General features: G+C 44.0%; 5 protein-coding genes, 1 non-coding gene and 1 pseudogene across 8 annotated transcripts; 4 read left to right on the top strand and 3 right to left on the bottom strand.

Annotated features, from left to right (window-relative positions):
• The first annotated feature begins 29,016 nt into the window (after positions 1 to 29,016).
• Positions 29,017 to 55,269, top strand: Lrrc31 (leucine rich repeat containing 31). Its single transcript, XM_052180977.1, is given in 11 exon segments — positions 29,017 to 29,138; positions 30,528 to 30,588; positions 39,091 to 39,098; positions 40,317 to 40,462; positions 43,917 to 43,988; positions 43,991 to 44,059; positions 45,315 to 45,536; positions 46,411 to 46,526; positions 46,748 to 46,810; positions 46,812 to 46,915; positions 55,071 to 55,269. Coding segments are annotated over 11 exon segments (1,182 nt in total).
• On the top strand, positions 32,949 to 34,929 carry LOC127682460 (heat shock cognate 71 kDa protein-like; annotated as a pseudogene).
• A 3,829-nt stretch (positions 55,270 to 59,098) lies between the features above and the next one.
• Lrriq4 (leucine rich repeats and IQ motif containing 4) lies at positions 59,099 to 82,783 on the bottom strand. The gene is made up of 7 exons (XM_052180976.1): positions 82,636 to 82,783; positions 82,166 to 82,196; positions 79,438 to 80,482; positions 73,470 to 73,643; positions 70,617 to 70,755; positions 69,718 to 69,914; positions 59,099 to 59,248 (listed from the first exon to the last, which is right to left on the bottom strand). Exons 1-7 carry the CDS (start codon positions 82,781 to 82,783, stop codon positions 59,099 to 59,101), a joined length of 1,884 nt encoding a protein of 627 aa, XP_052036936.1.
• Positions 82,784 to 85,221: 2,438 nt separating this feature from the next.
• Positions 85,222 to 100,716, top strand: Lrrc34 (leucine rich repeat containing 34). Its single transcript, XM_052180679.1, has 10 exons — positions 85,222 to 85,333; positions 86,768 to 86,889; positions 86,986 to 87,050; positions 87,463 to 87,546; positions 90,979 to 91,107; positions 93,428 to 93,523; positions 95,891 to 96,045; positions 96,394 to 96,549; positions 97,590 to 97,716; positions 100,103 to 100,716. Exons 1-10 carry the CDS (start codon positions 85,224 to 85,226, stop codon positions 100,304 to 100,306), a joined length of 1,248 nt encoding a protein of 415 aa, XP_052036639.1. The 5' UTR covers positions 85,222 to 85,223; the 3' UTR covers positions 100,307 to 100,716.
• Positions 100,717 to 106,954: 6,238 nt separating this feature from the next.
• Mynn (myoneurin) lies at positions 106,955 to 123,537 on the bottom strand. Of its 3 annotated transcripts, XM_052180676.1 has the most exons (8): positions 122,979 to 123,537; positions 121,897 to 122,193; positions 117,799 to 118,592; positions 116,222 to 116,381; positions 114,384 to 114,562; positions 113,456 to 113,539; positions 112,375 to 112,461; positions 106,955 to 109,810 (listed from the first exon to the last, which is right to left on the bottom strand). In XM_052180676.1, the coding sequence occupies exons 2-8, from the start codon at positions 122,160 to 122,162 to the stop codon at positions 109,548 to 109,550; spliced, it is 1,833 nt and encodes a 610-aa protein (XP_052036636.1). In that variant the 5' UTR covers positions 122,163 to 122,193; positions 122,979 to 123,537; the 3' UTR covers positions 106,955 to 109,547. The 3 variants fall into 3 exon arrangements, with proteins under 3 accessions (XP_052036636.1, XP_052036637.1, XP_052036638.1); XM_052180677.1 differs by lacking the exon at positions 113,456 to 113,539; XM_052180678.1 differs by lacking the exon at positions 122,979 to 123,537 and having other exon boundaries at positions 122,027 to 122,110.
• An 843-nt stretch (positions 123,538 to 124,380) lies between these two features.
• Trnav-aac (transfer RNA valine (anticodon AAC)) lies at positions 124,381 to 124,453 on the bottom strand. Its single transcript has one exon. It is a non-coding gene; the product is annotated as a tRNA-Val (tRNA).
• An 826-nt stretch (positions 124,454 to 125,279) lies between these two features.
• On the top strand, positions 125,280 to 128,543 carry Actrt3 (actin related protein T3). Its single transcript, XM_052178780.1, has 3 exons — positions 125,280 to 125,542; positions 125,641 to 126,030; positions 126,671 to 128,543. Exons 2-3 carry the CDS (start codon positions 125,750 to 125,752, stop codon positions 127,584 to 127,586), a joined length of 1,197 nt encoding a protein of 398 aa, XP_052034740.1. The 5' UTR covers positions 125,280 to 125,542; positions 125,641 to 125,749; the 3' UTR covers positions 127,587 to 128,543.
• Positions 128,544 to 141,292: the final 12,749 nt, after the last annotated feature.

The raw sequence follows: 141,292 nt of genomic DNA, 5'->3' as shown, positions 1-141,292 counted from the left end.
CTCCTCACCGTGTTTATACATTTATAAATCACACGTCTACCCTGTAACTTACTGTGCTATGCACATTCTGAATGATCCCCAAAGATTTTAAGTTATGAGGTCAAGATTAAATCATGTTTTAAAAATAGTAGTTTAGTAGTTTCTTTCTGAGGGCACCGGAAAGAAGAGTCTCAGCCGTGTCAGGCAGCTCCACCTTTGCCTGGTGAGAAGCCAGTTGTTATAAAAGGGGCCAGATTGCCAGCCTTCTCTGGAGCCTGGAGCTCACAGCCGGGTCTCCTGCCAAGAGAGTTGAGATCCCTAAAGCACCCTGGCCCCTACCAGCCTCTATAAGCGACCAGCAATTCAGTGGGCAGGCAGGCTTGAGGTGAGTAGCTGTGCTAAGGACCTCTGTGGCTGGCTTCACATGTATGGAACCGGAATATGGCCTCTCTCTGAGAAGGAAACATTTGAAATTGGGCAAGTTTGACCTCTTTAAAATAAATTGAAACAGAAAGTCACTGAGAGAAGTTGATTCTTCTTTCTATGTTGGCAAATGAAACTGAGGAATCAACAAAGGGGGCCAGCAAGATGGCTCAGTAAGCAAAGCGCTTGCCACCAAGCCTGGCTGGCCTGGGTTCAAGCACCAGGTCTCATGTGATGAAAGGAGCACACAGAGAGCTGCCCCTGCCAGTTGCCCTCTGACCTCCATACATGAGCACCCCTCCCCAGCTCTGCTCAAACAAGAAGAGGAACCAAGTTCTGAGGCTTGGGGATGACAAAGGAAGGGTTTGTGTAAGAAATCTGGTTGAGAAAAAAAAAATGTTCAGACACACAAAGATTTGGTTCCACAGAGGTAGTATATTCTTCTGTGCATGTCTATGTGGATCAATTCAAACCATCATGGAAGGGGGTTGAGAGATGACCCCCTCCATGGTTAAGTGGTTAAGAGCATTGGCTATGTTTTGAGAGGACCTGGGTCCCATTCCCAGCAACCACGAGGTAGTTTTGTAGCTACTATCACTGGTAACTCCAGTCCCGTGTGTGTGTGTGTGTGTGTGTGTGTGTGTGTGTGTGTGTGTATTCAATGCCCTCTTCTGGCCTCTGTGGGCACTGCAACATAGCACACAGACATTATGTAGGCAGAATAAAAATGGATGACAGACAGACAGAGTCTTTAGATCTGCCATGCCGTCCACAGTCCTACTCTCCAGTCTACAGCACTGGCAGGCCAAAGACACCGCTTGTCACCATGCCACACGTAGGGTCTATTCTCCTGAGTACTACCACCAGTGAAAGATGCGGCCACATCCAGGGAGGGGCAGGGCTAGTCATGCACAGTCCCTGGGTGACCATGTGCTTACCAGCAGTTGCCCTAACCAGGAGCATCCCTATGTTCTCTAGGGGACACTGACCCTGATGCTGCAGCCATGGATCCACCACTGAAACTGGAGACACTCGTAGCTACATGTTGTCCTCATGCTATCCCAGTCCCAAAAGCACCTCACTCTCTCCTGTTTCCTCTCTTCTTCTGTCCAACCCGGAAGTCCCTCCTACTCGCCCAGTGATTGGCTCCTTTATTCACTAGGGGATTAGTTCACAAGAAGCCACCTGAGTATGTGTGACTCACTCCTTGTCTGCAGCCCCTCCCAGGAGAGCGAAATTAGCATCAAAATACAAACAGCACCAGGCCCATCCACAACACTATGCCTTGCCACTTATGGTACCTGAGAAAGCTGACCACAGAGTCATGAGCTAGGATGAGCTAACACTTCCCCTAACCAGCCATGACACTCAGGAGAGCAGGCCTTGCACCTTACCTGGACAGCACAGTGGAGATGACCCTAGTGGTAGTGGTGGGGTGCAGGTGAGCCCGTCCTGAGGGCAAGAGCTTGGGAGAGCTGGCCCAGCCATTTGTTTGCTGTGACATGGCGTGTGTGTGTGTGTGTGTGTGTGTGTGTGTGTGTGAGATACCTTGCCCCCCTTGTTTCTCACTACCTGCAGCAGTCAGGAAAGCTGACCTTGAGGTCATCAGAGTGGGAAAGCTGGCCCTGCCCCATCACTGGCTGTAGCTCAGGCCCTGTACCTTTCCTGGGCAACACAGGAGTTGACTCTGATGGGGAAGGCATGGGTGAGCCAGCCCTGAGGATGTGAGAGCAGGAGAGCTGGCCCAGCCCCTCACAGACTGTAGTACTTGGAAGAGTGGCCCTGAACCTTGACTGGGCAGCACAGTGGAGCTGCCTCTGGAAGCGTGGATGTGGGTGAGCTGGCACTGAGGGCATGAGAGCAGCAGAGCCTACCCTGTCTCCTGCTGGGAGCATTGGGTGGCCTAGTCAGAGCAGTGCTGGAGAACTCTCCCTGGTAGTACACATAAAAGAAAGCCAGAAGGCTGACCAGCGCAGCTACCACCTAGGCCCAGGTCCAGGGCTCTGAGATAGCCCACCCAAAATCTATATCATCTGTGAATGGTTGGGACATGTGAAAGAGTCAGTCCTGCTGATCCAACGCTGCAGGATCCCCATGGCACAGTGTAACAACAGGATAAACAGGAGGAGACCCAGTGAAGATCCAATACTGATGGTGTCGCAGATGCCAGAGATCTCTAACCAGACCAAAGACTCATTGCAATGAACATTTGCAAGTGAAGATGTGTGGGCAGAGGTATACACTGTGGGATGCACTGGGGCACTCTACAGCCTCTTGAGATGTTTTTGTGCTTTGGCATTTTGTTTTGTTTGCTTGAGTGTTTTATTGTGTGTTTTATTGTGTGTTTTATTGGGGGTGGGATGCAGGGGTTAAGAGAGGATATGAAGGGATGGGGAGACAAGTGGGACTGGGGTGCATGATACAAAACTCACAAAGAATCGATCAACTTTTTATAAAGGAGACAGCAGACAGCCCTAGCTGGTTCGTCATCTGAAATTTAGACTGATGTCACCACTCTTTTGAGCTCATTCTTTGACCTCCACACGCATGTGAAAACATGCTACTGTATTTATCTTTCTGGGTTTGGTTTATTATGCTTGATTTACAGTTCCATGTATTTTTTTCCTACAGACTATGATTTCATTTTTCATTGTGGCTAGATAAAATTGCACTTCGTATATACCATATTATATATTTCATATATACCATGCTGATAACGCCTCTAAGATGCTTTTGTTTCATGACTACTGGTACTATATCTAAAATGCATGAAGCCATAAATATAGGCATTCTAGGAGAAATTTACAACTTGTTTCCTTAGTTCTCAAGGTATTTCCTTGAAGGCTAGAACATGATTGTCTTCTATCTATCTATCTATCTATCTACCTACCTACCTATCTGTCCCTTCCCCCACAGCTTTTTTTTTTTTTTTCGTTTTTTTTTTTGAGACAGGGTTTCTCTGTGTAGTCATGGCTGTCCTGGAATTCACTCTGTAGACCAGGCTGGCCTCGAACTCAGAAATCCACCTGCCTCTGCCTCTCAAGTGCTGGGATTACAGGTGTGCGCCACCACACCCAGCTCCCCCACAGCTTTGAGCTGGACTTCTCAGCTCATTCCATCAGCCTGTGCCAACCGTCAGCCCCCAGCCTTCCGCTTGTGTTATCCCTGGCCTTTGTTCCTCTGAGAACAATACAGCTGTTTTCACCTGGAAATCAAGGCTGCCTCAGGGCAGTCTCACCTGGAAACATGTTGGGACCTGTGAGACATGAAGTCCTTTAATCGCTGAGAAGAGGAGCCAATGAGTTCTTGAGTTCTTGATCGGCAAATGTCGTCCTGACTCATTTCTCTTTCGTTGCCTCCCCATTTATCCCCAGAATTCTCTTCCAGGTCTCCAATTTACCTGTGGCTGCGGGCGGCCACACCTATCTCTTTATCTCTCTCTATATATATCTCATCTATCTATCTATCTATCTATCTATCTATCTATCTATCTATCTATCATCTATCTACCTATATCTCTGTATCTATGTTTTTGAGTATATATGTATGTATGTATCTGTCTGAAAGGGGAATTTATTAGAATGCTTTACAGGCTGTGGTCTAGCTACTCCAAAAATGGCTTTCCAGCACTTGTTCAGTCCACGAGTTTGGACGTCTCAGTTGGTCTTCAGAATTCTGAAGAAGTAGGCTCCAGTGCCAGTGAGGAAATGGACTTGCTAACAAGGGCAAATGCAAGCAGGCAAAGGGAAAGCAAGCTTTCTTCTTCTTCCCTGTCCTTTACCTATGCTGCCAGCAGCAGCAGGTGTGGCCCAGATTTGAGGTGTCTCTTCCCACCTGAAAAGATACAAATTAGAAGTGGGCCTTACCACTTCAGACAATTTAATTAACAAAGAAAATCCCTCACAAATGTACCCAGCCGCTTGGGTGTTAGTTTATTCCAGATGTAGTTGAGTTGACAACCAAGAATACATATTGAATAAACCATGAATGGTTTTTGATTCAAGTTGTGTTCTGGCTCTGAGAACGACTGTATCCCAAGGTAAATGAGCAGGAGCGTTGGCACCAACATGGTTCGTGACAAAGGATCTAAATCCATTCTTGTGAAACAATGAATAGATGACCAGTCTGCTTGGGTAAGCGAATTTTGTTTTAGCCCCAAAGCTCATGCTTGTGGGGATCTATCCAGTAAAGCCCTGTGCTGAGAACTGCCAAGGAAAAATATCAGTAGAGAGCATGACAATAAATGCTGGGTGACAGCAACAAAGCAAAGAGGCCCTGAGCTTGGATCAGGAGGTGGGAACTCAAGTCAGCAGTTGTAGGATTACCAGGAGTTCTCACTGCCCCTACCTTACTGCCGTTCACTTGGCCATGGGCTCTTGCTCCATCACATTTAGTGGAGACCTCTTATTCTTTCACCTTTCTCCTCCTCCCTTTCTTTCTCCTCCTACTCTCCTTGTGGTCCCTACTTGTAACTTCCCAGCCTGGTAACTGAAAACCCGTCTACCTCTATTCTCCCCAGTTATTGGCTGCAGTCACTTTTATTTAACCAATGGCATACACAACAAAGGCTGGTATATATGAGAATCTCCTCATTGGAGTCAACCAGATCTTGGGGTTCAGAGTTTAGCATTTTTATACACAGCCCCAGGCCAACCCCCAACAGGGAAGCATCATTTTGCTCTCTGACCTCTGCAGTTGGAAAAGCCTGAAAGTAGAGTTAAGAGCAAGCACAGACAGTTCATCACATCTTGTGGAACAAGATGGAACAAGAGGAAGCAAGGTCGGCAGGCAGGACCCTCTCTTTGGAGTCTCTTTGTCTTTATATTGTCTTTCCCTTCTCTTCACGGTGGAGTGCAAATTCCACTTCATCTGACTTTAATTGAACCATATACATTTCTGTACTTGTATTCCTGTATTAGGGATGGTAAGCTGTGGCAGCGTGAGTTTGTTGTTGTTGATTATAAATGCTCTATTGATAAAGGTAAAACAAACCTTAAAAAACATAGTTCTATGGCTGGAGAGATTGCTCAGTGGTTAAGAACCCTGACTGCTCTTCTAGAGATCCTGAGTTCAATTTCCAATAACCATATGGTGTAGCTCATAACCATCTGTAATGGGAACCAATGCCCTCTTCTGATGTGTCTGAAGACAGCTACAGTGTACTCATATACATAAAATAAATGAACAAATCTTTTAAAAAAAATAAAGCACATTTTAAAACATAGTTCTAAATCAGGTATGACTTTGAATCATTTTATTCATATAAATTCATTATTTATCATTTATCAAATTCATGTTATATCATTTGATTCATATAAATTTTATTCATTTAAATTGATAAAATATCATATTTTTATGAATTATTTGAGTTCATGCATGCATACAATATAGTTGATTGTAGTTACCCCTTACTCTTCCTCTTAACTCCTCACAGATCTACTCCACCTCCTCCCAACTTCATGTTCTCTCAGTTTCTTTCCTAATAGCATAAATAGTCCAATTTGTGCTGTCCCATAACAGGTATTGGAGTCAGCCATAGGAGTATTGTCAACCTACCAGAGGTCATATATTCTTAAAGAAAACTGATTTTCCATCTCGTAGATGCCATCAATAATTAATAACTCCTCAGCCAAAGGTGTCAAGTGTCCCTTTCCCCTCCATGATAAAATGTTGATTGGTTTGTTCTTGGGTCTGTCTTGTGCCTGCAGTCACAGCTGCAGAGGTCTTCTGTGCCACAGTCCGTCATGTCCAGAAGACTGTTTTGGAGCTTATAAAATGGTAAGTTAAATTGCTAAAAACAATTCTTCCATATTTCATTGAGTACAGAGAAGTAAGCTGATGCCTAACTACAGACTTCACCTATACTGAGTATTGTTCATGGTGCTGGAAGGTAATCCACATTCTACTGAAGGAGAAAGGTAACCACCAACTCTACAACAAACTCTTCAATCTACAGCAGTGACCTGTCTGCAAGACATGCTGGTGTGATAGTGGAACAAAGGTGGTGGGAGTAACCAAACACTCCCTGCTTCGATTTCAAGGCCCACTCCATGAGATGGAACTCAGGCCTGGCATTGCTCAGGTGGCCAAGAGTCTGAGACTAGCTAGGTCCTGGCCTAGCAGAAAACCAAATACTATCCTGCTATAGGGACCTAATAATAAAATGTTTCCTAAGCACACCCTGCTATAGAACAGCGCCTTGCTCAGCTATAATTGGAGAAGTTTCCTCCTGCACTAAATGGGAACCAACACAGAGAGAGACCCACAGTTAAACAATGTATAGAGAGTGAGAGACTTTGGAATACTCAGTCCTCAATCAGATGTCTTCACCAAACGGTGCCCACAGGACCAGCGAGCTATGTGGATGAGGAGACTGAAAAACTTGTAAGAGACAGAGAGGATGGATGACTCCAAAGAAACAGCATCTTCCAAACACAACAGGAATGACGGGCACACAAACTCACAAAGACTGTGGCAACACAGGCCCAACACAAGGTCAAATCAGACAGGGTCCCAGGGCCGAGAAGGGGAGGGACAAAATCTCCCATCCCTAACCAAGAGGTCATCTCTCCAGTTGACATTTGCTTGCAAAGGAAAAATCAGTTTTCTCCAATGGAGTCTCACTGGGTGTACTAACTACTCTTGAGGGCAGGTCCCATACCCATCAGTAGATGGCCAACACAGGGAGGACTCAAAAGGATTTTTGTAAACCTTTTGCCTCATATTGTTTTGTTTGGGCACTTATTTCTTGTTTTTGATTTTTGTTTGTTTGTTTGTCTTACCAGATTTTTGATTGCATACTATGGTTTCTGATTTTGTGTTTTATGGGGTTTCTTTCTGTGTCTGTGTGTCTGTAAATTCTTGTGCTTCCCCCCTTCCCCTTTTCTTTAAGTTCTGGTTGGTTTTGTTTGTTTACAAAGAGTAAAAGTAAGGTGTAGAGTTGGGTGTGTGGGAAGGTGGGAGGCGGAGAGGATCTGGGGTGAGCAGGGGAGGGAAAACCACAATCAAAACACATTAAATAAAATCATTTTAAATATAAAGTAAAAATAAAGTAGTAAATTTCTATGGCTCTTTTCAAACATCCTTAGTGTTAGTTATCTCTTACCTCTTTTTGTTTGTTTATGTTTTGTTTTTTGAGACAAAAGTTTCTCTGTGTATCCCTGGCTGTCTTGAAGTTCCTTCTCTAGACTAGGCTGATCTTGAACTCAGAGACCTGCCTGCCTCTGCCTCCAAGTACTGGGATTAAAGGTGTGAGTCACCACCACAAGGTTTTCTTTCCTCCACTTCTCCCTTTCTTCCCATCCTTTTCTCGACTTAAACCTCCATCCTTTTTCCTCTTTCCCTTCCAAATCATATTTTTTCTATCCTCCTCCCTTAAGATCTTTCTTCCCCCTTCTTACCAATGGCCTTGTAATTAGTGAGGGTTTCTAGTCCTGTATAAAACACCATTACCAAAAGCAATTTGTGGGGAAAAGAGTTTATTTTATCTTGTAGCTTGCAGTCCACCATCAGGAGAATCCAGGGCAGGAACTCAATCGCGGCAGGAGCCTGGAGGCAGGAACTGACTCAGTTGAGTGGCAGCTGAGTGTGGAGGCAGGAACTGACGCAGCTGAGTGTGGAGGAATGCTGCTGACTGGCTTCCTCCTCCTTGCTTGCTCAGCCTGCACTCTGGTGTGTTTTGTGGACCACCAGCCCAGGGACAGCGCCATCCACAGTGGGCTGCGGTCATCAGTCAAGAAAATGTTCCGCAGACTTACCCAGACATAATCCGCAGACCTAATTTTCAGTCAAGGTTGCCTCTTTCCAGATGACTCTATTTTGAATCAAGTTGACATTAAAAAAAAAAAAAAAGCCAACATGGGCCCCATTTTAGTTTCCTAGAGTCTACTTGTCTGAGTTAAACACACAAATCCAGATAAGACACTGTGGTGGTCTGAATACATATGCCCCCACTCATGTGTCTGAATGCTTGGCCCACAAAGGGTGGCAATATTAGGAGGTGTGGCTGTGTTGGAGTGTCAGGGTCCAGCCTTGACCCAGGGTCGGAGTTCTCAACTGGAAGCAGGGATATCTGGAAGGCGCATAATGAACAGACATAGACTACTTTTTGGGTATAGACAGGCAATTTTTTTCAAGACTTAAAGTTGCTCTCCCCTCTCTCTCTCTCTCACACACACACACACACTCTCTCTCTCTCTCTCTCACACACACACACACTCTATCTCTCTCTCTCACACACACACATTCTATCTCTCTCTTACACACACACACACACACTATCTCTCTCACACACACACACTCTCTTACACACACACACTCTCTCTCTCTCTCTCTCACACACACACACACTATCTCTCTCTTACACACACACACTCTCTCTCTCACACACACACTCTCTCTCTCTCACACACACACACACACTATCTCTCTCTTACACACACACACACACACTCTCACACACACACTCTCTCTCACACACACACTATCTCTCTCTTACACACACACACTCTCTCACACACACTCTCTCTCTCACACACACACCACATGTACTCCTCTTTCATTCACACACGCTCTCCATACACTCTCCTCACACTCTCCACTCACTCTTCAAATTCTCTCTCTTTCTCACCTCACATTCTCTCTCCACCCCCTCTTCATGTTCACCTCACTCTCACCTCACTCACTTTCCATTTGCTCTCACCTTTTTCTTGCCGGAGTCTTTTACTGATACTCCAAAAGCAGGTAGGAAAAAAATACTTTGTATAATCATTGCCAAATCAAATTCAAAAGAACAACCACATCTCACAAAGAATGAAGAATTACAATTGCTCCCCAAAGTTTCAAGCTTCCCTATTCCCAGGCCTATAGCCAAAATAATAATAATTGCAATCTTATCATTATTTAAACTTTAATGTTTAACTTATTATACTTCAGAGCTCAGAGCTCTGAGGTCAGCTGCTTGCATTTTCTTGTGACGCTCTAATGATAAATGACATGGGCAAAGCTGCCAGGCAGTGGCCAGAAGAATCAAGTTAATCCTTAACTCCGTAGTTCCCCTAGCTTTCTGCTTCTGCACATTGCAAACAATGACTCTACTAAGAGTCCATGTGTTTTGACACAGTTTTATTAGTTTATAATTTTATGTATTCTATACTTGTTTATCCAGGAACCACTCTCAGATGTTGTGCAAAACTTATTGCATAACTTCAATATTTTTTTCCCTTCTCGGGGCCTCAGTGTTGGCTCTATTTCATTTTCTAATAATTTCATCAAACTTTCTTTGCAAGTCAAGCATTAATCTGGAACTATATTGTGCAGTTAATGCATTGTTTCCAAGATGAGAACACATATCATGCACCTGGGCCATTAGGACTGGGCTGTGCTGTGCCCCATGCCTCAATTTTTAACTGTTTAAGAATTGTTACATCAAGGAACATCTAGTTTCACAGAATTCGCCAGAGCAGAAGGAGAAAGAAGTAGGAATATCAGATACAATAGAATAATTATGCACACCAAGGCCAACTGAAAAACAGTCACGCACAAATGAAATCTATACAGCTGTTGTCCAGGGTTAAGGTTAGGAGAAAGGGGAACAACTGGTTTTTACAAAGAGCTGCCACAGGCTACTGAGATGTTTCCATCCTGGCCTGCTGCAGGCAGTCCCTTATTTTAGATGGCGGTCCCCTGGAGGGATGTGTGTCCTGTTTCTCAGGGTCCCAGGCGCCATCCTTTTTTTAACAAGGAGCTGCCCCGGGCTTCTGAGATGTCTCCATTCCAGTCTGCTGCAGACGGTCCCTGCAATGGTATGCTGTCCCCATCATTAGTGGTCTCACTGTGTAGATGGGCTTTGAGGTCTCCGATGCCCAAGTTCTGCCCAATGTGGAATCAGAACCTCCTCCTGGCTGCCTGCAGAAGCCAGGCCCCTTTTACTGCGTGCAGATCACGATGTATAATTCTTAGTTCCTCTAGCGTCATGTCTGCCTGCACGTTGCCGTGCTTCCTGCCATGATGATAATGGACTGAACCTCTGACACTGTAAGCCAGCCCCAATTAAATGTTTGCCTTTGGGGCTGAAGAGATGACTCAGTGGTTAAGAGCACTGACTGCTCTTCCAGAGGTCCCGAGTTCAATTCCCAGCAACCACATGGTGGCTCACACCATATAATAGGACCCAATGCCCTCTTCTGGTGTGTCTGAAGACAGCAACAATGTACTTACTTAAAATAAATAAATCTTTTTAAAAATCTATTTAAAATGTTTGTCTTTGTAAGAATTGCCTTGGTCATGTCCTGTCACAGCAATGAAACCCTAACTAAAAGAGATGCTAAGATCCACAGGAGGAAGGACCTATGACATTTGTCTTTCTGTGTCTGGATTAGCTTGGAAGCCAGCACTGTGTAGATTCATGCACGTGCTTACGACATTCGTGCTTACTACACCAATACCGTTAGTCTCACTGCGTTCCCCTATAGTGAGGTCAGTTGGGCTGTTTAGGTAATGCTTAAAAGGGTGAAAGATGAATGCAGCAAGAATGAGGTCTCCCCTTTACTTCCCCTGCAGCGCTTTTTGAAATTAAGATACAAGGTAGACTTAGTTCTCAGGATTTTGTATAAGCCTTGATGTTCTCTGGGTACCGGCCAAAGGGAAGCAATGTCCAGTCTGATCTCATCTGGAGATTTTTCTCATCCCTCCACGTCATGTCTTTTTTTAGTATGTTCACCCTCATTACCTCTCTTCTCTGACTCCCGTTCCCGCTGATCCTCTTTTACTTTCTGTACAGTCCTTCTGCTGTCATGCCTCTTCTCCGTGATCCAACGAGCCTGGTTAGCGTTGCTCATGGGGGCATGGATGAGTGGTACTTACAGGAGTCTGTGCACCTAACCTGTGGCTGTACTAATAAAGAGCACATCTCTCAGCCGGGCAGTGGTGGCACACGCCTTTAATCCCAGCACTTGGGAGGCAGAGGCAGGCAGATTTCTGAGTTCGAGGCCAGCCTAGTCTACAGAGTGAGTTCCAGGACAGCCAGGGCTACACAGAGAAACCCTGTCTCAGAAAAAAGCAAAAAAAAAAAAAAAAAAAAAAAAAAAGAGCACGTCTCTCCCATCAACCATTAACTGCCTATAAGTCCGCATGGAAGAGTGAGGCCACATGATGTTTTTCATGACAGGATGTTGACAGGCCAAATCTTTTTTTTTCAGGGTCATATTTATTTTTTATTAGATATTTGCTTTATTTACATTCCAAATGGTATCCCCTTTCTGCATTACCTCTCTGAAAATCCCCTATCCTATCCTCCCTTCCCCTGTTCATCCCCCTCCCCCAATTTCCTGACGTGCATTCCTCTGTTCTGGGGAATCGAGCCTTCACAGCACCAATGGCTTCTCCTCTCATCCATGTCTGAAAAGGCCATTCTCTGCTACATATGTAGCTGGAGCCATGGGTCCCTCCAGGTGTACTCTTTGGTTGGTGCTTTAGTCCCTGGGAGCTCTGGGGGGACTGGTTGGTCCATATTATTGTTCCTCCTGCAGGGGACAGGCCAAATCTTATGCAGAAAATCACAGCTGCTTTGAGTTCGAGAGTGAAGACAGCATTCTGCAACACCTTGCCCCTTAGTGTCAGGATTTTGAACACAAACAGATGTATCCTGTTGTTATAACTTGCTAACAAGGAGACTGGAGAGGGTGCCGAGAATCTTTGTTGCAAGTGTCTGGTGTTGTTTTCCACAGATGCGAGCTGAGAATCCCTCTTGATGGGCTCTTGTGATTCTTAATTTGATGAAGGATGCGTGATTGTATGATAATGCCGGGAACCCAAGGCTTATGGAGAAGTCCAATTAACACAGTGTTGGATGAACCTGAGGTCTTCACCTCTCTCACCTGGTGTTACCTTGGGATTCCAGAGAGTTATAAACACAAAGGGAAATGCTCCACTTCGTGGAAACACACCCCCAACACTCATGGGCTCCTAGGTCTTCCAATCCTACGACTGGAAAGGGTTGGAAATGTTGGAGCAAAGGCTGACTGCCTGTATTACATGTATTACATAGCATGGCTATGGCTTATTTTACATTAGAGCATGTTGGAGATCTAGCGTACATTGTCCTGGATCCCAATGAGACATCAATACGGGAAACTTGTGGTCCTATTCATTCCCATAGCAGCCACCACAACGAACTGTCTTCCTTTGCTCCTGGGTAACAGCTGGGATTAGAACATTATGATTCTTGTCTATGGCTCCTGAAAATGACTTGAGGAACTATGGGTCTTTTCCCAGAAAGATACATTTGGCACATTGGTTGAGCAAATGATTGGGATGCTCCTGTGAGAAATGTTCTGAGTACCTTTCTCGATGACATCAGTAGCAAAGTCCTACGAAGAGCCACAGGCGACAGAGTGACAATGGGAGTCAATGTCCCTCAGAAGAGAAACAAGCAGAGGCGGAGTCCAGTTCTGTGGTTGGATTGTGATGCCGCTCTTTATGTCCTGAAACAATGTCTCATGTATCCTAGGGTGGGCTGGGACGAACAGGGTGTGAAAGGGGGATGACCCCAAACTTCCGATTTTCCTCCACCTCCCAAATCCTGGAATGGCAGGCATGTGATACCACACCTGACTAGCCGTGCTCGCTTCTACCTCCTCCAACGCTCGGCAGTGGAACCAGCACATTTTCAGTTAATGTTTACTCGGCCTGAGTAAATCAGAACAAAATGCCACAGTCTGAGTGGTTTACATAACAGAAATGTAAGGCAGGTGTTATGGCCTACACCATTAATCCCAGCACTTGGAAGGCAGGAGGACTGATGCATCTTCAGTACCAGACTGGTCTACATACTAGGCTTCAGGCCAGCCAGAGCTATGTGCTAAAAAAGTGAAGACAGAAATTCCCCATAGATAAAGGAGATATGGAGAAGGTCAAGGTACTGTCAAGGTGGTTTCTGAGTCCCTTTTTGCTGTGTAGACAGCTGCCTTCCTCCTGCAGCTTTACATGCAAACACAAGAGAAATCTGGGTCTCACCCTCTTTGCGAGTCCTATTGGATTAGGATCCCGTGCTTACAGTCTCAAGACCTCAACTATCCGTGGCTGTCTCTGTTGCCCTAATACAGACATGGAAGATAGGACTTTAATGTGGATGAATTTGAGGGGTGCAAAGAACCTGTTCACAGTAGACATGAGGCCAGTGTGAGCATCTTTCTCTTGTAGAGCCAGAACGGCCGCCTCATTACCTGTTTGAAATCAAACTAATTAAGCCTCCAAAGAAGGCAATGTCTCTTGTCCTACTGTCATGGCCGCCAAACCAAGGGCCTAACTTGTTTCTTTTGCTTACCCTGTAACAGAAACTCATTCACTGGAGAGTCTCTGGCCAAGCAGTGTGCCTGAACTGAAGGGGCAGCGGAGGCCCCAGGACATGTTTGCTGTACTGGCTGGTTTTGAGTGTCAACTTGACACAGGCTGGAGTTACCACAGAGAAAGGAGCTTCAGTTGGGGAAGTGCCTCCATGAGATCCAACTGTGAGGCATTTTCTCAATTAGTGATCAGGGGGGAGGGCCCCTGTGGGTGGTACAATCTCTGGGCTGTATTCTTGGGTTCTATAAGAGAGCAGGCTGAGCAAGCCAGGGGAAGCAAGCCAGTAAGAAACATCCCTCCATGGCCTCTGCATCAGCTCCTGCTTCCTGACCTGCTTGAGTCCTGACTTCCTTTAGTGATGAACTGCAACATGGAAATGTAAGCTCATTAAACCCTTTCCTCCCCAACTTGCTTCTTGGTCATGATGTTTGTGCAGGAATAGAAACCCTGACTAAGACACTTGCCCAGCGTCCACTCCTTGTCCGTTTGGGGATTTTAACGGAGTTGTTTCCTGCAGTTGGGAGCAGGCCTTTCTCCTCAGCATGAGTTCTGTAGCTCAGGGTTTCTCTGATCTTTGACGCTTCTGTAACCAGAAAAGAAGAACAAGGCCACTGGACGCCTGGGTTGGGACTCTGTTAGCTATTGTTAGCGATCTCTACAGCCTATTGTTGTCCTCACGGTATTCTTGCTGCCCTGCTCAACCCACATTTGATGCATGATGAATCTAAGATTTTGAGAAGTTCCATAACTTGTGTACATAGCTAGTTAGTGGTGCCAGGCCGACTGCCCAGGTTGTCCGCTTTGGGGGAATCTGGATGCTGTGAATCCCATCTACAGTCAGGTTCCTCAGGGAGGGAGACCTGCGGATTTCACAGCAATACTCTTCCTTGACGGGTATTACCAAGACCCTGCTGAAGAGTCCTTGGCTTTTCAGGAATCAAGCTTGCTTAGCTGGGTATTTATCATCTGAAAGAAACTTTGGACATGGGGCCTGGGCGATAGCATGTATTAGGGTGCCTGCAAATGTGCCCTTTCTGTCTTGAAAGCTGAGGTGGACATATGGGCGCTTCCTTGTTAAGCGCCATTAGGCTTTGGGGCTAACTGCCAATTATCCAGTTAAGTCATTAACATGCTAATTAAACTCCTGAAGAGTTTGGTCAGTATGGATGTTCATTTCTTGAAGACCATAGTTAACATCTGTCTTAAAAGCCATTGGGAATCATCACATGGTTGCTAATAATTTGAGGGCTAGTATACTTTTAAGTACAGTTAAGCATTTGTGTGTGTGTGTGTGTGTGTGTGTGTGTAAAATGTTTATCATCACAGCTCTGCAGACTTCTTTCCTTCTGTACTAATCTTTTTTGACAGTTCATGAAATGCACCTAGGAATGGTTGTAGATGAAATATAAATCCAACCTGCACAAGGAGAACTAAGTTGGCCTTCCACACAAACTGCCATTGATGACACTCTTAGCGGTGCTCACTTAATGATCTCTCTCTTCTCCTTGACACTTTCTGGAAATGGTAATAAGTTCTGTTAGTTGCCTCTCAAGTGTGATGGTCAGTCTTCACTGTGAATGTGATTCAGAATAAGCCAGGAAATAATTCTCAAGGCAGGTCAGGGACAATGTTTCTAGAGAGGCTTAATTGAGGTAGAGGCATTGTCCTCTATGTGGGGGACACCATCCCATAAGCTGGGGTCCTGGACTGACCAAAAAGAAGGATTTTGTTGTTGCTGTCTTTTACAATATTTGCAGTAATTTTCCTGCCTCCATTTCTTTCCTAACTGAAGACACAACATGACAGCCACCTGTTGCCAAAATTCCTTCCTCCTGCTAAGGTCTCAACAATCTGAGCCATGATTTGGCATAAGTTGCCTCTGAGGCCAGTGGGGTTCTCTGGGCTTCAGTACAGATCACATGTGAAGAGTTCATGCAGTGAGTTCCTGCTCCTGCCCCAGCAGAGTACCCCAGTCAGGATGAGGCTTTCCCTAGGCTGTATAGATGGAGACCCCTTCCTTATTCTTCCCTGGCCTATGTATGCTGATTTCTCCCTGAGGCTATATGCAATTAACACCAAGTAATGGCCAATAGGTTGTAGGGAGCTTTAGGATACTCAGGTGCGGGTCTTGTGACCACCCACTATGCCTCTCCCTGTGAGGGGACTTAAATGGCCAACAAGCCCCACTGGGAAAATCTTTTGGTAAGAGGGCACAGTTGAACTCCCCAAGACTGCAGTTTCTGACTGGAGGACAGTCACTCACAGAACCTCACGTCCTCACTGTCAGGATTCCTTGCCATGGTGGAGCCTTGAGCCAAAGCCCTGGTGGAGCCTTGAGCCAAAGCCCGGCCCTCTTTCCTTAAGGTGCTTCTGTAGGAGAAGTGGCACTTTCACCACACCACATCACACCACATCACATCACATCACATCACATCACATCACACCACACCACACCACACCACACCACACCACACCACACCACATCACATCGCATCGCATGGCTAAGGTGTCCTACCAAAGTGCTTCTTTTGCCTCTGCTTTCTAGTTATTGACCATAGGAACTCCCTAACCATACTCTCCTTCTCAACTAGCCCCTAGTGTTACATATTCCTTCTTCTTTGGTGTCTGACTTTGTGGACTATGGGGCATTCCCATAGTAGCTGGTGTTCTCATGCTAATTATATTACCCAGAACCCTGCTTACAGTGCTCCAAAGATAGGTGAAAGGAAGCCTTCTCCTTTAGAGAGCCTTGTCAGCTCTGACTGGGAAATAAAGTTGCCAGCGGCCAATGGCTGGACAGGGAGACAGGGGCGGGACATTCACAGGTAAGACTTGCAGGAGAGGGAGAAGGGAGTCTACCAGGAGAAGGGCATAGGGCAGATCCCCCTGGGCAGGTGCAGGAGGCAGAGACAGATGAAATGTAGGTACAAAGGGGAAAGCGGCCCAGAAGGGCTGCCCAGAAAGGTCCATGGACAATAAAGACAAATATAGATTTAGTAAGTAATAATTCAGAGATATCAGAGGGGGAGTGTGTTAGCCACAGAGAAGCTTGGAAGTACCCAGTCACTGTGTTGCTTAGGACATATTAAAAATACACCAGTGTGTGTGTGTGTGTGTATGTGTGTGTGTACATGTGTGTGTGTGTGTGTGTGTGTGTGTGTGTCTTTCCTTTGTAAATCTAGAGCTCTTGGGTGGGCGGTGAGAAGCACGTTTATGTTCTTACCTGCCAGGAACATAAAACAAACGTAATAATGTACAACAACAGCGTTCAGCTTATATCCCACATCAGAAAATGGCTGCATGTGTTAGGATTGCTGCTGAAGCTCTCGAGATGGAGCTTGGTGGTCCTGGAGACTTTGGGGTCATAAAGGGGTCTTAGAAAAAGGTGGATGTGTTTGAGAACGAAGAGCAAAGGTTTGAGAACCCAGGAGTTTTGATTAAAAAAAAAGTCACTATTCTATTTCCTAACTTCCTGACCTCAGGCAAACTTCTAAATGATCCTGAGCCTCATTGACTCATCTGTAAGTTAGTTCCCGCATTGTTAATGATCTGTGAACTGTCTGCTGCTAGGGAGATGCTTCACTGCTCTGACAGAGGGCAGGTAAAGGCACTTATTGCTATGGCCCGGTTTGACTTCCAGCATCCACATGGTGGCTACCACTCCCAAATCTCGTGCCAGGGAGGAACTGGCTCTCTCTTCTGACCTCTGCCGGCATAGGCACGCATGCGGTACACACACATTCGTGTGGGCAAAGCATCCATGCACATAAAAATAAATAGGTAGAATGTTTAGCTAGCATGTCCAAAACCCGGGGTTGGATTTCCTGCTCCGTAGAAACTGAACAAGATGGAAGATGCCTGTCACCCCGTGGCAGCACAGGAGGAAGGTCCACAACTGAAGGCCATGCTCAGCTGCACAGTGACATCAAGGCCTGGGGTGTGTGAGATCCTGCCTTAGAAGGAAAGAAATAGAAGAGAGGGTGTTTGAGACTCTTTACAAATGCCACAAAATAATCAAACGCATCAGAGGTGGTGGCACTTAGAGGGCCAACCAACAATATTTAATGTTACAGTCCTCTTTCACTTTGATAATTAGTTTAATGAGGGCGTGTGTGTGTGTGTGTGTGTGTGTGTGTGTGTGACTTCACACACGTGGAACAGCCCACAGGATTGGTTCTTGCTTTACACAGTGCAGGTTCTGAAGGTGGAACTCAAGTCACCTGCGTGGCAGCCTTTACCCTGGAGCAATTACACTGTACCTCACACAGGTTTTAATATGTAAACTGGGAGCATTTTAAAAGGCTCTTTTTCTTTTCTATGTATGAATCGAAAAGCAAGTGCTTTGGAGGCCTGAGAGCTGGCTCAGTGGGTGAGGGCACTTGCTATGTCCTGGGATCCACCGGGAGGATGGAAGCCAACTCCTGAACATTGTCCATAGGTGGCACTTGTGCCCTGCCCCCACTAAATAAATAGAGAAATATAATGAATGCATTTTTGAATAAAAACATTATTCCATGCTGGGCTGCATGTCTGCCTCACCTCTGGGGTGTCTGCCTCATCTCTGGGGCGGGCGCAGCTGGGAAGCTGCTCAGGGGAGGTGGTACACGGTCTGTAAGGGGGTCCTCAGTCCTTGTTTTCACAGAGCCGGGAAACAGCAGACTCTGGGACAATTTCCGTGGTTCCCAGGCTCCTGTGTACCCAGGCACCATTGGCATACTGCTGGGAATTGGGAACAGGGATCCAAGCACTTCCTCTCTGGGCATCCACGCACCAGGCAGGAGGAGGAAGGCAGAGAACCTAGTTTGGTTCTGAGTGAGTGCCAAGATACTGAGAGGCTGAGAGACAGAAGGCCGCCTCTGGGAGATTCAGGTGCAGCTCTTTGGCAACAAAGCCCCTGGTGCTGCCCCCCATCCCCCAAGGGCATCCTGGATGAACAGATGGTCCTTGCTTGTTCAATTTGATGGTGGATGTGAATGCATCCACTTTATTCCGGCTGAACCAGGGATTAAATACCTTTTGTGGGAAGGAATGTCCAGGAAGGAAGCTCAACTGCTGAATGCTCCGGGCCTATCTAGATACTTCCTTAGCATGGGGAACTCCAGGGTTTCAGGCTACCTGACTGATTGCCAGGACCCTCTCAGCAGGTGTTGTGTGGGTGCTTCAGAGCAGGCAGAGGCAGGCAGGGAGTGGCCCCACGCCTACTATTCTCAAGTCTGAGATTTACAGGGTCTGGGCTCACTCAGCCTTACCTGTTCTTCTGTCTGGTGGCACAGTCCACTTGCCCCACAATTCTATGTACACGAAGACTATAAATGAGGGGCCGGAGAGATGGCTTATCGGTTACAAACACTCGATGCTGTTGCAGAGACCATGGGTTGCCAGCATCGACGTGACAGCTCATAGCTGCCTGTAACCCCAAGGGGATATTGTAACTATGGGCTTTTTTTCCACCTGTGACCCAGTTCCCGAATAATGACTTGGAGGCTTATTATTTTATGAATCAAGGCTCGGACCTTAAGCTAGACTTGTTCCCGGACTAGCTCGTAACTCAGTTATCCCATTTATTCTATTCCGTGTCTGTCACTGGTTACCTCTCCTTGGTTTCATACCGACGTCCTCCGAGTCTGAATGGCGAATCCTCCCACCTGACTCTTTCCCAGAGTCTTCCTCTCTCTTCCGGACGTCCCTTCTAATCCTGCCTCAGCTTATCGGCCATCAGATTTTTCTTGACAGGTAATGCAAGAGATTGTCCCTACAGGATATGATGCCCTCAGGTGGCCTCTGAGGGCATGCACACATGAGAGGTATGCATACTCAGGCACGCAGGCATATGAGCAAGAAAAAAATAAATCAATTAAAAACATGTAAGCAGAACACAAGTGTAACAATAGACAAGTCGAATCCCATTAGTGAGGAGATCACTGGGTTGCACATGCCTGGTGTCTCCTCCATGTTTGGAGGATCCTTCAGGTAGGAAGGCAGAGCAGCTTCCAACTACAGAAGCTAAAAAGGCCCAATTCAAATGTTCTCAGATGTCTTTGCAGACATGTATGAACTCATGTCCTGGGCTCCATTAATACTTTTATAATTCCATTTTTTTTTCCTGACAAACTAGACACTTTTATTTTGGTCAGTTCCACCAGTGTTTCAGAGAATCTCCAGAGAGACTGAGAAACTGGGTTGACAGTGTCAGGAAGCAGGGATTGTGAGGAATCCATTCTGAAGAGGGTCTGGGAAAGGCAACTGCCTTAGGTCTCAGCAGAGCCCAAAGCTCCAGCAGGACAGGCTCCTCTGTAAGAGGTCGGCGGGCTGGCCTTACTGTTTGCCCTAGGTGATATTAAGGACAAAATAGAGAATGCAATTACCAGTGCTTTCTTCTGCTCAGCCTTGCTTAAAAACTAAATAAACAAACAACCTTAGGCAATCTTTTCAGGATGGTATGCCAGAAGAACTTTGATGAATTCAGTTCATGACTGTATTAAATAATTCTGCACAGAGGAGGAGAGTGGATGGTAAGGGAGGGGAGGGGAGTGGATGGTGAGGGAGGAAAGGGGAAAGGAGGGAAGGGAGGGTGGGGGAGTGGCTAGTGAGGGAGGGGAGGGGAGTGGAGGGAGAGGGAGGGGAGGAGAGTGGATGGTGAGGGAGGGGAGGACAGTGGAGGATGGGGGAGGGGAGGGGAGTAGAGGGCGGGGGAGGGGAGGGTGGGGGAGGGGAGAACAGTGGAGGTTGAGGGAAGGGAGTGGAAGGAGAGGGAGGGGAGGGGAGGGAGAAGGAGTGGAGGGAATGGTGAGTTGGGGTCAAGAGAGTGGAAGAGGAGGCACAAAGGGGAGAGGGAGGGAGAGAGGTTGTTTTATATTAAAAGAACAATTTTCTTTTATTATATTTAAGGCTTCTCTGTGATCTATATGTTTTAGACTTGAAATAATGGTTAGAATTTAGGATGTGTCTTCTTGTGTAAATCCAGAGTAACAGCCCTCAGCACCAACAGGTAGATTGTCTTTTTACTGTCCTCCAGATAACTCTCCTCAAACAGACCATCACTGTGATTTCTAATTTCCCCCCTCCCTCCCTCCCTCCCTCCCTCCCTCCCTCTCTCTCTCTCTCTGTGTGTGTGGGGGGTGGCAACAAGAAGGAATAATTTCCAAAGGTTTCAACCATATCTGTCAAATCTTGAAGGCTGTGAGTATAATAAGGGCTTTGTTGAGGCGTCTGATCTCAGTGCACGTGCTTTCCTGTGCGGCCTGCCTGCCTGACATGTTTATATTGCTATCTCACTTTTGGTTTTGTGGTGTTGTGGTGAGGCTTGGGCCTGACCAGCTCCTGCTTCTTTTCTAGATATGATCATCACCTTTGTAGCCAGATAATGATTTGGACTTTTGTCTTGTTTCATTTTACAGTTTTCTCTTCTCTACACTTTCCAATATGGCTCTCAATGCCAGGGTTTTGTTTAAATAAATATTTAATACTATATAAAAATTTTTTCACAGTTTTGATACCTTTTCTCTGTTTTCAATTTTACTACCAAGTAGCTGGGCACATCTGTGAGAGATTTTTTTTCTTAATTAAGTCATTTTAAATGGGAAGACCCACTTTTAATTTGGAGCTTTAGTGGTGAGATTTTTAAGTCTGGGCTGCACCTTCTCCTGGCAGCCTTTATAAAGGGCATGGAAGACGGAAGTTTCCTCTGTGACTGCCGGCTCTCGCTCTTGCTGGCAAGTCTCTCCCGTCGCTGGCATTAGAGCTTCCTTCTTCAGAATCCTGGTGTATACTGAAGACGAGCTGAGATGTCCAGCCACGTGTACCAAACAATTACTAGACCTTCTGTGTGCGTGTGTGTATGCGTGTGTGTATGCGTGTGTGTATGTGTGTGTGTGTGTGTAGGTGTGTGTGTGTGCATGTATGTATGTGTGTGCATGTGTGTATGTGTGTGCATGTGTGTGTGCGTGTGTGTATGCATGTGTGTATGTGTGCATGTGTGTGTGCATGTGTGTATGTGTGCATGTGTGTGTATGTGTCTGTGTGTCTGTGTGTGTTCCATAAATTCTGAACCTCTAGAGAACCCTGACTAATACAGACTTTAGTACCAGAAGTGGTTCTAGAGCAACAGAAGTATGAAGATGAATTTTTTAAGTATCTGCAATAGACTTCCCAATTTGCCAACATCTACAGTAACTGAAGCCTCTCCTAGAAGCTCAGAGAGTGCTGAAAGCCCATGGTGTTAACTATTTTACAAACTCAAGGAAACAAATGTACTTGATTGTCCTGATTCACCATCTGTGAGAGATTTAATGATTTAAACAATTTAATGATTCTGTACATTATAGAACTTTGATTACTTGTGGGATGGTAGGAAAGATGGTGACACCTTCTGATTGCTCCTCGCACATCTGGATAAATTGACAGAGGAAAAGAATAAGCTCTGTGATAAAATGAACCAACTTCTAGCATTTCAGAATAGAGTGAAGGGCAACAATGAACTTGGTGATAGCATTCACCAGCCCTAGATGCACATAAGCAGTCTAAAGCTTTCTAAGTGTGCCCTGGAAGAGAGTCTTCTTTCCAATAGCTACAGAGCTCAAGCTGCAGAAAATCAGACTGAAGCCCTCATTATAAATATGTCTGAACTCCAGGAAAAAATCTAGGTCCCAGATTTTTAACCCCAGGTCAGGGGTTAAAATAATAACATTAATTTTTAAAGAAAGAGATCCTATAACTTAAGAAAGGGGTGTGTGGGAGGGCCCTGTGGAAGCTGTGAACTTGGAACCCTCTAATTCTCAAGGGTTTATCTCATCTGAGGAAGTAGTCTCTCCAAATCCAGTAAAGGAAGGACTCCTGCCCCCATCCCCTGATGTATTATTGCCTTTTATGCCTTCGACTAAGGAAATTAATTCTCACTAATTGATCACTGCCTCCTAAGCTAGCAGTAACTTCTGTGGAAAGAAATGCTAGGCAATATAGTACTGATGTCCCACAGGCCAACCAGGCCTCTAGACTCCATGGTTAGACTTAAGGAGGAACAGGTTCTGTGAAGGTAGGTAGACAGTGGGGTCCACGAGGAGGCGGGCTACACAACTAAAGAGCTTAAAGAGTTTTCTAATTCGTTCAAGCGGAAGTCTGCGGAATATGTGCGGGAATGGGTTTTAAGGGTGTGGGATAATGGTGGAAGGAACCCCAAACCAAATCAGGTTGAGTATACTGATGTGGACCCATTGGGTGAGGAAGATTCCAGGTTTAACATGGAAGCTTGCATGGCTAAAATAGACAGCAAAAGTTTGTAAGAATGGTTGCCTGAAGCACTTGTCAAAAGATGACCTACTGAAAAGGAGTTGAAGATGCGTGATATCCTTTGGCTTAGTGTTGATGAAGGGATTTTAAGGCTCTGGGAAATTGCAGTGCTAAAGTGGGTACATCATGTAAAACCTAATCCTCCATAGTGGGAAGGCACAGAAGACAAGCCCTTTACTAATCCTGTAGGATGCAAAATGGTAGAGGGGCACCAGCACATTTGAAGAGCTTTATTGTTGCTCCTTTCCTTGAGCCAGACCTTAGGGTTGGAGATGCTGCTGCTCAGTTGAATGAATTTAATGCAATGGGTTTAACTGGGCCCTGATGTTGCAGGGACCAGGTGGCAGCCAAAGGCAAAGGGATCGTAGTTATTATAATGGGCAGCATAGACAAAGCAAAGTCCACAATGGCCTAACCATTACATAATGGTCAGCACAGGCAAATGGTTTTAATGGTTGCATGACTTCTGTGGACCACTGGTGCTGGTTAATCCATCATGATATTTACAGACATAAAATAGGTAAGAAGCCTGCTGCATTTTTGTTTGATCTGTATAAGTGGAGAAATTCTTAAACAAATGAAAGAAAGTTTACATGGGATTGTGGCAAAAAGGAAATCTTGGCCCACCAACCCATTTCCAGAGTTGAATCAGTTTGCAGGCCCAGAAACTCTTGGAACAACCAGCTATCCCCGAGGAAGGATCTTGATAAAATACCTAAATGTTTTACTGTTAGCCTTTCTCCAGTTCTTCCCCAGAGAGATTTATAGCCTTTTACGAAGGTAATTATACACTTGGGAAAAGGAAACAATCAGCTTTCTGGAGTCTATTAGATATTGATTTTTGAATTGACACTGGTTCCTGGAGACCCTAAGAGACATTGTGGCCTTCAGTTAAAGTAGTGGCTCATGGCGGTCAGCTGATTAATGGGTTTTTGGCTGACATCTGACTCACAGGAGATATCCAGTGGGTCCCTGAACTCATCTTGTGGTTATTGCCTCAGTCTCAGATTTCATAACTGGTGTAGATGGAGTGAGGGCTATTATGGTTGGAAAGGCTAAATAAAAACCTTTAGAGTTGCCTCTGCCAGGAAAAATAGTGAATGAAAGACAGTATCACAACCCTGGAGTAATTACAGAGATTAATCCCACCATCAAGGACTTGAAAGACACAGGGGTGGTGGTTCACACCACATCTCCCTTTAGCTCTCTTATCTGGCCAGTGCTGAAGACAAATGGATCATGGAGAATGACAGCTGACTATCAAAAACTCAATCCAGTATTAGCTCAAACTGCATCTGCTATACAGATGTGATGTACTTTCTTACTTGAGCAGATTAATACATTTCCTGGTACATGGTATATAGCTATTGATCGAGCAAATGGCTTTTTCTCAGTACCTGTCCGTAACTACCACTAGAAGCAATTTGCTTTCAGCTGACAAGGTCAGTGGTATACATTTACAGTTTTACCTCAAAATATATTGTCTCCAGCTCTGTGTCATGACTTAGAAGGATCTTGATTGTCGGTCTTCCGCAAAATATCACATTGGTACACTATATTGATGACATTTTGTTGATTGGACCAAATGAGCAGGAGGCAGCTCTTCCTTTAGACTTGTTGGTAACACATATGTGCATCAGAGAATGGGAATTAATCCAACCAAAATTCAAGGGCTGTCTACCTCAGTAAAATTCTTAGAAGTCCATTGGTGTGGGGCATGCAGAGATATTCCTTCTAAGGTAAAGGATAAGCTATTGCACCTCCCAACTACCTAGAAGTACAACATTTAGTGGGCCTGTTTGGATTCTGGAGATGGCACATTCCTCACTTGGGTGTGTTACTCCAGCCATATACCAAGTGTCTTGGAAAGCTGCAAGCTTTGTGTGGGGCCCGGAACAGGTTGAGGTCCAGGCTGCTGTGCAGGCTGCTCCACTACTTGAACCATATGATCCAGCAGATTCTCCGGTACTTGAGGTGGCGATGGCAGATAGCGATGCTGTGTGGAGCCTCTGGCAGGAACCTATAGGTGAATCACAAAAGAGACCTTTGGATTTTGGAGCAAGGCTGTACTACCATCATCTGCAGACAATTATTTTCTCTTTGAAAGACAGCTTTTGGTCAGCTATTGAGACTTAGTGGAAACTGAATGTTTGACAACGGGTCACCAAGTTCCCTTGTGACCTGAACTGCCCATTATGAGCTAGGTGTTATCAGACTCTCCAAGTCAAAGTAGGATGTGCACAGCAGCAGTCTATTATCAAATGGAACTGGTATATATGTGATCAGTACAAGCAAATTAAATGAAGTTGCCCAAATACCTGTTTTCTACTCCTGTTACAATGCTGTCCACTGCCAAGCATGCACTTATACCCTCATGGAGTGTTCCCTATGACTGGTTTACTGAGGAAGAGAATACTAGGGCCTGGTTTACTGATGGTTCTTCAGGCACCGTCCAGAAGTAGACAACTGGGCGTTACAATCCCTTTCTGAGACAGCCCTGGGAAAGGGACGGAGATCTTAACAGTGGGCAGAACCATGGGCAGTACACAGGGTCATACATTTTGTTTGGGGGAGAAATGGCCACGTGTGTAGTTATTCGCTGATTCGTGGGCTGGTTCTCCCTCTCTTAGAAGCCATTACTTGCCTGGAGCATGGAGAACAAGAGCTTTGCGTGTTCTTATTTGTCTCCCCTCCCTGACCACCACTGCTTAGGTTTTGGCATTCTATCTAAGAAGTGAAAAATTCAGAGCTGCAAAGACTCACCCTAGTGTCTCCTTCTGAGAGTCTTCGCCTTTCTGCTTAAGACTTCGATGTATTTTAAGTTAGGTTGTTACTGGTGTGAGGAAGGCGTCCATCCTCAGTAGACCAAGAATGTGAAGGTTTATCTGTGCACACTCAGTTCCATTCCTGGTAACAGTCCTTAGTCCTAGGATCAGTCTACTGTTGGAGATCGGTTCTAATTCTTTGATTCAACTGGGAATCTGCGTGTCCGAACACTAAAGGTCTTTAAGGCCAATTGATTTTTGATCAATCAATAAAGATTCCAGCGGCCAATGGTTTCGGGCAAAGGGAGATGGGATGGGACTTTTATAGTTGGGAGGGTTAGGATAAGATGGGGAGGAGATAGAGGATCGCCATGATGGGGTGGGGGATGGGGATTTAGAACTGCAGGAGAGAGAGCCAGTGAGCCACTGGCTGCTTCCCCAATTGGGTCAGGGATGGCGGGGAAGGTTAAGGAGTGGCCAGCTTTTGAGGTAGCCAAGGCATCTTAAAATCAGCTGGTGTGTGTGTGTCTGTCTGTCTGTCTGTCTGTCTGTCTTTCATTTGAAAATCCAAAGAGTTCCTGGGTGGATGGCAAAGCTGAGAGGCTATGAACTCGTGCTACAATCTACTCTGCTGCTGCAAAGCCTGATGGCAGCTGGTAAACAGTTTGGCCTTTTAGCCTCTCTCTGTTTCTATCTCTATCTCTTTCTCCATCTTTCTCTGTCTCTGTCTCTGTCTCTGTCTCTGTCTCTCTCTCTCTCTCTCTCTCTCTCATTTTCTTAGTTGCTTTAACTCTGTATGTGTGTTATAAAGTCTTTGTTTCCTTAACCTCTTCAGGAGCTAAAGGTCTCAGTGTTTGCTTTCAGTTTCTATTTTAAGGAATCCTGTTATAGAAAAGGCTAGTTTCTCTCTGCCTTCCACTTGAAGGCTTCACTTTCTCTCTAGCCATTTTTATATTTATTTTTTTTTTATTTTTTTTTCATTTTTATATTTTTTAAGACAGTTTTTAAATGTCCAAAAGTTTGTTTGATATTCTTTTTACAATAGGTAAAACTTTTTCCATTTTTTTCCAAAAATGTCCCTCACTATGGTGGCTTGCTGGACTCATGGACCCACTTGTTAAAAATACTTATTTAAAAAATTTTATATTATGTACACGTGTGTGTGTAGGGTGTGTGTGTGTGTGTGTGTGTGTGCAAGTCTCAGCAGAGGCCAGAAGCCTCCTAGATCTGGAATAACAGGTGATTGTGAGCGGCCCAATGTGGGTTGACCCTGTGTCTATAGTAACATACTATAAACATATTATAGATAGTGACACACTATAAACATATTATAGACACAGGGTTCTTTGCACTCCTCAGATTCATACATATTGAAATTCTATCTCCAATGTTACTACTGTATTAGAGGTATCATATTTTAAGGTAATCAATTGAGGTCTTGAGGCAATAAAGGTTAGATCCTGGTCTAATAGGACTTATGGGAAGAGAGGAGAGGCAGAGGTTTCTGTATGGATAGAACACAGGACAAGGCAGCCAGCTGCACAGTAAAGGGAGAGATTTAGGTACCAACAGGACAACACCTTGATTAGCTCTGTATCTTCCTCACTTCCTTTATCTAGGGTTAGGGGTCCTGTGTCTGCTCTGCCACAGGGCTCAGCTGCCTGGGGAGGCAGGTGAGTGTCCTGTGGAGAAGCTGCGGGATAGCGCTCCGGGTGGGGAAGTGCAGTCTGAGGTCCCAGGGGCTGGGCCTGTAAGAAGGCTGGGGCTGTCTGGTTCTCAGACTCTCGGACACCCAGGTGCCACAGGGTGCGGTGGAAGAGCTGAGAACAGACTTGGGGCCCACTGGCTGGATCTAGCCGAGAGCCGAGAGGGAGAAGAGGGGGAACTCTGGCGAGTCCTGAGGGGGGAGCCATTGGCTTGTCGGTGGTGGTGGGTTTGGGCTTGGCTTGGGCTTGGTGGTTGCTGTGACTGGGATCGCTGAGAGGCCTTCTATGGGAGATTAGACAGCGGCTCTATAGCAAAGGCCTCCACAGCTCGCCACAGCAGATCCCGGTGAAAGGAGACAGCCCACTGTTTTAAGGCATTTATTGTCACAGCAGAAAGTGATGAGTAAAGCTGCACCCCACCTTCCCGGGGTCCCCGGAGGTTAAATACATTTTGCAGGGAGGAGTGTCAGGGAAGGAGAGTTTACTAGCTAAGTCCTCCAGGCCTTTAGTTAACCTCACTAAAATGGAGATCAGTCTTGAACCTGTGACCTGTGGTTCTGTCCTCTACATGTGGAGGGCTTGGGGCATTGCCCTTACGGGACTGAAGGCCACAAATCTATGGAGGGCTTTGGCCTCGTGTCTGGGAACAGTTCCTTCAGGGTCACCAGGGTTTCTAACCTTAACTCAACCAGGAACCAGGATACCTTTCTCAGCCCATCGCCCCACACCTTAATACAGGTGTTCTGACAAACACACAAATTTAAAGAATCAAAACTAGGACCCATATGCAAGAGAAAATAGCCTTGGTGATTCTGTATTATCTCATTCAGAATGGTTATTTCCAACCCCGTGCATTTGCTTCTATTTTCCTCACAGCTGTATAAAATGAAACATCAGGAAAACAAACGACTATTTAAACAAGGGAGCTAAGAGGCTCAATGGCAAGATCTCAAAAGGATGGCAAATGGCTAAGTGACATTTCTTAAAGTGTTCAGCATCATTAGCTATTGGAAAAAATGCAGATTAAAACCATTTTGAGATTTCATCTTACCCTAGTCAGAAAACAAATGACACAAATGCTGGTGTTGGTGCATGGATGAATGGATGTGTGCATGCATGGGTGCAGTGGGTGCGTGGGTGCATGGGGGTGTGGGGGCGTGGGTGCAGTGAGTGCATGGGTGCATGGGGGTGTGGGGGCGTGGGTGCATGGAAAGGGGAAATATCATTCCCTGTTGGTGGGAGTACATATGAGTGCAGCCGCTGTGGAGATCGTTGTGGAGAGTTCTCACGACACTGGAAATGGAACTACCACGGGACCCAGCTATACCTCTCCTCAGCTTAGAGCTAAGAGAGTCCTTATCCTACCGTAGAGACACTTCCCCATCCCGTTCACCGCTGCATTATTCATGCTAGCCAGAAGCAGCCAGCATGTTTGTCAACCCATGCATGGATAATGAAAACACAATGCCATGTATTGTAGAGACCATTTTCGGTGTACAGCTCAGTGGCGCTGGATGCACCCATCCCGCGGTGTCACGGATGGCCGGGTGGGCGGGGCTTTCTTCTCATCCCACCTCACAGCCCGAGTCTCCCCATTCACTTCTGTTTCTCCACCGCGATGGCTTCTTGGCTCCTGGTAAGCAGATCCTCCTGTTTGCATGCATTTGACTATTTCAGAAGCTTGATGTAAGTTGTCTCCTCGAGACCCCGCTTTGCTGTAACTGGCTCACGTCTCGGCAGCGTGTACTCAAGGCTCTCACCCCGTGCTTCCACGCAACAAGATTTCCTTTCTTCTTATTCTTTTTTAATTTTTTTCTTTATTGATATATTTTTTATTTACATTTCAAATGATTTCCCCTTTCTGGGTCCCCACTCCCCGCAAGTACCATCAGCCCCCTTCCCTCCTCCTGTTCCCCCATCCATCCCTTCCCACTTCCCTGTTCTGGAATTCCCCTATACTGCTACACTGAGTCTTTCCAGAACCAGGGGCCACTCCTCCATTCTTCTTGTACCTCATTTGATGTGTGGATTATGTTTTGGGTATTCCAGTTTTCTAGGTTAATATCCACTTATTAGTGAGTGCATACCATGATTGATCTTTTGAGTCTGGGTTACCTCACTTAGTATGATGCTCTCCAGCTCCATCCATTTGCCTAAGAATTTCATGAATTCATTGTTTCTAATGGTTGAATAGTACTCCATTGTGTATATATACCACATTTTTTGTATCCATTCCTCTTAATGGCCTATGTTTTGCAGAGGGGTAAATGCATCTCTCTTTGATAAGCAACAATAAAAACCGGATCAAAAACAAGCCCTGAGAAACACTCTCCAAAAAAAAATTTTTTTAATGTTCAGTCCAAAAGTAAGGACAGCGAAGACAATTAATTACTACTCACCTATCCAGAAGGAATCAAATAAAAGCAGCTTATATGAGAGAAGTAGATCAAATATTAATTCTTCTTTGGATTTCATGGAAAATAACTTTAGCCTACTAATAACATCTTAAACGTTAAAAGTTAGTGCTAAGTCAGCATTACCAAGCTGAAAGGGAGAACACAGCCTAATTCAGTCTTTGAAGACATATTTTTTTGAAGAAAAATAAATAAAACGTGAGTGTAGTGACTTCCTGCTCAAAAGACTGTGTGCTAAGATGCACTCAGATGCTGGCCCTTAACCCTTCGTGTGCCTCCTTCCCTGTATCGCCAGCTCTTGACTAGCTCAGTCCCTTTCCCATTGATTTCCTCTTCAGCTCACTGGCCTTCCTGGTTCCCTGCTGCCAGGTGTGCTTGTACCCAGCAAACAGCCTGGCAAGGCTCGCTAACTGGGTGGGGCCGATCAAATGCCTGAGCCTTGTGCATCTTCTGACAGGCTCGTGTTAATGGGTGGGGCTCCACTTGATCGAAGGCCTTTGCTCTGGAACACCACCAGACAATTTCTCCTGAAGACCTGGGGAGTTGGGGGAGTTGGAGTCAGTGCGCTCAGGAAGAGGGGGGAAAATATCACAAACCATTCTCTGAGCCAGCTCTCCAGAAGCGAGCCTGCGAGCCTGCGTAGAACTTCCAAAGGTGAAACCCTGCAGAGAGGCCTGGAGTCTTGGGCTGGGATTGCAAAACCACCGAAGAAAGGTTGTGGACGGGGGGGGGGGGGGGGGGGGGGGGGGGGGGGGGGGGGGGGGGGGGGATGGTGGCGCTGAGGGTGCAGGCTGTGGATGGATTTAGGCATCAGTCTCTGTAAAAGTCCTTCCTGCCTCTTTCTTATCCAACCCATGAGACTCTGACGAGCTCCGAGCTCCGGGGTGCCGTGGTCTGGGGCAATTGTCTGGTCCCTTTGATGTTTCTGGGTGTATGGGGCTAAGGGCTGCTCTAACCTAAAGTGAAGAAGCAAGCTGGGCGGGGTGTGGCAATGCACGCCTTTAATGGCAGCTCACAGGAGACAGGCAGGGGGAGCTTTCTGAGTTTGAGGCCAGCCAGGGCTACACAGTGAGATTCTGTCAGGAAAAATAAATGAAAACGAGAGAAGGAAAAGGAAATTGAAAAGAAAGGAGGGAGGGAGGGAAAGAGGGAGGGAGAGAGGGAGAGAGAGAGAGGGAGGGAGGGCAGATTGGTGGCCTCCCTCCCTCCAGATAGCCTCTGTAAGAGCACTTAAGAGCAGAAGTGTTTCTCAACCTTTGGGTCAAGACCCCTTTGGGGATCAAATGCCCTTTTCTCAGGGGTCACCTTAGACCATTGGAAAACACTAATGTTCACATTACTATTCATAACAGTAGCAAAATTCAGTTATGAAGCAGCAATAAAAATAACTTTATGGTTGTGGGTCACCCCAACATGAGGAACTATATTAAAGGGTCGCAGCATTAGGAAGGCTGAGAAACCATTGGTTTAAAGAGTTCCTTGTATAAAATGTTTCTCGGGCCATTCTACAACATAGTACCACAGAGAAGATATTTTACAAGGGGAGAAACACAGTGTTTTCAAAGGGCACCTAACAGGCTGTGAGTGGGTGGGGTGGATGGATACCTTTAATCCCAGCCCCAGGAGGCAGAAGCATAAAGATATCTACAGCTACATAGATATTCTTGTATGTTTTTTTTTCTACTGTGATACAGACACCTAAATACATTTTTGAAGAAACAGGAACAAATACAAGCTTACTTAGTATATTTTGAAATGCCATTTCTTTCTTTTCAGGTTCATGTCTCAACTTCCTAACCACCCGATACAGTTCTCTGTCCTTTCCCGGCCTCGTTGATCTGTGTAGTTAACTCCCAGCGACTGGTGCTCATTCACTGTGCAGAACCTGTCTCTAAGGAAGGCTTAATTCTCCCGGGGGTTCCTTTCCTCCTGTGTCCCCTCTCCCTGGTAGCCTGGTCCCATGTAATCCCTGAGGTGAAGGTTGCAATACCACTGAAGAGAAGAAGAGTGTCTTGTTCGCTACTGAACCTCTTCTGACTTGAACAGAAATTGCCTGACGGTCTTTTCTTTTATGTTTAAGAAATGAATCAATTTACTACCGGCATATATTTAAAGAGGTGTTGGGCTCAGGGACAAGAACAGTGAAGGTGTGAAAATGACAATGGGGACACAGAGAGGAAACCAGGCCAGCTCTAGAGACAGCTCTGTAAATGGCCAGCCCTATTTAGAGGCCTGGGGAAATCCTTCTGCACGATAGCTTTTACAAGGAAACTGTAATCAGATTGGACATTTAAAATGTATTGACACACTCGACTCCCTAGCCGAAGTGTTTAGTGATCTGTGTGTCACGCAGTATCGTGGGACAGACTGGCACACTGAAATCTGCCTTGTGTTTGTATCTGATACCCATCTACTGGTTCCTGGATGCTGGGTCATACACTGTTCCCATTTTTATATTAATTATTAACAACAATGAAAACAGAAGGGTTGAGAGTAGGGAAATAAGCCTTACAGGCTTGATGGTCTGTTTCTTCTCAGAAACCCTTGAAAACAGAAAGCACCAGAAAGCTGTTGAGTGTGGAAAAAGGCCGCACTCAACTTGACCATGGATGAAATGAGGCAAACTCATCAGCTGGAGAAGCGAAACCCCACGTGGTTTGAGGACAGACGTGCTAAGAATAGTGGGAGCTAAGGCTGGGGGAGAGAAGCAACCGGAAAACTAGTCAGAGAGCCATCTCACACAGCTGTGACACTCCACAAATCTATCAGTTGTTAGCAGGGGTCTCCATTACCCATTTGAAATGTGCTCCCATGATGCCTTGGGGTTCCCTTCTAATTCCCTCTCTCATTGCTCTTCAGTCATTTAAAACATAAATTCCTAGAACAGGGATTATAATAGTGAGCATGAATGTTGTGTCCCCCTCTCCGAAGTCATGTTCTATGCAGCTTCTGAAACACTGTCAGGGGGCATGAGCAGGGGGCAGCTCCCAGGGATCTGTTACCGGCAGAGCTGGGCCTACACGTAAGCAGCCATGTCTGAGGGACCTGCAGTTACCATTGATCATGGCACCACCACTGCGTGTGGGTGTCTTCCAGCCTAGCAGGATGGGAATAATTGTCAGTGACCAGGGCAAGTGAATCACGCCAAGTGCAATTGCTTTTACCGACACTGATTAACTGAGGATGCTATGAAAGACAAGGTTTTGATGAACCCCGCCAGCCCAGTTCTTGTTGCCAAATGTCTTGGATACACGTTTGATGATGCTGAGGTTTGATGACGCCGTCGTTCAGTCTGATATGAACCATTGGCTCTTCATGGTGGTGTGACGTAGGCAGGCCTAAGGTCCATGCAGAACACAAGGGGGAGACAAACTGTCTCTACACAGAGGAGGTGCCGTCCACGGTTCTGACAAAGACCGCAAAGATAAAGGAAACTGCAGAGACCTATCTTGGGAAGTCTGTTCCCAGTGCCATGGGCCCCGTGCCAGCTTCCTCCCATGACTCTCCATGAGAGACAACAAAAGATGCCGAAACCGTTGCTGGCCTCAGTGTGCTCAGAATGATCAGCGATCCAGCTGCCGCTGCTATTGCTTATGACTTAGATAGGAAGGCTGGGCTGAAAGGAATGTGCTGATGTTTTATTTGGAGGTGGTACTTTTGATATATTGGTCCTCACTATTAAGGATGGAGCTTTTGAAGTCTGCAGACAGAGACACATACTTGGGTGGAGAAAACTTGGACAACCAAAAGGTCAACCATTTTATTGTTGAGTTTAAACAGAAGCCCAAGAAGCACATTAGTGAGATCAGAGAGCAGGCCATCTCTACACACGGCTCGTGCTTGGACCAAGCACGCCCTCTCCTCTAACACCCAGGCCAGGACTGGCGTGGGTTCTCTCTGTGAGGAAACTGACTTCCATACCTCCATGACCCATGCTGGAGTTGAAGAGTAGAATGCTGGTCTGTTCCATGGCACCGAGAACCCTGTAGAAGAGGCCATAAAGACGCCAAACTAGACAAGTCACAATCCACAATACTGCCCTGGTGGGTGTTCCGCAAGATGGCTTCAGTGGAACAGAACTGAATGCAAGTATTAACTTGAAGCTGTTGCTTACAGCGCAACTGTCCAGGAGGCCATTGTATTTGGAGACGAGTCTAATTCATCTCCAATGGTCAGGATCCTGAATGCTCAGGATTTGGTGCTCTTGGATGTCACACCCTTTCAGTACAGTGATTTGGGTTGGCATACATAGTTTCTTCGTGTCTGCAGTACACATGTCCAAGCCCTTCTGGCTTTTGTCCCCTTGGTACTAACACAACCCCCTATCAAACACATTCCCGCCCTTCTTACCGAGCAGACCCAGACCTTCACCACAGACTCTGACAAGCAGCCAGGCGTGCTCATGACAATGAAAGAGCCACAACCCAGGGCAACAGCCTGCTTGGAAAATCTGAAGTCACAGGCACACCGCGCGCGCGCGCGCACACACACACCCTGTGGTGTTCCTCAGAATAAAGCCATTGTAGATGCTGACGCCAATGGCATCCTCGGTGTTTCTGCTGTGGATAAAGTTACACAAAAGAAGGGCAAGGTCACCATCACCAATGGCAGGGGATGCTTGGGCTGCAGGGATATAGAACTCACGGTCCAGGAAGCTGAGGAGGACAAAGATGAACACATGAAGCGGAGAGATAAGGTATTCTCCTGGAATTCAATGGAGTCTTACGCCTTTAACATGAAGGCAACAACTGAGGATGAGAAATGTCAAGGCAAGATCAAGGATGACATCAAGAAGAAGATTCCAGACTAATGCGATGAAATCATCAGTGGGTAAGAATCCGCCTGCAGATAGGGAAGGAGCCGGATGCCAGCAGAAAGTCTGCAACTCCTGCATCCCCGAGCTGCACCAGAGTGCTGGTGGCAGGCCAGGAGGAGTGCCTGGGGCATCCCCTGGTGGGAGCTGCCGCTTCTGCTCCTGCTTCTTCAGGACCCACCCTCAAAGAGGTTGGCTAAGTCACGTCCAAGTGGAGACAGCACTGCTCCACTGGAAAACATTTGAAGAATTAACAAGTTCTGTGGCTGCTTTAAGTTAGGCAATAGATTACTGGACATTGTCAGTACTTGGTCTGAGTACATGGTCTCAGTACTTGGTCTGAGTACATGGTCTCAGTACTTGGTCTGAGTACATGGTCTCAGTACTTGGTCTGAATACATGGTCTCAGTACTTGACCATGAAGCATGGAGAGGAAAGAACGCCATGCTTTATAAATACGGTATCACAAGTGGAAAGGCCAACGTCCAAAATAAGACTATTACAATTGGCCCTATAAAACACTATCAGGTTAAATATTTTGATTATGTTTTATTATAGTTATTTGTTGATTTGTGTGTGCATGTGTGTGTATGCATGTGTGAGTATGAGTGTGTGTGTGTGTGTATCTGCACTTGAACTCGTGTGATAAACTATGGCTGTCATAGGACAACTATGTGGATCCTAAGACCAAACTCAATAATTGTCTTAACCTGGTGAGCTTTTAATGGCCCTATTTGTTTGGGGGTTTAGTTTAGTTTAGTTTAGTTTTTTTTTTAATGTTTAATACATTTATTTGTGTGGGGGAGGGAGGAGCTTAGTGTACGCCACGCCCATTTGTGGAGGTCAGAGGACAACTTGGGAGTCAGCTCTCCTCCTCCACCATGCAGGCCCTGGGATTGAGCTTGGCTTCTCAGCCTTGACAGCAATCACCTTCACCTACTGAGCCATCTCACCAGCCCATTGGTCATTTTTTTAAAGATTTGGTCATATGTAGTCCAGGATGGCCTTCAACTTGTAATGTAGCTGAAGATGGACCTTGACTTCTGTTCTTCCTATCTTCACCTTATTTGGAGAGAACAGGTATGTTACAGGTATGTTAGAGGTATGCACTGCCACTGTTACAGGAGAGTACAGGTATGTTAGAGGTATGCACTGCCACTGTTACAGGAGAATACAGGTATGTTACAGGTATGTTACAGGTATGCACTGCCACTGTTACAGGACAGTACAGGTATGTTAGAGGTATGCACTGCCACTGTTACAGGAGAGTACAGGTATGTTACAGGTATGTTACAGGTATGCACTGCCACTGTTACAGGACAGTACAGGTATGTTACAGGTATGTTACAGGTATGCACTGTCACACTCAGCTTTTTTTTTCATTGGGTGGGGAAGGGAAGAGAGATAATAAATGTGCTTAAATCATTTTACAACATCCATACAAACATGCAAAAATCGAATCGTACAGAGTTCCTGCGGCCACCTACCATTAGCAACTATCAGCTCAAATTACAGCGTTTTGCTGTTGTTTGTGAGTAGCCCATATTTCTATAGGATTGTTGGCATCAAATACCAAATACAATTGTTTTCCCAGCGTATGAGTTAAATATACTTTAAACGTTTTTCTCAAGAGAGAGACAGCTAATGTGCTGCTGCTTTGACAAGGATGCTGCCTGTCAGAGGCTTGCTCATGTGAGTTCTCGAGTGTGTGCTGGGCTCCTAAAAAGCCTGCGGGGAGTCCCAGCAGCTGTACTAGGAGGTCATCCCTGCCGTGCGTGCGGCCGCCACTGACGGTCCAACTCACACCCAGCCGAGGTCCAACGCTGCTTCTTCATAGAGCTCGTGGTCCCACCCGACTCTCACACCTGCCTCCTGAGCTCCACTGCTCTCCTGGGTCCCCTTGTCACTTGCTGGGCCAGCTGTCCCACTTGCTCACTCCTCTCCCACACTGGGGTTGCTTCCTTGCCAGTCCTCCCTCCCTCTGCCTTTAAACAGGATGCTTTTATCACCCGTCTGCTTACATACCTTCGCTAAGTTTCTCTTGCCTTGGAGAGAAAGTCTGTACACCCAGGCATGGACTTCCCACAGACCGCATAGCTGACTCCAGGATTCCTGCCCTTCCCTGGACTCCCGACAGCCTCCTGTACTCCCAACTGGTTAATTTGCTTGAAATTTCGGGACTTGTCCTGTCCTTGCAAGCAAGTAGCACGTGGCCAGAAACACCCTTCCTCAGGACACTCCCCTTCACTCACTTCGGAGACATCGCCACTTGGTGGATCCCACTTACATTTTTAAGAGAGCAACCCTGATAGCCTTTGGGCCTGCAAGATGGCTCAGCAGGCAAAGGCCCTTGTCGAAACATCACGTCCCAGGACTCACTCAGCAACAGGACAGAGAACCGGCTCCCACAAATTGTCCTTTGATTTCTATATGTGTTGCCGCTGACACAGAGTCCCCCTCTCCCGAGTAAGTAAATAAATAAATGCAAGAAAATAAAACAAAACAAAAGCCTACCACATTTTTGAGAGCCGTCCGCCAGGCCAGTGTCACTGTCTCTGGGCTTCTCGTTGCTAACAGGTGCTTTCTGCCTGTGAACTGCTTTCTTTTGTGTTCATCTCTGTGGTGGTTTGAATATGCTTGACTCATGGGAAGTGGGCCACCATTAGGAGGTGTGGCCTTGTAGGAATGGGTGTGGCCTTGATGGAGGAGGTGTGTCACTGGGTAGGCGGGCCTTGAAGTCTCCTAGTGCCAGCTCTGCGCGGTACGGAGAAGAGTCTCCTCTTGGCTGCTTCAGATAAAGATGTAAAACTCTTAGCTCCTCTCCAGCACGGAGTCGGCTTGCCCACTGTCGCGCCTCCCACCTTGATGATAATGGACTGAACCTCTGACGCTGTAAAGCAGCCCCAATGTTGTTCTTTTTAGGGGCTGCCTTGGTCAAGGTGGTGTCTCTTTGCAACAATAAAACCCTGACTAAGACAGCGTCCGGTAGCTCAGTCTTTGAGCTCAGGAGCATGTGCTCTTGCTTCCCTGAACTGTATGTCCTGTTACCAACAAACACCGGTGCTCCACGAAAGCCCCAGGGTTCCTGGCTGTGAAGAAGTAAGAAAACAAAGAGATTTAATGTGTAAGGGAGCATCTGGGGAAGGCACTGCAGAGCGGCCAAACACACCCTGAGAACTTCCAGCTTTATTCAGGATAAACCACAAGGAAACGGTCCCCAGTGGTCTGTCACCGGACACAGGCCCCTCTGTTTTACACACTAATGTAAGAGATATGTTTTAGGAAGGGACCATAGACGAAACCAAGTAGAAATGCACACCGTGCTGAGATGGCAAAGACTGCTCATAAAGATGCACTCATTTTAATGTTTTAATAAATATTTATCATGTTGAATTATTTGGCAATTAAGGAACTATGAAGACAATATAAATTATTTTTTTCATTGAACAGATATTTACCAAGTGCCTCTCAGGTCCCCTGTCCCCTTATTTTGTTCCAGAGGAACAAGTCAGGCATGAACTGTGTTCCGTAGGTGAGGAAGCCCAGGTCTGAGGAAAGTAGATTAAGGTGAGCTGAATCTACCTGACTGACTTGCGATTTGAACCGGTTCTTCCAACAGAGCTGCCTCAGGGGCCTCTGATACCCACGGGTCTACTGGACTGAGAAGAAATTTGTAAATCTGTTAGTTCAGAGGTCATTGTTGGATAGGTGACTATGTCAGCCTGAGGTAAAGGGCAAACTGGTGTTTGTAGCTTAGAGGCTGGACTGGTAACACACAAAGTGATCCTTCCAGATATCTGACAGTAAAGGGAAAAAAGATTGGCAGAGAAGTACCTCGAGGGGACAGACAGACAGACAGACAGACAGACAAGAAAGGCAGAAAGACAGACAGATGGATAGAAAGAAAGAATGAAAGACAAGAAAGACAAAGACAGACAAGAAAAACAGACAGACAGGAAAGGCAGAAAGACAGACAGAAAGATGGATAGAAAGAAAGTATGAAAGATAAATACAAAGAAAGAAGGAAAGAAAGAATGAAGGAAAGAATAGAAAGGGGAAAGAAAGAAAAAGAAAGGAACGAAGGAGGAAAGAAAGAAGAAAGAAAAGGCAGACAGACAACTTTGGTAAGGTTGGAATTTATAAGCATGATTATAAGTTGGACCCAAAATGAAGCAAACCAAACCAAACTCATACACGTAAGATAATAAAAATAAATACATCTTTAAAAAACACTGGAGAAAGCAACAAAATGTAATGTGGAGAACTACTTTAAGGCCCAGGAGTTGCACCCACAAATACATATAACACACAGAGGACATCTGGGTTCAGATGCTGGCTCCACTTGTGCTGCTAAATGTTAGTCCCCTGGGCCCCGAGGCTCTGAAAGAATTTGCCTGAGCTTTCTGGATTAGGTTTGGGTAAGATGGTCCGCGTTTACTGGCACAGTAGATACACAGGTGCCCTCTGCTCCCTGCCCCATGCAAACCTGAAATTGTTTGATGGATTATACGCGATCATGAGATATACTAAAAACAATTCCTTGTTTATCTAAAAATCTGAGTTGGCTGGGTGTGTGTTTTTCCTAGGTCTCTCAGTTCTACCAGCCCTCCCCCAAATACCTCGACTCCAATGAGCCTTGATAAAACTTAACATTCCATAGGGAAAATGTGAAACGATGTGTGGTGCTGCCCCCTACTGGTAGCCTATGGCAACACCATCACTTTAATAGAAGTCTGTCACCTGATTGATGGTCTGTTGTTGGGTTTTTTGTTGTTTTGTGATGTTTTGTTTAACAGAACATGGGAGCATAGACACACAGCTAAGTGGAGTTTGGTTACCTTGACTCCTTTAAAATAAACTTATGATCACGTTAGTTCTCACTAGCACCAAATACATCTCTCCCTAACTACGTGCCTTTGCAACTTTTGTGTTTTAAGACATGGTCCTGCTATGCAATCCCAGCTGCCACAGAACTAACTAGAGACCAAAGTTGTCTCAAACTCTTGGTAATCCTCCAGGCTCATCCTTCCAAGCAATAGGATTACAGATATATGCCACCATACCTGGCTGCTCTTAAAGCTTTTTTGCTAGGGTGAGTAAAAATATCTGTACATTTATGACTTAAAATGTGCACAGGATTTCAGTATGCTATACCTATTTCTTTAAAAATTGTACATTTTCACTCAACAGAGGCCACCATCATGTTCTTTTGTTATGATTGTAGTATGGGTTGGTTTTGGGAGTTACCTCCATTGCATTGGCCAGAGAGGGACAAACGGTCTTCAAACAGCACGACTTTGAAATGCTAGACTAATGACATGCAAGCTGTTCAGTGCACAACTCAGTACGGAAGCTGAGGAGCCCAGGGCTGGCCAGGAGAAGAAAGCCCCTGACTGCCTCTGGCTGTAGGGTGCAGAGTCTCAACACCTGATAGCCAGAACAGGGGCCAGTGGTTAGTCCAGGGCCCCATCTCCCACCTTGGGGGCTTCTTAAGGCACCTCAAGGCTGTGACCTGTCTCTTTCCCCACCTTATCATGGGTGTTTATATTTTTAACTGTTGTTAAGAGCAAATTCTCTGTTTTTATAGAGCTATACCTCTTGACTTAGAAATAGACCTGAAATCCAATATGGGAGAAGGTGACTGGTTCCGGAAGAAACTGTGCAGAAGGACGGCTGACACAGGTCTAGACTTGAACAGTAATGGACTAACAGCAGTGGATGCGAAGGAAGCTGGTCTGTATGGTGAATGCAAGGTCTTTATATGGAAAGATGAGTCAAAACCTACACTAAAGTGAGGTCCTAGTCACTCAGGAGGCGGCAGTGCCACTATTTATTTAAAAAGCAAACACTGTTAATTAAAGTCCTGATCTCTTAGTCTCTCAGTCAGGAGAGAGAATGTGCCTGGCTTTCTCGGAGTCCTGGCTCGCACCCTAGCTCTGTACACACCTGTGTCACCACATTTGGGAGAACTACCAGATCACAAGTTCACAGTCACCCTTGGCTATGTAGGAGGTTTCAAGCTGGCCTGGGTGGGACCCATGAGCTCACTATTGTGAAACAAAACAGAAACAAAACAAAACTAATAAGAATCTAGTTTGATGCATTGGTCTTGAAAGTATTGACCGTTGCTGGATTGTTCCTTGTTTTACAGCCAAAGGCACTGTTTCTTTGAACAACTAAAAGCTTCCTGTGGTTGCTTCCCTTAAAAAAAAAAAAAGTTAATTGGTTTTCCTGAAGCTTCACAGCTTTGGCTTGAGCTTAGGGCATCAATTCACTTGTTTTCTTCCTGAGCAATTTCACCAACCTGGGCGGCTGCATCTTGTTCTTTGAGATAAAATCTGTTCCCGAGGATTATAAACTCACTAGTCCAATGCATGAGATGGAGCCCTACAGAACTTAAAGCCGTATTGCCTTGTTCAGAATTGTGGAACAAAAAAGTGTAACTTCCTGCAATTATTGCTTACATCTTTTACAAGCAAAAGTAACAAAGTTTGTTGCCAGTTCCAGCAATTAGTGCTTACCTCTTTAACAAGCAAAAGTAGCAATGCTTGTTGCCCCTCCCCTCCCCCATACGGCTCTTGTATTCTGCTTCTCGGAGACCTTAAAATGAGCCCCTGATGAGACTGCATGTGTCTGCCAATAGAGAGATACAGAAGTGCATTCTAACTAGGCATCCTCATCTTGGTCTTAATCTATATGGGTCTTAATCTATAGCCTGTGTGGAGCCAGAAATATCCAAGGACAATGTGGTTTGGCCTCGTGAGGTCTCAGCTCACTCATACATGACGGGTGGATTCTAGCCTATCCTGTCACAGTGGCAGGGAGGTACTCCTTTGAGCTAGCACACCAGGCCCTTCTCCCTGGCTGTGATGACATACTGTGACCAAGCAGCTTACAGGAGCAAGAGTCTGTTTTAGGCTTCTGGCTCCACAGGCTTAGAGTGTGTAACTGTGGGGTGGAGGTAGCGGGCAGCAGGGAGACAATGGGGGCTGAGACAGCAGCCAAGAGCACACATCTCCAACCAACAGGACGCAGAGAGTGTACGCTGAACCGGTGTAGCTTTTCCACACCTCAAAGCCTGCCCCAGTGACACGCTTCCTTCATCAAGTCTCCCCAGTCAGGGCCACTAACAGATAACCAAGGATTCGAATGCCAAAGACTTACGACATCTTATTCAAACTACTACAGCCACTAATTACACTCAGAAAGGTTCCACCTTCATGAATTAATTACCCGATAAAGATCTTTTTTCCTCTTTTGTAAAAGTTTTATGTCATAATTTTATTTTGCATGCCTGTATGTATGTGCACCGTGTGTCGAGTGCCATCAGTGCCAGAGAAGGACACTGGATCCCTCGAATGGGAGTTACACATGGCCGTGAGCCACCATATGGGTGCTGGGAACTGAACCTGTGTCCTCTGGAAGAGCAGCCAGGACTCTTAACTACTGAACCATCTCCCCCACCCAAGATCCTGTCTCTTAACACCATTACATTGGAGATTAGCTTTCAAGGCTTGCACAGAGTAGGAGAAGAAACTCAGATATTTAGACCATAGGACTATTTTAATTCATTAAAATTAATTTTAATTAAAATCTATGTCATTATGAGACAGGACTATTTAAAAACGTTTTTAAGTTACATTAATTAATTAGCGTATTGTGTGTGTGTATGTGCGTGTGCCTGCCACATCTCATGTGTATCAGTCAGAAGCCACTTGAGAAAGTCAGTTCTCTCTCTCTATGACACAGGGGCTCAGGGTCAAACTCAGGTCTTCAGGCTGAGTGGACAAGTGTCCTTACCCACAGGGCCATCTCTCCAGCCCTAGAATCCAGCCACCTCTTCACAGGAAACTATAAGCTCAAGCTTTAGGGATCAAAGTCACCTGGGCTTCTGGGAGCAAAGCCAAACATTCTGGAGCCTTAGGTCCTGTGTCCCAGCCAGTCCTCAGGGGACTCTGGTGGAAGCTGGTTTTACCACTGACCTGTGTTTTGAGTGCAGTAGTCACATCTAGTTTATGAAGTTACCAACAGGAAGGAGGCTTGACTTCCTTTATGAATTCAAAGGAACATGGGAATGAAAGCAGGTAGCAGCAGGCAGCTCAGTGGTTAGCGTCAGAGAGCAAGGCTCCTTTTCTTTTCCTGTGTTGTTTGTTGCTGCTGTTGTTGTTATTGCTGTTGTTGTTGCTGTGGGATGTAGTCAGTGGTTTATCCTTTATAAAGTCTGGTCGTGGTGAACGGGATATAGTGGCGGAAGTGATTTGCTAGAAAGAGGTTTTTGCTGGAGCTGTGGTTTCAGAATTGGTGACTCCAGACTATCTGACCTGAAGCCACAGAAGCCCTCTGTGCAGCTGTCTAGGCTGATAATCTTTTAAAACTCAGGATGGGCCCCTGCAGCCTGCAAGCACTCCTGCCTCCTCCACGTGGCCACCTCTACCCTTGCTGTTCCTAAAGATAAAGACGCCTTTTGAGAATTTTTCCACAGAGGGTAGCTTTACTTTTTGAACAAGCTCCAATAGAGGCTCAGAAAGGTTTGTTCACAAAACTTCCACAATGCTGTCTAAGTATTAAAACAGTGCTGGGTGTGGTGAAGACACATATCCTGACCCTCTGCAGGCAGAGGCCGGTGGATTTCTGCGATACCCAGTAATTTACAGGCCAGCCAGGGCTGCACAGTGAGATCCTGTCTCAAAATTAATAATATTCAATAAATGTAAGGGAGTGATGGCTGGGAAGGGAGGGTCAAGATGAGAAAGACAATGTGCAGACAGTCTCAGTCTCTGTTGACCTGGCCCTGGCGCATTCTCCGGGGTCCAGTCTGAAAGCCCATTAGAGAGAAGTCTGCGCAGAACAGTAACAGCTCTAGTGATGGCAGGAGGAGCAGAGTTGCCCATTCTGTCACACAGCTCAATAATGGCATAGAGAGTTCTAGAGACTCCTGTGAAAATATCTCTCTGTTACAGAGTGCTTTTTTTACAGAAATAGAAAATATCGCAAGAAACAGGAAATGCAAATGGGGTAATTTCCTCACTTGTGAGCAAGAGACCCCTGCTTTCCTAACTGTCAGCGTGCCTGCCCACTGCGGTTTCATATAATCCCACACAGGCCCTGAGCTCATCACAAATCACCAATCACACACGCACAGGTCTGCATCTTCTTCTGCCCACTTCATTTCTGCCTCTCCCCTCAGACCTGGAAGAACCAGACGTCTCCTGGGATGATTTTGCCAGCGGGACCCTCCACTCTCTCCCTCAGCAAATGCATCTGTTAGCAAGTTAAAGGTCCTGAGGCTGAGTAGCTGCAGACTTACCCCTGAGGACGTTCAAACACTGGGTGTGGCAACTCCTCCCCTCAAACATGACTGCTCTTTCTATATCAGCTTGAAAAATAAGCATAGACGAGCTGGGGAGATGGCTCACCTCATAAGAAGCTTCTCTTGTAAACATGAACTTCGGAATGTATGTAAGCTGAATACATACGTTCATGAATATGGCAACACAGACTGAGAATCTCAGGGCCCCGGAGGCAGAACCAGGCGGATCCCTGGGCCCTGCTAGCCAGCCAGCCCACCCAGCAAGCTCCAGGCCAATAAACAAACAAACAAACCGAGGCGGACAGAGGCACCTGAAGTACCAAACCAGAGGCTATTCTATAGCTCCCTGTGTATGTGCACAACTGTGCAGACATACATACAGGTATACACACACACACACATACACACACACACATTAAAAGTTTAGACACAAAAATAGAAAACATGTCTTCCCTCGAAGTATCTTTCCAAGCTGATCCCTCTATGACAGATGGTCAAGGTTGTCTCTTCCAGTGTGGATGACCAGGTGCATTCTGGGAAATGGTGTTCCTGTGAGGCGTTGAGTGACTGTTCAAACGCCTTGTGCTTTGGCCTCCAGCTTGTGCTGAGCACTGTGGGTAAGGATGGGGACAGAACAGAGCTGACCAGGCACCTGTCTGAAGGGCTCTTCAGTGCCGCCATTGTACAGCCAGCTCTCGTTGGGTCTTACGACTTCATCTATAAACCAGACGAACTGGAGTAGATGTTAATCTGTTTTAAACTCCAAAATAATACTTCCTTCACTTTTCTAACCTACCTTTTAAAATTCATGAAACACCGGGTGGTGGTGGCGCATGCCTGTAATCTCAGCACTCTGGGAGGCAGAGACAGGCGAATTTCTGAGTTCGAGGCCAGCCTGGTTTACAGAGTGAGTTCCAGGACAGCCAAGGCTACACAGAGAAACCCTGTCTCAAAAAAAAAAAAAAAAATCCAAAAAACAAAAACAAAAACAAAATCATGAAAATGGGGGGCGTTTTTTTAAAACTAAAAGTTGTCTTAACTCTCAACTGCAACTAAAGCCTCAATGTAATTAAGTTAAATTACACACTGAAAAAAAAAAAAGAAAGAAAAAAAACTGTGAAAACTCCTATTTTCCCTAAGTGCTTACCCAACTATTGTTAGGGGCAGTGTCTGCCCCACCTTCTATCGCCCCAACTACTGGCTGTTCTGATTGTGAATGACGTCTCTGCCTTTCGGAGCCAGCACCCGTTGAATCACGGGGACATTTTGTAATAGGAGGCGCTCTTGAAATGATACCTGACCTTGAAGAACTGAGTTTATCCTGGAACGGCAACGTCGGAGGAAAGTTGCCCCAGATTCTCTGCACATTCCAACGAGGGAGCAAGATTCGAACACTTGAACTTGTACACGGTGTCCTCACATCACAGGACGGAGTGTTTGTGGATAAGTGGAGTTGGAAGAATTTGTCCCAGAAAGAACATAGGAAAGATGCCTGTAGTGAGTTTTCTGTAAGCTGTGTTTTTCCTCCCAGCCCCAAGCTCCCGGAAGTAACGGCTCTGAGACACAAATGTATTTATAAATACCTAGGCCATATAGTGAGACATGTTCCCTGGTTTGTAATTTAATAATCCCATTATTCTATTCATGACTGTTTACCTGGTCCTCAGTTACACATGAACATCTTCTATGTCTGGGGCCCTAATCCTCCGTGCTTGGCCCTATCCCAGAATCCTTTCTGTCTACCGGATGTCCGACCTTCTATTCTACCCTTTCCTACAGGCCATAGTTGTTGATTTTTAATTAACAAGTGATGCAACCATATACTACACAAGAGACTCTCTCTCTCTTCCTCTCTCTCTCCCTCCCTGCCCTTCCCCTTTCCCCTCCCTCTCTTCCCTCCCCTCCCTTTCCCCCTTCCACTATCGCTGTTGAAGGTGTCAGCTCTGTTTTGTGCTCAGTGCTAGGAAGGTGCTGATATTGATAAAACCAATAATGACAGCTTCAGAGACATCTAGGGTGAAGACTTCGTGTCCGTGTAGAGTAGCTTATTATAGGGGGTGACACTGTCTTCCCTGTGACTTTCAGAGCCTTCAACATTCTTCTTACTGGCAGCCTGAGTAAATCTAAGGTTTTTGCTCAATAGTAGTTGGCTGCATAGTCAAGTGTCCTCATAGACAAGAGTTAGCGGCAGCCATATTGGTATGTTAGAGCGAGCTCGTGAGGTCATTGTTGGGTCTGTTGAGGACCCCTGCCCCCTTGGCTTTGCCAGGAGGGCATGCTCACTTGCCCCTCTCCTGCCCTCCCTTCCTGCACTCTTTCCCTCCCACTCACAATACGAATTTCAGGCCCTGGGTTGGGACCTGCTTTGTAGATGCTGCCTTTGCATCCTTGGGTGTGCTGAGGATTCTGGACCTCTCCTGCGACAAGGAACTGGGTGGAGGCTTTGAGGATGCACCTGTTCAGCTGGCTACACAGTTCCTTGCTTTGGCCATCTAGTCTACAGAGAGGTTTGGGAATAGAGAAACCTGGGGAAGACCTGGAGGAAGACTGATTTGGTAGCAGTATGGTCTGTGTGCAAGTTCCAGGGAGGGTGGTGTCATACAATGAGTTTGGTAGACACCAGGTCAGGAGGCCTGTGGGAGCCAGATGCTCCCACGACTGTGAAATGATGCTTCATACATGTCACAGGTGATATTTCAACAGCTCAGGTTGTCCCTTTACTCTCCAATCTGGAAGAACTGGATTTGTCACCCAACAGAGATGTGGGCGGCCGGCTCCTCAGAGAACCTACTCAGCAGGCTGTGGTTTTTACCAGCACTGAAGTCCTTGCTGATTAACAGAAGTGTTTTACAAAGTGAGACTTTCACAGCCCCTTGGTAAGAGAGCTTCCCAGCTCCCAGCAGACACTGCCCGGTGATGAGAGAGAATCCCAACCCCCACCAATCATTCCAAGATTAAGATGCAGAAAAGTTACTAAGGACTATTTGTTTGACATTTTTGTTTGTTTTTCCAGGAAATATATCCTCTTAAAAGTGACCTTAAAGTCATATAAATGACAGTGGCATTTATTTTACTTTTATTATTTATTTGAGACAGAGTCTCATATATGGCCCAGGCTGGCCTTGAACTTACTATTTAACTGACAATGACTTTGAACTTGTCCTCCTGCCTCTGCTGCGCCCTAACCTATCTGTACCCTAAGTTTTGAGTAGTATTTACCTTTATATTAAGCCAACACGAGAAGTCTATGTCTGGTAACTTGTAATTTTGCTGAGAGGGAATGTGAACTGAGGTTGCTATGAGTCGGGGGGGGGGGGGAGGGTGGAATGAGAGAGTTACTCATGTCTGCACTTAGCTGACCACCCGGCAGTCATTCCCCACAGGACTTAATGCTCTCTTAGGAATCCTAAGGGCATTTATCCTAGGCTATATCATGGTCCACTGGATCTAGAATTTTTTCCTATCATGGCTGGCAAGTGAAGGGAGGTGCTTAGTGGTGACAGGACATTGTGGAATTTCCCCAAATGAACTTTATGCATTCAGTACCGGGGTCCACAGCACCATCATTCATTGATTCAGAGGGAGACTTAAGTCTCAGACTCAAGTACTCATAGCAAAGATTTATTACAGGGAGATATGATCAGGAATAAGGAAAAACTTCAAGAATAAGGGAAAATAAGATCAGGAAAGAAAAACTTTTTTGAGGCAAAGCCCTAAGGATACCAAGAGCAATCTCCCAAAAGTTCTCTCTCAATGGAGTGGCACAGGCACATTTAACTACTCCAGCAAAGAGTTGTCACCATGTGTGAAATATTTTCCTAGTTTAGCTCACCCGAACCGGCAAGCCCATGGCTTCAGACGTACAGATGTCCCATCCCTAGAACATTTGAGAATTCCAGACTCACAGAGGGAAAACTAGGATGTCATAATTTATATTATTATTACAAACAGGTTAGGCACAGAAAGCTACTCTTGTTAGTTAGGGATCTGTGAAAGTGCTTCCTAACCCCAGGTTCTCTGGGTAGCATCCAAGGGCCAGGTCAGCCTTTCTGATCAGTCATTGGCCTTTCTAGGGCAATAGTCTCAGTCTTGTTGTGCTAACTCTGTTATGATTTCAATGGGCAATGTCTCCCCACATTTCACACGTGGAAGGATTGATTCCCACTGGAGTGGAATCCCCAGGTATCTGGGTTCTGGGGACTCTTCCTTTACCAATGCAGGAGCCATGATAGACTCGGAGCTGAGTAGGCTCTTTATTTGTAATGGCGGGATCTGTGGGAGGCGTGGCCCCGCCAGAGGAAGGTATCCGGGTCAGGACCCTGATAGCCATATCTTATCCTCTGTTCCCTGTGCTCCTCCTCTCCTTCCTCTCCTTGGCTGTTAGGAGGTGCACTGCTCTGCGCCATTGCGCACTCTCTGTGTCACTGAAGCCTGAGGTTACAGAGCCAAGGCTTTGCTCCTTTGCTTTCCTTTGGTTGTTTTGTCTTGTCTATGACACAAGGTCACACTGTAACTCAAACAGAACTCAGACTATCCACTCTTCAGCAGGTCCCCCTGCGTGGTGGCATGGTAGGCGGGCACCACCATACCCAGCCTTTGGAGGCATTTTGTCACAGCAACAGAATGTGTGAGATACAGTGCCAAAGGTGTGGCCCCATGGCACCCAGCCCACAGAGACGGGACCCCCATCCAGTGCCATAAGGCTGCACGTAGCAGGAAGCGTCTTCCTCCTTCAGTTAACCCTCCCTGGAAACACTCTCACAGGCACACCAGAAGTGGGTTTCCATGGTGACTCTTGGATAATGGTGAAAACAGCCCTGCTTTTAACCTTCGTGTATATATATTATGCATTAAATCTTCCTTTAACATTGTACCCACAATTATTGTGTTAGGTGCAATGTGTGCTTTGAGTTTTAATAAAGTTTCTTTTACGAAAGAGGGTGCCCTTGCATTTGGAGCATAGATGTTCAGGATTGATAGTTCTTGTTGTATTTTTCCTTTGACCAGCAAGAAGTGTCCCTCAGAGTCTCTTTTGATGACTTTGGGTTGAAAGTCAATTTTATCTGATATTAAAATGGCTACTCCAGCTTGTTTCCTGAGACCATTTGCTTGTAAAATTGTCTTCCAGCCTTTTACTCTAAGGTAGTGTTTGTCTTTGACCTGAGGTGTGTTTCCTGTAAGCAGCAAAATGTAGGGTCCTGTTTACGTATCCAGTCAGTTAGTCTGTGTCTTTTTATTGGGGCATTAAGTCCATTGATGTTAAGAGAGTAGGTGTTGGAGAGGGTGTGGAGAAAGAGGAATACTCCTCCACTGCTGGTGGGGTTGCAAATTGGTACAACCACTCTGGAAATCAGTCTGGCGGTTCCTCAGAAAACTGGGCACCTCACTTCCAGAAGATCCTGCTATACCACTCCTGGGCATATACCCAGAGGATTCCCCACCATGTAATAAGGATACATGCTCTACTATGTTCATAGCAGCCCTATTTATAATTGCCAAATGCTGGAAAGAACCCAGGTATCCCTCAACAGAAGAGTGGATGCAAAAAATGTGGTATATCTACACAATGGAGTACTATTCAGCCATTAGAAACAATGAATTCATGAAATTCTTAGGCAAATGGATGGAGCTAGAGAACATCATACTAAGTGAGGTAACCCAGACTCAAAAGGTGAATCATGGTATGCACTCACTAGTAAGTGGATATTAACCTAGAAAACTGGAATACCCAAAACATAATCCACACATCAAATGAGGTACAAGAAGAAAGGAGGAGTGGCCCCTTGTTCTGGAAAGACTCAGTGAAGCAGTATTCGGCAAAACCAGAACGGGGAAGTGGGAAGGGGTGGGTGGGAGGACAGGGGAAGAGAAGGGGGCTTACGGGACTTTCGGGGAGTGGGGAGCTAGAAAAGGGGAAATCATTTGAAATGTAAATAAATCATATCGAATAAAAAAAATAAAAAAAAAAAAACAAACAAACCATTGTACCATGGGCCAGACAGAGCTGTAATTAATGAAACAAATGTACCCTATTAGTAGACATAAGTGGTTATTTTCTAGTATTAATAAGAATCACTCACTCCAAGTTCTAAGAAGTCTATGTTTAGAGAGCTCTGGCTCTCCTCTGCCCACACATATGTGGTCTCTGCTGTGTACTTCTTCACACCCTGTCCCAGCAGCCCATCTATATCCCATGCTACAGATCGTTCAGGCTTGATATGTTTAGCATAGGGCCTATAGTGTCTAAGGATGTGCCTGACAGTATCTGTGAAGGCCTTGAAGTTCATTACAGTTACTCAGTGCAGGGTTGTTTGATCCACTTCCTGACTACAGCACACCTGCCATCAGATCTCCTGAATCCCATGTGGCGCTGGTTCTTGTGGCCCATGTGACCATAAGTTCTCCAAAATGTCATCTTTTTTTACTTCCTCTTCTGTAAAACAGTAAAAATTGTGGCACCCCTGTGTGCATCATGAGGTTGTCAGAACCTTATGTTTCCTACACAAACAGTTCTGAGAAAGCACCTGGCTCACAGTACTCAACAAATGTTCCCTGTTAATATTATCGAGAGTCTGTAAATTCCGTTTAAAACAAATTGGGTTTCATCAGTTTACAGATGGGCAGTGTACTTCCTATAGTGTCTCAGGACTACATGGACCCCATGTTGCTGAATGTCTCTCTCTCCAGCACGGACAGATTCTTTCTGATCCTTTCCTGATTCTCATCTCTGGAATGTCTGACTTTCAGTGTCTGTGCTTTCCTGGTAGTTCCCACAACTTAGAGGTCTGTGTAACTGTTTGACACAGTCGCGACCTAAACTAGGAGCCTCTTCATAGCCTTTGTCAACATTTATAATTAAGGCAAAGTATGTGCTGCCTGCCTGGAATCCCAATACCCGGAGGTGGAGGCAGGAGGACCGAAAGACTGGGGCCAGCCTGGGCTGTAAGCAAGTACCTGTGTCAAGGATGAGATCTAGGGAGTGTTTTAACTTTTGAACTCAGGAGCAAGGACACAGGCTTACAGGCCCACAGGAGGAACAAACTCCAACCAGAGACAACAATACCAACTAGCACCAGAGATAACCAGATGGCGAAAGGCAAGCACAAGAACCCTCCCAACAGAAACCAAGGACACATGGCAACATCAGAACCCAGTTCTCCCACCACAGCAAGTCCCGGATACCCCAACACACCGGAAAAGCAAGAGTTCAATTTAAAATAGTATCTCATGATGCTGATAGAGGGCTTCAAGAAAGACTTAAATAACTTTCTTAAAGAAATACAGGAGAACATTGATCAATAGGTAAAAACCCTTAAAGAGGAAATACAAAAATCCCTTAAAGAAATACAGGAGATCATGGGTCAACAGGCAGAAGTCCTTAAAGAAGAAACTCAAAAATCCCTTAAAGAATTACAGGAAAACACAAACAATCAAGTGAAGGAACAGAACAAAACCATCCAGGATCTAAAAGTGGACATCAAAACAATAAAGAAATCACAAAGTGAGACATCTCTGGAGATTGAGAACCTTAGAAAGAATTCAGGAGTCATAGATGCAAGCATCAACAACAGAATACAAGAGATAGAAGAAAGAATCTCAGGTGCTGAAGATATCATAGAAAACATTGACTCAACAATCAAAGAAAATGCAAAATGCATAAAGCTGGTAACCCAAAATATCCAAAAAATCCAGGGCACAATAAGAAGACCAAACCTAAGGATTATAGGTAGAGAAGAGAGTGACGATTTACAACTTAAAGCGCCAGTAAATATCTTCAACAAAATAATAGAAGAAAACTTCCCTAACCTAGAGAAAGAGATGCCCATGAACATACAAGAAACCTTCAGAACTCCAAACAGGCTGGACTAGACCATAAAGTCCCCCAGGCACATAATAATCAAAACACCAAATGCACTAAACAAAGAAAGAATATTAAAAGTAGTAAGGGGAAAAGGGCCAGTAACTTATAAAGGCAGACTTATCAGAATCACACCAGACTTCTCACCAGAGATGATGAAAGCTAGAAGATCCTGGGCAGAACTCATACAGACCCTAAGAAAACACAAATGCCAGCCCAGGCTACTATACCCAGCAAAACTCTCAATCATCATAGATGAAGAAACCAAGATATTCCATGATAAAACCAAATTTACACAATATCTGTCCACAAATCCAGCCCTACAAAGGATAATTGATGGAAAATGCCAACACAAGGAGGGAAACTACATTCTAGAAAAAGCAAGAAAGTAATCTTCTTCCAACAAACCCAAAAGAAGATACCCACACAAACATAAAAATAACATCAAAAATAACAGGAAGCAACAATCCCTATTATCTCTTAACAACAATGGACTCAACTCTCCAATAAAAAGACAGACTAACGAAATATTTCTCATGTAAATCTTCAATTTTATCAGAAAATGTAATTCCCCTTTTAATGAATTTAGTAATTTTTATGTCTACCATTTTATCTGCATTATTTTTCATGATAATCTTCAATTTTAATATGTCTTTCTATATACTTCCTCTATTTTATCAGAAATGTTTTCAATGTAAATCTTTGATTTTATCACAAATGTTTCTAATTCCACCTTCAATTAATTTAGAGAGGTTTTTTTTTTTTTGTTTTGTTTTTTTGTTTTTTTGTTTTTTTGTTTTTTTTTTTTTGATTTAGTTTTTCCGAGACAGGGTTTCTCTGTGTAGCCATGGCTGTCCTGGAACTCCCTCTGTAGACCAGGCTGGCCTCGAACTCAGAAATCCGCCTGCCTCTGCCTCCCAGAGTGCTGGGATTACAGGCGTGCGCCACCACCGCCCGGCCTAGAGAGAGTTTTTATATCTACCATTTTATATGTAAAATTTTCCATGAAATAGTCAATTTTAACGTATTTTTCTATATGTTTCTTGAATTTTACCAGAAATATTTTCCATGTAAATCTTCAATGTTATCTGAAAATGTTTATAATTCCACCTTCAATCAACTTAGAATTATCTTTATGCCTATCATTTTATCTATATATTTTCCATGATAATTTTTAATTTTAACATGTTTTTCTATATTTTTCAATTTTATCAGAAATATTTTCCATGTAAATCTTCAAGTTTATCAGAAAATGTTTATAATTCCACTTTCAATCAACTTAGGAATACTTTTATACCTACCTTTATTATATCTATATAAAATTTTCCATAATAATCTTCAGTTCTAACATGTTTTTGTACATTTTCTACAATTTTATCAGAAATATTTTCCATGTAAATCTTCAATTCTATCGTAAATGTTTCTATCCCATATTTCAATTAATTTAGCAATGTTTTACATGTCTACCACTTTACTCTTTAATTTTCCATGAAAATTGTCAATTTTAACATGTTTATCTGATTTTCCATGTAAATCTTTAATTTTATCATAAAGTGTTTTTATTTACCTTTACTTCCCTTTTCAATAAATAAAAACAATTGAAAAATGAAAAAAAATAAAAAGAATGAGATCTAGGGGCTGGAGAGATGGCTCAATGATTAAAAGCACTGACTGTTCTTCTGAAGGTCCTGAATACAAATCCCAGCAACGACATGGTGGCTCACAACCATTCAAAATGAGATCTGATGCCCTCTTCTGGTGTGTCTGAAGACAGCTACAGTGTACTTACATATAATAAATAAATAAATCTTATATAAAAAAGAATGAGATCTAATTCATGCACTTATTTGTATGGTTGTGTAATGTTCCTACCTAACGCATTCTTTACTTTTGGTTATTACTAAGTAAGCAAATAAGTAGGCTTCTCACAGGAGTCCATAATTCATCACTTAGGTAAACACACAAAATGAGACATTTTACACTCAATGTTCTTTTGGAAAAATTACAGAAGATACACTAAGTTTGGGACCAATATGATGTTTCATAAATATACCTCCTAATTGGGAAAATTGCTCTAGAGAGACAGATTCTTCTACTTCTAGCTGTATAATCAATTAAGAATAGGGAAACTATTACACAAATCACATCATTCATGTGATTGTACTGGTCAACCTGATATAAATTCTATATCACTTTTATAGGAAAAATAGAAAATTTGACTTCTCTTTATTATAGGCCTCTGTTCCTAGAGTGGGTGAGAGTTCTCCTTGAACAATATTATTCTTTATTTTAAAAAAGCAGAACAATTAAATCTGCTTATTGTGCTTGGGAATAAGTTCTTATGATTAATTTTAACTTAGGAGCCAACTGAGAACTAATTAGCATTTAAAAACTGTGCAGAATATGCTAGTTCTTTCTTTGTGCCTTAGTAACTTTTCTATTGCTTTGAAGAGACACCATGGCCAAGGCAACTTTGTAAAAGAAACCATTTAATTTGGGGCTTGCTTATGGTTAGAGGATGACTCGGTGCCCATCATACACGGCGTTGGAGCCGGCTGCAGCAGCAGGCAGGCGTGGTGCTGGGGCAGTAGCTGAGACCTTACATCTGATCTAGAAGCACCAGGCAGAGAGCAAGATTTTTGAAATCTCAAAGCCCACCCCCAGAGACACAGATCTGTAAAAAAAGGCCACACCCCCAACCCTTCTGGAAACCAGTTCCACCCGCTGGGAACCAAACTTTTGAATATACGAGCTGAGGAGCTGAGCCGATTCTCAGTCAAGCCACGGCATCGTGCCTGGTTAATTGTATGAAATAAACACAAATACAGCTTGCTGTTTTTGAGTTGCAGAGAAGCTTGGCCCCATCTCTGAATTAGAACTGGGGCCACACACGGTTGTGGCCCATAGGTGCCAGTCAAGTCACACCCTGGAAATTCTGACCCGCTCTCCAAGTACTCCTTTCTCTGTAAGTACAAAGAAAATCAAAAAGATCCTAGCTGATGGTGAATACCATTTAATCAAGTTTGGCTTTCTAATGTTGCCAGTAGTGTCCCAAGCCCAACCTTTTCAGCCCTGGGTCTAGTAATATATTGTCCCGGCTCTCTTTGCACAGATATAGTGTATGGTCTCTCATGGGATTCGAGTCACTGATGGTCTTAGCTTTACAATTTTAGCGGAAGCCTCCGTGTACCCCCCCCTGCTCTGGAGATACTCAACATTTCCTGGAAAAAGTGTGTTGGTGGGAACCTAGAGCTGCTTCAGCAAACACTAAAGTTGTCAAGGTCGCTTCGAGTGCTACGTCTGAACAGCTGTTGCCTGGTAACAGAGGGTGAGGTGCTCCTGGGTTTGGGTGTTCCCTCCATATCGGCTTAGGATAGGTCTGGCTAAACCAGATAGTGTGATTTGGAAACCAGATGTCAGGGGAGGGTGTTTCTGAGGACGATGGGGAGGGAGGAAGGTTCCTGCCTGGAAGCTTCTGCCATCCACACAGAGGCCATCTACATCTACCGGACCCTCACACTAACTGTCTGCACACTAGCTACCTGGTACTTGCACTGTTCATTTTTCCTATAAATTGACCCCCAAATGCTTTTATTTAAATAAGAAAGGAGTGAGAGGTAATTGGATTATTTCTATCCACATTCGCTTCTAAATGAATGAGACCCAGACTATGACTTATTTATCTAGCTCTAGCAGAAATACTGGGGGAAATTACTCCTAATCTACTTTTCTAGTGCTAGACTGGGTACGTTGTCAGCCAAGCCCCAAATACTTGTCTGTGTCTCCCGGTTTATTTATGCTCCATCCGCATGCCCCCAGGGCCCATTTCACTTTGGGCGTGTGCTCCTGGTCCACCATGGCTAACAGAGACCTTCTGTTCTCTCTTCCTCCTCATTCACTCTCCTTTCTCCTTCTCTATTTCCTCTTCCTTCCTCCCCGTGATCCCCACCTACAAGACCCCCAGCCCAGTAAATGGACCTCTGCCTACTTTTATTCTCTCCACGTGAATTGGCTGTATACAGTTATTTAACCAATAGCTTTACATTGGAGAGCAAGGTTTTACAAAGCATCATTTAGTGTATGAGGATCGTCAGGGGCAACCAGATCCTGGGAATCAGTATTTAGCATTTAAATACTGAGCAGTAAGATCATGCTGCCTCCTTTACCCGGGACCACACCCTTGCTCCTGGCTTAGCTCTGAGGTAGGAGCCTCCACACCCCGCTAACCCCTTTTACGCCCTACTGACCCCTTTCCATGCCCCACTGACCCCCTTCTACTTTTCATTTGTTTCTCCAGGCTGGCTTCACCAAGCCAACAGCTGCTGCCCTGTCTTCTCTCTTTCTCTGCCCACCTTTACTCCAAGGATGAAAAACACTTTGACAGCCTTATTACTTTAGAACTTGTCAGATAGTACAATTGCTAGGCGCAGAATCTCCTGCCCCAACCTTACCAGCTAGCCTATGTTGGCCAGTGGCAGAGGCTGCTGGTTCTAGCTTCTCCTAGATCTTATATGGTTGTATAGTGTTTCTTCTTCCAAAGTCTGACCAGAAAGCCTCTTCTCTTTCCTCGCATCTTTTTACTCCTGTGACCTGGAAGTCCCACCTTTACCTTTTGCCCAGCAATTGGCTCCTGCCTTCTTTATTGACAAATCAAGAACCAATTAGGGAACCAGATTTTAGTATCAGTTCCTCCCCCTACAGTACCAGACCAACCCCCAACATGAGAGTCTGAGGCTGTATCTCAGTAGTAGCGTGCTTGTCTGGAGTGCATAGGCCCTGGGTTCAATCAATCCCTAGAATCTCAAAATAAGCTAGTAATACAGAGAATTGCAATAGAGATGTCTCAGCAATAATACTCTTGTAGAGGGCCTGTATTTGATTCCCAGCTCCCACACCAGAGAACTCACAGTTTCCATGGTCACCTACAGTTAAGTGGGCATAACCCCACATGGACACACATATACATGCATACACATGCCACAGAGGAGGACAATGAACATCCTGCCCTCTGTGAACAGGAGCCCATATACCTGCACACTTGTGTGCATGCAAAGAGAATCAAACTAATGGTACATGCAACAAGTTGGACGGACTAGAAGCAAACTATGTTGGCTTCTAAAAGTCAGCTCAGGACTGGTGAGATACAGGCACTTGCCATGAAGCCTGTTGATCTGAATGTGATTCCCGAGAACCACATGGTGAAGAAAGAGAACTGATTGTCCCCAACGTTGTCTGGTGACCTCCATAAGTTCTCTGTGGCAGACACATGCACACCCAGTAACTAAATGTAAAGAAAAGCTTAAAGGAAATTGAGGTACATGTTGTTTGATGGGAAATAGTCATAGCCTTATCCACTGGAAACGGTGGGAGTCGTAAAGCCAGCACCGCTGTCTGACACAGTCCTAGCAAAGCTGAGCCAACACTGTGATCTCCGTTGTTCTGTCTCTCACTTTTAGGTTTTGGTCTGCGTGTGTTGTATCCTTGAGAAATTCCTGCATTATGACTCATTCTGTGTCTTTTCCCAAGAAAATTATGTCTGAGTCTGCTTAGGAAAGTCCTAAACTTCTGCTTTTAGATAAATAACTTTATCTGGCCCTATTTCAAAGCCTTCCTTATGCCCTGCAGATTGTGATGTGCACAGAGGAGCACTGAGCTAGGAATCTCTACAAGAGGCCATGACTCCAGGAATTGTCTTGGGTTATCCACCCTAAGCAAACTGAAATAGTGTAAATGGTAAACTTAGAAATAGTTGACAAACTCCAACTGGCCAGGAGAATTGGTGACAGATTCAAGGCCTCTTTTTTACAATATTCTTAGAGATCTCTGAAAATATAAAGAGATAATTGACAAACTCTGCCTGGCCATTATAATTAGTAACATATGCAAGATTCAAGACTTCTTTTTACAATACATGTAATGCTCTATAAATGTAATTTAAAGATAGGGTATTGTACAGGGTATACCCCTGGAGAAACAGAACTCTGTAAATAAGACAGATTACCTTAAATATGCATTTCCTATTTTATAGTATAGATGATGAAATGATATAGTAAAAGGAGTTATGTGTTTGAATTTGCTATTCATAAGAAGCTGGTTCAGATATTTCCTATTTATCTGGGGTGCTTTATTAAAACTGCAAACACTTCCAGCCTAAAATCAGGTTGTTGTATAATAAAATCAGGCTGTTGTATAATAAAATGAGGCTGTTGTTTGCTTTGGTGGAGAGATTCTTTAGATTCTTTGGAGTTATAGGGCTAATAATAAAAATAAAATATGTTCTATTTGTACTTTCTAGTTATGACTGAACTTAAAACCTGGATATGTAATGAAAAATTAAACACATTTTTGTCAAGAGACAAAATGATATTATCTGTACTTCTTGGATAATCATATGTTTTGTTCTGTGAAACCTGTAGAAATAAAAATGTAGCCCGACTGCTAGTCAGTCAGACCTGAGAGATTCCCCTGACCACCACGCCTGACTTGTTCCCCCTTATCTCCTCTCAGGCCACCCTGCCTGTCTACAGCCAGGGCTGCCACCTAGCAGGAAATGGAGGGTTAGTAAGGATTTGGTACATAGTGGGTACCTACCAAAAAACTACAAAAGAATGTCACAATGGGGACTTAGGAAGAGCAGCCTATGTCTTGACTACAGTAGTGTTTGAGGAAAACTTCGTGTGACACAATTGCATTGACCTACACGATGCACACACACATATACACATGTGCACACACCCCTGAAGGGATCTGGGCAAGTGATGTGTATTGAACCAATGTCAGCTTTCTGGTTTTATTTTCAGACTGGCATTGTGTAAGATGTCAGCACAGGTGCGAGATGATTGGACATGCCAGTGTATTTCCACAGACCTGCTTGTGTCCTTGACTTTCCCCAGACGTTCTTAGACAAAAGAACACAGGGACCCCACCCCTCGGCACCTACTTCTGCGGTTGTCAACTTACACTTGTCCTGTCTTGTTTCATTTGATCCCATGACTCCTAGCCCCTTTGGCATGCTATTTTGGAACTGTTCCTGGGTGTCACATCATTCTTCCCACAAACGTTTCAGTAAAACAAGACTCTTTTATTATTAAAAACAGCCTTAATTTCCTAGGTAATTTTTATGTGGCTATTGTAAGGCCCCTAGATAGGGTGCCTTCCTGCTCTGTTAGCAATCTTTATTTTCACTCATTAATTTACATAATTATTTTTTATTCCCTTTTGCAGGTTTCCCCTTTGCGGCTTTCCCCTTCTTATCTTTTGGAGGGGACTTTCCTTTTTTCCTGGCTTTCAGTAGCTCTTCAAAAGATCCATATCCTTTCCGGACCATGATTCCGCGCCACCACGCCTGAATCTGCAAACAAGATAGACCCCAAAGCTGTGTTAGATGGAGTTACGATTGCTATGGTCTAGCTGTGGCTTATTCCTCTAAAACATATTGAAGGGTTGGGGGATGCAGTAGATAGTATTTTCTGCACAAGTATGAGAACCCGAGTTCAAATATCCAACATCCTATACACAACATGACCATTTTTCAGAATCTTTTAATATAGTACTGACACTCAATATGCAGAAGGAGATGCTTTGCATATAGAAACTGCTGAAACTGTTCAGGCTAATTCAGAATTAACTTCAATTACAACAGCTGTTTTTTTGTTTTTTGTTTTTTGTTTGTGTGTGTGTGTGTGTGTGTGTGTGTGTGTGTGTGTTTTGATGAGTCAATAGAGGGGGGGGGGGACTTTAAGGGTTCCCAGGAAAGAAACACAGAGGAGAGAAGGAGGAAAGTCGCCATGATTGGAAAGCAGATAAATCAGACTTAAGAGCCCACCGGATATGTAAGAATCCAGGAAAGTGGCCCCAGGGCCACCCCACCAACAACAACTGGGTCTGAGGTGGCAGAGATAAAATATAGATTTAGCAAGTATTAATTCAGAAATATTAGAGGGGAATGTGTGCTAGCTGCGGGGAGGTTTGAAAGTGCCCAGCCATTGAGCTCGCTAAGGCTATCAAGTAGAAAGGGTGTGTGTGTGTTTCATTTATGAATCCAGAGTTTATAGAGGTATAGAGTCATGTGCATACCCACCAGGAGCACACACAGAGCAGATGCTTTAAATATTTACCACTACAGAAGGCATGCAATGTGGTAGGCAAGAACTCACTATCAAAAATTATTTAGAGATTCTTGGATGGAATACACACATGCCTTGATGTAAGATTAGGAGTTGAGGAGAACTGGCTACAGATTTTGCCCTAGCCATGTGGTGTTGGGAACTAATACAAAGAGTTTGGGCTCAGAGGTGCTGGGAGCCTCTGCCGTGCAGAGAGCCTGGCTTCTGGGGGGGGGGGGGGCAGATAGTAGAAGCTGCCTGCCACTCACAACCAGATAAAGAATAGAGATGAATAAAATTTGATGTAATTGTTTTTAAGGCTAGAAGAGAGCATAATGGTAATTGTTTAAGTAGTTTTAAGTATACATGGAATAAGAAATACAGGCTTTTGATCTCAAATGTAGGAGTCAAAGGCACAGAGATAGAATAGGAAAAATGAAAAAATATGCTTGAAAGAAATTTTTTAAAGGTCTATGTCAGGGGAAATACTCAAATTCTTTGAACGTGGTCTACATGGGAATTCTGGCATTGTTTAGCCTGGTATGACAAATTAGAAGACTAAGAGTAGGCTTATACAGTAGACAGAAGAGAGGATTTAAGTATACATAGATGAACAAATAATTGAGGCTTTTCATCTTAAAAGATCAAAAGAGCAGGGCATAAGTGGAAAAACCTTATCAGACAGATGATAGAATCTTATGCTAATTTAAGTTATATAAATAGAAAGGGAACATATGTACCCACAGAGATATTAACCTCCATAGAAGGGAGAATTTAAGGATACAGATGAATAAATAACTTAGGCCTTTATCTCATGTAGGTCGGGGCAGGAGATGATGGAAAAGCACTGTCGCAACAGATAATATCTTTTTTAGATTGTTTTAATTACTTTGATTAAATAATCAAAGTGTGTGTGGTTATGAGTTTGGTGGTTATATTAAAATTCCTCTGGGAGAAAGATCAAGCTAATAAGTTAATTCAATCTATACCTTTAATGACTTTTGGTTACTGGACCAAGGGCATGCTATTTTGGGAGAGAGGCTCTATATCTGTGTTGACAGGAAAGGAGAAAAGGTTTTGGACCACTTTCAGAGTGATGTGGGTCAAATATGACAGGGGAAAAACCCCATGAAGATCTTGGCTACAGAAAAAAAAATTGAGAAAACCAAACAGGACAGGTAACTTGATTTGATGATTTCTTGACATAGGAACAGCCCTATAACTGGTTTAGACATAAATATGTCTCTATAGTGGCTTTTACAAACTGTTTAGGATTATTAAGTAACACAAGTTAAGGAAAAGATACAAAACTCATGGTTATATTAGATTCTGATTTAATTATAATGAAGTGTTTTTAATATTATTCAAATAGAAATAGCTAAGAGTAGTCAATGTTTAATAGTTCAGAAATACTTTATATAGTCTTCAAAAACATCAGAAATCCATAGAATATGTCATTTAATATTAATTTATTATTAAAGATCATTTGACTAGAGCAATGTCTGCTTCTAACAGTACTCCCTTCACGGTTCAAAGAAGAAACTGAGCATCACAACCTCCATATGGAGTTGCTCCAGTTGTGACAAGGTAGCCACTGGACAAACATTGCCCTAATCCATCTACAGACAAAAAGTACTGTCTAAGAAAAGACACACAATGTGGGATAGTTGACAGCTTAGCTCTGCCAATACAGAGTAATCTAGTCCTGAATAATCCCTGCTTCACCTAAAGTCTGTCAGATGATCTAGGCTTCCCCCATAAAAGAAGAAGCCAAGAAGAACAAAACAGGTAACAAACTGCTGATCTCCCTACACGGGAACAGCTTTGAGACTGGCTGAGACAGGAAAATGCTCCAGTCAGAACTTTAGTTATGTATAGCTAATAAATCTTGTTGGCTACAGAATCCTCAGGACTTATCATGTCATTATTTCAAATGGCATAGATAGAAAATTAAATTAGTTTGTTATACAGTCCAAACTAACTTATAAAAGAAAGACAGATGCCTTACCTAGTTGGACAGAGTGCAGAGAATCACCTTTAACTGAATCATGCACATTATACATTCCATACATATGTTATTGCAGAAATGTTTATTACCTGTGAGAGTTATGTGTTTACAGAAACCAATGAAGTCAAACTAGCCCCAACAAGATTCACCCGCAGGGATGCTGAGATGCTTAGAAATATTTATTCCAGCATCCTGCTTAATTCATTGTGCATCCTGCCTCAGTGTTGTTTTCTAAAAAAAAAAATCTGCATCCAGAACAATTTCTAAATGGCTAGCTAAATCATCCAGCACCACAGACTGTTCCACTCAGGCCTGCACTGAACTTTCTCGGCATGCAGACACTGGGACACAAATGTTACAGCTAGCTTTTTAAAGATTGACCAGTATGTCAAATTGGGGGCAGGGGCGGGAAGAAAAACAATGCCCCCAAATCAGTAGAAAACAATTTTGAGATGAGGAGCTACTGCAGTTAGTGGCTTTTAGAGGAGAGTCAATTTTCTGCAAGGGTGTGGCTGTTGGTAGGTACCCATGCATCAGTCTCTGCCCCACCTCTGTGGGAACACAGGAAGCATTAACTAGCCTTGGTAAGGGTATATGTGTGTGGAGGGGGCAATATCCTGGTCTACAACTTGGGCAGAAGCCCCCTGCTTTACCACAAGCCATGCCAGCACCCAGAACCCCAGGCGAGCCCCTGCATGCAGACTGCCACATTCTCTCAGAGCCTGCCCAGCCTACGCCAATAGTCCCTGCTCCTCTTTACCATATCCTGGCCCACCACTCTGACTGGAGCTCCCTGCCCACCAGAGGTCAAGCTGGGTTCTAGAAAATCAGCAGAGGCACCCTGATGGTCTGGAGAACAAGCTATCCTCCATACTGCAGTCATGCTGGCCAGAAGACCAGAGAGGAAGCAGAAACAAGAAGACAAAACATCCATCCAACAAAGACAAACTCAGAAATCAGTACCTAGAGCTATAATTACCCCAAACTCAGGTGCCTAGATGCCAGTTTAAAAACATACTCAACACTAGCCAAAGCAATATGTCACTACCAGAGCTCAGTTTTCCTGCTACAGAAAGTTCAGAATAGTAAGCTGTCTTACTATTCCAAGACAGCTGAAACAGAAGAAAACAACCTTAAAACCAACTTTATGAAAATGAAAGAGGTCCTTAAGGAGGAAATGAATAATCCCTTAAAGAATTCAAAGAAAAGACAAAAAAAAAATGGAGGAAATGAATAGACCCCTTAAAGAAAGCCAAGAAAAATTAAACAGTCAAAGGGAATGAATAAAATTGTTTAAGACCTGGACATGAAAATAGAAGCAATAAAGAAACAGGGATTCTGGAGATGGGAAATCTAGGAAAGAGAACAGGAACTGCAGACATAAGCATCACCAACAGAATACAGGAGATGGAAGAGAGACTCTCAAACCCAGAAGATACAACAGAAGAAATCAAAACAATGGTCAGAGAAAATGTTAAACCTAAAAAATTACCAGTGGAAAATGTAGGCATAATGTTACTGTGTCCTGTGTAAAGATTATCCTTGTATTGTCCAAGTGCTGATTTCTGTGCCTTCATATCTGGTTGAAATCCTTATTCTAAGAGTCTCCTGTCTTAGTGTGATGTAAACACTGTTCCCCAATTATTTCCTGATTGATCAATAAAACTAACTGATCATCCAGTGATTGATCAGGGCAGCAAATAGGGTTGGACTTCCTCCCAGCCAGGGGAGGGGGAGAGAGAGAGAGAGAGAGAGAGAGAGAGAGAGAGAGAGAGAGAGAGAGAGAGAGAGAGAGAGAGAGGAAGTGGGGATTAGACTGGAGATGGTCCACCACTGGCATGCCTGTGATGGGTGAATCCTAGAGAGGCACAACCCCAAGAGCTTTGTCCAAGGAAAGGTTGCTTCTTGCTGCTGATGTGTCTTCTCACGTTTGTCATTGTATTTCTCATTCTTCTGACATGGTGTGATTGGACAAAGAAAAAAACTATCTATTTGTCTGTTACAATTGATTCCTAGGTATCAGCCCAAGCCTTTGGGCAAATTTTCCTGCAGATCAAGATGAAGATGAACTTTCATGAAATTATGCTGTTTAGATGAATTGATGCTTTTATAATTCCTGATAATGATTTTACAGAATTCCTGATTTGATTCAAATAATTTTAAGAAGTTAAGATAGTTGATAGAAAGTTTAAAGTTAAAATAAAAAATAGGCCATGCTGCCTCCTGTGGTGCAGTTAGACACATAGTTAGAAAGGAGTGCAATGAGCTTTCTTGCACTACAAGCACATCAACTGTACTGGGAAGAAAATAGACTTAGAACAAAGTAATAACCAAGAAGAACATTCATTTTATGTCAGGTCCAGGGATGAGACCACAGGTGTGCACTGTGATAAAGTAAGGCCATGAACAAGGCATGGGTACATAATTCCATTACATAAAAGAACAATGGTAATGATAATGATAATAACCTATTGCTCTGAACTTATACTGAGCTTATGAAATGAAAGAGAAATGAAATACTGCTTGAACAACTTATAATCAACACTGCTGTTGTGAACTCCCTCTTGTGTAGCATTTTATCTGTTTTTGAATGAGGTAATACTTTTTTTTTACATAGAGAATTTTGTCTTCGTAGACTGTCTTTGGACTAAAGAAATAAAGTTGTTAGAGCCTGCTCATTAGAGCTTTGCTTTATTCATCAACTCTATAGATGCATATGTATCTATATAGAATGGTTACAGCTTGCTTGCTACAGCTTTGCTCTATCCACCAAATATGTACAAGTGTATATATGTATATATGTGTATGTGTGAAATGTTGGAGCCCACTTTTCTTCATCTAGTGTGATCTCTCTCTCTCTCTCTCTCTCTCTCTCTCTCTCTCTCTCTCTCTCTCTCTCTCTCTCTCTCTCTCTCTCTCGTCAAAGAGAGCTCCAGCCCAGGTAAGTTTTGCTCCCATCAGCACTACCAGTGCTAGCCCTACAAATTGTCTGCCACTGTTAGCAGAGGCCCTGTTGTTTGTTATCAGCGCTGACCCCAATTGCCTACTCCATATTTCCTGCCTTCCTCAGTTTACCCTGTGGAGTTGAAGGTGACCTTTAAGAGAAGAAAAAATTAAATCTAAAGAAGGATATGCCTATAAAGGTACAAGAAGCTCACAGAACACCAAATAGATTGGATCAAAAACAGAAAGTCCCCCCACCATACAATTATCACAATACCACCCATACAGAACAAAGAAGGGGTATTAAAAGCTGCAGGGGGATGGCCAAGGAACATGCTAGAATTACACGCAACTTCTGAACAGAGACTCTAAAAGCCAGAGGGACTGGGCAAATTGTCCTGCAGACTCTAGGAGACCGCAGATGCCATCCCAGATTACTATACATAGCTGAACTTTCAATCACCATGGATAGAGAAATCAAGATAGATCATGATAAAGTCAAATTTAATTCTAGATCTATAGAAGGTCCTAGAAGGAAAACTTCAACATAAGGAGGTTAACTACACCCATGAAAACACAGAAAATAAATAATTGTACACCATCAAAAATAAAAGAAGGGAAGTGCAGACATGCAAGCATGCACACACATACAAACTACCACCACTAAAGGAATGATCACTCGTCATGGATATCTGTCAATATCAATGGGCTCAATTCCCCCAATAAAAACACATAGACTAAAAGAATGGATGTGAAAACAGCACCCACCCATCTTCTGAATACAAGAAACACAATTCAATGTCAAAGATTGATATTATCTCAAGAGTTTAGGGTTGAAAAAGATTTTCCAAGCAAATGGACCAAAACAACAACAACAACAACAACAACAACAACAACAACAACAACAAGCTGGTAAAGCCATTCTAATATCTAACAGAATAGACATCAAGGGAAAGATGTGCATACTTATGATCAAAAAACAAAACAAAACAAAAAAAGGGCTGGAGAGATGGCTCAGTGGTTAAGAGCACTGACTGCTCTACCAGAGGCCCTGAGTTCAATTCCCAGCAACCCCATGGTGGCTCACAAACATCTGATATGGGATCTGATACCCTCTTCTGGTGTGTCTGAAGACAGCTACAGTGTACTCCCTTCATAAAATAAATAATTAAAAAAATACACCAAGGTGATATTTTCAATTCTTAATACCTATGCCCCAAACACAAGGGAATCCATGTCATAAAGGAAATACTATTAAACTTGAATTACAGATTAACCCTCAAATATTGATAGTTGGAGACTTCAATACCTCACTCTCACTAATGGACAAGTCATCCACATAGAAATGAAACAAATACTAGAGCTAGCAGATGTTATAAACCAAATGAACATAACATATCTACAAAACATTTTACCCAAACACAAAATAATACATCTTTTTATCAGCCTCTCATGGAACGTTCTCCAAAACTGACCACATACTCAGTCACAAGGCAAGTCTCAACAGATACAACAAAATTGAAATGATTCCCATCATTCTATTAGACCCCCTCACAAATTAAAACTGGATTTCAACAACAGAAGTAACAAAGCCCATAGATGCACAGAAACTGAACAACTCTTTACTAAATGGCTACTGTGTCGAGGCAGAAATAAAAGACAGAAATTAAAGACTTCCTAGAATTAAATGAAAATGAATACACAACACACTCAAGCTTATGGGACACAATGAAAGCAGTGCTAAGAGGAAAGTTTATAGCACTAAATGCCTTCATAAAGAAACTGGAGAGATCTCATATTAACAACAGCACACCTGAAAGCTCTAGAACAAAACAAAGCAATCTCATGCAAGAGTAGAAGACAGGAAATGATCAAACTGGGAGCTGAAATCAATAAAATAGAAACAAAGAGAAAACACGAAGAATCAATGAAATAAAGTGTTGGTTCTTAGAGAAAATCAACGAGATAGACAAATCTTTATGCAAATTAAAAACAGAGAAAGAATATTTAAATTTAAAAATCAAAAACAAAGGGGGACATAACAGACTCCAAGGGATTCCAAAGGATCATTAGATCATACTTTAAAAACCTGTGCTCCACAAAATTGGAAAATATAAAAGAATAGATAATTTTCTTGATGGATACCATTTAACTAAGTTAAATCAAGATCAGATAAACAATTTAAACAGTCCTATAACCCTTAAGGAAATAGAAGTAGTCATTAAAAGTCTCAAAATTGAAGAACAGCTCAGGAAGAAGCAGTTTTAGTGCAGAATTCTACCAAACTTTCAAAGAAGTGCTAATACCAAAACTCATCAAGGTATTCCAAAAATAGAAACAGAAGGAATGCTGCCAAATTCATTTTATAGGACCACAATTACCCTGATAATCAAACCACACAAAGAGTCTAGAAAGAAATATTATTAAATTCTAATTTTCCCCCATGGACATAGATGTAAAAATTCTCAATAAAATACTTGAAAACCAAATCCATGAACACATCAAAAGGATCATGCATCATGATCAAGCAGACTTTATCCCAGGGATATAGGGACGTTGCAGCATATAAATTGATAAAGGTAATCCACTATATAACCAAATTGGAAAAAAAAGCCCACATGATCATCTCATTAGATGCTGAAAAGCCTTTGACAAAATCCAAGACCCCTACATGATGAAAGTCTTGGAGAGATTAGGGATATGAGAGACATACTTAAATATAATAAAGGCCATTTATAGCAAGCTCATAGACAATATCAAATTAAATGGAAAGAAAATTAAAGCAATTCCACTAAAATTAGTAGCAAAACTAGACTGTCCATTCTCTCCATATCTATATCTATACATGCAGCTCTACCATGAGTCACAAGAAAGCTGAAAAAGACCAAGGGATACAGATTGGAAAGAAAGAAGTCAATTTATTATTTGTAGATGATATGATAGTATACATATTGATATTGATAGTATGCATACAGATTCAAAAATTCTAATAGGAAACAATGCATTCATGAAATTCTTAGGCAAATGGGTGGACCTAGAAAATATCATCCTGAGTGAGGTAAATCCAATCTCAAAGGAACACACATGGTATGCACTCATTGATAAGGAGATATTAGCCCAGAAGCTCGGAATACCCAAGATACAATTCACAGACCACATGAAGCTCAAGAAGAAGGGAGACCAAAGTGAGGGTGCTTTGGTCATTATTAGAAAGGGGAACAAAATACTCATGGGAGCAAATATGGGGGAAAAGTGTAGAGCAGAGACTGAAGGAAAGGCCATCCAGAGACTGCCCCACCTGGGGATTCATCCCATATACGTTCACCAAACCCTGACACTACTGTGAATGCCAAGAAATGCTTGCTGTAAGGAGCCTGATATGATTGTCTCCTGAGAGGCTCTGACAGAGCCTGACAAATACAGATGCAGATGCTCGGAGCCAACCATTGTACTGAGCAGGATTCCTCAATGGAGGAGTTAGAGAAAGGACCCAAGGAACTAAAGGGGTTTGCAACCCCACAGGAAGAATAACAATATCAACCAATGAGACCCTCCCCCCAGAGCTCCCAGGGACTAAACCACCAACCAAGGAGTACACATGGCTCCTGCTGCATATGTAGCAGAGGATTGCCAGAAGCATCAGTGGGAGGAGAGGTCCTTGGTCCTGTGAAGGCTCCATGCCCCAGTGTAGGGGAATTGAGGGCCAGAAGGCAGGAGTATGTGGGTGGGTGGGTGAGTGGGTGGGTGGAGGAACACCTTATAGAAGCAGGGGGAGGGGGTTTGGGATAGGGGGTTTCAGGGAGGAGGGGAAACCTGGAAAGGGGACCACATTTGAAATGTAAACAAAGAAAATATACAATAAAAAATAAATAAATGCACGTTTGAAAAACAAAACAAAGTATCGGCTTGCAAAAAAGTTATTCAACATCCTTAGCCATCAGAGAAATGCAAATCAAAACCACTTTGAAATTCCAACTTACACCTGTCAGAATGGCTAAACTCAAAAATATAAGAGATGCTGGCAAGGATGTGGAGGGAAGGAAACACTCCCCAATTGCTGGAGGGAGTACAGACTTGTTTAGCCACTGTCGAAGTCAATATGGCAGTTCCTTAGACACTTAGCCGTCAATCTACCTCAAGACCCAGCTATACCAGTCTTGGACATATTCAAAGAACCACAAGGACATCCTCAACCATGTTCATAACAGCTTTATTCAGAATAGTGAGAAACTGGAAATAACCTACATGTCCCTCAAGAGAAGAATGGATTATAAAAATGTGATATGTTTACACAATGGAGTATTACTCGGCTGTTAAAACACAATGACATCATAAACTTTGCAAACAAATAGAACTAGAAAGAAATCATTCTGAGTGAGGTAACCCAGACCCAGAAAGACAACCATGACCTGTACTCACTTATAGGTGGACATTAGCTGTTAAGTAAAGTACAATCCCGCTACAGTCCACAGACTCAGAGAGGCTAAGTCACAAGGGGGGCTTAAGTAGGAATGGATGGGGCTCCCTGGAATGGGTGGACTAGGGAGGGATGGGGAGGGACTTGGAGGAGTGGAGGGAGGGGAATCTACAGTTGGGATGAAATGTGTGAGAGGAGAATGAAAGAAAACAAGGGGGGGCATGAAGAGGGACATGAAGGGAAGGGGTAGAGGAATAAGGGGTGTTACTATCAAGATGCATTGTATACATGTATATAAAATCACCTAAGAATACATTTTTCAAAAAAGGATTCTGTGCTGAGTCTACCTTGGTGGCCATCACTTTCCTAATTCTGTTTTCCTTCAGGTGTTTCCATATGGCTTCGTTGCCTTGGTAACACACTTTCATGGGTGGGTCTACCATGGGGTTGTTCATCAGCGTGAGGACCTTAAGGTTCACCAGGTGATCAAGGTTCTCCGGAAGGCGGCAGAGCAAGTTGTCTTCCAGCAGCAGCTCTCTCAAATCTGGGAAGAGTTTCATTTTGATTGATTAAGCATAGGATAGCAGCGAATGGCAGGTGAGATCCATTGGTAAGGGGACGGAGAGGAGGGAAGTACCAGAACCCATGGCTTCTAACACCGTCGATCACGTCTGTGTCTGACCTTTGACAGCCTAGGAGAACCCGGTTGATCTTGCTAAATGAGAGGGTGAGTGGATATCAGATAAGGAACGAATCAGTCAAACTGTATTTGAGTGTTAAGGAATCGAGTGTGATTATATTTTCCAAGTCAATTATATAATCCTAGAAATCCCCCCTTTGCTGGTTTCAACATTCTGGGTCAATAATTTTTCTTTTATTCAAAAGATTAATGATCTCAATAAACTTATACATCAGGGCCCCGACTCCCAATACAGTCAAATTGTATGTGTTCAATTTCTGCTGACAGTAGGCATGGTGAAAGTATGCGTGTGCACTAATCTTCTTAGTAACTACGATTTGCTTCTCTTTTTCATTCATTCAAATTATAAACTACCTTTGCAATACTCTTAGCTACACACACACACACACCTGGCTTCCCCCAGTGTTGCTAGTGAGCCTCTAAGTGGGCGATGGTACAGGACTCAGCTCTACCAACTCTTATCCTGGGCTTTCACATGACAAGAAAGCCATTCATAGAAAATATGGGCCTCATTGTACTGGTCTATGGACCTAGGAAGTCCCTTACCTCGAGTATGGCAAATGGTATCTGGGAGTTGCTTAAGAAGATTATGCCGACAGTCAAGGACTTCCAGTTGTGGCATTAACCCCAAGGATGCTGGCAGTTGTTCCAGTTGGTTGTTCTCTATGTATAGTTCCTTAAGATTCTGCAGTCAAGGGAGAGTGTGTGGTGAGAACACTTACCTTGACAAGTGACTTGCAATAACCAGACTTCCCTGCATGTGTCCATTCCTGTGCTTTAGGGAAATCATGCCTTGGGACAATGGGAGAGACCTGCTTGTTGCTGGTTCCGCATTGTCCCTCAAGGTTCATTATAAATTATATTAAAAATTATAAACTACCAGGGATCACTCCCTAATTCGTGCTGCTTCTTGATGCTGTCGGGCCTTTAAGAAGTAGGCCTGACTAGCCAGAACAAGCCCCTAGGCGCAGGCCTTTGGGGTGGTCCTTGCGTGCCCCAACCAGCTTTCGCCTACCTTCCTCAGTTTCCCGGTCTGCCGAGACTGAGGAACCTCTGTCACATGTTCCTGCCATGGTGCTTCCACCACTATGATAGGCTGAAATCCTCCAGTTTACGCCAGAATAAACTCACCCTTCCTTGGACGGGTTTATTCCTAGTGAGGTATATTGGTCCCAATGACAAGAGGAATAACTGATACAATATTCACAGAATCAATATCTAGAAATGCAACTGCTTTTGAGTAAAGCCATTAGATTTTGTGTCCATTTATGCAGCAAAGTGAAAATACTGGGGCTTAGTTTTATCAGAACCACATGAAGAAGCATTGTATCATTACAGCCTGTGTCATTTACTCTCTTTTAATAGCTAGCTATCTTTGGAAATGACTACAGTTCTTTAACTAAGTACCCCAAACCATCTAGGTTAAAGTAGCCCAAATGCATAGACAGTTGGTTTGAATACATTCAATTTATCTATTTTCAACTTTATTAGGCAAAAAAATATTTTTGCATGTATACCATTGATATAATGTCATGGAAAAGGAATAAGATTATGGAAGTTTTTCTATGAAAATAGACAGCATAATAGAGAATTAGGGCTAGGATCTCTGTGTCACATGACAATTCTCAGCATTATATCCACCATGACTCAGTTCTATGACTAAAGGTCATGGGCAGCCCAGAGATGCTATATCATTAAGAGTGAAGTAAGAGGAACACGGACAAAGGGTTCTTAAAGACTATACACACAAAGACACCAGTGTGAATGAATGCATCTTGCTAGCATTCAGTAGAGAACTGTGGACCTGTCCTCAGGTTGCCCATCACTAAGCAAAAAAGTCAGGTCCTGGTTCTTACAGAGAATTCCAGGTAACAGATTTTTAGATTCCCAATCATGTCACTCACAGAACACTTTAACTTCTAAATAATGGCATTATCAAAAATATTATGAAAAATAAAAATGAAATAGAAAATGGTGTGGGACGATTTCTACAAGGAAAACATACTGAACTACAATAGGAGAAAGACATATTGAAGAGCCACTGGCGGAGTAGTGACTTGAAAGTTGTGCAGCTCACCAATCCCTTCCTGCTAGGATTTGCGGCCTGTTCCACAGGAAGGAAATGTGCCTGATACTATAGGTCAAAAGCCCATGGCCGGGCAGGTCATAGGTGCCAGTGGAGAAACTACTACTGCCGTCTTGCTAAATTCTCTTGTTGTCAACTGCCTTTATAATATACTTACATTTATACCCATAGATAAGTTCTGCCCTCCATTTGACCAGAGAGGTTTCTGTCTATAGCGAACAGCAGTTAATGTAGAGTTTCGTAACTGGTCAGATGGCTTAAAATAAGTGGATGTAAGTATCCTAAATAGGACATCACTATTGATCCCATCAAACTTGGGGAGTATAACAGAAGAGGAGGCGGAATGGGGAGTCACGCTGTGCAATGCTCGCTTCTGGATACGACACGCCTTATGAACTCACAGAAGTTGTGCTTACCTCACAAGACCTGCACAAGGTGGAGTCACCACTCGAAGGTCAGTCAACATTCTAGTGGGCGGTTGTAAAGGATGCACACAGTGGGACTTTTAGAGAAAAGGAATGAACGTGAAGGTTTGAGGGTATGCTGCTGGCTAGGTTTACGTCAACAGAAGCTAGAGTTATCTGAAAGGAGGGAACCTCAATTTAGAAAATGTCTCCCTAAGTTTTGGCTGTAGGGCACTTTCTTAATTAGTGACCATGGGGAGGGCCCAGCCTACTGTGGGTGGAGCTACCCCTGGGCTATAAGAAAGGGCTATAATTGTTATATGGAACTGTGAGTGAAATAAACCCTTTCCTTCCCAAGTTGCTTTTGGTCATGTTTCATCACAGCAATAGGAACCCTAGGAAGGAAGCTGATGTGTTGGGAGTTATCTTGGGGAGATAAGCAGGAAAGTTGAGGTGGATAGGACCACAATGTACTGTATATGTGTATGAAATTGTCATAGAATAAAAGGTATTTTTTTAAGATTTGTATATTGTAAGTACTGTAACTGTCCTCAGACATAGCAGAAGAGGGCGTCAGATCTCATTATGGATGGTTGTTGAGCTACCATATGGTTGCTGGGATTTGAACTCAGGACCTTTGGAAGAGCAGTCAGTGTGCTCTTAGCAGCTGGGCCATCTCTCTTCCCTGAAAGATATCTTTTTTAAAAAATGATATACTGAACAAGCACAGTATTGTGGGGCTTGTGCAGTAACAGTGAGCCTGAAAATTTGAAAGCCACTGTTCGGGACAAAAAAAAAAATCTATTACAGATGCATCCTTTACATACACAGTGTGGGAAGCAGCATCTCACGTTCTCTCACTATTAGTGGGGGTGGGTGGGTTGGGGGGGTGCATCTCAGCTGGCTTACCGTCAGTTTCTTGATGTTTTCTGGCAAAGAGGAAAGCTTGGATCCCTGGTCTTGTCCAATATATAATTTTTCCAGAGATGTTAAGGAAAAGATTTCCTCTGGGAAGGACGAGAAGTCATTTCCTGTGAGTCCGAGTATCTTCAGATTTGAAAGTAAGGCTATGGCCGGTGGTAACTAGAAGTATTCCAAAAGGCTAAAGTTAAGGTTGAGATTATTTTTAAACTCTCAAAAACAAACTGCCTGGGTGCTCTGGCAGTAGTGGGTTATCAATACTGACGTTAATGTTACAAAAGCTGTATAGAAGACCCCAGTGCTAAATTTAACTGGCTTTATGACAATTCTTTTAAAAGTAACTTGAGCTTTTGACTTTGAAACAAGTTGTTGAGCAAAAAGTCAAGTTGCTTACTGTCTTAGTTGCTTAGAGTGATGGACAGCTTATATATGTTTACATATGTGCTAGCTAATTTACCATATATGTTTGCACACTGGCAGTCTGGGGTTCCATTTGTTTCCTGCTGAGGGAGCCAACTGTTTTGGTTTTGGTTACACACACACACACACACACACACACACACACACACACACGCTCACACACAGAGGCACACCACCACTACTACCTCACACCACACCACACCACACACAGACATACACACACTCTCATGTAATAATGGACTAGGCAGACTCTTTTACCTGTAAACACTACGCACATATGTCCCTCTTCAACAATGCACCTAGCAAGCTCTGAGTCCCCTGCGACTCCCACCGGCACCAGGCTACATGTACAGCCATCTCTGATTAGTAATATAAACTGTCCTGTTCCGGTAACAGTCAAAGTTAGACAGTATCTTTTCAAGCACATTATCAGCATATCCAGGTATGATAAATAGAAGTGCCAATGTGGCCTGAACTGGAGTGCATGTGTAGTCCAACAGAATTGTGTTTTCTTGGTAACCTTTAGGGGTGGTCCCCTACTTAACCATCTGAGTCTATGCACAATTAAATGTGGGCATCATTAAAATAATCATTACAGGAAGAGACATGTGCAGAATGTATGACTTAGTCTGTGAATCAAATTAGAGAGCCCTCCGAACCACGCCCTCAGTAACTAGGCCCACTCTCCTCCTTTCGAACCTGACAGAATGAAGCCCAGAAGAGTGGGTGGGGCCCATGAGCATCCTCTCTCATGTGGGCTCCTGTTCTCTATATCTGTGCCGTCACTTTGCTCAAATGATGTCACCTTGCTTCTTCTGTAAATTGGTGTGGGCTCTTGTTTTCAATTCTTAGGATGAGAAGTCCAAGACCCTGAAAACCAGAGCTAACCCCCGGTAGCCCTGCCTCCTCTCTGTGTGTCACCAGTTGAGTCAGTGTATCCTGTTTTCTTGTAAATATGCTACCTGGAGAATGTAAACTGCTTGATACTGTTAGAAGAAAACCACTATAGTTATATAGACTATGTATATAATAAATGCATTTGTAATAAATTTATGTCCTGGAATTGATAACATTTAATGACATCTGCTTTTTAGCCCCCAAGGTCTTTCACCTGATAATTTTGAAACTGCTGTTGAATTCAGTTGGAAGCAAATATATATTCGGAGTGTTTCTAATTGGGGATGTTCCCTGTAGACACTGGGATCTGTCTTGCCATGTTTGCCCTTCTGACAAGGGCTTTCAAGCCTCACTTGGGAGCTGGGTGGGTATTTTGCAGAGTGCCAGACTTTTAAGGAAAGCCATAAAGGGGCTGGAGAGGTGGCTCAGTGGTTAAGAGCACCGACTGCTCTTCCAGAGGTCCTGAGTTCAAATCCCAGCAACCACATGGTGGCTCACAACCATCTGTAATGGGATCTGAGGCCCTCTTCTGGTGTGTCTAAAGACAGCTACCGGGTACTTATATACATTAAATAAATAAGTAAACAAGCAAACAAAGAGCTGTAAGAAGCGTCTGTGTTCTAGCCCTCTAATACAGTGGTTGAATATGTTATGCCTTCCCCCTCTCCTCATCACCTCCTGGACAGAAAGAGCATCACCTCAGTGGACATCAGCCACAGCCGTGTTTACTAGCTTTCTCATTCTGCTCCTCTAGGATTTCATGGAGAAAAATCTTACTCTGACTCACATAACCCTCCTGCTCTCTGTGCACCAAAGATGCTTTCGTTTGTTGTTAGAAAGAAAATTCTAGATGCATACTTAGCGGTTTCTTAGCTGGCACACTCCTTTATCTGACTTCATAGCAAACTGGAAATCCTCCCTCATCTTCCGATGTCCCCCGCTCACCTTCTCCCTTATCTGTGCTGTCTTCTTTCTGCTCAGGTTAGACCACAGTGCTGCTCAGGTTAGACCACAGTGCTGCTCAGGTTAGACCACAGTGCTGCTCAGGTTAGACCATGGTGCTGCTCAGCCCACCCTATGCCTTTGCATAGCTCATCACTGGCAAATGGTGGCCACTCACAGATAGAAAAAGAAGGAAGCTCACCGTAAAAATAAACTACATTTCTGTAAATGTTCTGGAGAACTGGAATCTCTCAGAACAGTTTTTATGTAAGATGACTTTTTCAAAGAATTGTTTACAGATATTGTCATTTTTTTTATATGCACGGGTTTTTTGTTTGTTTTTACTCTTTTGATACAAGACCTTGCGTAGCCCAGGCTGGACTAGTACTTGGAATTTGATGATGACTTTAAGTTTCTAATCTTCCTGTCTCTAGTTCCTAAACTGAGATTAGATGAATAGATCCCCAAACCCAGTTTATTTTTTGACTTAATAAATGAGATCAAGTTTGTCTCCAGAGAAACCAAGTTTAAGTCTGAAGAATTTAAAAATTCTTCATTCAAACTCCTTCACTCCCCTTCAGCACCAAGCACCTACAGTCAATAAAGTCAAAAACATCATGAAAAGTCCCTTCAGTGTAACCCAGCATTACAACCTGGTGATTCTGCCGCCAGTGTTGGTCACTTTAGACGCTGGCTTAGCTTTTCATTTCCAAGGCTCTCTGGCTATTCACAAACCTCCACCCCTCACCCAGGATTTCCAAGACCTCCTATTCTGTTGCATCAAGTCGTGCTAACACATAACAGAAGTAAACATAGGCACAAAGGGCCTGGGGCAGCGGCCTGAGTTCCATTTCCAGAACCCATATAAAGGTTGGAATAAAGGTTGAAGGCATAAACGACTCCATGAAATTGTCATCTGAGCCCCGTATGTATGCTGTGGCACACAGACCTATGTGCATACACCAGAGCGCATGCACACACACACACACACACACACACACACAATTTATAAAAATTGAAAAATCTAGACACCAGAGAATCTACAGAGCGTCAGCGTGGAGCAATGATTTATGATACTATAATTTTATGACACTATAATTGTCCATTTAGGGGTCGAATATTCTGTTCTTGCTTTCTCTTTTAATAATACTTTACAGGTAAAATTTATTTAGGTACCTATTGACAGCTGTGTTCACACTTAGGTAGGCAAGAAGTGTGGCTTCAGGAGCTGGGAACCAATCAGAGGAGTCCTTCAGGTAGGTGCGGGAAGGAGCTGGCTTTGAAGCTCTTAATACCACAAAGAAGAGAGAAAACCCTGGCTTTAAGTTATAGCATCAGACAAAAATTGAGAGCAAGAGCTCATGAGTGAAGAAATATCATCAGAATAACTGAAAACTGAGTGATAGTTCATAAGAATGTTCCTGTTCAGCACAATATTTGTCTACATGTCTACACTCTGGCCCAGTTTGATTTGTGGGGTAACTGGGGTTCGTTTTGTTAGAAATCAGAATTCATGCCAGTCTCTCCTCTGAGAATGTAAAGTTTCTCTCAAAAAGGGTTAGCTCTTGTCCATGACTTAGCTATGATTAGGACAGTGCACTATCCTTCTGTGGTGGCTAATTTTAGTTTTAATTGAGGGAGACACACTCGAGGAATTGCTTCCATCAGATTGGCCTGTGAGCATGTCTGTGGGGTATTTTTCCTGGCTCCTAATTGGTGTGGAAGACCCATCTCATGCTGCCGCTGGGCCTGAACTGTGAAGAAAGGGAGCCGTGTGACAGCCAGGGAACAGCCTGTAGGGATCATCCCTGTGCTTACTGCCTCAGCTTGTTTGAGTTCCCTCTCTGATTTCCCTTAGTCATGTGACTAGGAAGTTAGGATGAAATTAACCCTTTCCCCCTCAAGTTGCTTTTGGTTAGGATGTTCATCCCAGCAACAGAAAGCAAACTCCAAAACCTTCCTTACATACATTTTGAGTTACTCCAACTGTTAAATGAAGTACTTTCTCCACTGAGAGAAATTTCTCCCCGTCTCTCTCTCTCTGTGCCTATCTGTCTGCACACACACACACACACACACACACACCTGTAGGGGCACACAAGCAGTGTATATATGTGGAGCCATGTATTTTGGATGTGAGTTTTCACACTGCGCCTTGTTTTTGAGGCAGTCTCTCTTGTCGGGTATTCCCAGCTGGCTGGTCCACTCGCTTCCAGGCGATGTGCCTGTCTCTGCATCCCCTATTTTACTGTCTATGGTCCTGGTGATTGAGCTAGAATCTTCCATCTGGCAGACATACTGCCTTTCTTGATCCCGCCTCCCAAAGGCGGGCAGCCATTCTCAGGAACTTGGTGACTTTCCTTCCATTTCATAGTCTTTCTTGCTTTTTATACTTTTTTTTTTTAAAGATATGTATTTATTATATATACATGCACTGTAACTGTTTTCAGACACACCAGAAGAGGGCATCCAATCTCATTACAGATGGTTGTGAGTCACCATGTGGTTGCTGGGATATGAACTCTCAGGACCTCCGGAAGAAGAGTTGGTGCTCTTAACCGCTGAGCCATCTCTCCAGCCTGCTTTTTATACTTTTATTATTATAAGTATTTATTAAATGGGCAGTATATGTGCATACATGTGTTTATATGGGCAATGTTAAGTGTTTATTGCATTTATGTGTGTGTGTGTGTGTGTGTGTACTTGTGAGCCCTTATGCAGTATAGTGAGTTTGGAGGTCAGAGAACAACTTGCAGAAGTCAGTTCTGCCCTTCTGCATGTGCCCCTGCCTCCCTGGGATTGAATCCATGTTTCCAGGCTTGGCAAACAAGCATTTTTACCCGGTCGCCTGTGCCACAGGCCTCTATATTTGTAACGGTGTGCTTCAACAATAAATATGCTATTTTTTCCTGGGGGGGGGGGTTGTTTGTTTGTTTGCTTTTTCTTCTTGTTCTTATATGAGTTGCGGTAGACTGGCACACACAGCTTGAGTTAGCTTATATTACTGTATCATATGCCATTCTCTGAGGACCCTGCAGCTCATCTGGGTATGCCCTATTGACAGTCTAATGGCTGGCTGTATAGTTCAGATGCTCAACAATGCTGTGAGAAGCAGTTCCAAAGGGCACCTCTCCTCGAAGTCACGGGGACAGTGTCTCCAGAACCAAACCAAACCAAACCAAACCAAACCAAACCAAACCAAACCAAACAAATCCCAAATAAACCTTTTCTTCAGTGTCCTGTGAATGGAGGAACCTTTATAAAAGGCATAGGTATTCCTCGGGGTGATGGGCCCCGGAGGAGCCTACTTCTTGTGGAATCTGTCCGGTAGCCTGTGTTAGGAGTAGATCCTGGAGCCTAAACCCCGAGTTGGAATCTTGGTGTTCTAACACTTAAAAGACAACTCAGTTTAGTTCAGTCTAGTGTATCCTTGAGAATGGCCGCTTCCCTCTTCCCTCCGCCCCATCCCTACCCCTGACCCCACTGGCTGCTGCCCATGTCCTAAATGAACATTAAATGGATTTCAGAAATACGATTGTTTGGAAAGAAAGACTGTGAAGTGCCTGCCACCTTGTGGGATATCTTCGATAACCCTGTTTTTGTTTGGTATTGTTTTGTTTGCAGTAGCCGGTTCAATACACTTCCTGGCACAACAAGGAAGAGCAGATCCGATCCGCAGCCCCGAGGGAAGCAATACCTGCTTCACTTTGTTATCGTCTAGCGCCAGGATCTCCAGGTTCTTGAGCGCGCAGATCTGCACGGGAAAGTGGTCTATTTGGTTCTGGCTGAGATCCAGGAAGCGCAGGTTGACCAGGCGCTTGAAGGAGCGCCGCAGCCCGTGCAGGCTGGTGTTGCGCAGGTACAGCAGATGCAGCGACACCCAGCTGCAGAGGAGGCGGGGCACCTTCTCCAGCCGGTTCCCGCTCAGCCCCACCTCAGTGAGCTCGGTGAGACGCTCCAGGCTGGACGGCAGGGAGTGGATAGAGTTGTGGGTCAAATCCAGCACCGACAGCTTGCTGCACTGGCATAGAGACTCTGGTAAACCCGTCAGGTGGTTAGACGCTATGTAGAACTTCTGCAGCCTCACCAGGCGCCCGATATCTTCCGGGATGTTCTTCAGCTTGTTGTCGTCCAAGTCGATCACCTCCAGGTTGCAGAGGACGCAGAGGTCACAAGGGAACGTCTCGAAGTGATTCTGCTTCAGGTAGATCTCCCTGAGCTTGGTCTGGTTCACGATTTCCTTGGGCAGCGATTCCAGGTAGTTCTCTGACAGACCGAACAGTTCTAAGTGGTGCAGGGATTTGCAGATGCCGGTGGGAATCTCGCTCAGGCCGGTGCGGTAGAGCCGGAGCTCGCGAAGGGTGCGGAGGCGGCTGATGACCTGCAGGGAGGAAAGGACCAGCGGGTTGCCGCTCAGGTCCAGCGACTCCAGGCTGCTCAGCGCCCCCAGCTCCCGGCACAGATTTTGCAGGCTATTGTTGTGCAGGTAGAGTACCTTGATTTTCTGTAAATACTGAATGCCCTGGGGGATTTCTTCAATCTGGTTATTCTCCAGATGCACTTCTTCTAATTCTTTTAATGCCAAAATCTCCGACGGGATGGTCTTCAACCTCTGGTTGGAACCATCAATGAAAAATGTTCTATCAGTGACCTGGTGGGGGTCTTTTCGCTGAAGAGCCTTGAAATGTTCTTGTCTCAGTAGTTCCTTGGTGAGGGTTTTGAAGGCGTCAATCATGTCAAGTCTGAAATACCGTGAAAGGGGGTAAAATTAGATTTCCCCCCACAACCAGAATGAATTGGGGGCGGGGCTTGGGGGTGGGGAGAGATGCAAAGGTTAAATGACTGAAACTATTCAGCAACATAAAGTTTAGATTTATTTGAATTTCATGTCAGGGTGATAGTTTAAAGGGTAAGCGACTCTTTCTAGTAAGTTTGTGCACATGGGTTAACACACATGGTCTTATTTCAGTCTTAAAAACGAGATTGTTTAGGGGCTTAAAAATGCCTTTAAAAGCACGAATTGCTCTTGCATAGGAACCCAGTTGGGGATCCCAGCACCCAAATCCGGAGGCTCACTGCTTGTAAGTCTGGCTGCCATGCCTTCCCCTGTCTCTGAGAGCTCCAGACTCCCAGCTAGCTCGGTCCTGAACATACATAATTGTTTTTCCAAAGATGAGCACAGAGTTGCACACCTTGAATCCCAACACCGGGGAGACAGAGACAAGTGGATCTTTGTGAGTTCGAGACCAACCTGGTCCACACAGTGAGTTCCAGGACAGCCAGAGAATCCTAGTGAGACCCTGTCTCAAAAGCAAAAGAAAAACAAAACCAAATAACTTTTACACTTGATCTTAGCCAAAGGGCCGAGAAGAGATAACAAATAACTTTTTAAGATGCTTATCTTTAGTTTCAAATGAGTTCTAGAAGAATCCAAAAGACCATAGCTTTTGCCATCACACCCAGAAGAAGAATTATATCATATATATATATATATATATATATATATATATATATATATATATATATATATATATATATAGAAAGTTATCAGAGGTGCAAATTAATGATCAGCAGTCACTTTTTCCTCACTAGAGACCTGTGGCAGGTGATGTCTGGTGAGGCTGGGTAGGCAGGAGGCCAGCTTTCCATAGGCTAACAAAAAGCTAACTGAACAAACAAACAAACCATGTCTGGGACATGCGAACCCAGCCAAAGAAAAAAATCTTTAATAATTCCATGTATCAAAAGAGGGAACTCCTCTAGTCTGGAGTGCTCACAAGTGCAGGGTGCTCCCACCTGCCAGTGCTCCCTTAGCTATGGATCGACCTTTAAGGATGGTGCAGGTAGGACCAAGAAGGATCCTGCTGTGCTGCTGGCTCTGGAGGCAGAGCACGCTCCACCCCCGCCCCACCCCTCGTCCACCCCTCCCCCTGCCACCCCGCTGGTGCAGCAATTTCAACCTTTCTTTCCTTTCTTCTACCTTCTTAACTCAAAAGAATCTGAGGGAGAAACGGGCAGAGGCTAACCTAGGTTGCCCTCGACTTTCCTGGAAACCCAAGGAGTAAATGCACGTATTTCTGCACTTTAGCAAGGGATCTGTGGAGAAAGGACCTTGACACTCAATTCCTGTACCCACCAAGAGCGTCTGCCTTGCCTGAGCTAACTCGGTAGTGGAGGCACAGGGATGGAGATTGCCTATAAGGCCTTGCATATTTAGTTATTCACTTTTAACGTATCGCCTCTCCTAGATTTCTGTGACTGTTTCAGACCCCACTCCCAGACTAGGTCCATCATCCGTGGGTCTGCAACGGAGCGTCCAAGGGTCCCCAGCATCCTGCCCCGTCCCTTCACAGCCTTACTACAAAGATGTGTCGACTCCACGTGGGTACGACCCAGCCTGGCTCCATACCGAGTACTGACTGTACCTGTGCCCCTGCAGCTTGGCACTGGGACAGGCTAGCTCCGATTAGTCCGCAAGTCGCCTTCTCAAGGAAACTCTTTCAGAGGGCTCTGCTCCTTCACAAAATCCTTTAAACTGCTACACGCTTGGAGGTTCTACCATTAGATTCCGAGCTTAGCCCTTCGCGAAAGGGGAGACAGGCTGGGTCAGCAGGGTTTTTAGTCCTGGTCCCCAGCCCAGCAGACGAGGCTCCGAAACCCTCGAAAGCCCGTCTTTCAGACTCTGTAACCCAGCGTGGATAGGCTTAAAGCGCCGATCACTGCCTCCCACTTAGGGCCTCGAGGTTGTAGAGTACCCCGCCCTCTTAACGGTGGCCCCGCCTCTTCCCCCTTCCTCCGAAAGGAAGCTTCTGTGGTTGCCATGGGAGCCACTCGGGTTGCTGGACTGGTAGTGGGCAGAGCCCTGTGAGGACCCAGCAGGAGCAGACTGTTGAACCAGCCCAGCCACGGCAGCCTCCCTCAGCAGAGGTCGAGGTCGGCAAAGCGAGCTGGGTTAGGGGCACCGGGCCCTGCGGCTCCAGGCCAAGGGAAGGGCGGCGGATCCCGCCTGCAGAAGCCCCAGGTATGGCGGCGCCCTTGACCATCGTTGGTCCCCTGTCTTTGTGAGGAGGGTGGCTTTGCTCTGGGGCCTGGGGGTAGTATGCTGGGGGCTCTTCTGCGCCCCTGAATTTGTGGAAGTCCTGGGAAAACACCTCAGATAAGCAAGAGGCTCCTCAGACTTTTCTGAGTTCCCACTTATAGACCACCCACAGTTTCTTTTAACCGCTTTATCTATTTTTTTTAAATTAGCATATAGAAGGGATTTCATCGTGACATTTTCATTCATATATATATATATATGAATATACGTATATAACGAATATATATTCATTATAGAATATATATAGAATATAGAATATATATGTGCTTCCACATACACTCTGAGTATAGCTGCATCCATGAATTTAACAAATTAAACATAAGGCTGGGGATATACTCAGGGGCTGAGCGATTGCCTGGCATCCAGAGAAATCAGAGTTCCTGCCCTTCACTTTGGGACGATTGTTTTAAAGTGTGTGTTGCAGGGACTGGAGAGGCTGCCCAGAAAGACAATAATAAGGGAAATAAGATGATGATAAAAGGAGTGAACACCGACACCACCACTCTGACTGAGAAGGAGGAGGACAGGGCTGCGGGAAGACCAGATGCTTTTGTCCTGCGGGATGCTTTTGTCCTGCACCCGTGGGTGTGACTGCTGCCTTCTCGGGTCAATGGGTCTCTGAAGAGAACAGCATAGAGAGGCAGGTCCTGCCTTTGCTTTCGACCCCTAGGAGGGCAGACACCGGAAGTGCTGGTACTCCAGCCCCAGGACGTTAATAGCCTAAGGAGGGAAGGGAGTCAGAGGAAGGGCGCTCAGCCCTGGCTTCTGCTTAGAAACCACAGGAGTGTCTGTTTCCAGGATGCTAATAATTGCACCAGCAGCAAGTGCTTCTTACAAAAAGTAAAACTGTAGCTTCCACTATGGAAGACCCAGAGTTCACAAGAAATGTCTTTAAAGTAATATCGAAGCCAGGTGTGATAGCACACACCTGTGATCCGAACTCAGGAAGCAGAGGACGGCTGTGAGTTCAAGGCCACTCTGGAGTACATAGTGAGACCCTGTGTTTAGAAGAAGAAAAGAAAGGAAAGGTAACCGTTAAAAGCAGTGGGGTTGTTAGGAAAGCGGCTGAGTAACAGAGAACAGAGACCTCAGTTCCTATTTGATTATTTTTATTAAAGAACAAAACATAGGTGGGGGAGGGGTGGTGGTTGAAGGGGTGAGGTGCTCACAGCACACGTATGGGGGGTCTGAGTTTTGATCCCTAGCTCTCACATAACAGCCAGGCATGGAGTGTATGCCTGAAACCCTAGTATTTGAGGTTGGAGATGGGTAGATTTCAAGGGCTCTCTGGCCAGCCAATCTAGCCTAAATAGTGCCTGTAATAGTGATTCAGTGACCTGTTGTACTGGCTGGTTTCATGCCATCTTGACACAAGTTGGAGTTATCACAGAGAAAGGAGTTTCAGTTGGGGAAGTGCCTCCATGAGATCCAGCTGTGGGGCATTTTCTCAATTAGTGATCAAGTGGGGAGGCCCATTGTGGGTGGTACCATCCCTGGGCTGGTAGTCTTTCGTTCTATAAGAGATCAGACTGAGCAAGCCAGGGGAAGCAAGCCAGTAAGGAGCATCCCTCCATGGCCTCTGCATCAGCTCCTGCTTCCTGACCTGCCTGAGCTGCAGTCCTGACTTCCTTTGGTGATGAACAGCTCTGTGGAAGTGTAAGCTGAATAAATCCTATCCTCTCCAACTTGCTTCTTGGTCATGTTTGTGCAGGAATGGAAACCCTGACTGAGATCTCTGTAGACCATTTTAAACACTAGGGCGGAGAACAGAGGAAGATGACGCTTGTTAACCTCTGGCCTCCACATGCACAATCCATGGATTCCCACCACACACAAAGAAAGTAAAGAAGGAAATGAACCTTAGCAGGAGGAAATGGAAGAGGGCCTAGGTAGGTCAAATGCTTTTGTGAGCCAGGCCTCCGTGTGCTGTGAAGATGCTATCAAATTGGTTTGGTGTCAAGGCATCCAATCCAAGTGGGTTAATTTCTCGAGTCCTTCTGGAGTTGGATGGCTGAATAAAACTGTCTTCCCTTAGCGCTATTTTAACAAACCCTGTCCTTGAAACCCAGTGGGGCACATGCAGGCTTTAGAGTCAGTTTGATTTTGCCCAGAGTAATTTCTCTGGACATCTTTTTCTCCGCTACCAAGGCCAACACACGGTAGAGGTTGGCTGCTCTCTTCCAGACGGGGTGCTGACTGGAGTCCCAGCCTGCCCACCCCCCTCCCTTAGTTCTTCCTCCTTTCCTTCCTCTCCCTCAGTGCACATACATACACACACAGACTTACTCACGTCTTTGAAAGAAGCTTAGCTGTTGTCGAAGCTTTGGGGATAATTTATACGTGGTGACGGATGGCGCATTTGTGTCTCCCAAGCTCCGGAGTCTATGGAGAAGCTCGAGGCACAGTACTGCTATTTTTGTTCAGAAAACATACGGAAAACCAATCCTATAATACTGAGTATACTCCAAAAACTGGATGAAGAAATTGAAAAGCGGTAAGGAAGCTAAGAATTCAACTGCACCAGAAGTTCTCACCAATTCTCATTTCTGGGAAGCCCTGGACTGTTCAGCCAGTTTATCTCCACTTGAAAATGGCTTGGTAAAATGGATATAGTTAACAGATAGATGCATGGCACCCTAAGAGCTTAGCTGTGGAGTCTGACACAGGCCCGGAGCCCTCAAGCCAGGGCCCCCGTAGTTCCCATGAGCGGGGTGAGTTCAGGCAAGTCCTCTGTGCTGGTTTTTGCTCTTGTATCTGTTTTATCAACTTGACACAGGAGACTTACATGGGCCAAGGGGCCACCATTGAGAAAAGGCTCCCATCAGATTGCCCGTAGGTCAGTCAGTGGGGACATTTTCTTGGTTAATGATGAATATGGAAGAGCCCAGATCACTGTGGGTTGGTGCCAACCCCGGCCTTATGGTCCTGGGTGGTATCAGAAAACAGACCGAGGAAGGTAGGAGCAGCAATCCAGGAAGCAGAGTTCCTCCATGGCTTTTCCTTTGGTTCCTGCCTCCAGGTCCCTGCCTTGAGTTCCTGCTTGGTTGCCCTCATTAGTGGGAATAACCCTTTCCTCCCCGAGTTGCTTTGGTCATGGCGTTTTTATCACAACGATAGAAACCTAAGGCGTCCTCAAAGGTGGGCTCGATGATTAGCTTCCTCAGCTTGGCACAGCCTAGCACCATTTGGGAACAATGAGGACCTTTCTGTATTTGACTGGGCTATGTCCGTGTCTGCAGAGGACTTCGTTAAGTCAGTTGGGTGGGCCGACTCAGCCCACTGTGGGCAGCACCATTTCTTAGACAGGGGTCCTGAACCGGAGAAATCAAGCTGAACATGCACAACCAGCTGAGCATGCGTTCATCTCTTTCTGTCTACTCTTAACTGTGGGTGTGCTAACTAGCTGCTAAAAGCTCCTCCTACTGTGACCTCCCCTCAAGGGTAGACAGCTGGGAACCAAGCCTAAATCCAACATGTCCTCCCTTAAATTTCTTTTTCATTTCCCTTCCCTTCCTTTCCCTTCCCTTCCCTTCCTTTTCCCTCCCTCCTCCTCCCTTCCCTCCCCCTTCTCTATTGTTTTTGTTTGTTTGTTTGAGACAGGGTTTCTGTGTGTAACCCTGACTATCCTAGAACTCACTTTGTAGATCAGGCTAGCCTCAAACTCACAGAGATCCACTGATCCCTGCCTCCTGAGAGCTGGGATTTAAGGTGTGCACCACAGAGCCTCACCCTTAGGTTTTGTTTTCCAGGTGTTCTGTCACAACATTAAACAAGGGGGGGGGGCAGTGGGGCTGTGAAAGAGAAATGAAATGATGAGAGATTGGCTGTGCTAGCCTGGATTTCAAAGCCATATTACTGACATTGGAAGGGTTTCATGCTTTGGGTCAGCATTGTCCTCCTCCTCATTTTGTCTCCTTTATTTTGACAGACCCAAAGAAAAGATCACCGTAAACATTGGGGGTAACAGTCGCTTAGTCTCAGGACAGAGACTAACAGGCGAAGACTTTTGGCTTCTTTCCAAAGCCCTACGGAACCAGCCGTGTATCAGCGGTACGTTGGCTTGCTGGTAAACGCTTTTCTCTTTCCCCGACTTAAGTACTCTGTGCGGAATATCAGTTTCTGCCTCCCCCACCCCTTGTGTTTCAGGTGTGGATGTGCGGTATAACCTCATTGGTGATGTTGGTGCTTACTATGCTGCGAAACTGCTCCAGGTATCACGAGCTGCCAGCAAATGTCCTTACCCATGGTCCTGCCAAGACGAGGCCACGCACTTAGCCAAGCACTGAGTGTGGAAAATACAAAGGCTCCTAAATCTGCTGGGAATACTGGGACCCACTTGTATTTGGCTCTAGGAGAGCTGATACCTGGACCTCCTGAGATGGCTTTTGCAAACCTGTATGCAAAGATGTTCACACATCCCATTGTTGGTAAAACAATGGAAATTGAGTCTTTCCCTTTCAAATGACATTACAATTGCAGTGTTTGGAAGAGAAAGGTGACTCTGACTCCCCTTCAACAGCCTTTGCCTTTGTTAGAATTCTGTTAGCACATTTAATTAGTGTGCATAGGTCGATTGATTCTAGTAAGTACAGATGTAATAGCTTCTTTCTCTCCTTATTATAGAAACAACCAAGTATCACGTACTTAAACCTTATGTTCAATGATATTGGACCTGAAGGCGGAGAATTGATTGCTAAAGCACTACATGTAAGCATTTACATTTGGCACTGGTGAATTTAACTTCTGGTAGTTTGGGCACAGCATAACCAAAGTTCATATGAGCTTATATTGTCTCAGTTTTTTTCCATTAATTTATTTATTCATTTTACATCCCGATCCCACCCCATTATTTCATTATTACATTATTTCATTATTACATCCTCACCCCATTATTTCAATTTTTTGTCTGCCTTCACACGCGCGCGCGTGTGTGTGTGTGTGTGTGTGTGTGTGAGAGAGAGAGAGAGAGAGAGAGAGACAGAGAGACCGAGAGAGAGAGAGAGAGAGAGAGAGAGAGAGAGAGAGAGAGACTGTATAGTGTCTTACTATAGAGACTGTATAGTGTATATAGGTGTTTTGCCTGCACATATGTCTGTAAAACCTGCCTATATACCTGGTACCTGCAGAAGCTAGAAGATGGACTCACATACTCTGGAGTTACTAAAGTTACACACGGTTGTGAGCTGCCATGTGGGTGCTGGGAATTGAACTGGTACCCTGGAAGAGCAGTTCTTTTAACTATTGAGCTGTCTCTCAAGCCTTGCATTTTTGTTTTCTGTGAGTGTTTTGTCTGCAGAGGTCAGAAGAGGGCACTGCTATGGCCTGGGACTGGATGGCTGTGAGCCACTGTGGGGTGCTGGGAAACAAACCAGGTCTTCTGCAGGAGGAGCAATCGCTCTTCTCCACTGAGCCATTTCTCCAGCCCCTTGAATATAGAGTTTTAAAGTTTCAGTTTACAAAAAGCACAGCTACTACTTGAGAACTTTAAACTCATTGAAAAAAATGACTCACCAGCTTTGCTGGGTTATAGTGGTGCACACGTGTAACCTCAGAACTTGGAAGGGAGAGGCAGGAGGGAAGCTTGCTAGGAGGGTAACTGAGCTCAAGTCAAGTCTAAGCAACATGGATGAGCCCTTGTCTCTAAAGCAATGCCACCGTCTCTCTCTCTCTCTCTCTCTCTTTGATACTGGCCATGGTACAATCCAACCAAGTCACCTTTCACCCCTCCTGCCACCTGCCACACTTTCTCCACAAGGACAGTGTTTCCAAAGACCACCAGCTCCTCCTCTAAGTTGTTTCTTGGCAGGATATTTGGTCATAGCAAGAAGAGATGTAAACAATACAGAAAATGCTACTGAGAGTGTTACTGTAAAAACAAACAAACAAACCCTATATAGTCTGTAAGCCTTCCTATGGAAGGAATGTAAAAGCATTTGGCACCATGAGCTAGGGGGGCCCCAGAACGGTCTGTAGGTGGGGGTTTGATGAGTCACTGTGTTAGGAGTTTGGAAGCCCAGGGTGCTAATGGAAATGTGGACGCTGAGATGGATCAGCGAGTAAAGTACTTGCTGTGCCAGCTTGGCGACCTGAGCGTATCGTATCCTCTGGACTTCAGGGTAGAGGTCGAGAATGGACTCCCCAAGCTGTCCTCTGCCTTCAACATGTTTTCAGTGGCGGGTACATACACCTACACTCATGCGAATATTACACACACACACACACATGATGACAACAATAGAAAAAATAGGAGGCTAGAAAGAATACTTGCTCTTGCAGAGGGCCTATATTTGGTTCCCAGCAGCCACGTACCAATTCACACCTGTCTCTAATTCCAGTCCCAAAGGATCTGACATTCTGTGCACCAGGCAGGCATCTGCTGCACAGACATACACCCAGGCAAAACCATAAAATAAAAATAAAATTAAAAATAAGGAAAGAAAAGAAAGAAGGGCAGAGTAGACAGGGCTGGCGAGGCTTCAGAGGGGACAGACTCTACCAGGCGCTGGGCTGGAGAGCACTTGTGTTAGTTATATAGTCTGGTGAAGAATCTAGTTATCTTCTGCATCCTAAAGTTTCGAGCGAGGCTGAATTCAAAGTTGCTTGGTCGAGGCAATTTCAAGACCATATGGCATCCAGGCTGCAAGACAGCCATTGCTCAGAAGGCGCCTTAGTCAGCTTTACTGTGAAAGTGCCTGGGGGAGAACGGAGGTGGTGTGGGTGGAGCTCAGAGCCTGCGCTTGCTGACTGAGCATCTGTAACTGCCGGATGGCTATGGAAAGTGAAACCTCACACTTTGCACCAAACAATAAAAACCTTGCCTTGGATACAAGACTGTCCGGTGGAGAACTCCGGGGTGCAGCAATGCAGATTCATCTCAAAGTAAATTTCCCAAATAAATAAATGAATAAATAAATAAATAAATAAATAAATAAATAAATAAATAAAATAGGGCCTTCGGGGTACCATGCTGGAAAAGGGGCAGCTAAGGGAGTTTTCTTGACAGCTTCAACAATGAAGGCATGCAGGCTGCTGTGGTCCCAGGAGGCCAGGCTAGCTCAGACCTCAGGGGCATCTTCCATGAATTAGCTTGAGGAGGACTTTTTCAGATGCAGGCATCGCAAGTATACAAGTATACTCCTCATGTTCAGGGGCTGCGCTCCTCCTGGATCCCGTCCGGTCATGTGCCTCTGCTAATGAGGTGTTACGGCGTTCGGACAACGCTGGCTTTTGGCTTCTAAGATTTATTTCTTTTATCTCTAAAAATAAAATTTTACATTTGTTTTTTCCTGCATTTTCTGCTCTTGCAGAGGACCTGGGCTTAGTTTCTAGCATACACATAACGGCTCCTAACTGGCTCTAATTCTAGTTCTAGGGCTTCCAAACACTCGAGTGGTCTTCATGGGCACCGGGCATGTGCATGGTACATACATGCAGGCAAGCACACGTATATATAAGATAAGAATAAATGGGAAAAATTGAGAGTTGGGGATGTAGCTCAATGATAGGACATTTGCCTGGCACATACATGGCCCTGGTTTTGATCCCCACCACACATGCGCGCGAGGGACTTTCGGGGATGATGGGATGTATTTTGGAACTCGCTGAAGGAGGTAAATGCCATTGGACATTTTAGAATAGTCAGCTCGTGTCTTGTGAACTTCACCTCAGTAATACATTTTTCTTATGAGGCAGATTTACAAAATTTCCAATGAAAACATATTAAAAACTCCCTTACTTCCTGGGCATTTGGTTCTTGGTCTTTTTTTTTTTTTAATTTATTTTATGTATGTGAATACACTGTGCTATCTTCAGGCACACCAAAAGAGGGCATTGGATCCTACTACAGATGGTTGTGAGCCACCATATGGTTGCTGGGAGTTGAACTCAGGACCTCTGGAAGAGCAATCAGTGCTCTTAACCACTGAGCCATCTCTCCAGCCCTTGATCATTCTTTCTATTAAAAGATTTAGCTATTATGAGAAATTGGATGTTACTTTTACAGAGTATATCTTGCTCTCTATAAAAGTAAGTTTGCAAATAGTAATACAACTTTCTGACTCGTTTAATTGAGGGAGAATTTCATGGATTCAAGTTTAAGCAACAAAACTTTGCTTGTTTCGATTCTTTTTTCTTTTCCAGAAAAACAAAACTCTTAAATACTTGAGAATGACCGGAAATAAGATTGAGAATACAGGCGGCATGCTTTTTGCTGCAATGCTGCAGATGAACTCATCCCTAGAGAAATTGGATCTGGGCGACTGTGACCTGGTAAGTCAGCTAATAGGAAAACCACCCTGGCGGCAGGGCATTCTCCCAGAAGGCCGCATAGAGAGCTATTCAAGATGGCGGGCAGATGATCATGAGGTTTGCTGTTTGATTTTGCAGGAAGGTCCTGGCATGTAGCCCAAGCCAGCCTGAGCCCACAATTCTTCCTCCATCTCCCAGGTGCTGGGATTGCATGCATTTGCCGATACCCTGACAAGACAGTTTATTAATGGTTACTCTGCCCTGGTGGGAAATGAGATTTTCTGTTCACTTAATAATATAGACAGTCAACAAAATCAGATTACAGTAGTTAAAAGCATCTATTGCTCTTACAGAGGACCTGGTTTGGTTCCCAGCACCCCTGTGGCCCTCACAACTATTTGTAACTCCAGTTCTAGGGCATCTGGCGCCCCCTGCGGGCCTCGTGGGCACACATTCACATGGTGCACAGACATACATGAGGGCAACACGCTTGTACACATAAAATTAAAAGGTTCTAATAAAGCAATATTAGATAACTATCATAGTAAAGACATTTCTGAACTATGCATAACTCATCTTAACTTGTGTGTTACTTCACAGGAAAAGATCATGCTCATTTACATTAAGCAAACACTGCCTCATCAGCACTAATATAAATTCCTTCTGATAGAAAATATTTTCAGTATGTTGAACCATGAAAGTTGTGATGATTCTAAAAGCTGCCAGGGGTCTCCATCCACCAGATGAGGAGATGAGCATTTGTTTTTCATGTCTTCAAATTCTAAATCTCACTTTCTTGATCACGCTTTGAAGTCTTGAGACCTTTAGATCTGTTGTACAACCTCAGATTGATCAAATCTGTAGGACACAAAATCTGCAATGGTTTGGAAGGACTTATTAAAAAGGAAGCTGCAGCGATTACAGCTCTGGGTAGCAGTGGGTCAGTGTTTGCTTATTGACAGCAATCACTTGCACGACACTTAAAGGTTGCAACAGAAAATCTGAGATGGTCTGCCCTCAAGAGGCTTTGTATTTTACTTGGGGGAAATGTCAGTCAACAGAGAAAAGTGCTTTAATAAAGATTACTCTGATGTTGGGGAGGAGGTAATAATTACAGGATGAATTAAAAACCAGTCTAGACAATTTAGCAAGGCCTTATCTAAAAATAAAAGAAAAAGTAAAATGAGCTAGCAATAATAGCTGATTTCGAGTCCCTGCCTAGTATACCCAAGGGTGTGATCCTCAGTACTGCAAAAAGTAAAGCCCCAATTATTAATTAAACAGTAGGACAGTAGTAAACTTCTTCCACAGTAAGCTATGGCAAGCCACAGGGAGGCGACTGTGTGACAATTAGAGTACCCAAGAACAGAAGTTCAGAACAAGGCTATGTGGACAGATCACAGGCAGAGAAGAGAAGAGGAGGAATATGATACACAATATTAATCATGAAAAGGCTTAAAGCTGAGGGAACTTGGATCTGATCCATGCTTTTAAAAGGCCATTAGTTTTTTTTGTTTGTTTGTTTGGTTGGTTTTTTTGGGGTTTTTTGTTTGTTTGTTTGTTTTTGTTTTGTTTTGTTTTTTTTTTTTTGAAGTGAAGGGCAGCAAGCGGGAACCAGCGGGCCACTGGGATAGCCGCTGCTGGCATCTGGGTGTGAGAGGAAGCCTTAGGCAGGAGTAAGAGTCATGGAAGCATTCAGAGGCGAACTAATTGGAGACACCTTTTGGAGGCAGAAGGAGTTCAGACTTAATGATCAACAGATGAGAAGCAGCAAGAGCATGCCACTTACTAGCATAGCAGGCGGTGTGTGTATTCAGTGGTGTCCATCAGAGACGAGGGAGGAGAGGCCTTCCTTCCAGTCAGATGTCAGGAGAGTCGTGAAGGAGCTGTGGAAAATGTGTTACTAACCTCAGAAGCACACACTGCTCTTCTCTGAAAGCAGCCGGAGGTGTGAATCAGGGGGAGATGGGAGGTGGAGGGAACTGGGAGGGGTGGAGAGGGGAACCTGTGGTTGGGATGCATTTTATGAGAGAATAAAAAAACCAAATATAAAGGACTGATTGCACAAGGATATAAGTATGTGAGGCTTCGCTGGAATCCAGGGCTCCGTCTCTTCATTTGAGAAAACATAGGACCAGGAGTACGCCCAGAGTCAGCCCTAGGAAACCCCCATTGAAACGTTAAGAAACGCCTATGTAGACTCAAGAGTGACTGTTCCGATTCTGGGAAGAGATGTTTTAACTTTTGTACAAACAATTTTATCAGAACTCAGTTAGTTATCTTGAAATTGTAATGTAAGATTAATACAGTCAGCTTCCTTAATGGATTTACCTGTTTGTAGGGACTGCAAAGTGTGATAGCATTTGCTACAGTTCTAACTCAAAACCAAGCAATCAAGGGAATCAACCTGAACCGGCCTATACTGTATGGAGAACAGGTCTGTATGTGATGTCATGGCACTAAGAGTAAGGTCCTATTGGAGTTGAAGGCGCAGGGATGCACTGCATTCTTAGACTTATCCTAATTTTATAAGACTGCAGCTTGTTAAGTGAAAAGTGCTAAAGGAAAAGTATAACTATCTTACTTCTTGGTGACTTGCATACATATAGCTGCTGTTACTTAAGCAGCAAGTTTACAAAACTTGGGTTCTGGGTAAACCTGTGTGAAGACAGACGAAAGAAAGTATGTATGCCTAACGTTTCCTAAGCCATGGCATAAGCCCGATGCCAGCTGTTTTAATCATCTGTTTATTGGTATGACTGAATCATTACATCTTTGCATGTATAGCAAGTTTGAACTTGATCCCATCTATAGATTAAAGTTCTCGTTGGAGACAGACGAAAATGTGGCTGCTTTCTTCACTTTCTTTTGTGGGGGATTCTTCTTTAAAAATAAGAACTTAGGTTGGCAAAACGCTTCAGTGTTAAGAGAGCTCCTGCTGCTAAGCTCCTGATACCGGAGTTAAGTTTCTAGTTTCTGGGTCCACATGGTGGGAGAATAGAACCAATTATTGTATGCTGTCCTCTGACCACCATGTGTGCATTGTGGCATATGCACACACACACACACATCCCCAGTTATACATACATACATGCATACATACATACATACAAACTCATTCTATTACAGGCCTAAACAAGAGGAGATGAAAAGGTCTAGGGTATCTAGTTTAAACAATGAACTTATAGGTTCACTGTTCAAATAAATTTTGAGCTCTCCTAAAGTTCAAAGTACTGTCCATAATTGAAAATTATCTGTCCCAGTGTTCTTCCTTCATGTAACTGAGAAGTAACCACATTTTAAAGTGCTATTTTTCATATTTGGAAGTGCATTTATTTTGCTTGTATACAACTTTTCTTTTGAACTCTGTCTACATGTAACCAAAACATTTGGCATTATTTTGGTTATATTATGTATATTAATCTGATACTTTCAACAAATTACCCAAGATCCTTAAATAAACATATTTTGAAAACAACATTTAATGGGTCTGTAGAGATGGCTCTGTGACTCTGATCACCAGGTACTTGTCCAGAGGACCCAGATTAAGTTTCCCCGCACCCACATGGAGGACATTAAGTCTAATTTTTTTTAAAGCAAGCAAAATACAGGGGTTTGTTCATTCAGAATGTTACAGGGAGTTCTTAACCAAACTGCCTTGGTCCATTTTTGCTTTGATTTTGATAAAAATGTAGTCCTACTTGGATTGCAAATTATCCTTGAAGGGAAAAATATATGTGTTCATGCATACCTTTTGCCTAAGAGCAGCTGGACTGTGAAATTTAAGATCAGGAAGCAAACATATTCAGGAACTTGAAATCACTTTAAAGGGGAGAGAGTTCAAGAAAGGAGAGCTGAGGGTTTCAAAACACTCAAGAGTAAGAAGTGTCTTTGTGTCTTGTCTTAAGCCATGAGGATGATCAGTGACAAAGGCGCACTGAGGGGGCAAAGAAGGTTTAGAGAAGTAACATGTAACAAGTAGCTCTGCTGGTTTTCCTTTAAAAATAACTATTATTGTCATTGTAAACCAAACTATCTTCTTTTTAAAAGTCATTTAGTTACTGAGTTTCACAAGTTCCCGCTGTTTCTAAGACAGTCCATATTTCCTTTGTACACATCCTACACATGGTGGTACAGTGCCTGAGGGGAGGGTGCCGAATTCCGAGGCCAGCCCAGCCCAGGCTATGTGGTGAGACCCATACTACGTGTGTGTGTGTGTGTGTGTGTGTGTGTGTGTGTGGTATTATTTGGGGGCAGTGATAATGGTTTTGTTATTTAAAAAGTATGCCAATGCAAAATGGTAGACTCTTTTGTTGTTTATGGGGTTCATGTGTATCTGTGCCTATGAGGGTGCATGCAGAGATCAGAGGCAGTCAGAGGTCTTAATAATTCTCTGCACTATTGCCTTCAGATAGGGCCTCTCACCGAACATAAAAATCACTGTTTGTATTAAGCTAATTGGACATGAGCTCCCAAGATCTGCCTGAGCAGCCAACAAAGAAGTTCCAGGAATATGTGGCCGAGCCTAGCTTCCAAATGGACAGGGGGAATTTGAACTCAGGTCTTCACTAGTGAGCCATATCTCCAGCCCTAGACTAAGAGTTTCAATATAATATTTCTAACAAGCGAATTTAAGGCCAGATGTGCCTGTAACACCTGCCCTCTGGAGGCTGGGGGCAACTGAGTCAGGATTGAGGCCAGCCTGAGCTACATAATGAGCCCTGTACCAACTTTAAGAATATATGCTTTTAAAACGGACATGTAATACTTCAAAATCGGAAACAAGAATTTTATATATTTTCAGGAAGAGTCCACAGTCCATATCGGCCACATGTTGAAACAAAATCACGTCCTTGTTGAACTGCACATGTGCAAACACGGCATGAAGAATTTCGGTATACAACAGTTATGCAATGCTCTGTATTTGAACAGTAGCCTACGCTACCTTGACGTCAGCTGGTACGTGATAGTGGACATGATCATGCAGAGAGTGTCTTGAGGATAAATATGTAAATACATTATGTTAGTCATGTTTGTTAGACATTATTTTCAGTTATAACTGGAAATTATAACTTGTTGATGCGCTTTTATTGTCAGCTGTAGGATTTGATAGGTTAGCTTATACTGTAATATATCTGTAATAACTTGATTGTCAGACAGATGGGAGCACTATTTCATGGTGAATTTTCATCCTTGGAAGTTGAGCAAACTAAAATAGAAAGCTTACTGAATGTTTTCAAGTACCTTAAGAATGTAAGAATAATATTTTGTGTTTTTAAAATATTGCTAAATATGCTTCCTCCCCAGCAACAAAATAACTCGTGATGGAATGGTGTTTTTGGCTGATGTTCTAAAAAGCAATACTACTCTGGAAGTACTAGATCTTTCTTTTAACAGAATAGAAAATGCAGGCGCAAAGTATCTCAGTGAAACTCTAACTTCCCACAACAGGAGCCTTAAAGCGTTAGTATGGTTTTTTTTTAATACTCGATAAAAATAGCTATAAAATTCTAAGTTGAATCTTTTAAAAATTTGAGTGAATCTATTAGGATACTTGTATATTCACGTTCATAGACAAAAATTTTCATTTCTTTTTGTTTATGCATGTGTATTTACTTGCTTGTTTGTACATGCACCGAATGTGTGCACACAGAATCCAGAAGAGGGGATCAGATTTTGAACTGGAGTTAAACATGGTTGTTTGCTGCCTCGGTGTGTGCTGTGAACAGAACTTGGGTCCTCTGAAAGAGCTGCACCTGCTCTTAACTGCTGGGCCATCTCTCCTACACCCAAACTTATTTATCCCAAACTCTTAACAAGAAATTCATAAGCACTTAACACAATACTTACATTTGTAATCTACTCAAACATTTACCAAATAGAAGTTGGAGAGATGGCTCAGAGGTTAAGAACATTGGCTGTTCTTCCAGAGGTCCTGAGTTCAATTCCCAGCAACCATATGGTGGCTCACAACCATCTATAATAGGATTCAATGCCCTCTTCTGGTGTGTATCCATCATGCAGACAGAGTACCCAAATACATGAATAAACCTTGTGTTGTGTCTGGTTTTATTTTTGTTTGTTTGTTTTTAAGAAAGGGTTTCTCTGGGTAACCCCAACTGTCCTGGAAGACACTTTATAGACTAGGCTGTCCTTGCACTCAAAAGATCCAGCTGCTTCTGCTACCTGAGTGCTGGGATCAGAGAGAGATAAGAGAAAGAGAGGGAGGGAAGGAGGGAGGAGAGAGAGAAAGAGAGAGAGACAGAGACAGAGACAGACAGCGAGCACTATTTTAAAATGTACTTAGAAAGGGCACCTTTTCTAGGTCCATGACACATTCACTAAGAAAGCAGATGCCTCGGATTACAGACTGCACAGAGGCAGTATTTGGATTACCGCATTAAAACCTGTTAGTAAAATGGACTTAGTAAATCTTAGTAAGTGTTGATGCTGACCTAGTCATTCTTTGTGGGATTTGAGACTCCATTATTGTTTTCCTACAGACTGTCTGTAGTCAGCAACAAGATAGAGGGAGAAGGGCTTGTTGCACTTTCCCAGTCAATGAAAACAAACCTCGTGCTGTCTAATATCTACATCTGGGGAAACAAATTTGATGAGGACACTTGTTTGGTAAGTGATTTCAGTTCCAGCCTTTGTTGGACACTTCTCAGATACCTGTAAGTTAATTTGATAAATGCTTTCGAAGAATGGAGTCACACTACAATCTGGGCAGTTTTTAATTTAAACCCACAAGTAGCTACTAGGAAAGATCAGATGTCATACACAAGTATTAAGGATCACTGAGCCACACAAATGTCCAATTCCTCCAAATGAAAAAGAATTGAGTTGATGTAAAGTTCCTAATATATCAAGTTGAGGCATCAGAGAGACACTGTACTAGCTGTGTTACACTTAGTGCTTGTGTATGAAAATCCTGAGTCCTTCATACTATTTTATGTATGTTGAATCATCCTTGTGTCTCTGGGCCTGCTTCATTGTGGTAGATGATCCTGTAGATTTGTTCTTGAATTTGGTTTGCAAGTATTTTGAGAATTTTTGCATCTATGTTGATAAGGAAAATTGATTTGTAATTCTCTTTGTTATTTAGGTTTTAGAGTAAAGGTTTTTGGGTCCTCATAAAAAAATTACACATGATAGAATGGTTGGAATATTGGCATTAGTTCTTAGAAGTATTATGTATTTTCTGTATATGGTTATTTTGTCGCATGTTTACCCCAGAAGAGGGCATTGGATACTGTGGAACTACAGTTGTGGCTGGTTGTAAGCTGCCATGTGGATGCTGGGAATTGAGCTCTGGACGTTTAGGAGAGTAGCCAGTGCTCTTAACTCTGATAGGCCATCTTTCCAGGTTCTGCTTAGAAGACTCCAATTACTGCTTCTACCTTACTAGAGATCTAATTAAGTTGCCTTCCTGATCTTGATTTAACTTTGGTAGGTGATATATATATTAAAGTTCCTAATGTGTCAAGTTAAGAAATTTAAGACAGTTAAAAGACACTGTACTAGCTGTGTAACACTTAAGTGATTGTGTGTGCATCCACTTCTTTTAAATGTTCCAATTTGCTGCAGCACAGGTTTTTAAAGTATGTCCTTATGATTCTCTGAATGTTTGTCAGCCCCCCTTTTTGTCTCTAAATTTATTAATTTGGATTTTCTCTCTCCATCTTTTAGTCAATTTGGATAAGGGTTTGTCCATATTTTCTTAAAGAACCAACTCTTGTTGAACCTTTGTATAGGTTGTTGTCTGTATTTTATTGGTTTCAACCCTGAGTTTGATTATCTCCTGCTATCTAGTCCTTCTGAATAGTTTAATTAATTAATTATCATAGGACATGTTGTTTTCAATTTCATTCAATTCCACAAAGTTTTTAATTTCTTTTTTGATTTTTGTCTTGACCTATGTTTTATTTATAGCAAGCTGTTCAATTTCCAGGAGTTTGAAAACTGTCTGCTGCAATATTGAGCCGTATTGTGCTCAGATGGGATGCAGGATGTTACTTCAAACTTTCTTTTTTCCGTTGAGGCCTGCTTTGTGTCTGCGTATGTGGTCAGTTTTGGAGAAAGTTTCATGAGCTGCTGAGAATCACACCACTTTAGAGACAGACAGCATATTGACAAAAAATTTCCATTTGAAAAGAGAGAAGAAAAAATTGACTAAAAATAAAATATATACCTCCCTACAAAAGTATCCATAGTGTTTGGAGAAACACCCACCCAGCACAAGCTGTATACAGAGTGGAATCATTGAAATTTCCGCCTGTTTTTCTCTCTACAATGGTGACTTTATTAACAAAGCAGCTCACAAGCATGTAAGAAGGCCTTAGCACACATACCAAGGAGCCATAGGGATACACAAAAGAAAATTCTACAAATTAAAAATAAAAAATTGATAAGTTACTGTGGAAGTTTTTTTTTTTAAAAAAAAACTAAACTTCCATATAGACTTCAAGGGATTCATCAACTAACTTGTATATGGAGCTGTCGGTTTGTCTGTTTTGAGATGTGAGTCCCTAGTGATCATCAGATGTGACAGAGGAGGAATACAGCTCAGCTGGTTCCGAACTCCACCATCCCCTGCCTCAGGAGATCTGCATGCTGAGAACGCAGGCATGCCCCTGCATGCGAGCCCTCCGCTCTGCCCACTGCTACCTCTTAAGAGTACTTAAGAGTATTTGAAAAATCTGACCATCAGTCACAACCTGGGTATTACTGAGGATTAACTCAGATTCACAAAAGGACTTACATATGAAAAACATGCCTTATATGTTAGACCTTAAGAAAAATTGGTTTTATAATATTATACTTTCATTATGTATAAATAAATAATTTACCTATAATATCTGGAATAATACTAAAACTCAGCAATGTTATTAAGAGTTCTTTATTTTAACCTACAAATTAACAGTTAAGTTGAATATTTATTTGTTTGAACAACCACTGTAAACTGAATAAATTATTAATGACCACCCCCCCCCTCCCGGCCTAAAAATCCTAGGCATATTCAAATTTGATAAAGAGTGGCCGACTGAAGCCAGATGATACAGATGTGGAGCCATACGTGGTGGATGAACACACCTACCTTTCAGAAGTCTCCAATGGCCTTAAAAGGCATTACTACTGGACCCCGACTTACGGAGGTGCTTACATGCCGTCGTCGTCCGCAGGCTTCGCTCTTGTTCCTGTGGGCGACCGTCTATAAGAAACAAGCTTGAAAACAATCTTCACGCATTTGTCTCAACCCTTTTAGAGACTAATTTTTTTCTTTTGTAAATTAGAACAAGTTATTTTTATCAAATTATTTAATTTTTGCCTCTTGTTGAGAAAAATCTGATTCTTAACATAGAGACTAGAATATCAACCCTGAAACAAACCACAGGAATATAGTAATTCTTTTTGTAATGAAAAACAAAGACGAAAATCAAAGAAAGTGAACTCACTACAGACAACTTAACCAAATATTATGGCAGATTTGCTTTACAGCTGGCAAATTTCCAGTGGATTTTGAGAGAGATCAAAGCTCAGAAGTCAAAAAGTATTCCACACAGACGTTCAGGCATTGCAGACAGGTGTTAACAATTTCACAAAACCACGAAAATAAAGCTTCCTTGCACAGACAGTGGGTATCCTGAGTGTATATCCGTTCTGTGTCTGGCTCTTCTTCAGCATTAATGAGCGCCGCTCACACCACTCAGCGAAGCTGTGGTCCGCTTTCCACTGCCTCGAGGTGGCATTCCATCCTATGCTGGGTACCAGTCCTCAGGATTCCGGAGGGAGATGGCCTCTCAGGACTACACATTCAAGTCCCTCAGCAACGTGGCGTGCTTTCTTGGGTCTCAGTCTACTGCTGTGTGCTACAGTGGGGCCCGGATGCGCCTATTTCCTCCCAAGGGGACGTGTAGAGGATGGCTGAAGGAGCAGCAGTAAGGCTGCCTGAGCCTGCAGTGGGAGGTCTGTGGCCTCCTGCATGTGCCCCTATCCTGGGCTCCTAGCACCTGCGTCTCCATGGAGACACATCCACACTTAACTGAGGCAAGGCCAGCTTGGCAGACAACTACCGGTTTTGACAATGGCAGGGGACATTTGATGACACAATGTGACAGGCCATTATTTACTGCCTCAGAGGCCGGCAGAATGCTCAGACCCATTCATTCACTCTGATGCCATTATATCATCTAGGCCCCTTCATACATTTGGATTCCATCCGAGAAATAAAAGGTAGAAAGCACCCTTCCATGAGATGAGCCTGAGTGGGTGACACAGTGATGTTTCTCCAGACTTACCCTTAGGTAAGTTCTGCAGAACAACTCCTCCTCTGTACACCCTACACTGTGTACATTCACAACATATGACTTGTATATCCCTCATAGCAATGTCTTTTAAGATCCTGCTCAAATAGAGCTGATTGTAGTCTTGGATCATATTATACTAATTATATTCCAACTCTGAAAGTAAAATTAAGTGGCACGCTTTTAAAATACCCGATGATAAAGACGAAACAGCAATGGCTGAGAAGCATTGTAACGAAATTGTAAACACTTTTAATCACACCCTTAGTCCTGGGGAGATGCAAATTGAAACTGCTTTGGGAATTGCATCTTACAGCAGTCAGAAGAGGCAACTCATGCCGATGGGGATGTGGGCTAAGGGGAACCACTCATGGCTGGGCAAAGTACCACCTTTTTATAATTACTATGAAATCAGTGTGATGGCTCCTCAGCAAGCTGCGATATACCTCAAGACCAAGTAGTAACTTTTGGGCATATACCCAAAGGGCTCTATATCCTACCACAGAGACATTTACTGCCCACGGACAATGAAAATACTGTACAGCTGTTAAACAAAATTATGAAATTCCTATAAGCTAGAAAAAACTCCCAAGAATAAACTTAAGACTTCTAAAAGACCAACGTGGTCTGTTTTATCTTACATGTCATGACTGCTCTTCTGGTCAACCTGACTACATCTGGAATTAACTAGAACTCACACAGGTGGCCACACCAACCGGAGGTTTTTCTTGATTGGCTCCCTGAAGTCAGAAGACCCACCTTAAGCCTGGGTCACACCAGCTCAAAGGACTAGGAAGAAAGTGACTTTGCTTTTTGCCTGCTTGCCCTCATTCTTGCTGGCAACTTTATTTACTGGTATCAGAGCCTCCTTTTTTGGGATTCCAAGATAGCCATTATTGATCAAAGCTTATAAACCACTCAAATCACACACACACACACACACACACACACACACTCACTCTATCACTTGTTTTTCTGGAGACTCCTGACTGATAATATGTGGATGTTAGCTTTAAAGCCTTTGATATATATGCTACAATCCACAGAACCAGAGGATAGGTACCTGGTAGAGGATGAGTGGGGGAGGTCTAAGGAAGGGGAAGAGAACACACTATTAAGGGGTAGAACATGGCTGAAGCAGAGAGCTAATGTTACAGTCCGTGGGTCTGTCTTGGGATATCCAGGATTCCTTGGTCCAGGAAGGCACAGGTCCGGTTGAAATGACAGACAGAACAAACCACACACACACTTGAATCTGAATGTATCTCTCAGGTATCTCCCAAGTCCAGTCAAGTTAACATCTCAAATTAAGCATCACATACATCTGTAAAAGGCTAGCTAGGCTTTCTCGGGCAATACAGGGTGTTTACCCAAAGTCCAGGGCCCATGTGGCTAAACTGCTTCTTCATCTTGGTCTTGATGTCGCGCGGGACCGGGGGCTGAAGAAGGATGGTTTCCGTGCCTAGCCTCCTGGCGAAAATGGCAGCATTATAGAGCTTGGGAAGCTGCCTGGCTCGAGCTGTCTTTCAAGAGTACTTCTACCTAGTCTGTTGGTTGCCTTCTTCTCCGTGCCATGCCTGCGGCCATTATAGGCCCTGAGCGATTGGCTGGATCTGCTCCACCCTCTAGCCCTTAGCTTAAAGAATTAACTAACTCAATTTCTCCTGAGTCTTTCCCTAAGTAGAGAGAACCTATTGCCTCTCTGAGTACAAAGTATATTCTCATTCTCATTCTCTCTCTCTCTCTCTCTGACTCAATTTAGTCTTCCTGAGTATTAAGTATAAACTGTATCCTGAATCACATTTGGATAAGCTAAGAAAGGTTGTTTTTCCTTAAGGGCTCCCTGCGTGAGGCCTGTAACACAAAAGGCCAGTTCCTTATAAAACTTCCCTTGCTATTCAGGTGAGCCTGAGATAGCCTGTCTGTAAGCAAAATCAAGAGTTAAAGGCAGAACTAGATTAACTTGTGGGGAAAGGTAGCTAGGGAACCAACTCAAATGTAAATTCTTTCTACCCTGACCAATACTCATCTTTCTGGCAGGGACCTCATAAGATTTTTCAGATGTAAATATCTTTAGTCTGGGCTATTGTTTGGAAACCATCTGTCCTGAAAGGCAGTGACTTAGAACTAGTGACTGGAATTTCTGGAATGCCCTTTTTACCATAACATAAATGGTTGAAGCAGAATTTTTTGGCTATAAGATGGATTCTAACATATCTATATTTGCTTGGTTAAGCCATGTCTTGGCTATAAGGAAATAGAGTTTAAGAAATTGCCAAGTGAGATTTATCTGCTTCTAAATATATGGGGGTGGGGGTGGTGGTGTCCAGTATTCCCAGGAGACATTTTTTTCTTTCGCCTCTGTCCGTAAAATATCATTTTTACAGATTTCACTGGGCCACCGCAGCAAGCTAACCAGGAAGGGGTGAGGAAGAGAGGAGCAAGAATGGATTATGGTGAGGAACAACCATCACTGGAGCCATTTGGAAACCCACTACTGTATACGCTTCTAAAATATATGCATATATTCAAAGATATCTAAATGCTCTCCCCCGGGGTGGGGGTGAGGGGGACACAATGCCCCAGCTAGACATCTTCCACCACCAAGTGAAGCCCCCAGTGCCAGGACTGGGTCACATCTAATTCAGGGTCAGCCAGAGGGCCCCATGGAACCCTCAACAATTCAAGCTAATGCTAAGACTACTGATGGGAAGACCCTATAGGTAAAGATAACACACATCTCATGGAACACAAGCCCAGCTGGGGCCTCGCTGGAGGCTTTAAGGTACTCTGCACACTACTTGAGAAAGCTAACCGCCAACACAGGCGAAACCTTTGATCTCCACCAGTGGCCTGACTGCACGCTATGGTAGTGCCATGGTGGTGCGTGTGAGGAGAAACAATCACTGTGAATTTAAGGCAGTTCTCATCTTACGGGCTGCAACCTCTTTGGAGTCAAATGACCCTTTCACAGGGGTTGCCTAAGACCATCATAAAACAAAGATTATAATTCTTAACAACAGTGGCAAAACTGAATGAAGTGGCAACAAAATAATTTTATAGTTGGGGGTCACCACAACATGAGGAACTGTATTAAAGGATCATAGATAGCATTAGTAAAATTGTGAACCACTGATTTAAGACCCACTTAATACGATGGCGTTTATGCCTGATGCTGCTCAGTGGCCAAGAACTTGAGAACAGACAGGCCACAGGCCCAAGGTAAACCCAAATATTATGGTTCTGTTAAAGAAACATAGCAATAAAATGATTTCTAATAACATTCTACTTCCACCCATATATCAGTGAATCTTATATCACTCAGCCATCATCAGAGAAGCTGCTTCTTGAAGAAGTTGGAAATTAACACCCACAAATGGCCAGTATGAAGACAATGAGATTCTGGACCACAGTCCTAAACGGGATGTCTTCATCAAACCCTCCTGTGAAGGCTCAGGGAGCCATGAAGAAGAGGACAGAAAGCCTGACTGAGGGGACAGGGGACTCAAAGGGAACTGTACCCTCAGGATACAATAGAACTGAGGTGCATGAGTAAGAACTCAGAGGCTGTGGGAACACACCCAGAGCCTGCATAAGTTAAAGTCAGACAGGGTCCCAGTGTGGACAGACGGGGAAGTACACACAGGCTGCCACCCCTAACCAGGAAGCTATCTGCTACCAACATCTACGCGTAATGGAAAAGTTAGTTTCTCCAATGGGGTATAGCTAGATATGTCAGCCACACTTCAGGACAGGCCTTATACCCTATGGCCGACACAGAAAGAACTCAACGGGTATTTTTGTAGACTCTCTTAAGTTGCTTTTATGGGTATTTTCTGTCTGACTGTTTTTTTTTTTTTTTTCTGTATAGTTTGGTTTCATTTTGTGTGAGCTTTTTTATTGTGTTTGCTTGTTTGTTTTTTAGAGAGAGAGAAGGGGGAGGGAGGGAGGGAAGGTTGGGAGTTGGATATAAGTGGGGGAGGTGTGAAGGATCTGAGGAGTTGGGGAAGGGAAAAGCATGAGCAGAATACAATGTATGGAAAACCTATAGAAAACCTCTGACAATGCTGACCCCCACAGGCTCCCTTTCACTGTTTGAAACTGTCACCGTGTCTTCGTGTTTAGTGGTCTAAGACCTGATCCTTTGCTTAAAACACCAGCTTTCTCCAGTACGCTTGACTTCTCTCACTGACTTCCCGGCAATTCCAGAAGGACCTTTTCATTTCCATCTCACACTGCAGCAGCCCAGGGCAGACATTCTTGAGACTGCGACCAGCAGTCTGCCTAAGAACTGCTTCTCTTCGGGAAGTCAGCTGAGGTCACCAGCATGGAGTCATGTTACCAACCTGGGTGTCTAATTTCTGCCCTTTAGCAATTCACTAAGGTAGGATGTGGCCACACGGCTATATATGTGGCCTAGCTAAGTCGAGCTCTGTAAGTTGTATTTTGTAAGTCAGCACGGCCGCTGGGTTACACATTTCTGCCCGGTACCTCGTTCTCATTCGATACTTTCTGCATTCTGCCCAGCTCCTCTCCAGTCAGCACCTCGTAACTTCCCTCAGTCACTTTGTCTGCCCAGGTGAACAATGGCCTGTTCTCTCTCCACCCACTCTCCACTCCTGACTGCTCACATTTCCTTTCTGAGCTTCCTGTGAGCCTCCACTCAGCATTTCTGCTTGTTTTACAGCTACTGATCTTGGCTTTCTCGCTTCCCTTCTAGTGGACAGTTATTTTTGTACATTTTCTGGAAGACTCTTATGTTTATATGATAAATCCTTAAACACAGCAAATCTTTTGTCAATAAGTAGGGGCAGGGGTTGAAGAAGGCAAAAGAAGACTGCATCATGCATGTCTCCAGAGATTCATGTAGAGTGGTAGTGCACAGCTATAATCCCAGGACACCCCCCCCCCCAGGCATCAAGGTTACTATGAATTCCACACTAATCTGGGCTATTTAATAAATTCAATCTCAACATACTGATACATAGTAAAACCTGTCTCAAGTCAAAAAGAAACAAAGAAATCAATGTCCTAATATATCAATGGTATCAGTGTTATTCAAAATGGTGAGTGGAAATGAAGAATTAATCTTTTTATTTGGTGGTATTTCTAACACAATTAACAGATTAAAAATCTCCAGGTAAATAATAAAAAAAATAATATACCAGAACTTTAAGTGCTTCTCAAAGACGGAGCACTGACAAGTGCTTGGGAGCCAGTTCTCAGTTTCTGGTCCATTTGAAATCAGCTGTAGGGCATCTCTACCAAACATCTGCCCAGCACATCTGACTCAGTAGATTATCACACTAAAGTGGGTACGGATAGTCTTATAAAACTTCAACCTGACAGAAGTAAAGACATTACAACTATTAGCCCAGGATATTTTAAAAATTAGTGTAGAGAGTTAACTACCTACCTTAACTGCATTGATAGGTACTATTTCTGTAGGAATAAAATGTAGAGAAATGATAAACTACTTTTGCAAAGAATTAACAGATCTTCAATCTTGAAAAAGCTTCTAAAATTGTCCACTGAAATGATCCTATGGAATTAAACATGAATACTATTTAACAGCAAAATTTATTTAATATATAATCTACAATTCCTTTTTTAAAAACTTTAAAAGCTAATTCTAAGGTAAAACAATACAAATACAAAATTAGAAAAAACTTTCTAAGATATTCAGCATTTTAAAGAGTTTGAAAACCTTCTATAATACTTAAGTAATTAATCTTTGCTAAAACACTGCAACATAACAAAATAGGTAAAGAACTTACCTCAATGATTCTTTGTGTTAGAATGATTCCCAGATACTCATAAAGTGCATGCACATTAGAATAAGTAACAGCATAGTATTAAAACAATGATGACATTCAGTTTTTGAGCTTTCTTTACAAATAATTCTGGAAGAGCAAATGACTAAACCAGTATCAACCTAAAATAATTTTAGATACACAATAATACAAATTGAAAAACCAATCTGACCTACTCCAGATTTCACTTATATGAAACAATGCTGAAAGTAACGACTGAGCTTTCAAATGCTAGTTACCAAGTTCGAGGTTGTGTTGTCAGGGCTTGTGTTGTCAGGGCTTGTGTTGTCAGGGGTTGTGTTGTTAGGGGTTGTGTTGCACGCCTGGAGAATGCGGGAGGAAGCTGTGGAGTACGGAGCCACTTTAGGTTACACACAAGTCCGCAGCCAGACTGGACTGTTAGTGAGACCAGCGCAGAATTGAGAAGGGACTAAACCAACAAGACTGTGGCAGTTTTTGTCCTCAGATAGGACAGACATCATGACAGCCACTTTTGGAATCCTTTTTAATTTTCTTGCCTTAACTTTCTAGAATGTTGTGATTCTAGAAAGTTGGGTATGTGTATGCCCAACGAACTACAGCACTTAAAAAAAATGTTAATTCTATGCTTGAATTAATGAAGCTGTGGTTTCCCTCCACTTCGGCAAACTTGCTAATTCTTTTCAGTTTTGTTATAGACTAGTAAATTTTTATTGATCTTAAACTAGAAAAGATTAGCTGAACATTTTATACCTTACAAACTTTATTCAAACTTAGTATGTTCATTTAACATACACACAGACTTCTTAGCTAAATAATAAAATAAGTTTATTATACAAAGGCGGTATTTCATACTCTCTCTAGTTAAGTCAGTCTCTCTGGTCAGAATTTACTGTGAAAATGCTATAGCTCTACGAAATGGGAAGACACCTACAGTGTGTAAGAACTGAGTGTTCTATTATTATCTTCTTAGTTCTGGGACTTGGACCCAAACATGGATGGACCCAAAATTATGATGGAAGAATACAATATCAGTGAACACCATGTTCCAGTGCATGTTCCATGTTTAAGTCCTGAAAACAAGTGAGACCTAACTAATTGATGACAGAGATGAGAAACAGTCACCAGGACTTATCAGCAACAGAAACTGACTCAGGAATTGTAACTTACACTGCAAAGTGAAATCAATTAATATGCAGAACAGTGAGGGGGAGGAGGGAGCAGGCACAGGGATGGGGGTGCTGAGTTCTCTACACAGCTGCAAAGGAAAGGAACACTAGAGAGCTACGGCCAACAACCAAAAGTTGCCGTTTAATTTATAAAATTGAAAATCCATGTTTATAGGAAACTCAAATATAAAATGGTAAACAAACCAATAATCCAAAAGTATAGCTTATAATTGAAGTTAGGATATTAATTCTATTTGTGTATATGTGTGTTGCCTTAGGCATGCAACTCAAGTTTCTTGATTTTTCTAATATATCAAATTTAGAAGCCAAGTGATTTCTAGTATGTATTTTATATCTAGAAAATTCTTTTTAGAACATTTATTTTAAAAAGTGCATAACTGATACAAGATAGGCTTATCAAAAATTTTCAAAACTTGTTATATATTCACTTCCAATAATCTACAAATCTAATAAAATATAAAATGAATCAAATTCCAAAACTGTCTTCTGACTCACTTAAAAACACCAAATATCTATTTAAAAAAATATAGTTTCAACTCAAACAAAAATTGATCTGAGTACCGGTTTTCTCCAGAATACTGAATTCACTCTAAATGAACAAAAATTTACATACATTTTCTGGATTTTAAGAGAAATACTTCGTTTGGCTTCATTAAAAAAGTTACCTCTAAAGGAATATATTAATAAATAGCACAATTCTTCCTTAGTTTCTAAATTTTCATAGACATAAACACAAACTTGAATCCCTCTGACAGTTTCTATACTGGTCCACAGGGTTTACAAACCGAAACACTTTGAAGTTGAGATTTCTGTAGACTTTGTTTAAACAGTAAGGAGAGAACAACAAAAACCCCAGGCCAGAGTCTACCTAAGGAACAGATAAGTCTACAAATGCAAAAGGAAGATGGAGTTAAGGCAGTTTAACAGTGTCTGAAGCCTACCACCCGAGACCGTGCTGTGCGGTGAAGCCACTCCTTCACAGGCTGGTTGTTTCCAATAAAAACCAAAAGCCAAACCAGCACTGACTGATGCAGTATCAGGTGCTTTTACTTCCATGAATAAAAACTAATGGTCATACAGCTCCAGTGAGTGGGGTCAGTGTGAATATGCACCTTACCAGATGTGGTGACGTTTACTGCCAAGGATGCCCTAGCAATTCCATGTCCTTAAAGTCAATACAATTGTTGTAAAAAAATCAACTGTGGTTCGGAATATCCATTCACAGCTGACCTCAGCAGTGTGTCTGGTGTAGGAGACTGACTCTCCGTGACAGGCAGAAGCATGTGGTGGTCCTCAGTCCCAAGTGGAAGCGCTAAGGGTAGAGTCCCATCAGAAGGCTTCACATCTAGCGTTTCTGACAGAGGACTTCTCTGACTGGGGTCTTGTTCACTTACAGCATGCTCATCTGCACTGCAATCTGGATTTTTATCCGTACCTGAAACAGAAGGGGAAGTACACTGTCTTTAACAATGCAAAACCAAAAACTGTCTGAGGTACACTCATCCACTTACAGGTCCTAGAGCCACACTCGGTCTCCACACCCACGTGCAACCTGTTTCTCTCTCCGCAGTGTGCCAGATGGAGTATGCACTGATACTGCGGCAAGTAGCCAGAACAGGGTGGGCGTGAACACCAGCACGGGAATCAGTCTAGACATTCTAAACCCCGGCGAGCTTTCCTCCCACCTCACGCACAGTTGGCAAATGGTGTCCTCCTCCCATGGCTCCTGTTCCTGTCTTGTTTGACTCTACTCAGTCACGCCTCCACGCCTCAGCTAGGTTGGGAACTGAAGTCCATGCCGGTGAATGCTAAGTTAAGCTCCTCTGATTCCTTCTAAGTGCAGAAGGGCAACAGAGTAAAGTCATCTTGTGCACTGAGGAGGAGTGCACGCTGGCCAGTGGCTTCAGGTTTGCAGTACACAACCTATCAGTTGTCTCCAGAAGTGGGAAATGCTGCTCTCCTAGAGAAATTCTCACTGACTAGAGACGCACTCTGCCTCCACTGCACTACTGGCTGTAACATGTTGCTGCCACCCCAAAATGCTGACATGACTTCAGCAGCCTTGGTAGATAGCCAACAGTGTGTGCTTCACTTACCACTTACGTTAAGCTGCAGTTTCCCGAACTCTGCAGTTTAAGCAGTCAGGAACAACCTGCGCGGTCTTGTCTTTGTGACTCATCAAAATGCCCCCTGCCTGCAACGACCCTGTCCTGCCCGCCTCCACCCCTGAACTCTTCTCCCTTCATTTCTGCAAAAATAAGTCCTTTCTCTCCTGACAGCCCACCTCCCTTTTAGATACTGTCATTATGGGGCCCACGCTGGCTTTGAACTTGGAACCAAGCCATCTCCCTCAGCGTCCGGAGTGCTGGGATTGTAGGCGTGTGCTAGCTACCATGTCCAGGTGAACTCAAGACCATTCTAATGCTTCAGAAGAAATGTCTTCTTTAGCACTTCTGTATTTACAATGTCCTACAATTTCAGTCTAGTCAGATCTCTGCTGTTCCATCCAGGTGGTAAGCTCTTAGAGAACCAGGACTATACCCCGTTCAAGTTCATGTGCCCCGCAGCTATGTGCATTCCACAGGCATTAAATGACTATGACGAGACACACTGCAGGGTTCAGATGCTTCTACCTTAATCCTTACAATTAAACTTATTATCACATATACGGAAAATGAACACACACACACACACACATACATTTGGTGCTGGATCCTGTACCTGGAGCTTCACACGTGCTGGGTGAGCATTCTATCACACCCGCTGATTCTCATCATGCCTGTGATACTGTTCCTTTTGGCAGAATGTCATAAGGACAGTAAATCAAGTGTCTATTTTAAGTAATAAGCCCAAAAGTTTGCAGCCTGGCTTCCTTTTCAGATAGAATGTTGAGCGCAGGGCCCGATTTCCTTCCACACTTTGACATTCACCAGAGCTCTTTTCTCCCTGACTACAGCAGTCACTCTCAGTCGAGCAGACTCATTATATGCAGTAATGATATTGCTTGTTTATATGTCTTTCATTTTTGACACTACTTAACAGTCATGCTTCTTGACTGTTGGTTTGTTTACTTATATAGTTCACCATGAACAACAATTGTCTTTCTTGTCTCTTAAGTTATAGAATTACAGGTGTGTGATATGTGCCACCAAGCTTTGTGGCAAGTCAGACTTCTTAAAAGAGGAAATAGCTAAAGTTTATTATTATTATTTTTAATTTTTATTTTTAACGGGTGCCTTATTGCATGTGTGCCTGGTGCCAGGGGCTGGTAGAGGACACTGGATCCCCTGGAACTGGAGTGACTGAGAGCTGTGAGCTGCCATGTAGGTGCTGGGCCTGTAACCCAGGTCCTCTGGAAGGGCAGCTAGTGCTCTCAAATACTGAACCATCTTTCCAGCCCTGAATATTTTAAATTAATTTTATTTTAATTTTTATTTTTTTATGAAGTTCAATTCTTCAAAAACAGTGGAAAGAGGAATCTTCTGTAGATTATAAAGCTACTTTCTTTATATGTATAAGTTTTTGTTACTATTTTCTAAGATTACTTCATTTCATTCATTTGTTTGCTTGTTTATGTGTTTGTGTGTATGTCTGTGTGTGTGTGTGTGTGTGTGTGTGTGTGTGTGTGTGTATGTATGTCAGAAGATAACTCTGAGGGAACTGTGCTCTTCTGGTCCCTGTGAGATCTGGGAATAGAATTTTGGTTGTCAGGCCTGAGCACACAAGCTTCCAGCCCGGCTTTGCTGGGATTATTTCGGTTTGGAGACAGGGCTTCGCTACGCGGCCCAGGCGTGCCTGCAGCTAGCTCCGTGGCCACGCTGGGCTGGGGTGGGAGCTTGTTCTGCGCCAGCTTCCTGAGGATTGAGATTATAAGCAAGTACCGTTCTAGCCCCCTATGTCTACTGTTAAACAGAGATCTAGTCTACACTGTTGAAATGTACAGCTCAGCACGCTAAGGTCAGTGCCAACAGAGAGTGCATGTCAATCACGTGCTCTTACCAGAGTGCACCTTTGTTTTATGCTTCTTTAAGTTTTTAATGTCTGTGTAAGAATTTCCACATAGTTCACAGATAAATGGTCGTTCTCCTGAAAAACAAGGCAAGAACTTTAAAAACTCAGTATTTAAAAAATTGCTAGCTGACACAAAACTATCAAATATTAATGAAAATAAAGCAAAAATTCTTTTAATTACTTAGTTATAACTGTGAGATGAGAAACCCTATACACATAGGTATGCTTTTACTTTGTAAGAAGTATAACCCAATTTGGGGTAAAATTAGGTGCTTTCATTTTCTGAAATTCTCAAAAATAATCTACCCTTATACCTCACAAATAAGGAAATCTTCTACAAAATACTGACAATATCCTACAATACAACTATTTTCAAAGATGTACTGTCCAGGCTGGGGCTGTAACTCGGCAGCAGATGCATGCTAGCATCGGAAAGCTCTGAGTTTGAACCCAGCACAAAGGGGGTCGGGTGATCACTGAAGAACCACTTAATGTGTTACCCCAAAACCAAGAAACATGAGGATATAGGAGTGGCAATGAATTTAACAAGCCCATCCTAGTATTCATATCATGCTGGATTAAAATTATAAAGATGGATTTTTAAAAAAATGTGAACCATTTATTTAAAAAGTAGCAGTTTTCCTTTAAATTTAATATTTAACATTTTCTCCATACTATTTACATATTACATGTTATAACAAACACATTGATAACAAAATCCATTCCTAAAACTTATATAGAAGAACACTACTTTATAATTCTGATGATTCCTTGTTTGATATATCTATTCAATTTAATAACAAATATTTTCATTTGGAAATGATGGATATCTGGTATATTCCTTAAAAGATCTACACAACTCTTGACCAAATTTAAATTATACTCTAAACAACTAAAAAATAATAATGAAAGAAATGAACATATAAACATCTGATATTTATACATGAAAAACTTGTTATCGCTAAGTTATACTAGATACTATATATTCCACAATGGTTTCAAAGCCAAGGTTTATGTACAAAGGAATTAAGAGAGAACAAAAACTGATGCGTTCTCCCTAAGCACAGACCTGTATGGGATCGAAAGTGTTTGTTGAGCTCTCCTGAGGAAATAAAACTTTTCCCACAAATACCACATATGTATGGTTTCTCACCTAGATGGAAAATAAAAGATAGCGAAGTGGTGTACTATACCAGTATAATATGTATCAGTTACAGAGATCTAAATCAAGCTTTTAAAATTATCATATGAAATTTTATATGAAAGCCTTTCTATGATGTATCTTAGAGGCATCCACAGTGATGAACTATTAACTTATTCTACCTATCTAGATTGGCACTTTTCACACACTAAAACATCATTTCTGCAAATGTCTCTTCTCTCCTACAAGAGATGACCTGGGTAAACAATTTGATTCTTATGATTAAGAACATGTCAAGTTCAATTAACATTTCAAGTCTTTCTATCTATTAATCAAGGGGATAACAACATTTAAGGAAGACCACAGCCAACAGCCCACCTTTCAAAAGAGACTCTGACCAGTACACTTTGTTTTCGAAACTTATAATTTGCATCTGACACACCTGTCTGAGTTCCAGGTCTTGGAACGTCTATGCAAAAGAAGTCACAAGACAGGTTTCTTGCCTGAGCCACCTCCCACTTAACTCCCCCTTCACATCCTTACTCACAGGAGACAAATTCTCAAAAAAGGCTAACTAGGTTTTCTCTAGTTATAAAAACATAGCTCAGTTGGATTTATATATTTCCAGAATTCTCTTACTTTAACAGGCATAAGCTAACGATAACATTTTCACCTACCTTGTATTATTCTAGCAAATGTCAGATCCTTAATCTAATGGTTATGTGAAAATCATGAACAGCTTCAAAATTACCAGTGTAGATATCTAAAAAGTCTGCAGTCTACCTTGTGAAAGGCCCAATTCCCACTTCTCTTAGCTACAGCCTTGTTACAAGCAGTCTCAGCTGTAAACTCTTACCTGTGTGTTTCCGAGAATGAGTGATGAGGGAGCTAGAGACAGCAAAGGCCTTTCCGCAGGTGTCACACACATAAGGCTTTTCTCCAGTGTGCCTGCGGACATGATAGGTCAGTGTGCTGGCCTGGGCAAACCTCTGTCCACATCTATCACAAACATATGGCTTTTCTCCACTGTGTTTCCTGTTAGTGAATATAAAGTAACAGCAGTAAGGAGAGCAATCCGGAGGCCACGTATACACCAAGTCTTTCTTATATAAAGTGCAACTATTTCATGTAGCATTTTACGTCATCTCAACAGGTGAAGCCAAGTGCCAATGGCTTGGTCCCCAGCTAGAAGTAGTACTAGGGGTTGGAAACTTGAGGAGGTGTGCCCTGTGCCCTGACCTGCTTCTAACTAGGCCGCACCTCCTGAAGAAGCAGGTCACAGACCGCACCTTTGTCTCCAGCCCCCCCTCTTCAGCCTCTGCTTCTTGACTGCCACAGGATGAGCAGTGGAGTCCACCATATCCTCTCTGTCATATCTGTTTGCCTCATCAAAGGCCCAGAAGCTGAGGCCAGGAGAGCATGGACTGAAGCCTCTAAAACTGCCTGCCAACACGGGCCATCCTTCTCAGGGCAACTGCCTTAGAGTGACAGCTGGGGACGTGGGAAAAGGAATGCAGTCTAGCACATTGCCTAAGTTCCATTCCTAACACCATAAAGCAAAACAGACAGACATTCTGATCAATGGTCTAGTCTTGTTATCCCAGCTCTCAGAAATTAGAGGTATAAGGATTTTGGGTTTGCCTGGGCTATACAGCAAGACCCTGTGTCAAACAAACAAACAAAGTAGGAAACTAGCCAAATCCTAGTCATCAGAAGTGTCAGTGTGTGAAAATGAAAATTCATTTGGTTTGGGAACCTACTAAGCTCCCTGCCCCCACACACTGTTCCTATGTGCTTTGTTCAAGGTCAGCCACAGAGGCACTCAGAGTCTACTGTAGTCATAGTTGACGGGCATGGCTATGGCTTCCCCGGGAGACTGCGGCAGAGCTATCACACCTATCTATTACAGCAATCAGGAAGAGGAGGCAGAGGAGGAGCATGCAGGGAAGGCGGGCAAGAGGTAACAGTGAGAGTCTAGGGACTCAGTTGTTTAACCAGGTCTCAAAACCTAAAATATCATCTCCTCTAGTTCTCTGATTAAGTCAGCACCCCTATCCCCACAATCAACTTTGAACACTGTTACACTGGGGACTATGGCCCCCACAAATGGGCATTTGGTGGGTATCTCAGTCCCAAACTATATTGTCCCTCCTGCTACAGATGTTTACGCACACGCCACATGCGAATGCACTCTCTAAGGTTCTCTATCTGAGAGATCAGCCGTCCCTAAGATTCTCCGGTCTGCATAGCTTCAGGGCCTCTCAAAGGCCCAGGGCTAAGCTGGGCCTTTAACCTAGAACTCCAAAGGCAGAGGTAGGTAGATCTCTCAGTTCGAGGCTAGACTGAGTCTACAGAGCCACTTCTAGGACAGCCAGGGCAATACAGAGAAATTCTGTCTCAAAACAACAAGAACAAAAAAGTCCAGGTCTAAAGTCTCAAAAGATTCGGGCAATTCTTGTAAAAATCAAAACATAGTTTGCACAAATTCCACGGTACAATTTCCATTCCAAAGGAGAGAAATGAAAATGCAAGGAAGATGAGAGCCAGACGGAAGCCTGCTGGGCGAGCATCAAAGCCCCTTGCTCCATGGTCAGCATGACGTGAGGCTTGCCCTGTGTGCTCTAAGAAAACACATTACTCATTAGACTGTAATAATTAACCAACATAAAGGTCAAACAACTCATTTTCTTTTACCTTGCATGAATCTTGAGATTGCTAGAAGTTGCAAACTGTAAATTGCACACATCACATTTATAGGGTTTTTCCTCACCATGATGCATGCGACTATGGAAGACCAGCTGGCATTTCTGAGCAAACCCTTTATCACACAGCTCACACTTATACGGCCTTTCCCCTAAAAGAACAGTAACATTTGTATTAGGAAGATATTAGGGACAATGATAGTATATTAGGGAAAAAATCCTGTTATACTTGCCAAAGTCATAAACTTTTAAGGCTTTTAAGAGTGCTAATGGGGGCTGACGAGATGGCTCATTGGGTAAGAGCACTGACTGCTCTTCTGAAGGTCCTGATGGCTCACAACCATCCATAATGAGATCTGACACCCTCTTGTGGAGTGTCTGAAGACAGCTACAATGTATTCACATATAACAATAAATCTCTGGGCCTGAAGGAGCAGAGGTCTTGAGTTCAATTTCCAGCAACCACATGATGGCTTACAACCATCTGTACAGCTACAGTGTACTCATATACATAAAATAAATAGAATCTTTAAAAGAAAAAAAAAAGAGCCAATGGTACTGGTTTTTGTTTTCAGAAAATGGTATAACTTCTAAGTAACAAAGGCAAATGGGATGTCTTTCAAGACTACTGAAAACACTAGAAGCAAAGAAATTAATCACAATAGTTAAAGGTGATCAGCAAGAAGAATGTATAAAATACAAGCCTAAGTGTACCAATGGATACTCAAACTTTGCCAGCAGAAAGTCATGCAAATCAGAGGTAAACAGAAAAGCTGAGAAAGAATGATCTTCAAAACTAATGAAATCTAGAAGCATGTACTGGGAAGTGGTGGCAATATGTGAAAATCGGGCCCGAGTTTTAATATCTACCTCTGTGTAACATTTAAGAACCTAGAACCAAGCCAGGCGTGATGGCGTGGCTCTATAATCCTAACCACTCTGGAGGTCAAGGCAGGGGGATTGCGGATTCAAGGCCATTTTCAGCAACATAGTAAGATGCTGTCTCAGAATAAAAAGTCACACTGGGAGAGGGAAGGGCTAGCTTACTGGTAGAGTGCGTGCATAGATGTTCAAGGCCCTGGGTTCACTCTCCAGCAGGACCAAGTTTATGCTTATTATGAGAGAAAATGGTGTCAGGACCTGATGCACTAGAACTCAAAATGTCAATCATAGCAAAGAGCTATTAAATACTTGTTACAATTACAAATCAAATTTTAGGATTCTAATGTTAAAACCTTTTACAGATAAACTTTGTTCATAAACAATGAATGTTGTATGTTAATGTCATCTGTATGGGCTGGAGATACAACTCAGTACAATCTGCTCCAACATTCGGAGTTACATTTTATAAATTTGTTACTTAGTTTAAAAATGTCTAGCACTCTGCTTTATTAGATCTTTTAAGAGACATTTGAGTGTGTACAGCTGTTTTGGTTTTTTATTTTTTGTTCTCATTTACTTGAGGCCCTGGCTTCAATTCCCAGTACAGAACGGAACAGAACCACAGACACTAACCCACGCAGCAGGAGCCCAGCACAGTGAGTGCCCCTTCCCACAAAGCAGCCTTACCGGTGTGCGTCCTCACGTGCGTTTTTAGTTGGTTGCACTGGGTAAAGGCCTTTCCACACAAGTGGCAGACGTAGGGCTTGACTCCCTTATGGATTCTCATGTGTCGCCGCAGGCTGCTGGCTTCTGAGAACACCTTCCCGCACGTGTTACACATGGGCTTGGCCTTGGAATACCTGGGGTCCAGCTCTTCCCCGGCGGTCTCCAGCTCATACGGGCTCTTTACACTGGCTATATTAGACATGGAGTGTTCTTTCAGGGCACAATGTGACTGTGATTTTCGACGTTTCCGTTTGACTGTAACAGTTTGCACAATATCTTGTGCTGGGAAAGTGTTTTCCACAACTGAGGTCAGTTCAAGTTCTGAAGTGTCATGTCCTTGACTGGCTTGCTCTACTACGGGTGAGGACGACTTAGTTGTATCCAGGAATAATCCAACAGATGCGCTCTCTAAAACGTCACTGGGGGACTGCACTGCTTTGCTCTGCCCTGGTTTCTGGGAATTGAAAGCCTTTTTCTTCTTTTTACTTTGAGACGATTTCTTTGTTAATGCCCGTTGTTTAGGGTTTGCCTGAACTGAGTCTGTGGAGACTTCTGATTTCTCCCGATTGTTATAATCTCGCAGAGTAAGAAGACAGGTCTGTTGATTCAATTCGATGTTTCCAGTAATACTAGATATTTCTGTAGAAGAGGGACTAGCAATGAAAGCGAAATCCTCCATCTTTATTTTACATTTAGTTACTACCTCTTCAACTTTGAGATAGTCAGCAGCCTGATGGATTTCTTTAACATTCCAACTGAAAGAAAACAAGACTAAATGACAATATTCAGAACAAAAAATAAAAAACCAAAACAGCTGTACACACTCAAATGTCTCTTAAAAGATCTAATAAACCAGAGTGCTAGACATTTTTAAACTAAGTAACAAATTTATAAAATGTAACTCAGAATGTTGGAGCAGATAGCTCCAATTTTATGATACTGAAAAGATGAAAAGGGCTAGAGAGATGGCTCAGTGGTTAAGAGCACTGACTGCTCTTCTAGAGGACCTGAGTTCAATTCCCAGCAATCACATGGTGGCTCACAGTCATCTGTAATGGGATCTGATGCCCTCTTCTGGTGTGCATGAAGAGAGCGACAGTGTATTCATATACTTAAATAAAAGCCAGGCAGTGGTGGTGCACGCCTTTAATCCCAGTACTTGGGAGGCAGAGGCAGGCGGATTTCTGAATTCAAGGCCAGCCTGGTCTACCGAGTGAGTTCCAGGACAGCCAGAGCTACACAGAGAAACCCTGTCACTACAAAACAAAACATGAAATAAAATAAAATAAAATAAAATAAATGAATGAACCTTTTAAAAAAAGAAAGAAAGAAAAGGTGAAAAGAATGTAGAGTAACAAAAATTTTTTTTTGCTACAAAATATATTTTCTGTCTGCTTAGAAAACAATTAACAAACAAACAAAAGACAGACACTGACTGTTGGGTGGGCAGGAAGCTGGCTCAGTGGGGAAAGCCATTAGCTGCAAAAGCCTAAGACCCAAGGAACCCCTCGAGCAGGCAGTGTGACTGTGCACATAGTGTGACTAGTCCCAGCACTCTCCTGCAGAGGTGAGGCAGACAGGTCAGCTAGCCAAGAGTGATGCAGCAGCAGAAACGAGACCCCACCTCAACAAAAAACAACAACAAAAACAAACAAAAAACCAAAAACCTTAAAAAGGAAACATAAAAATTAAAACCTCTCCCTCCCCAACCCACTGATCTGCTGTTAGTATGCTCTATGCCCTCCAACCCAATGAGCTGTGCCATTCACTAGTTATTTACCACATTCTAATAACTGTGGGAGATTAACTTATCTCTGCTCGTTATCCCAATACAATTCTAAAACAGGAATACTTCCTTTTCAGAAAAACCAAGAGGTGCTTTGATTCTAGCACGTCTAAGAAGTGTGTTTCCATGGTAAGCTGGAAGCTACAAGGAAAGGATCCTAACTGTGTGCATGCATACCCCTGTAGACATGGTTTAGAAAAGGATGTGGATGAAAAATATTAATAGTCCTAATCGGTAGCTGGCAGAGCTTCATGGCTGTTTTTCCCTTCCAAGTTTCCTCTAAGAAATGTAGAACTCAAGAGGGCAGAGAATAAAGAAGATAAAATATAAAGTAAACAAGTGTTTGTTGCATAGTGTGGACTTCAAGTAAGTTTTCACTCAGTCTTTACAATAATATCAATACAGTTTACTATTATCTCACTTTTATGAGATTAAGGCTCAGAGAGGCCTTATGAAAGGAGACATACAATCAGCCACTCAGAAATTACAATTCCACTGTCCTTTTTTTATTTTTTTCCTTTCAGTAGACTGGTTGGCCCAGAACTTGAAGAGACAGATGCACCTGCCTCTGCATCCCAAGTTTTGGGTTAAAGGCGTGCCGCACCATGACTGCCCATTATCTGTTCTTCCAGCCAATGCTCTACTGTGTTCATGCTTCTATTAGAAATGAAGGAAAGGGGGCTGGAGGGAGGGCTCAGCGGTTAAGAGCACTGACTGCTCTTCCCAAGGTCCCGAATTCACACCACATGGTGGCTCACAGTCATCTGTAAAGAGATCTGACGCTCATCTGTAAAGAGATCTGACGCCCTCTTCTGGTGCGTCTGAAGACAGTACAGCGTGTACTTAGATATAATAATAAATCTCTGAACCAAGCCAGGCCAGGCTGGAGCTAGTGGAGCCAAGGAACGAGCAGAGGTCCCGAATTCAAATTCCTAGCAACCCAACCAATGCTGACTCACAGCCATTAGTAGAGCTACAGTGTACTCAGAAACATAAACTAACTACATAAATGTATCTAAAAGAAAGAAAGAATGGCAGGAAAGAAGGCAAGCATAGTTTGACCAGGTTCTTTTTGCTGTTGCCCTTTCTACCTCTTCTCCTATAACTATTACTATGAGCCTAGTTTTATACAGAGGAAACAATATATCTGTATTATAAAACTCTGAAGAACCCACATACTATTAAAGGGGCAGCAGTAAGCATGTTTTGATATAGTGTGTGCTCGCTCGTGTGCACATGTGCATGCAGGTGTGTGTGTATTTGTGTATGGGAGCTGCAGACGACTCTGCGTGTCTTCCTCTGTTACTCTTCATACCTTACTTACTACACGAGACAGGATCGCTCTCTGAGCTTGGACCTCCCAGGCTCTCCTAGGCTGGCTGGCTGGGGATGAGCTCCAGGGAACCACCTGCATCCACCTTGACAGCACTGGTGTTACAAAAATGCTTTTATATGGTGGCTGGGGATCTGAAATCAGGTCCTCAGCCTTGCGCAGCAGACACTTGACTGATGCGCCTCTGGAGCTCGGAAGTTAAGAGCCTTAAGAGAGGCACTGTAATGCGTCTGGCTTGATTTAAGCTTTGGATAGGTGAACAGCGGAGGCAGACTCATTGTTCCTTGTATTCCTGCGAAGTGACTTTCCAGAGCCACACTCAGGAAGCCCTGCACATGACCATCTACATGTGTGCAATGGAAGGCACTAGGCCATCAGGCCAGAGGTGGTTCTTTCAACAACTCTACTCCAAATACCCTAGAAGAAGCAAGGGACAGAGACTGTGTGAGAGATGGCCTGAGGGACACGAAGACCAAAAGCAGTGGGAAAGGAAAATCCACTTACAATTCAGGATTTGCAAAACTGAAATACAGCCTCTGAATAAGTCTGTCAGACAGAACTTCTGACTTTAACATGTTTTGTTTTTTTCAAGGCAGGGTTTTTTGTTTGTTTGTTTGTTTTGTTTTGTGTAGCCCTGGCTGTCCTGGAACTTGCTCTGGTGCCCAGGCTGGCCTTGAATTTACAAGGATCCTCCTGCCTCAGCCTCCCACCACCCAGCTGTAATGAGTTGTTTTTGTTTTTGCTTACCAAACATCTTTTCATCCTCAACAGAGCTACTGAAGTTGAAGCTATAGAGTGTATGAGTGAGTGTGTGTGTTGTGTTGTGTTGTGTATCAACACTGAGAAAGCGAGGAGAATGAATGGGGAAAAAAAAGAATCTATTTTAGCTCATAAGACTATTTGGTTAGATTTTATAACCAAATAAAAACGTGTACTTTACCTGTCGAGATTTAAAGTTCCTGTATATATAAACTCCAACAGTTTCTGAAATCCGTCAGCCTTCACCTGACTCTGATCAAGAAAAACATTGTTCTCAGAAGTGCTTCTGTAGATCGCACCAAAATACTCACTAAAGGAGGCAAGCACATTCCTATGCGCCTTAAACTGGAATTCTCCAATCACTATGGTACAGTCACAAAGAAATCCCGCTTCCCGTTGTTTATTCAGTCTCTCTAAAAGGTGCTCACAGTGGTGTGAATACTGCATTTTGTTATCAGAATGGAATTGTACCCTTGATCTAGAAGGCAAAAAGAAACGGGTGAATTGATAAGCATAACTTTCATCAAACATTCAACCAGGCAGAGGTAGGGGAGGTTGGAGAAGGAACAAAAGACTAAACCCGAAGCGCACAGCTCTTACTTCGTCCCCAGCCCCCAAAAGCCTCACCGAACACTCATGGTGATTTCATGTTTTTCTTTGTTTTACTGCCCTAGAACTCTAATGCAATAAATGGCAGTGAACAAAATCCATGTCACGAGTTGTAAAGAGGGCCGTAAAACCCTAAGCTTTTAGAGTTGGCCCTTCAAACTTTCAAGCTCCAGCAGGCATCTTTGCCTGAAGGTGCTTAAACAAATAAACTAAGAAACGACTCCTTGAAACTGGATAAGAACGCGACACGAGTCGTTTTCATTGCTCTCTGATCACTGAAACCTGTAGGCAGAGACGGTGAGGTTCCAAGCACCAGGCCAAGTGCAAGGGGGCGGGATCGCCCCACCGGAGGTGTCAAAGGTTCCGTCGCTCTCCGGGGAGGACACACCCCTTGCCTGCCCGCTGCAAGCCTGCCAGCGGCGGAGGGTGACAGTCCCAGCCGGTGTTCCCCGGCCTCCGCTGCCTTGCCCTCCCAGCTCGCACTCCCTCGAGTTCCCACGGCACGGGCCGTGACTACAGCTACCGCGGAGGTTGCCTCTCCCAAGACACCCTCCTTCGCCCCGAATCGCGCTCGATGTCGGAGGCGCCAGGCCACATAAGACCCCGGGATCCCAGAACGCAGGGACGACAGGCTAGGCGGAGGGCGGCACTCACCCGTAGCCGCCCAAGGGAAACAGTTTCTTCACTCTCTCACCGCCATCTTGGGAGGACGTCACCGCGACGCTCCGCCTCTCCCTTCCTCCTCCGTGGTAGCGTCACGTCCGGATGTGTGGTCCAGTGGGGGACACCGGCGACCGGACTCTAGATGTCCACTAGGGCCGGCGAGCCGAGTCTCGGAGCCCTGATTTCCCGGCATGCCCAGGCCTCCGGATGACACCTCAGTGCTCACTTACATCCTGCGCCAGCTGCTCACCTAGTCAGCCCGCAGCTGTCGATCCAGATTCTGGACAGAGACGGGGCTTGAGCGCACAGCCCGCCTCTCCCGGAACCGCGCTGCGCGCTGCATGCTGGGAGTTGTAGTTCTTTCCCTCGCCTGTCATCCTGTCTTCATTAGCGCCCCTCCAGTGGAGAAGGCTGCGTTGTGCACCTTAGTTCTTGACCGTGGCGGTGGGAGGGATATGCTTAAGTCGAGACCAATCAGTCCTTCCTCTTTTGCATACCCGAAAGCTCTTGGGACCCTCAGAATTCTGTTGGAACCGGATCGCCAAAGCTCATCTTCCAGAATGCCCTTACCTGGTGACAGAGGCTGAGATGCTTGAAAGCAAAGCAAAGCAGCAGGGCACACTGGGCATGCGCACCGCGGGAGGAAGGTGGGCTTTCTACCGGAAAAGGTTTTCCTGCGTCTGAACCAGAATAATTTTAGCACAATTATTTACCTCGAAATCAGAGCTAGTGCAGTAAAGGGAGAAGAGCAAAGTTATTGCTGCACTATACGAAAGTGCCAAAAAGTTTTGATGTGTTCTTCTCTAGAACCTGCGGACGTCATAAATCTTGAAAAGCACTACTGAAACGTCTGTTGTTATGTTTCTGGTCTTTAAGGAATTTACCTGACTTATTTAAAAGACAGTTTCAAAAACTCTGAGAGATTTTTCCATACCGGAATCTTTTTGCTTTATAACATCTCTGTGAAGCATTTGTGAATAAAACCACAGTCGTGTTTATAAGAAAAATGTTGAGGCTACTTTTTTATATATCTGAGTATAAATTTCTTTTTAATGTCACCTTTTTGTCAAATCTTTTCGATAACGTGTTAATTCTGAGATATTTAGTGAACTTGACATATAAATTAAGAATAAAATTTAGCCTGGCATGGAAGGGAGAAAAGGGAAAATCTCGAGTTGGGGAAACTGAATGCAGAAATGCTTCAGAGGCTAGAGCTAGGTAGAATGAATGCAAGGCAGGTCTTCCGGGATCATGGCTGCCTACCTCATCAGCTCTTTTTGTCTGTTGGGACGTTTGTTAGCAACATTAAAAAAGTTGAGTCAGGGTCGTTTCTTTAATGTGAGTGACGTCCACTTGGGATTTGAGAACCGTTTTTTAAAAAAAAAAAAAAAGTTGTTTCCGCCCGGTTTCGAACCGGGGACCTTTCGCGTGTTAGGCGAACGTGATAACCACTACACTACGGAAACTTGGTTGCACCCAGTGGCTGAAACGGTCCTCCTTATGGGATGTTTTCATACACACTACACAAGTGTTTTCAAATTTATGTATTTCTCAATACGGAGAGAGAGAACAAACTGAACAAAGCACAGTTAACTGAACAGTGCAGTGCTGAAACAATTTTAAGTCTGAACTTGTCTGCAATCTTCCTTTCTTTCTCTTTTTCTTTCTTTCTTTTCTTTCTTCTCTCTCTCTCTTTCTCTTTTCTTGTTTTGCAAAGCTCAGCAGATACACCACTACACTATTTAATCCTGGCCCGTTCCGTTTTTTCTCCGTTCGGCCAGGTTCTGTTTTCCCCGGGCTGGGGAAGCGGCGGCGCGCTGCAGCCTGGGCGTGAAGCGGGGCAGAAGCGAGCTCCAGCCGGTTTTGGTCGGAGGAAGTATAAATCACTTTTTTCCCAACCTGCTTCGAAATACCTACCAGAGCTTCTAATTTGTGAGCTGGTTGAAAGCCCCTAAAGGATGCGCGAAATCAGACACCAAGACGTTTTTGTTTCTGTTTTTGTTTTTTGTTTTTTTTCTGAACTGAATTTCATAATGATCTAAGGCATTTATATTCTTACCAAGTGTCAGACATGTTCTTATTCCTAAAATATCAACCCCAGGAAATGAAAATTAACTTCGGAGGACCTAGAGATATAATCCAAAAGATGAAGAAAAGGATGAAATAAAGAAGGGGGGGATAAGAAAGAGGGGAAGGGAGGGAGGGAGAGGGAATAGGGAAAGGGGACGGAGAAAGGACAAGGAGGGAGCCAAGCATCCCAGAACTCAGAGCCTGCGAGGGGAATCCAGCCGAGTTCGAGGCCAGCCTGTGCTAAAACGCGGACCACCCTCCTAACAAAACCCAAAAGGTTTTGCCCTCTTGTGTACATCTTTAGAAACTACAGGAAAGATGTAACATTGTTTACTATACAGAACGTAAACTCGGTTCACACCCCAGCATCCCCTGAAGTTGAGCCTTACAGAAGCCAGGCAGAGCCTTCCTGTCGCAATCTTCTCAGGCCCTACCTCCAGTTTCCCACGGGTCCTGGAACACCACTGTTAACCAGAGTTCAAGAGGTGAGAGAATCTTTAAAATATAACAACAACAACAACAACAACTTTTCAGAGTGTTTGAGAAAGGCCCTTGTAAGTTGATAGATTTCTATGTTTTGCAGGGTAGCTCGTTTTTCTGGTATTAATGTTGGGAGCTTCCAGGAGCAGCGGTGCCGCTCAACCACACGGAAAGCTGTCGCAGGCGGCCCCTCCTGCCACGCGGGCCAGCAGATGGCGGGGTCCTCTGTGACGCGCCGTTACCTGTCCCCGCACTGCCCGGGAGGAGCGGCGCGGAGGCGCAGATGCAGCAGCACCGGCGGCATGAACGGCTACCAGCCTCCAGTGGTGATCGACAACGGCTCGGGAATGATCAAGGCGGGCCTGGCTGGGACCCGGGAGCCCCAGTTCGTCTACCCGAATATTCTGGGCCGGACCAAGGGCCACAGCAGTGCGGTGGAGGAGCTGTGTGTGGGTGATCAGGCGCAGGAGCGCAGGAGCTTCCTGTCCATCAGGTACTGCATGCTGCGGTCTGGGTCTGTGTGGAAGTGGGCGGAGAGCCCAGAGCTAAAGCCACCCCGAAAGGACCAGGAAAGGAACCCCAAGGCCTCAGCCAGCCACTCCTTCCAAATAAACTTCTGTTCTCTAGACACAAATACATTCAAGCATACAGTGGCCGTTCGCGCTAGACGTGCCTGCATAAGAATGTGACTTGATGTACGGCTTTTGTCGTGCGGGCGTGGTCTCTCGAACTATTTACAGTTATACCAGAATGTGTTAAGTTTCCAACTTTTTAAAGTCACTTTCTCCAAGGAGGAGAAAAATGGCCAAGCAGAATGACTGAAGAGAAAAATAGCCGTGCTGTTTACTGGAAGTTATCTTGTCACTGACAGAAAACAATAATGATAAATATTCCCTTTAAATGGAAAAACAAAAAGCAGAAAGGTTAAGTGTTAAAGGCTTCTGTCTAGGAATGGTGGCCTGTGCCTTTAATCATTTGTCTGCCTGCCTGCCTGCCCGCTGTCGTGTGCCCCCCCACCCCCCACCCCATTATTATTATTATTATTATGGTTATTTTAAGCCAAATCTAAAATCCACCACTAGCAACAACCATAAAAGCACCAAACTTAACCTATTTTATTGTTCTCCCTCCAGCTATCCAGTGGAACGGGGTCTCATTTCCTCCTGGGGGGACATGGAGATCATGTGGAAGCATATCTACGACTACAACCTGAACCTGAACGCCAGTGATGGACCCGTCTTGGTTACCGAACCCGCGCTGAACCCCTTGGCAGACCGGCTGCACATCTCCGAAGTGTTTTTTGAAAATCTGGGAGTCCCTGCCTTCTACATGTCTGTGCAGGCTGTGCTGGCTCTCTTTGCTGCCGGCTTCACGACTGGCCTGGTGCTGAACTCGGGTGCCGGCATTACTCAGTGTGTGCCCATCTTTGAGGGTTACTGCCTATCTCACGGTGTAAAACAGCTAAACGTGGCAGGATTTGACCTCACCAGCTACCTCATGATGCTACTGAAGGACGAGGGGGTCATGCTGCTTAGAACGGGGGACAGGAAGATTGTGACAGACATTAAGGAGAATGCTTGCTATGTGGCAATGAACTATGAAGAGGAAATGACCAAGGAATCTAACCTAGAGAAAATATACACCCTGCCCGATGGGAAGACTGTCAAACTCCATAAGCAGGTCTTCCGGTGCCCAGAGGCCCTCTTCTCTCCGTATCTTGTGAATGTTGATGCTCCAGGCATTGACAAGATGTGCTTTAGCAGCATAACGAAATGTGACGTGGATCTCAGGAGTTCCTTCTTCTCCAATATCATCCTTTCGGGAGGATCGACGACTTTTCCTGGTTTAGATAAGCGACTCATTAAGGATGTGGCAAAGATGGCACCTGCCAATACCACCGTGCAGGTTATAGCGCCCCCGGAAAGGAAAATATCAGTGTGGATGGGGGGGTCCGTGCTTGCGTCCCTGTCTGCCTTCCAAGACATGTGGATCACGGCTGCAGAGTTCGAAGAAGTTGGACCCAACATTGTACACCAGAGATGCTTTTGAAATGCAGACCGAATGATGAGTAAAAACGCTTTGTGTGTACATCACAAAACGCTTGGGGTGTTCTTATCTGGGGAGGATGAAAGGTGTTTCTGTCATTGGGATGACCACCTTCTTTTTTAAAATGATTTTGGTAGTTCTGGGAGTTGAACCTAGAGTCTCAGGAACGCTTAGTGCTCTACCACTAAGCTATATTCCCAGCTGTCTTTTGTTTTTGTTTTTGTGTGTTTGTTTGTTTGGTTTTTTGAGACAGGGTTTCTCTGTGTAGACCTGGCTGTCCTGAAACTCACTCTGTAGACCAGGTTGGCCTCAAACTCAGAAATCCACCTGCCTCTGCCTCCCAAGGGCTGGGATTGGCTTCCAGCTGTCTTTTTTACTTTGTATTTTGAGATGTTTTGAGATAGGATCTCCTGCAACATTGCCTAGGCTGGATTTGAGAATTTGTAATCCTTGTGCTTCAGTGCCCCAGATAGCTGGAATTACAAGTTTGCAACTTTGGGCCTGGCTTTCTTGGATTCTTTGAACAGGGCAAGAAACAATGTAATAATAATAGTGGGTGTTGTAGGAGATGAGGTACAGCTCAGAAACCACTGAAACAGTCCCTCCTTTGGGGAAAAGGCTTTTATTGTGATGAGATAGGGAAAAGAATCCAGAGGCATCTGGAAGAGTCGGAAGCAGAGAGGCACCTTGACCGGCGTGGGTGGGGCAGTCTGCAAGACAAGCGGAGTGTGAGAGAGAGCAGGGGTGGGCACATCTTGCAGATTCTGTCAGGTCTGAAAGAGCCTGGACAGATGGCCATCTGTGGTGCCTAATAACACATCCTGGCCTCTGGGCTCGCTCAACCGCTGTGGCTCCCCTCAGGTCTTCTTACTCTGTCCTCTACCCTAAACTTCTCCAGTCATGGCCTTCCCCTCCCCACCTTCATTGCTATATGACCCTGCAATTTTATCTATGTGCTCTCTTGGGTTTCCACTCTTGACCCCGTCACACTCGCCCCCCCCACCCCTCCCCCCCCACCCCCCACCCCCATCTCTTCCCCCTTGCTTTCTTTCTCCTCATCCATCCTCTCATGGCCTGGTTTACTCTACTGGCCATGTTCAGTGTATGCTCTTTCCCTGCTCTAGACATTTTCCAGATGCCTCTCTCCTTCCCTCATTGTATCTACAATAAAAACCTTTCCTTCAACCGTACCTAGAGCAGTCATGCCCTCGCTTCCTACAACAAGGACGACTAAGTAGCTGAGGGGGACAGAAAACACATTTCCCAAGTTCCTGAAGAATGCTAGCTGTTATCCAACGACCGGAAGTCTTTCTACAGTCCAACACGAGCTCATTTCTTGACATAGAGATTTCCTGAGCCCTAGCAAGTGTTAATTGTCTAAATAATAAGTCAGATGCTTTTATGGGAAACAGCATTCCCGACTTTTCCCTTGGAAAGATGTACAGAGCCATAACGGGCTGTTAGGCCACTTGGTAGGAACTTCGCATTGGCCAAGGACAAGGGCTTCAGGCAGGAGTCTGATATTAGGGCATAATAGGGAAGTAGGTTAAAGCAGGAATTTTTATCCTAGGGTAGAGTGGTCAGAGTGAAGATGAAGTTCATCGTTCCTCCAGGTCTACGAATTTCTGAATTAAGCAGGTGACCCACCCAGCTGCCTGAGCATTGGAGCCAACACCCAGCGAACAACAAGACCACTACCCTGGAACTCACCCTGGAGTCTGGGAGGAGGGGCTCGCCCAAACTGTTAAAAGGTCTGCCCTCCATTAAAGTTTCGGCCTCAATCGGTAAATTATCATCCTGGCCCTCGATCCTTTCGCCACCACTTCCCCATCCATCCCTCAGCTTCTGTTCCAGGAACCCAGTTCGAAGTAGCTGCAGGCAGCTACAGAATGCAACAGAAAGAGAGCAATGGATAATGCCCCATTTATTTGTTTTTGACAGGGTATCTTGGTATGGGAGTCCTTGCTGGACTAAACCCTGTAGCCTAAGCTGCTCTTGAACTTGCTGTAATTTTTCTCTTCCTCCACCTCCTAAGTAATGATGTCACTGCATACCGGCTGTACCTAGGTTAAAACACTAGAGTCAAACTGCTCTAAGGTTGTTGCAGTTAAGGAAGAAGGTTGCTGTAGGAACGAATGAGCCCATGACAAGAAGAGGACAGATATTCTGACAGCATGGGACTAAGCTAGAGAGTGAACGAAACATGGTTCCTAGAATGGAGTGGATTGAGGGGTGTGACTGTAAGACCCCCAAAAAACTGAGGGTGCCCCAGCACCCCACGCCCTGGAAGGCGACACCCAAATCACTCTCGAGAAACGGTCTCAATGCACTAACATGAGGATTTCTTTACTCCAGAATTCTGGGTTCCACAGCCATACATCATGCAGGACTAGAGGACTGTGGACCACCAGTGCCAGATTTCGACAGCTTTTATAAGTTTACGACAAAGCCTGCGAATCACAAACCAATCATTTCTTAGCATGGAGAGCAGCAAAATGCAAACCAATCAATTTGTACCACTCCATAGTTTTTAGGCCAATCAGTTTAAATTATCGGAGCCTGCGCTCAGTGGACCAATTAGTTTCCTATTTTCTTGAATGTCTATAGCTGCGTGAGCTCCTGCATAGGGGTAATGGTGTAAGGTTACAGAAGCGAGATAAGCTTAGCCCATTTCCAGTTACCTTATGGGGCCAGGATCACCTATTCAAGGCTAGCTCTAAACAAAGGGTGGGCTCTGGCATGTGACCTTTTACCTAGTTTCTAACAAAGTGAGATAGCATTTTAAACTTCTGACTTCTTGGGGTCATTAGAGTTAGGCTGTATTATTTTCTATCCTTTCATGACCTGGGGGTGAATTAAGGCTAAGAACTGACTGTACTGGTACAGAGAACCCACCAAACCACTGAGACACAATTTATGACCAATTGAAAGCCAGTTTTTCAAGATGGGTGGAATAAAGTCTTTATTCCAGATGACTACACTCAGGTATTCAGTCCCTAAGAGTAGCCTGGAGTACCCAGAGATACTCAGTGTATCTGAGACAATGGTGGGAATGCAGATGTGCATTTAATCAAGGCATTTAATATGTGTTGTTTCCATGCAGTGTGTGCTAACCCAGGAGTTACCTGTCCTGTGGTTTTGAAAGCAAAAAACATGTCCTGGCATATCCCTCAGAAGCTGTAGGGAGGCGATTTTTGGGCATGCAAACAATTTATCAGAAGCTAAGTTAAGCAGTTAACCAAAGGGGGAGGTTTGCGGAAGCAGGCAGTTTAACAGAAGCTAAGGTAAGTTAGCTGGAGAATCTTGACTTTGGGTGTCTAGCTTAGAGTTGGGTAATTTCATGGGATTCTCCATCAAGGAGATCACACTCTAGTCAGATCTGAAATGGCCTCAGCAAGAATACAAGATGGAGGAACCTCTGCATTGTCTTGTCTTATCACAGTCTTTCCAGTTAAATGCCCTGGTGGCAGAGGAGAGCAACAAAGATATAACCCCAGAAGACTAGGAATTTTATCAAGACAAAAGTTGGAGAATGAAATCAGCCTGGGAAGATTCTAGAGCTTCAGGGATCCATTAGAAAGTTATTAATACAGATATAAAGTAGCCATATTCTTGGCTACTCAAGACTGCAAACACTTGGGATTCAAAAGAAATTGCAAAGACTGACAAGACTTGGGACCTAATTAGGTGGATGTGAGGCATTGGAAATTGGGGTCTGAGACAATGTATCTGAGACAATGGTGGGACTTCAGATGTGTAATTCAAGGCATTTAATATGTGTTGTTTCCATGGAGCGTGTGCTAAGCCAGGAGTGACCTGTCCTAAATCTATTGCTCAGGAGGATCATTAGAGCATAGATGGTCCAGGGCTAACCTGGACAATCGATTCCCTCAAGACTTGGGTCCTGGAACCCTGACTGGGGTTAGTAAGGGAACAGAGAAAGGACAGACACATGGACAGAGCTATAGAAAAGCTGGGTCAGTAGAGATGTGCTCGTTTTAATGGAATGACACCTGCTAGCAGGCGATTCAGAACCTCAGAATGCCGCGCAGTGGTGGTGCATGCCTTTAATGCCAGTACTTGGGAGGCATAGGCAGGTGGATTTCTGAGTTTGAGTCAAGCCTGGTCTACAGAGTGAATTTTAGGACAGCGGACAGTCGGGGCTATACAGAGAAACCCTGTCTCGAAAAACCAAACCAAACCAAACCAAACCAAAACCAACCAACCAACCAAACAAAAACCCTTAATGTTTATTCAGTGCGGGGCGAAGGTTAACTTAGACTCTATGGTGTTATGGTCTCACCCCTACCCCTAGAATAGCTGTAGCCATTCTGTTCCATGCCTGCAGCTATTTCATAGTGTTGCTGTAACACGACTGCCAGTCACTGACACAGAGACATGGCTTGGCTCAGAGCCAGGGCATACTGACCACCTACCCTGTTTTGTTCTGTATGAGGTTTGCCAATCTTAAAAAATTCCACAAAGCTTTACATAGGACCCATCAAATCAAAGGTCGATATGAACTGTTCTGTCTAAAATATCTTGAGTCAGAGCTGACTATCAGTACTTCCTGAATCTGCGTATGAACTCATTGTGGGTTTTGTGGGTTTTTTTTTTTCTTTACAAGCTGACAGATAAAGATATCTGTTGTCATAGTTCAGATAATTCTGAACTATGTCCCTGGTCTGACCAGCATTGGGGTGTGTATTCAATAAACTATTCTTCTTTAACTGAAATCAATGTGTGGCAATTCCTGAACCCCAACAGTAGGAGGTCTCTGTACTGGAGTAGCCTCTGGCTGTAAAACTCCAGGAGGGGAAGGAAACTGCAGTTGTTAATTCTTATAAAAGCTTCGATTTGGACCAAAAGAAGCAATGCTAAACCTGAGAATAAGAAGGAGAAAAGACTAAGTCCACGATTATCCAATGAAAGCAAGCTGGTTTTTGGGGGGAGGGAAGTGCACTTGGGACTGGCCAGCCAGTGGCCTCCCCCTAAGTCGGGATTTGAGAAAGCAGCCCCTGCTGGCCTCTTGAGGTCCCTTTATAGGAGTAATAAGATGTTTATAGGGGCAGGAGAGTTGGCAGTAATACATTGTTAGAAGGATACGATGAATCATATGAACAGGGTTGCAAGCAGTTTACATCAGATCTAAGGAACAGGAGCTTCTTAATTATAAATAGAAACCTTAACTTGCAAGGACTCAACACTGGACAAACAGGAACTTACCTGCCTTATGTGCAAACAGAACCCTTGACCTTTGAGGTATATTTTCCTGTTTTGGTCCTCCATTAATTTGCAAGGCATATTGTTCCTGGTTTGGTCTCGAAGAAGAAGCCTGGCCAGCCCATATGGGGAAACGGCTCTGCCAGCTTGCCATGGGTTCCAGGCCTCGGTCTTTCTCATCGCTGTGTCCCCATTAATAATACAGACTGAACTTCACTCGCTGCACCCACACACTGCATCCTCTGCTCCTTACAACACAAAGACACCGTCAACAAAACAAACTGCACCAGTCTCGTGAGAAACGCAGCATTCAATACTAAATTTCGATTCTTAGTAAGTTGAAGATGCTTAAACATAAAATTATTAGAAGGTCCGATAGGAATCCATGCTTAAGGAAGACACTGGGAGGTTTGGCTTTGGGGCTAGGCTTAAAGATGGTTAGAATTTAGATTTACTAGAATCCAGCTGTGGTGGCTTATCTACCCAGATTCTTGTAATCTCAAGGGAAGCAGAGGCAGGAGGATTGAAGCAAACTCTAAGTCAGGCTGGCTTATTTAGTGAGTTCTAAGCCATCCAAGGCTACATAGACTGTTTGTGTGCCTTTCCAAGGAATTTAGGCGCTGCAGCAAGCACAGTCATGGGTGTCGCAGGCATCCGGATAGAAGGGAGCTGTAGACAGGGACTCAAGGCACCGAATTCAGTTCAAGAATGAATCATTTTTATTTTTTTCCCAATGCCTCTTACTGTTTTTAGCTGATCAGACTAGCACTGTGGACAGAGCTTGAGCAGACAGTGTTAAAGCCTTGGTAAAATATTAAGGCCTAGACGGAATGTTAAGGCATAGGTTATAGTTGCTTGGTTAGCCTGCCATTATAAGAAAACTTTCTCCTGTTTCTGCTTTTACTACGAAATTTTCTAATGTCAAGATTGTTTACATATTCTGTTATGTTGTTCTATATCCTTGGAAACCAATATAACTATTTTTTGTTGGTTTTTTTTTGATTTTATTTATTTATTTACTTATTTTTTTAGACAGGGTTTCTCTGTATAGCCCTGGCTGTCCTGGAACTCACTCTGTAGACCAGACTGGCCTGGAACTCAGAAATCTCCCTGCCTCTGCCTCCCAGAGTGCTGGGAGTACAGGTGTGTGCCACCACCGCCCAGCCAATAGAACTATTTTGTATAGTTACCCACAATATGTTTGGAGCCTAACCAACTACCCAACAGCACTTCTTGCGCCTGTGTTTTAGTTTTTATGGTATAACCTGCCCCTGGGATGTACCCTGACACAAGAGAGGCAGCTGAACCAATATAGGAAACTATTTGGAATAAGACTTCCATTTTGAGTAGGGGTCTAACTAGTAAAGTTCCCAAGACCTCCCTGGGAACTGGCATCCTACTTGGCAGAAAGAGACATGCACATGGGTAACTGACATCCCGGTTGGCAAGTTAAGATATGAATATTAGACAAGTCCCATCCTTGTAGACAAGTGTAGACATGAGTATTAGACAAGGCAAGTCCCCTGCCACAGCTGATACTCCAATCAATGGGAGCAGGATATCCCCATCTCTAAATCCTGATTGATGAAATAACTTGGCACAGATATTTGTGGATTTGGGGCTTTAAAACCCTGTAGGATCTTACCTCAGGGTCATGATTAAGTTCCTGAGTCTGGACCGTGGCCCTGGTCGATCAGTCCTGGGGTGTATGCTCAGTAAACTATGCCCGTCTGATGAGATGGGTGCTTCTGTGGTTGGTGAGGAAATTCCCAGACACCAACAACACTGTCTTTACCCTCCTTATGTGAAGTCTCCCTTCGGTACTTTGCTGACCTTGCTGTGGCCTTGTTTGGCCCAGAGGACATCCCTTCTAGGTTCTGACTATGCCTGCAGTTTTCTGTAGTCCTTGGGCACATTTGGGTCAAGCTTTGGACTTGACGGAGAAACTGCAGATCATTTTGAGCCCCGCCCCCAGGTACCAGCTATTTGACTTAAGCAAACTGCCCAAGATACAGTCCTCATTGATAAGGCGGGACTGCTTGAGGTCATTGGGAAGTTCAGTTGGAATAAATGTATTTAAAGGCACATAAAAATACAACAAAATATTGGGGTTTGTTTTAAAAAAATTAAAGAATTTCCCGACGCAGGCTGTTCCAGAGAACATGCTAAGAGTCTGAGCTGCCTACCCGGAGGTACCGTCCCACCAAGGTGAAGGCATCTCTATTGGCCCTGGTTTTCTGTAGGCCTGTCTGTGTGTCTGTCCTTTCTCTATTCCCTTGCTGGCCCGAATCGGAGTTCTACGACTCCTTGAGAAAGGCAGTAGCATGTCATCTAGTGGAAATGACACATTCTCTACAGCCTCCAAATGACATCTTTGTGCTAACCGGAACTTTATATTGGTCTATGGTTGACTACTTGGCTTAAGTTGGGGTTCCTCATTTGCTCATTATTAACACTTGTTTGTTTGTTTGTTTACTTATTAGTAGGAATCTGCTCTTGCCTTCTACCATGTGGTGTCTACATGGTTCCTCAGGGTTCACCCGGTCCCTGTTTTTGTCTTCTGGGACAATTTTCACGAATGTTGTCTGAACTCCACGTTGGCTTTGGATTCTACACCAATGAGTCACTGTGTCACTTTATGCAGTAGCATCTTTTGGTTTGTCTTTCTCCATTACTAGCGGTGCTCTTTGAAGGGGCCGCGAGGTTTTTACTTTCCGTCTCTTTTCCCTCCTGTGCCTTCAGTGGTCCTCTGCCAGTAGACATGTAGACAACACAAAAAATCAGAAGCCCTCCTGCCCTGTAGAGAACTGAGAACCGAGATGTGAAAAGGACCACAGGTAGAAGAGGCCTGGAACTCGCCTGAAAACAGAACAGAACAAAGGGGGATATTTTTAAAAATTTGTGGTGACCTTGAACTGCTGACCTCCTGCCTCAGCCTCTTGCAGGCTGGGATTATAGGCTTTTGTCAGCTACCCTTGAAATTCTTTTCTTTTTCTTTCTGGGAGTCAATACCTAGACCAGGCTGGCCATGAACTCACAAGACAGTCTTTTGTCTCTCAAATTCTGGGATTAAATATTTGCTCCACTTCCCCTGTGGGAGTGAACTGGGGGGGGGGGGGGGGGGTAAGGTGGAATTTATTTTTTAAATGAAAAAAGCTGGGGTGGAGGGGGGGTTGAAAATATCTCTAAAGTTGAGCGGTGGTGGTGCACGCCTGTGATCCCAGCACTTGGGAGGCAGAGGCAGGCGGATTTCTGAGTTCGAGGCCAGCCTGGTCTACAGAGTGAGTTCTAGGACAGCTAGGGCTACACAGAGAAACCCTGTCTTGGAAAAAAAAACAAACACCAAAAGGTGTGTGTGTGTGTGTGGGGGGGGGCGTGCACGCAGTGCTCACAGCAAGAAACAAATTTATCTATCTATCTATCTATCTATCTATCTATCTATCTATCTATCTATCATCTATCTATCTATCTATCTATCTATCTATCTATCTATCTATCTATCTATCTATCTATCTACCTATCTATCTATCTATGCGAGAGATGGTCTAGGAGGAGTGAGGAAGAGGGGAGCACTTTCGCGAATGCTGGGCTCGACCAATCAGTGCGCGCCGTCGGGTAGCCAAGGGCAGTGTGGCCTTGGTGGCTAACTCTTATTTGCATTACCTTCTGTCCTTTTGTCCCACGCCTGTTTTCTTGCTGCCTTCCAGGGGGCCAGGAATATCCAGCCCCGCAGCGGGCCACCGCGTGCTTCTGAGCCTCAAAAACCGTCCCAGGAGCTCCAGGGTCTTAGGGCTCCGCAGCGAAGAGCTGGGCTCCGGGGGCCGGAGCGCCAAGAGGACAGGAATGGAACCAGTCCCCGCGTTCGGTGGCTTCCCTGAGCTGTGGGAAGTGCACCGGGAACTCGGTTCCCACAACCCGCACAGGGAAATGACCTGCAGCATGGCTGGGCTGGCGGCTAGAACCTGCGACCCCTAGGCATGGGGCCAAGCACTGTGCATGTGGCCGCTTGGTTCCCAAACAAACGGGCATTGAGTCGGGGTGCCAGCCAAAGGGTGTTTTTTGCCTCCACGCCCCGCGTGAAATATTTTTGTCTTATATTCATGTTTCTGCCCTGCAGGTTTTGCCAGAATTTCGCTGGTCCTGTCCCAACTAGCAATGCAGCCATTTGATCCTTAGAAGTGGGGATGGGGGCACACAGGCATGGACCTTAATATAGGGTTTGTGAGGTGCCAGGATTTGAACCGAGAGCTTCCTAGAGCTTCAATTGGTATTCCCATTTCATGGGAGATTTTTTTTTCTTGTGTGTATGATGTTGTTGAATAGTTTGTACACAATTAGAAAATCTAGTAGTTTTCTTAATGAAAACGTCACTCTTCTTTGTCTTTGGGTGCAAAACATTAAATGGAAGCTGAGGAAGAAGTTTGAGAGATACCTGTGTGCCCTCTTCCCCTGCCTGCCTTCGCTTCACACACTGAGTCTGGTCTCTTTTCAGAAAAGAAACTGAGATAAGAGACTCTGGAGGCAGAGGCCGGTGGATCTCTTGATTTCTAGGCCATCCTGGTCTACAGTTCCAGGATACCAGGAAACTATGGATCAATAAAAAGCAAAAGCAAAACCAAACCAAACCAAAAACAAAAACAAAAACAAACAAAGAAAGAAAGAAGAAAGGGTCTGTGCTGGGGTGGCAGACGACCTTTTGCCCCAGTGCTTGAGAGGCAGGCAGTGTGTATCTGTGAAGGCCAGCCAGAGCTACACTGTGTCCAAAACCAAAACCAAAACCTACCAACCAAACCTACACAAAGTTGCAGGTGGTGGTGGAGGGGTGGTGGTGGTGGGGAGGAGCAGCAGCAGCAGCAGCAGGAGGAGGAAGAGGAGGAGGAGCAGGAGGAGGAGCAGGAGGAGGAGGAGGGAAATGAGAATGAGCTCATGGAAAGGAGCCCACCAATTCCCCAGGAATAGCTCCATGTTTGTGAATGTCTCGAGACACCTCAATACTTTTCTGAGGTGCTAGCCAGCGCCTGTGTATGAAAACATCGAAGAGATGAAGAGACGTATGTCCAGTACTTTTGTGAGCTATATGCGTTTATCAGCTCAGTCCCCTGAAACAGGCCCCTTGCAGCTAACATTATTTCTTAGTATTAATTAGTATTGCTGTTAGAAAGCCTGGGGGAAATGAGTTGGGCTGTAGCTCAAGAGGTAGACAGCTTGCCTAGAATGCTAAGGGTTCCGAGTTCAGTACCCAGTCAAAAAAAAAAAGTGTGTGGGGAAACAACACACACAGAATAGGCACATATATGAGGTGTGTGTGTGTGTGTGTGTGTGTGTGTGCGCGCGCGCATGTGTACAGTCTGGGACTGGGGAAATGGCTCAGTGGGTAAAGCACTTGCTGTTTAGGTTTAAGGACCTGAGCTCTGGTGGGGCACACCTGTAATCCCAGCACTCTGGAAGGCAGAGGCAGGCAGATTTCTGAGTTCGAGGCCAGCCTGGTCTACAGAGTGAGTTCCAGGGCAGCCAGGGCTACACAGAGAAACCCTGTCTCGAAAAAACCAAATCCAAAAACCAAAAATACAAACAAACAAAGGGCCTGAGCTCTAGTCCCCAGAAGCCACGTGAGGCTGGACGTAGCAGTGTAAGGCTGTGACCCCCGCACAATGCTGTGTGCACTCTGACAGAGGTGGCAAACGGAAGCTTGCAGGCCAGGGAGTCTGGCATAAGTAGCGAGGACCCACAGAGACTCCACCCTGAGGGAGTAGGTGAGATCAGACTCCTGCACTCACACACACCCATGCTCTGCACATATGAAAATGGAAATTACGTTTTAGGATTTAAAATTCTGGCTCCTTGTAATGGTCATTGAGGATTTGCCACTATGTGTGGAGAGGAGCACTGGATATGGGGGGAATGCAGCTCGAGAACCAACTTTGCCAGTCACTGGTACATGTTCTCGGTGTAACAACTCTTTATGCTCTTTTTAAACCTAAACACAAAGTCTCCGACTGTAGGCAAGGTTTACCTAGAAGTCCCTATGCTTATAGCCCAAACAGGATTGCAGTTGGCTGCGCTTAAGTGACCCCTAATCCTCTTCCCCCTTTGAAGAGTCTCATGTAGTTTCAAACTTGCTGATCAGTAGGGAATGACGTTGAACTCTGATCTGTAGTCTCTACTTCCTGAGTGCTGATATTAAAAGGTGCTCAGTGCATTGCCCAGGTTTGTGATGTGCCAGGCTTAGTGCTTGGTCAGCCAACGTTCCCAAATGAGGTACATCCCCAGTTCCAAGGCTGGCCTTGAGCTCCCCGTCCTCCTCACTGTCTCCCATTAAGTCCTTTTAAGGTTAGCCCCAGACGGTGGCCTAGTTCCTGCACTGCAGATAGCAATGTCTTTGGTTCTTGCGCCATCTAGTGGTAATTTAGAGTCTCCGCATTTAGCAAATTCCTACTGGCTTTGGGCGTTGATAGCCACACACTATGAATGGCTTTCGATGAAGGAAGAACAATCCAAACGTTTTAAGTTGCTGTTTGAGACAGTTTTAATATGTACTTAGGATTATTTTGCCTTGTGGTCCTGTTTCAGCCTTTAGAGAAGGGAGTTATAGAAATGGGCCACCATGGACAAAACATTAAATTTTAAAAGAAGCCCACTGTCGTCTAGTTCCTATTTGAACTAGGTTTGAAAATTTCACTTTAATTAATGTCTTACAAGCACTACAAAGAAAAATTACAAATGTTTTTGGCAAAATTCCTACATAATATTGGAGTAAGAAAGGGCTACTGAATGCATCCAACAATATATAAGAAAACTGTTTATAGATAATTATGACGAATGTTACCTGTATTAGTGAGGGTTCTCTAGAAAACTAGAACTGATAGACTGAGTCTCTCTCTCTCTCTCTCTCTCTCTCTCTCTCTCTCTCTCTCTCTCTCCATCCATCCACCCATCTGGAAGGGGGTACATTAGAATGGCTAACAAGCTGTGGTCCAACAATGTTTGTCTACCAAGGAAAGGCCCAATAACCCAATAACCCAATATCCAGTAGTTGTTCAGTGCATGAGGCTGGGTGTCTCAGCTGGTCTTCAGTATAAGCTGGGATCGTGAAGAAGTAGGTTCCAATGCCAGTGAAGGAGTGGGCTTGCTGGGGAGAGGAAGTGCAAGCCAGGAAGGAGATCGCAGTGTCCTCCTGTGTCCTTTATACAGGCTGACAGAAGGTGTGGCCTAGATTAAAGATGGATCTGCTTCCCTCAAAAGACCTAGATTAAAAGTGAGTCTTTCAAGTTCAGCTTATTTAATTAAGGAAGACTCCCGCACAGGTGCTTTGGTTAATTCCTTACATGAGCAGGTTGACAACTAAGCACAGTCATCACATCTTCTATTGCTCTCCTGTAGCTGATAATTACGCTCAAATGTTGCTACTGCTCTAGAATGTAAAAGGCTGCTTGGAAGGGTTTAAGTGAATTGTCCTCTTTGTTTTCTCCTCCTCTTCCTCCTCTGTAGCGTGTAATTGTTAAAAAACACTCCACGCTATGGCTGGCTACTCTCTGGCCACAGCAGTCTCAGCCCCCATGGCTATCTATTCTCAAGTGGTAGTCCACCCAGTTCCCCCTGCAGTTGGCTAGGGGCGCACTCTCGCCTGCCTTCCCAGTCAACTTGCTCTAAACCCTGACCCCCCCTCCTCCCATAAAGAAAACTTCAGAGGCTTGTAATTTATCAGTCAGATCTATATCAGTAAATTCTCAACCCCCAAAATGTCCACACAAAGTACTCAAAACTCAATTGATAGAAACACAGACTGCACTCCTAGGTGGGGCAAATTGCCCTACATTACTCTATTGCTCTTCTGTGATATCCACAGACACCCGTGGTTCTTTCAAGCCATTTGGATCAGGTTCATCTTCCTCTCCTATAAGTTCCATCTTGTCTCCTCATCTCCGTCCTCCTCCGCGCCCCCATCCTGTTTCTGAAACTCTCAGCCCCGCCTTCCTTTTCCACTGCCCAATCACAGGCTCTGGTCTTACCTTTTACCTGCCTTTACCTGCTTGTAGATGGCAATCTACTTTTCCCCCTTTTTGTCCAATTAAAAGGCTCTTTTCTCTCAGATATAAATTGAGCACGACTATCACCATTCTGCAATTTATAATGCATAAAATACACCTAACACCCAGCCTATCATTTTGTCAATTAAATGAAGCACTCTGCCACCTATCCTAACTTTAAAAGGCTTATAATTCTATACCTCTTATGTCCTGATTTAGCTTGTATATTATCTGAAAACCATCCTCTCAAATGTATATATATATATATATATACATATATATATATGTATATATATATACATATACATATATATGTGTATATATATACATATATATATATATATATATATATATATATATATATATATACATATATATATATTCTTTCAATGCTAAAACCCTGAATTGGCTAAGAGACTATGGTTAGTCTTCAATCCCGCCAGAATTCTGAGAGTGACA

Source organism: Apodemus sylvaticus, chromosome 4 (assembly GCF_947179515.1).
Source record: "Apodemus sylvaticus chromosome 4, mApoSyl1.1, whole genome shotgun sequence".
NCBI classification, from domain to species: Eukaryota; Metazoa; Chordata; class Mammalia; order Rodentia; family Muridae; genus Apodemus; species Apodemus sylvaticus.
This window is presented reverse-complemented; position numbering and strand designations above follow the sequence as displayed.

Bases quoted from the DNA above. Each gene is read 5' to 3' on its own strand.
- Lrriq4 (XM_052180976.1), bottom strand. From the start codon at position 82,783: ATGGTCAAGGGCGCCGCCATACCTGGGGCTTCTGCAGGCGGGATCCGC. The intron at 73,644-79,437 runs GTATTGCTTCCC...GAATACTTCTAG, and splicing joins ACGATAACAAAGTGAAGCAG to TTACCACCGGCCATAGCCTT. The intron at 59,249-69,717 runs GTAGACTCAGCA...TCTTGTTTGCAG, and splicing joins GGAAAGTGATGGCCACCAAG to ATTCAGGCGTGGTGGCGCGG.
- Lrrc34 (XM_052180679.1), top strand. From the start codon at position 85,224: ATGGAGAAGCTCGAGGCACAGTACTGCTATTTTTGTTCAGAAAACATA. The intron at 87,051-87,462 runs GTATCACGAGCT...TCCTTATTATAG, and splicing joins ATGCTGCGAAACTGCTCCAG to AAACAACCAAGTATCACGTA. The intron at 97,717-100,102 runs GTAAGTGATTTC...TAAAAATCCTAG, and splicing joins TTGATGAGGACACTTGTTTG to GCATATTCAAATTTGATAAA.
- Mynn (XM_052180676.1), bottom strand. From the start codon at position 122,162: ATGCAGTATTCACACCACTGTGAGCACCTTTTAGAGAGACTGAATAAA. The intron at 118,593-121,896 runs GTAAAGTACACG...GTTTTCTTTCAG, and splicing joins GGAACTTTAAATCTCGACAG to TTGGAATGTTAAAGAAATCC. The intron at 112,462-113,455 runs GTCTGTGCTTAG...CTTGTTTTTCAG, and splicing joins ACACTTTCGATCCCATACAG to GAGAACGACCATTTATCTGT.
- Actrt3 (XM_052178780.1), top strand. From the start codon at position 125,750: ATGGCGGGGTCCTCTGTGACGCGCCGTTACCTGTCCCCGCACTGCCCG. The intron at 126,031-126,670 runs GTACTGCATGCT...TTCTCCCTCCAG, and splicing joins AGGAGCTTCCTGTCCATCAG to CTATCCAGTGGAACGGGGTC.